The sequence below is a fragment of the Taudactylus pleione genome, unplaced genomic scaffold (assembly GCF_031769625.1).
Source record: "Taudactylus pleione unplaced genomic scaffold, aTauple2 ptg000514l, whole genome shotgun sequence".
NCBI classification, from domain to species: domain Eukaryota; kingdom Metazoa; phylum Chordata; class Amphibia; order Anura; family Myobatrachidae; genus Taudactylus; species Taudactylus pleione.
Window position 1 is genome coordinate 1,064,777 of NW_028284916.1, and position 144,179 is coordinate 1,208,955.

A 144,179-nucleotide genomic window follows, 5' to 3' on the forward strand; every position below is an offset into this window, starting at 1 on the left:
GATGAGCCTGCACGGAACGAGCAGTCGTTCAGTGCAGGCTCATCAATCATCTGGCAACATGCTGAACCTGATGTTATGGTCAGATTGACCAGCTTGTTTGCCCGATGATAGATGTCCAATACGAACAGTGTGCGCCAGCATCGTTGGTCGTATTAGACATTAAACTGCACGATTTGTGGGCGATTACCAAGCGATTGAGCGATAACGACGGTGTGCATTAACAATGTGCACTAACAATGTGCACTAACAATGATGGAACCCAAATTAAGGACTGAGGCGGTCCAGTCTAAAATATTTGTACAACTCTCTATACGGGTGAATACAGTATGTACATTTAGTTCTGTGTATGATATGAGGGAGCAATTACTGCTGACTTGCGCTCATCTCTGGATCTGTCTCTATCGGCCTGATGCTGAGCAGGATGAAAGGGGAGGTGCAGGCAGATCTCGCGGATTAGAGCACAGTGCACATGTGCAAAAGAACGTCATCGGCATCCGTACATGCAGCATATCAGGAATACGCACACGGACTGAGTTCACTAGTGCGCGCTGATTGTGCCGTCTGTCGATGGAGCACAAGATCTGTAAAATAGGTGTTTCTGGTCTGTAACTGGGCGGCGACTATGTGAATGAATGGAACTGTCCCGTCTCGTGGGCGTGTTGTGGGCATGTCATGGGCGTGTATGTCAGCATTCCGTGCTAAATACTAATGATGACGCTTGTGGCTGTTGGTGTAACAGCGGGCGGGATAGTCTTACATATGCAGATGCATTGATCTTTAGTATTAAGGGAGGGAGCCCATCGGTACATTCCCCGTCAAGAGCACCTTCCTCTTTTCCCGGTGGCCGGCAGCAAACTGACCGCAGCAGTAGACTCTGGGCACTAGTCTGTGCCCAGAGTTTACTGCACATGCACAGGTCACTGGGAAAATGGCACGGACGCCATTTTCCTGGCGATTTCTTCACTGTGCATGCGAAAAATGCGGGAAAATGGCCACGGCTGTCAGTTCCCAGGTGTTTTGTGCAGGGCTGCTACAGGCGACACGGAACATCGGAGAAGTAAGTATTAAATAATATGGGTGCAGGGTGTGCAATATGGGCCTCCTGGCCCCAGGGGCCTGTGTGCACTGCACACCCTTCACCCATTATAGAATACACCCCTGATTAGTATAATATGCAAGTAGGCTGTTGCGGCCGAAAAGAAGAGCGCCCGCGGATACATCTGACTCAGCAAAAAAATATTATTGTCATCCCTACCATGGACTTTGCATTGCCCATTCATTCCCTGTAACTATAATTTGCTCATCTCAAATAATCAGGACAGATCTTCAAAAAAAAAAGATAGGTAAATGTTTTCTTCTGTAGACAATGATCTTTACCCATATGTTTAAAATTACCGAAAACCCCGACTTGTAAGCACAAAGCAATTTTACTCCAAGACCTCAAAACACTTTTTTCCAGTACAAAATGCAACCAAAAAAAAGTAAGAAGGTAATATATGCACCCGAGATGTTATTGCACATCATAAATAACCTTTCTCCAACATCTGCATGATATTGTGTTTCGTTATCTCTATCTTTATGTCTTGGCGTGTATGACTTTGCGCCTCCTTCTAAGTATAGTCTGCAAGACAGAACAGACCGAGTTATTCGTTACATGAAAGTGGTAAGAATGACAGTCCCTGAATAAGCCATAAAAAAATATTTATTTTTCCGTAACAATGGCCAGTATTCCTACAGACGAGCAGTTTAGCTCAATCTCACATTCTGTATTGGACGTTATCCAGTTTATAATTTTTACCTTGAGCCTACAGCAGCTGAAAAGGAGCACCTCAGATGGAAATCAAGTGTATTTAGCAATCACGCTGGATGGGTGAAGTATGGTTTCGTGATTAATGATTTCTTATTTTGGCATTACAGATGACAACTGAAAAAATGTTTTTCCACATCTGTTTTTCCTTTAGTATGTGACTATTGAAGTGAGCAAATAGAAAATGAATAAAGCAAAACAATACACAGTCTAGATACCAAGGAGGAGAGATTATTGGTTTTACCTTAATGCGGAACTGATGGGATAAACAGAGAAAGATATTTTGCAGCAGATGAATATTAAAAACAAAAATTACAAGGAGGTGATACATTGATTTCTGGCCACAAAGCTACATTGGCAGATAATGACATTTAGGTGGTAAGGGGTGCAGGGCCGTATTGTGGGGTCCGGGTACCCCTGGCAAAGTGAGGGACTTGACATCCTCCGTGGATGGCCCTGGTTGGGATTTAATGCATCAGCATCTGCAGGATTCAATTTGTATTTATGTCACATTCACAAGACAAATTAAAAGAAGCATCTAGTATAATCACATATAAAGGTCTTACACCCACCAAAGGGTTCGGTATGCTTTGACGACATTCACAATGAATATATTATTATTTAGACATCTTTATGTCGACACGTTCATTATGTGAACCGAAAAATGTTGACATGTCCAGCATTTAGACAACAGCAATGGGCGGTATCCAATTAGCCCCAAACATTGTTCAGGCGCTAATGGATCCTCTGGGGCTATCCAATTAGACTAGAAGTCCGACCCAACGTCGGCACTTATCAGGGATTTTTTTTCAGGACCTGATGTGTGCCGAAAAATTATCCCTGAAAAGTGCAGTTTTTTCGCCAGCACAATGGCAAAATCACAGAGGTCCGTGAACTTACTGTATCACGGATCCTATGTGTTTTCAGGAGAATTATCCTATTTGTCCCCCCAAAACAAATAGAATACGGTCAAAAAAAATCTGCAAAAAGTTGTCATCGCCAGCGAAAAATCCCAGTTTTTCACCCCCCCCCCAATAAAATATTGGGGCTAATTGGATAACGCCCAATGCGTACTTGCAAAAATGTTGACAATGACACAAATGGCAACAGTCAAAATGTCAACTGGTATATAACATTGAAACCCAATTTTATGCCTAACTCTTACACCAACCCAACTCTAATCTTAAAACTAACTCTAACCCCAACCCTAGGACTAATCCTAATTTGAAATCTTTGCCTAATGCCAGCCCTATCTCTAAAGCCAACTGTAACCCCAACCCTAACTCTAACCTCAACCCTAACTCTAACCCCAAACCTAACTCGAACCCCAACAATAACCGTAATCCGAAACCCATCTCTAACCCTAAACCATACCCGAACACCAACCCTAGCCCTAACCCCAATCCTAGCCCTAACTCTAAGGCTAATCCCAGCTGAAACTCTAGCCCTAACCCATACCCTAACACCAATGATAAATCTAGCCCTAACTCTAACCCCAACCCTATCACTAACCCAAATCCTAACCCCAACCCTTGCCATAACCCCAACTCTTGCTCTAACCCCAACCTTAGCCCTAACCCCAACTCTAGCTCTAACCCCAACCCTAGCCCTAACACCAACTCTAACTCTTATCTCAATCCTAGCTCTAACCCCAACCCTAGCCCTGACCCAAACTCTAGCTCTAACCTCAAACCTATCACTAGCCCTAAACCTAACCCCAACCCTAACTCTAGCTCTAACCCCAACCCCAACTTTAGCTCTTATCTCAATCCTTGCCCTAACCCCAACTCAAGCTCTAACCCCAACCCTAGCCTTAACCCCAACTCTAGCTCTAACCCCAAACCTATCACTAGCCCTATTACTAACCCCAACCCCAGCCCTAACCCTAACTCTAGCTCTAACCCCAACCCTAGCCATAACCCCAACTCTAGCTCTAACCCCAACCCTATCACTAGCCCTAAACCTAACCCCAACCCTAGCCCTAACCCTAACCCCAACTCTAGCTCTAACCCCAACCCTAGCCATAACCCCAACTCTAGCTCTAACCCTAGCCCTAACTCTAACCCTAATCCCAACCCTAGCCCTAACCAGAACTCTAACTTTGCATTGTGATTGTCGACAACATGATTACCCTCCAAATCCTATGTTATACCTCCTCTTACACCAGAGATTTTCAACCTTTTTCTATTCACAGCACACTGATCGAGATGCTAAACTTTTCAAGATACCATCAGTTTTTCTTTTTAAAGGAGAGATTTTATCATTACAATATATATGGGGGACCCTAGACAGCACACCCTAAGTTTAATATATAGCGAGGTGCTACCATGCTTGAAACTTACATTGTCATACACAAAAAAAGAAAAAAGTACAAGTACACACTCTAATAAATTCTGCAATTCAAGTCAAACTGAGGTACTAAGCATAATTTTGGCCAAAAATATGGGTCTGCCCACCAAGTCCAGGTGACCTCATTAGGCAGGTCCCTAACATTCCTATGGTACAAGTCCAGGGCACGGGATCCCACAGGTCAGCACAAACAAATCCGCCCCAAGGCATCACACTAGTGAGAGATAGCAATTAAAGTTGGAGTGTTAGATATTAAAGAAGTTGCAGTTACATGTGAGGCATTGCAGGCCCATTTTTTTTGTCCAAAATTATGCTAAGTGAGGAAAGGGTTGTCAAGATTGTGCAATTGGATTACTACATTTTGGCAACCATGCTTGATCCTAGGTTTACGTTTTATGTAATGTCTTTCTTTCCTACTGACAGATCTCAAGTAATGCAAAGAGCTCTTTGCCAGCAAGTTATCAGCTCAAATGGCACATGACGTGACAAAGTCTCCTGCTTCAGTTTCTCCTGACAATGCTGCTACCATGAAAAAACTGACCTTTTCCAAGAGACCCATTGGGGGTGTGGATGAGTCAGCACACCAATGTGAAATACCATTTTGACATTTGGTAGGGCTTAAAAAAATTGCCTACATTTATTGACACCTCTAACATGATTCAACCTGAAACACTAAGCATTAATAGAATGGTGGATTATTTTAATGACAATGTACAAATTAGCATGTCTCACAGTCCTTTTAATTACTGGGAGGAAACAAAGGCAATTTGGTGCCCCTTGTACAAAGTGGCTTTGGTGTACTTAAGCTGACCACTCTCCAGTGTGTACTCGGCAAGAGTGTTTAGCACAGCCGGGAACCTTGTGAGCGATTAACGTCTTCCCACAGTACTTTGACTTCTGTAACAGTGGATTCCAGCAGGGATGAACTAATATTGTGTGATGATGATGTTAACACTGAGGATGATAATTACATCTTCCCAGTGTAGAGAAGATTACCAAAACTGTTTGCTTTCTTAAGCCCATTGGTAGCTTGTTTTGTTGGGGCCCAAACAAACCAAGCACCTCAGCCATAAAATTGACTACTGATCTACTTGGTTTGTTAAACTATGCATGTCCTTTTTATTATACAACATAAGGGTGAATGGGAGGGCTCAAAGACAATACCATCCTACACCATTTTTCATTCATTATGGGCTGTATTTTGAGGGGGCTTTGGTGACGGCCTTTTTTGCATAGACAATCATTTTTATTGGTTATTGCTCTAATAAATTACTAATTTGCAACACATTTTTACCAGAAATAATGTGGTGCCTCACAAAAAAATAAAAAAATGTTACTAAATGATAGAGAATATTTAGTATCGTTCAGTAATATGAATACAGTGAACAAGATAAATTGTATTCTTTTATGGCCTTTTCTCAGTTGCTGCAAAACAAGGTCACATTTCAAATTAAATTTTCTTAATCAATCATCAATCAATCGTTTACCTCTCCTCCACTACAAACATACTCTACCTCCATTTCCCTGTTCTGCCTACAGGCCCCTGATCTTGTTCTTGATTAATAAAAACATTGGGCCTGATTCAGACCCACTCGCGAGCGGCTGTCCGCTCGCAAGTGGGTCGATGGTCTGCACTGAGCATGCGCACGACGGAGGGAGCTCCGTCGTGCGCATGCGCCAGACACGACGAGCGAAGGACTTTCCTTCGCTCGTTGTGTCCGATCAAAGGGGGCATGCTATCAATGTTGATTGACAGCACGCCCCCTTTGGTGGGCGTGCCGGGGGCGTGCCTCCCTGACGGGGGCGTTCCCACGGGAACGCCTCCCGTCAGAAGCCGGCCCACTGACATCACTAGTGATGTCAGTGGGAGTGATTTTGGCTCTGATAGAGCCAAAATCACTCCGGAGCTTGCGGTTGAAAACCTCAACCGCAGGCTCCGGCTCGCAATTTCGATGGTCGCGATGGTCACGACCATCGCGGCCATCAAAATGCACGCTCGTATAGCCTGTGGGTGGTGACCCACAGCTATACGAGCGTCCAGGAGGACGCTCCATGAAAATGGAGCCCGGCCCTCATGCAGAGCGTGCGCTCTGCTCAGAGCGTACGGCTCTGAATGAGGGCCATTGTTTCTAGGGGGTCATATTGTTTATTAAACTGCCATCCTGTCTGCCACTATTTTGGCGCAAAGTTTTTTTTAGATGTGCTATATTTTTTTAAGCTGCTGTGTGTTTGTGCCGCTACTTAGTTTTGCCAGACAGTCTTTGACCAATATGGGTGAAAACAATATTGTGAACTGTGAGGTGGTCAATATTGACTAGAAATGACTGGAAATGAATGTTATTGAGGTTAATAATACTGTAGGTACAAAACCAGGTCCAAATTACGAATTACATGACTTTAGCTGTTTTTATCAATTTAACAAAAAATGTAGAGTCAAAACCAAAACCAAATCGTGTGAGGGTGATTTCGGCAAGACCAAAACCAAAACACGATGGTGAATTAGAATCTAAACCAAAACACGGAGTCCCGCGCTCATATCTATTAAAAAGTACAATACACGATTACCCTGAACACTGCACCCAGATTTGCACTCGGACACATACCTGGGAAGATTCAAAAAGCCAAGGACTGATACGAGTTAGCCGCTCCTTGCATCACGCCACGCAACGCTGTGCTTAATCTACACTAATTTGCCAACTCAATTGCAACAAAAATACAATTCCCAAGCACCCTGTAACACTATAAGCCACTATCCAGATAGGTGTGATGCAACACAGGCACTCAAATAAAATAAAATATAGGTATGAAAGTCAGAGAATGGGTATATATATATGTATAATATAAATATATAATGGCACAAAAATCAGCGGTGTAAACGTGTATTTTTTTAAATGAATGACATGACCTTTTGTGCCTTGTTGATGTGTTTATTTGTTCTAAGACAGGCCTGGACAGCAGGTATATCTCCAAGTGTTGTACTGTACAACTACAGATCTCAGCAGACCCTGTCAGCTATTGGGTATCAGCTATCTAGCAAAGCATGCTGGGTCTTGTAGTTTCACACCACAGCCGGTAATGCTATACCTATGCACCCTCACTGTCAGTTTATTGTCACCTTTCAGCCAATAAGGACAAGAAAACATATGATTAATCTTCATCATGGTAGGGGTAGTGGTAGTGGTAGGGGTAGTGTTAGTGGTAGGTGTAGTGCTGGGGGTAGTGGTAGGGGTAGTGGTAATGGTAGGGGTAGAGCTGGGGGTAGTGGTAGGGGCAGTGGTAGTAGTACGGGTAGGGGTAGTGGTAGGGGTAGTGGTAGTGGTAGGGGTAGTGCTGGGGGTAGTGGTAGTGGTAGGGGTAGTGCTGGGGGTAGTGGTAGTGGTAGGAGTAGTGCTGGGGTAGTGGTAGGGGTAGTGTTAGTGGTAGGGGTAGTGATGGGGTAGTGGTAGTGCTGGGGGCAGTGGTAGTGGTAGGGGTAGTGCTGGGCGTAGTGGTAGTGGTGGGAGTAGTGGTAGTGCTGGGGTAGTGGTAGGGGTAGTGGTAGGGGTAGGGGTAGGTGTAGTGATAGGGGTAGTTGTGGGTGTAGTGGTGGGAGTAGTGGTAGTGCTGGGGTAGTGGTAGGGGTAGTGGTAGGGGTAGTGGTAGGGGTAGTGGTAGTGGTAGGGGTAGGTGTAGTGGTAGTGATAGGGGTAGTTGTGGGTGTAGGGGTAGTGGTGGGAGTAGTGGTAGTGCTGGGGTAGTGGTAGGGGTATTGGTAGGGGTAGGTTTAGTGGTAGTGATAGGGGTAGTGGTGGGTGTAGGGGTAGTGGTGGGAGTAGTGGTAGTGGTAGTGGTGGGAGTAGTGGAAGTGGTAGTGCTGGGGGTAGTGGTAGGGGTAGTGGTAGGGGTAGGGGTAGTGGTAGTGGTAGTGGTAGGGGTAGGTGTAGTGCTAGTGATAGGGGTAGTGGTGGGAGTAGTGGTAGTGTTGGGAGTAGTGGTAGCGGTAAGGGTAGTGGTTGTGGTAGGGGTAGAGGTAGGGGTAGGTGTAATGGTTGTGATAGGGGTAGTGTTGGGTGTAGGGCTAGTGGCGGGAGTAGTTTCTAGTGGTAGTGCTGAGGGTAGTGGTAGTGGTAGGGATAGTGGTAGTGGTAAGGGTAGTGGTAGGGGTAGGTTTAATGGTAGTGATAGGGGTAGTGGTGAGTGTAGGGGTAGTGGTGGGAGTAGTGGTAGTGGTGGGAGTAGTGGTAGTGGTAGGGGTAGTGGTAGGGGTAAGGGTAGTGGTAGGGGTAGTGGTAGGGGTAGGGGTAGTGGTAGGGGTAGTGGTAGTGGTAGGGGTAGTGTTTGAGGTAGAGGTAGGGTGTAGTGGTAGTGATAGTGGTAAGTGTAGTGATAGTGATAGGGGTAGTGGTGGGTTTGGGGGTTGTGGTAGTGATAGGGGTAGTGGTGGGTGTAGGGGTAGTGGTGGGAGTAGTGGTAGTGGTGGGAGTAGTGGTAGTGATGGGAGTAGTGGTAGTGGTAGTGCTGGGGTAGTGGTAGTGGTGGGAGTAGTGGTAGTGGTGGGAGTAGTGGTAGTGGTAGTGCTGGAGATAGTGGTAGGGGTAGATGTAGGGGTAGGTGTAGTGGTAGTTATAGAGGTAGTGGTGGGAGTAGTGGTAGTGGTGGGAGTAGTGGTAGTGGTATGGGTAGGGGTAGTGGTAGGGGTAGTGGTGGGTGTAGGGGTAGTGGTAGTGGTAGGGGTAGTGGTAGTTGTAGTGGTAGTGGTAGTGGTAGGGTTATTGGTAGAGGTAGTGATAGTGGTAAGTGTAGTGGTAGTGATAGGCGTAGTGGTGGGTATAGGGGTAGTGGTAGTGATAGGGGTAGTGTTGGGTGTAGGGGTAGTGGTAGTGATAGGGGTAGTGTTGGGTGCAGGGCTAGTAGTAGTGGTGGGGGTAGGGATAGTGGTGGGTATAGGGGTAGAGGTAGTGATAGGGGTGGTGGTGGGTATAGGGGTAGTGCTAGTGATAGGGGTAGTGGTGAGTGCAGGCGTAGTGGTAGTGATAGTGGTAATGGTGGGTGTAGGGGTAGTGGTAGGGGTAGTGGTAGGAGCAGTGGTAGTGATAGGGGTAGTGGTGGGAGTAGTGATAGTGTTAGTGCTGGGGGTAGTGGTAAGGGTAGTGGTAGTGGCTGGCGTAGGTGTAGTGGTAGTGATAAGGGTAGTGGTGGGTGTAGGGGTAGTGGTAGTGATAGGGGTAGTGGTGGGTGTAGGTGTAGTGGTAGTGATAGGGGTAGTGGTGGATATAGGGGTAGAGATAGTGATAGGGGTAGTGGTGAGTGTAGGGGTAGTGGTAGTGATAGGGGTAATGGTGGGTGTAGGGGTAGTGGTAGGGGTAGTGGTAGGGGTAATGGTAGGGGTATTTGTAGTGGTAGTGATAGGGGTAGTGGTGGGTGTAGGGGAAGTGGTAGGGTAGGGGTAGAGGTAGAGGTAGGGGTATTTGTAGTGGTAGTGATAGGGGTAGTGGTTGGTGTAGGGGTACTGGCGGGAATAGTGGTAGTGATAGGGGTAGTGGTGGGCATAGGGGCAGTGGTAGTGAGAAGGGGGGTGGTAGGGGTATTTGTAGTGGTAGTGATAGGGGTAGTAGTGGGTGTTGGGGTACTGGCGGGAGTAGTGGTAGTGATAGGGGTAGTGGTGGGTATAGGGGTAGTGGTAGTGGTAGGGGTAGTGGTAGGGGTATTTGTAGTGGTAGTGATAGGGGTATTGGTGGGTGTAGGGGTACTGGTGGGAGTAGTGGTAGTGATAGGGTTATTTGTAGTGGTAGTGGTAGGGGTATTTGTAGTGGTAGTGATAGGGGTAGTGGTGGCTGTAGGGGTAGTGGTGGGTGTATGTGTAGTGGTAGTGGTAGGGGTATTTGTAGTGGTAGTGATAGGGGTAGTGGTAGTGGTAGGGGTATTTGTAGTGGTAGTGATAGGGGTAGTGGTGGGTGTAGGGGTAGTGGTAGTGGTAGGGGTATTTGTAGTGGTAGTGATAGGGGTAGTGGTGGGTGTAGGGGTAGTGGTAGGGGTATTTGTAGTGGTAGTGATAAGGGTACTGGCGGGAGTAGTGGTAGTGATAGGGGTAGTGGTGGGCATAGGGGTAGTGGTAATGGTAGGGGTAGTGGTAGGGGTATTTGTAGTGGTAGTGATATGAGTATTGGTGGGTGTAGGGGTACTGGTGGGAGTAGTAGTAGTGATAGGGGTAGTGGTGGGCATAGGGGTAGTGGTGGGTGTAGGTGTAGTGGTAGGTGTAGTGGTAGGGGTATTTGTAGTGGTAGTGATAGGGGTAGTGGTGGGTGTAGGTGTAGTGGTGGGTGTAGGTGTAGTGGTGGGCATAGGGGTAGTGGTGGGTGTAGGTGTAGCGGTAGTGGTAAGGGTAGTGGTAGGGGTATTTGTAGTGGTAGTGATAGGGGTAGTGGTGGGTGTAGGGGTAGTGGTAATGAACGTTGAGCCTTCTAGAAGTGGTTTTATTGTTGGATCAGTCCTGAAACTTTTTATGTATTGATAAGATAAAATCTACTTATTTTTAGAAATGTTATTTTATTTAAAAATGTAGGACAGCGGTGCGACTTACAGAAAACTCTATAAAATTAAACAATGAGAAACCGCTCATATTGTAGTTTGTTTACTGGTATCAATGTATTGATACAGTATATACAGTATAGGCATCAGCTCAAAGTGAATTTAAATGGCCATACAACGTAATAAGCCTGATTAAAAAATGGCTGCACTTTCGATGTTTGCGCAGTAGAACTACAAGAGTTGCGCTGTCCATGAGCATTGAAAGTGGGCACCTCAGAGTTTGCAGAGTCCATCGTATGCTAATACATAAGGGGACGGTTGAAACTAGCATTCGCATATTACCGCTGCTGTGACGCCGCAAAAAATTCACAACAGCGGCTGCAAAATCAACTTTCTTTTACCCTATTTATGTATGGTCATTTATTATTATTATTATTATTATTATTATTATTATTATTACTATTATTATTATTATTATTATTTAAACAAAAATAATAATCATCCAATGACTGGCTTACAGTATGCTTACTTCTATTACTTCTATTCTTAGATATTGTGGTAGTGCCAGGTTACAGGGCAGTATTATTATTGCAGTACATAGGTAATGAAAGCTCAGTTAACTAATTCCAGCAATGACCAATCAATACCACAAATTATATTATCTGTCTCTGGAAATTAGATATTTATATTATCAGTTAGATATTAGCCATGATTCCAATGATCAAGTTATGATCGTTGTGCTTTTCATTCCCCATTGATTTTACAGGTGAATCAACTAATTAGATGAATGTAATGTTTGTGCTATGTGCGCTCACTGCAACGGTCTCCTTATACAGATGCAGCCACGCTTATCTATCCCGCGATACGAGCGATCGCGGCATGGATGGAGCGACTAGTGTGCCCACGTCTATAGCATGCACACGCACACCATAGTCTTCAATGGAGTAATCGCCGACTTCAAGTACTCGCAGCCTGGCGAATGCTGTGCTATGCGTGCGCACGTGCGGAAGCATCGCGGCAACTATGAGCATGGCTACATCTGTATTTTATTTTATTTATTTTATTCATTTCACTTATCTCTCACCCAAAGTGCCTTAGGATACACATTAAGGGGAATATTTACTAAACTGCGGATTTATAGAAGTGGATGTGTTGCCCATAGTAACCAATCAGATTCTACTTAACATTCGTCCAGCACCTTCTAGAAGATAATAGCTAGAAAGAATCTGATTGGTTGCTATGGGCAACATCTCCACTTCTAAAAACCCTGCACTTTAGTAAATTTACCCCCAAGACTCATAGCCCAAGTTTACAATAAGAAAAAGAACAGCCATCGCCAGTGACCAGTTAAGTATAGATCCACCCTCTCATTGTGAGTGTAATTACGTGACAGAAATAAAATGCACATTTCTGTCAGATCTTCCAGTCTAGTGTGCGCTGCGCTGCCCGTAATGGTCTGAATGGATGGGATACTGACATTGCTAGCGTCCAAGCAGTATGAGCCTGAGACTCTCCCATTACAGGCAGCACAAGATTGTATCTTGTATTTGATTCACATAATTCCACACAAAACTGATTTTGTAACTGGACCTATAGCTTCAGACCATTGTGCATCTTGGGGGCGCAATGGAAATGGACCCCCCTAACTTTGAGACATCTAATTTTTATTGTGCCACTTGCTCTGTCACTAGAATACACATTGGGCCTGATTCAGACCCGCTCGCTAGATGCGGCCGCTTGCTCCCAGCATATGGATATTCATCCAAGTGACGTCAAGTCAGGCGCTCGTACGGCAAGGCAGAAGCACGCCCACTATGTCTTGGCGAGCGATCACTTTGTGTTTACAGACGCCCACCAGCCTTTCTTTAGCCGCCCACTAGCGGACGTCATCTCCGGGAAGTATATACAACCATCGGTACATCGGGTTCCATCAGATCTGACCACAGCGCTTGCGGTTGAATGTACCCCACCACAAGCACTGTGAGTACTTCAGTGTATTATTCAACCAGGTGACATGTACTAGGACTCTGCCTGTTAATTATGCACGCCTCTGAAATGGCGTTGAAACACTCTGGTAAGGATATTGAATTTGAACCTCTATACACTCCTGCCTATACCTTCTAATATCCTGCCTATAAACCTCTAAGGATGACGCTATTTTGCGTACGCAGTCATATACTAAATAAAGACTCCAGACCTTGAACCTGTGGTTCCAAAGCACAAAGTGATATTTCAAGTAAAAGTACAGTCAGTTACACGCTATGATCTAAGTACAATTTAGCGCAAAGAATTATACAGACCCAAGTACAGTTATACATACGCAGCGCTTCTGGACCAGATGTAGGCATCAGCAAGAAACCCCCGTCTATCAGCATTCAGCAAGAAGACTCAGACTGGGGTCACAACACACACGTTTATACTCTCACAGAAACAGACAACACAATAGAGAGGTTTGCTGCTGATGCCATTGGTTCCCCAGGAGGATGCATCTGTTGCAGAGCATTTAACAGGTTGATTCAAATAGACACAGTCCAGCCTCTAACAACTGGTGGTCTCTGGTTTCCTGCCTCATGCAACATCCTAACAGTTGGTCATATAATGTACATTTCGGTGCTTTAAGTCTCTGCGGTCCATAAGTTGAGAATACATGTTGAGATCTTCACACTGACGATACCAGAATGCTGTTGAAAGAGTGCAGATCAGTATAATATCAAACATGATTTACTTATCATGTATTAAACCTTAGCTACCAAATAACCTTTATTTCTCAGCAATTATAATGAATGAACAAACTTGAATCTTATACTTTAAAGCTTATGAGACCTTTTATGTGAATATGTACTGTGTAAGTATTTGGGGTTTAATATAAAGACGCTAGTTAACTTGGGGCAGATACATGCGCATGAAGCTAACAAACAGCGTTTTCATACAGGATCTTATGCATTCGCTAATATGCGACTAGTTAACAGCGCAATTGTGCGTATTTATGTGTGTAAGATGCAATTGTATGATGCTAGTAGTAACATCGCCATATGTACTTAAGTGTGAGTTTAGCTAAAATGGCGCTGGGCGGCCATTCGCAAAATGGCGTTTTGCAAACTGATTTACAAGATGGCATCTTGCGGCCAGTCGCAAGATGGCGTCATTATGACCTAATTTTAAGCTGGTCTTGTCTTAGCCAATTATCCAGCTTCGACACTGGCACGCCAGCGTCCGCAACTCCACTCCCCCGTTACTTCTGCCCTGCCCCTGTTACCACCCACAAACGGCCTCGCCTGTCACTCGTTACACTGGGCTATCTTTGCGAGTGAGCACATTCCGATCTCTCGTACTAGTTTGCACACGCGCACTGCGAACTACACGCATGCGCACATTAGCGAACATCGTCTGCAACGAGCGGCCACTTGCTAGCGAGCGGGTCTGAATCAGGCCCTTTGTCTGAAGGCAGCAGCTTGTCTATTAGATCACATACAGTAACAGGTGAAGAGGCTTTTGGGGGAGCTGTATCAAACCTTGGTGAGAGATAAAATGGAGAGAGATAAATTACCAACCAATCAGCATCTAACTGTCATGTTACAGGCTGTGCTTGAAAATTGACAGTTAGACGCTGATTGTCTGGCACTTTTAAGGGGTCTTATCAAGCAGTGAAAAGCGTGGAGAAGAGAACCAGTGGAGAAGTTGCCTATAGCAACCAATCAGCTTTGAAGTAACATTTATCAAGTACAGTCTATAAAATAAAATGTAGGAGCTGATTGGTTGCTATGGGCAACTTCTCCACTGGTCACTGCTCCACACGTTTCACTGCTTGATAAATAGGCCCCTTTATCTCTCTCCACGTTACCCATACTTGCCTACTTTCCCGGGACTGTCGGGAGCCTCCCGAAAATCAGGTGCCACTCATGACACCCAGCAAAAGGAGGCAAGTCTCCCGCATTTTCCGCCTCCCCCCCCGACCCCATGACACCGCATGTAAAAGTGGGCGGTTCTGGTGACGATGATGCAATTCGCGCTAAATCGCTTCATCGTAACCCCGCCCCTGCTTTGTAATGCCGGTAATTATAAAGCAGGCGGCAGGGCCGCGATTACGCAAACGCACGGATATGCCCCCGCTCCACCCATTACAGCTGCCCGCACCCTCCCTGCTGGACCGACCTGGCAGCCCCCTCCCGGAAGGGGCTGCCAGAAAGTCGGTATGTATGACGTTACCATACCTCCCAACATTTGCAGGCAAGGAGTCGGAACCTTCGCGCGCCCGAAAAGGGGGCATGGCCTGATCGTAAAGGGGCATGGTCTGATGACACAGCTCTGTTTACATCACTAATGGGGCTTGTCCAGCATCTACGAGATGCTGGGCTGCCCCCAGTCTTCACCCGTACTGTGAATAGATGCTGTGCGCATGCGCACAGCATCTATTCTCGCCCTGCATACACGCTACTCTGCATAGCAGAGCAGCGGTGTATGCTTCCCCCAACTTCCCCCCCACCACGAGACACTGCGGCCCGCGGGCGGGACAGCGGGACAGTCCCAGAAGAATGGGGCTGTCCCGCTAAATGCAGGACAGTTGGGAGGTATGCATTACCTCTCTCCTAGGTTTGTCTTTACTGATACTGTTCAACAAGAAAAGTTGACAAAGTTTTTGCCTTGGTCTGAAAAGTGAAGGTGACCTTGTTTTTGATATCTCTGCATTTCCTTTATTTAAAGTTTGAAAGTTTCTGCAATTACAGTACATTCATACACCAGTAACAGTGGATGGCTTTGGGCCCCAATGCAGATATAGGGCGGAATGTAACAGACTCCGGATTTATGGTGATGACGCAAACTGCAGAGATTTCCTGGCTATTTCGACCTCCAAATCTATCGTTGCAATTGCCAGTGATATTTAGAGAGAGAAACCAAGCTGCCAGCAATAGGTGATGGGTGTAAAAGTAACACATCGCCGGTGGCTTAGGTATCCTGGTTAGTGTTTAAAAAAAAAAAGAGTCAGTTTATAAAACATGCCATAGGTCTGTGCTATTAACTATCTGGTGCCTTTAAAGAAGGGGGTGGAGGCTTGGACTAATGTGAAATTACTGCTCTCATATTGATAACTAGAAAAAATGTACCCTTTGACTGTGAATACTAGGATAATAATAGTTATCTTGCCCCCATAATAATGTTTTTGCACCATATGTATTAGTTAAAAATAATGTCCACCCATAAATTAAATAGAAACCATTGTTGGTCCCTTTAAAAATAAAGCATTGCCCCCTATTTCAGATAACTAATATAAGTGTGTCCCCTTCTAGTGATAAATCATAAGGGAAATCCCTAACGTCAAATTGTACTTACCTGTACCCTCATTCTTGTTTTGATACACGTTGGTGCAAAGGGTTATTAATAACAAAGAAGAAACAGATGACTGGACCATGACTTTCTCACAGAAGCCTGAAAGCAATGAGTTAAAAAAAAAATGCTGTCCAGCTTGTTAAAAGCCAGACAGCCAATCATGGACTGTGGAGCTGATTCAGACCCGGACGCTAAGCTGCGCTCTCACGCAGCCAAAGGGGCCGGGTATGTAAATGCCGCGATCGCACTGTCTGGTGTAAGGACGCCCTCTATGCCTTAGACAGCGACGGCAGAGTGAACACACGCCGGTATAAAGATGCCCACCTTTCCCTCTTAGCACACGTCATCTCCAGGAAGTGTATGATTAATCGGATACATCGTGAGCCATCGGAGCTGCACGCAGCGCTTGAGGTAGATCCTACCCCACCGCAAGCACTGTCAGTGCTGTCTAAAATACAACCAAGTGACATGTACAATGACGCTTCCATGCTAATTATGCACACCCATAAAACGCCGTTTAGACGGCCAGACACGCCTGCGTTCGTACATCCACCCCCCCATTCACAAGCACCTTCCCCTGTTACCACCCACAAATGGCACTGTCACTCAAATTAGCATCCAGTCTGTATACTACGAGGGCACAATTCCCGAACGCAGTGAGTGACTCGCGCATGCACATATTGATGCATACGCATGCGCAAACATGCGATTATCGCCCATAGTGTGCGTTGGCAGCTTAGCGTCCGGGTCTGAGTCAGTTCCTGTGTCTTGTCTTCAAAATAAGACTTAACCTATCAGGTGCTCAGAAGGCACAGATTAGGAATGACCATGGACCATTGATGGTTAGTAAACATTGATGGTCTGACACCACCGTCAATGTAGTTGCAGAAAGCCGATTTCTGACAACACTGTGGGCATGATTCAGAGCTGCTCGTAAGTTGCCGCTCGTTCGCTCCGAGCGATGTTCGCACATCTGCGCATGCGTATGGGTTGTAATGCGCATGCGCCAACCAGTCAGTGCGGTCAGAAATCGTGTGCTCGCTAAATAGCGAATGCCTGCTAATTTGAGTAACAGGATGAGGCGTTTGTGGGTGGTAACAGGGGAAGGTGCTTGAAAACCGGGAGTGGAGATCCAAACGCAGGCGTGCCAAATGGTCAAAATGGGCGTTTTAAGGGTGTGCATAATTAACAAAGCAGCGTCATCGACCACGTCACTTGGTTGTCTTTTAGCCTGAACTGCTCGCATGATTGCGGTAGGAAAATGCTACCACAAGAATAGCGAGAAGTTCATACGCCTTTCGATGTACTCAATTAATCTAATAAATAGCGGAGATGACGTGTGATGCAAGCGGCCAAGGGGCGTCTTTACAAAATAGCGAGCGCATGTTTCGTTCGCTCGCTCAGACATAGAGGCGTCAACAGACCGCAAAGAGCGAGCGCTCAATTTAAATAGCCGGCCCCTTTTTCTGAACGACCATCCGCAAATAGCGTCCGGCTCTGAATCAGGCCCTGTGTTCTGTGCATCTGCAGTAGTGGTCTGTGCATAATGCATAATCAGGACCATCGACGATTCAAACATCGATGGTTTCCTTTGATACTTAAAAACCACTGACCATCAATGGTTACCCATCTATGGCCATCCCTTGCATAGATAAATTTCTCCTCTTCCCTTTTAAGAAAGACTAATGCTGGACTATGGTAATGCTGAGGTCAGAACAAAAGCCTCTACTGCCCCTTTAATATAATTGCCCTGTGTACAGGTAAATAACTCCTGGTAAGGAGAAAGATGCTCATTGTCCATCTGTCTTCAGATAACTGCACTAAAGATCTTTTATTGGCATTGTTACTGAAAGTGCCTTGTTAATTAACATGCAGACACTTCAAAACGAAGGATGCTAAAATCTTTTGTTTCAGCTACAATTAAAGCAATAGGAAATATATGCAGAGAAGATACTTAACATGAGTGGGGTAATTGTATGTATCATGTTCTGCACGGATTTCGTACAGTAGCTATTTTCTCGGTATCAATTAAAATGCCAAAATTATTCCAAGGCAGAGGTGGCTTGTCTAAGCAACGCCTGGTAAAAGAATGAAACCCAAATAACTTAATTAACAGTTAATTTGTCTAGCATGACATCGTTATTTATTCAATTAAATTATACGGCTACAAAACCCACCACTAATAAAACGATGATTGCTTTATGTCAGCTTGTTATTCGGTCCTTGTATACTATTTTTGGCTAATTACATGAATTTTTACACATGCACCCCCAAACATTAAGCGGTGACCTTGTTTCTTAAAGCAAGGAGCGCAACGCAAGACCCTGAGAAAAAGAATGAATTATTGATTTGACAGGAAGCACTTAATAAATGTTTTACAATCTTCTTATTAAGCAATTTACTGGTTGCATTAAACAGTTGGATAAAATATTCCCGTTGTGCTGGTTGTGTACCAGCTGTACACCCAGCAGTGTCCTGGCACTTCATTTAAGTAGTAAACACAAAAAAATCAAACAAGGAAAATTGTTAAAATGCTAAAGGATCTTATCTGTACAAGATAGTGGGAGATTATGTCTGATTCTGGGGGCTGAGCACAGCTCCCGGTTACGGGCAATTCTCCATCGTGGTTGATTATCAAAATACACAAAAAGTTGCTAACGTAGACTTAAGCCAGAGCTTGTGCTCATCAGCGACACTAAACTTTTGCATAGAAAATAGTCAACTTTTAAACAGATTATAAAAAATTGGTGTACAGTTAGATTATTTTAGAAATGCGCACTTTTTATGTCTGAAGAGTTCTTTCTCTTTCCGTAGTGTCCCCCACAATCAGTGTTCAGGTTTCCACTTATCAGTTTTTAGAATGTACTAGATTAATGCCGACCAGAAGCTGATTGGTTGCTATGCACGACTTATCTGCTCTTAAGTCCCCATGGACTCAAACGAGCCTCACGCGTTTTACTAAGCTGCAATTAGTTTAACTGGTTCGCGCACATTGAATCTTAAAGTGATCCATGTTAGTTTTCTTATTGTGAAAGCCGATTGGCGAAAAGCAAACATTGATCAGCTTTTCAAACTAAATATAAAACGAAAATGCTTTTAATTGCTTAAAATATTATGTAAAAAGTTTTTTCTTTTTGTAGATATGTGTAACCCTCACTGACGCCTGTGGGCCCAGGGTCAGTAGTGATGGAGTTAATGCAGACCCTGTACTTTGCATAAAACTAAAGGGAGGGTGTCAAAGCCAGTGCCGCAGCAAGGCGATATCCCATCGTATTCCAGCTCCTCCCCGAACATGACATTACCGCTCGCCCTCCCACTGTTGCCGTCCTGGTCATAGCAATACTATTTAAAGTATTTTATTTACCTTTGGAGCTAAGGGCCTGATTCAGAGCCGCTCACTCGCGCTGTGCGTTCATAAGCGGCCCGATGTTCTGCGTACGCGCATGCTTCGTTCTGCGCATGCGTGAACTACACAACGCGATCACATCCCTCTCGCTCACCCAGCAAAGGCAGCCCAGGGTAATGAGTGACAGGAGAGGCCGTTTGTGGGTGGTAACACGCTCAGGACACTAATAAGGGGGGGGTTGGAGATGCGAACGCAGGCGTGCCTGAGTGTTGCAACGCCGTTTTAGAGGCGTGCATAATTAACAGGCAGCGTCATAGTACACGTCACTTGTTTTTTTTTACACTGATTTCCTCGCAATGCTTGCAGTAGGGTAAAGCAACCGCAAGCACTGCGTTAGCATCCGATGGTGCGCGATGTCCCAATGTTTTTATACACTTCCTGGAGATGACGTGTTGCTAGTGGGCAGCTCTGCCTGTGCGATTGGGCGTATGCATACAGAAAGTGGCCGCTTGCTAAGACATGGTGGGCGTGCTTATGCCTTGGCGAGCGTTCGCTTCACCTGGCGTCACTTTGACAAATTTGCATACGCATCCAGCGAGCGTACGCAGATAGCGTACGGGTCTGAATCAGGCCCTAAGATGGACTTATATGGTGCATTATGCACTTTTATTTATAATTAGCTGTTTATGCTACTGGTGATAGTGATATTTATGTGCAGTTATTATAAGTCCCACTCCCGGAAGTCGTTTTATTGTATAATAAAATGTACTTTGTATTATCACTTATGCTGTGAATTTCCTGTGAATTGTGGTTTCTAGCGCTACAACATCGTTTAGTATATTCTGGTCCTGGTCACAGCAACACAGATGCTGACAATGTAGAAGGTAGCAGGCAATCAGCTACCATGCACGCAGCTGAACGTGACTTAGGGGACAATCGAGATCCGACCTTCACAGAAGAAGTTACTCATTTTATGATCATTAAGGTGGGCTGCATGAGACTGAGAATATACAGATATGTCCTTTTGGATATTTGCAGCATACGTGGCAAATTGTGCCACACATGGCGCAAGGTGTGCGCCCATGAGCGGACTAAATAGGATTGCATGGTACAATCGCAGTGGGCACCATAGCGTACCGTAACATACACTGCTGTGGGTAATCACATGGCGCAATGAGTGCGCACGTTTGTAGCGCGATCGGCAAAGAGGACCATCTGTAAAAATACAAGTGTACATGAGGGCGAAGAGGGGGGAAGAGCAGGTATTGATTACTTGGGCATGGGATTGTACAAGGGGCCTGGCAGGGGCCAGCTGTTGAGAAGCACAATTGCCCCCTACACCCTGTGTTTTCCATTGTTTTTTTCAGAGGGTTTGTGGCCATGCCCCTGTGCCGCCCTTGTGTCTAGGCAGCGCTGAGTGCACCATCATTTGGTGATTCAGTCAGCAACTGACAGGACACCTATCTATATGTTAGAGATGAACAGTTTGGATTGGGACAGATCTTCCCACAAAGAAGGTTCTCAGAACGAGGCAAAAAGTCATCTTTCACTGACATATTGTCCAATAAAGGTGACGTTTTGCCTCGTTCTAAGATTCGAACTTGACGAGAAGATTCGAGCCAAAACTGAAACGCTCATCCCTACGTTATATATCATTGGTCTTGCGGTGATGATAGGCGAGTGCTTCAAGTTGCTTCAGCCTAAGAGATGGTGGACCGGTTTGTCAGAAGTTTGGTGCCAGCCTTGTAGGAGTCCCTGGAAAGTGATAAACTGGTGCCCACTTCCAGTATCTCCTTTGACAGTGCAGTCGATTGGATCCCTGACTAGAGAACCCAATGCTGGAGACTGTCACTTTGTGTTTGGTCCTGGGCAAGCCCTAACTTAAGTACTTAAGTGCGATCTACATTTAAGGCACCACAGATCTGTACACGCTGAGCTGATAAGCTGTAAACTGAAAGTGCTAGTTGCACAGAGTAAAGAGACATTGCATTGAGGCACAACAGAACCCGATCTGCACACCTACTAGTGACCAGTAATAACACTGCAGTGATAGTAACACTAAGCAACAGACTTTACCAGAAGAGACACAAAGTTCTTCATTCAAGTCAGTCTGATAAGAGGAAAAAGGAAATATTATAGGACAGAGAAACCTGTGCATAAACCTGCTACAGTACCTTACTTACACAGGTAAATCAGTGTGAGGATTCATGGGATTTACTAATGTTTGCAGTGGAAGTAAGGTTGATACAATCTATAATCTTTTAGCAGACATTGGCCCTGATTCAGAGCCGGACGCTCTGACCAGAGCGCTCGCTCTGAATCAGCGCCCACCTCCATTAATATGGAGCGTCCTCCTGGACGCTCGTATAGCTGTGGGTCACCACCCACAGCATATACGAGCGTGCAAAAAGATGGTCGCGATGGTCTTGACCATCGCAACCATCGGAACTGCGAGTGAAAGCCTGCGGTTGGGTTTCCCAACCGCAAGGCTAGGAGTGATTTTGGCTCTATCAGAGCCAAAATCACTCCCACTGACATCACTAGTGATGTCAGTGGGGCCGGCTTCAGACGGTAGGCGTTCCCTTGGGAACGCCTCCGTCTGGCAGACACGCCCCCGGCACGCCCACCAAAGGGGGCGTGCTGTCAGTCACCATCGACAGCACGCCCCCTTTGATGAGACACTCCGAGCGAAGGAAAGTCCTTCGCTCGCCGGGTCTCGCGCATGCGCAGTGGGGAACATTGACCCACTTGCGAGCGTACTGCCGCTCGAGAGTGGGTCTGAATGACCCCCATTATGCCAAATTCTAGTGACAATCATACCCAGTTCTAACTTTGCAGTACATGTGCACCAATAAACGCCTGGCCAGGTTATACTAAGTGACAACTAAATTATTATTCTAATTTTTTGCATTATTAGTACTAGTTATTTAATTAAATGCGTGTGGGTTGAATGTGAGTGGTAAATGAAGGAGCCTTCCAATTGAGGGAAGAGGTGAAGGGGTTATAAGTCCAACATTATTGCTTATATAAATGATTTTTTTTTAATTATTAGCACTGTGTAACTTATTACTATTTATAATTCCATTATAGTGAAATTAATACTTTATTGACCTAAACATGGTATATTGTTTAGAGTTGCAAAAACTTGACATTGATGATTGTTCATTCAACTATTTTCTACTCTGGGCCTGATGCAGCAAGGATTGCAACTGCGATTACACACGCATTGTTGCGTCCTGCGCTTGTATACGCATCGCAGTGCACGTGCTCGAACCAGTCACTGCGATCGGGACTGCGATCACAGTGACTATGCAGACCCATCACATAGTAACTGACAGGAAGTGCCATTTGTGGGTGGTGACGGGGGGGTGGTCGGCAAAATTCAGGCGTGCCAGTGCGTTCAAACGCCATTGCAGGGGCATGCATAAATGATCCACTGTGATGCCATATGCAGCTCTAGTACTCAGCTGCATATGGCACTCACGTGCGCTGAGGTTACAATTTCTGTGTAAGGTGAGGCTCCGATTATACTCTATTTTACCGATGGTTTGGCAGTCTTGCTAAAGATTACGGACGTGTGTAAGGTAAAGTGGGCGTCCTTATGTAGTGCTGCGACGGCATAGCAATTGCAATGGATTAGCATATCATCGCAATGACACTGGGTGCGCAATTGCTGCCGCGATCGCAGTTGCGATCCATAGTAAATCTGGCCCTGTATTTTATTTTATTCTATCCTTTTATAAAATCCAACCACACTATTGGCTAATTATTTTTCCTTCTATGTACCTGTATCAGTTTATTGAGAGGAAAGGGAAAACTGTCCAACACACCAACATCGTAGGTCATTGGAGTTTCCCCGAGCCGACCCTTGGTGGATCCCCTCTGCTAGAGAGATGACTAAGACTCGGATGGAGACACCACCTAGCTATAAGACATATCTGAGAAGCAAGTCACTGCGGTTTCTAGTGACCATTTCATCTATCTACCTATAATACGGGTGATTATGTGTTACAAACATTCATTTTGAGTGAGAACAGTGAACCCCAAACATGAATTGTGTGAAATTTTGAACCACAAATTTGAATCAGGATCAACTGACAATGGTGTCAAGAGTGAATTCAGGGCCATCCAATCAGAGTCACTTTTCAAAATATTCACGATTGTAAGTGTACGGTACATGTGTAATGAATGAGTGAATTGGTCCTGAGGTTCGCCATGTACTTGTGTTTAGGTCTCATGATCGCAATTCACTTGTATTTGGGTCTGAGGTTCACCATTCACTTGTGTTTTGATCTGAGGTTTGCCATTGACTTGTGTTTGGGTTTGAGGTTTACCATTCACTTGTGTTTGGGTCTGAGGTTAGCAATTCACTTGTGTTTGGGTCTGAGGTTCACCATTCACTTATGTTTGGGTCTGAGGATCGCCAATCACTTGTGTTTGGGTCTGAGGTTAGCAATTCACTTGTATTTGGGTCTGAGGTTCACCATTCACTTGTGTTTGGGTCTAAGGATCGCCAATCACTTGTGTTTGGGTCTGAGGTTCACCATTCACTTGTGTTTGGGTCTGAGGTTAGCAATTCACTTGTGTTTGGGTCTGAGGTTCACCATTCACTTGTGATTGGGTCTGAAGTTAGCAATTCACTTGTGTTTGGGTCTGAGGTTCACTATTCACTTGTGTTTGGGTCTGAGGTTCCCCATTCACTTGTGTTTGGGTCTGAGGTTCCCCATTCACTTGTGTTTGGGTCTGAGGTTCCCCATTCACTTGTGTTTGGGTCTGAGATTCACCGTTCACTTGTATTTGGGTCTGAGGTTAGCCATTCACTTGTGTTTGGGTCTGAGATTCGCCGTTCACTAGTGTTTGGGTCTGAGGTTTACCATTCACTTGTGTTTTTGTCTGAGGTTCGCCGTTCACTTGTATTTGGGTCTGAGGTTTACCATTCACTTGTGTTTGGGTCTGAGGTTTACCATTCACTTGTGTTTGGGTCTGAGGTTCCCCATTCAATTGTGTTTGGGTCTGAGGTTCCCCATTCACTTGTGTTTGGGTCTGAGGTTCACCATTCACTTGTGTTTGGGTCTGAGGTTCACCATTCACTTGTGTTTGGGTATGAGGTTCGCCATTCACTTGTGTTTGGGTCTGAGGTTCGCCATTCACTTTTGTTTGGGTCCGAGGTTTGCCATTTACTAGTGTTTGGGTCTGAGGTTCGCCATTCACTTGTGTTTGGGTCTGAGGTTCGCCATTCACTTGTGTTTGGGTCTGATGTTTGCCATTCACTTATGTTTGGGTCTGAGGTTCACCATTTACTAGTGTTTGGGTCTGAGGTTCGCCATTCACTTGTGTTTGGGTCTGAGGTTCGCCATTCACTTGTGTTTGGGTCTGATGTTTGCCATTCACTTATGTTTGGGTCTGAAGTTCACCATTTACTTGTATTTGGGTCTGAGGTTCGCCGTTTACTTGTGCTTTGGTCTGATGTTTGCCATTCACTTGTGTTTGGGTCTGAGGTTTGCCATTCACTAGTTTTTGGGTCTGAGGTTCCCCATTTACTTGTGTTTGGGTCTGAGGTTCGCTATTTACTTGTGTTTGGGTCTGATGTTTGCCATTCACTTGTATTTAGGTCTGAGGTTCACCATTCACTTGAGTTTGGGTCTGATGTTTGCCATTCACTTGTGTTTGGGTCTGTGGTTTACCATTTACTTGTGTTTGGGTCTGATGTTTGCCATTTACTTGTGTTTGGGTCTGATGTTTGCCATTCACTTATGTTTGGGTCTGATGTTTGCCATTCACTTATGTTTGGGTCTGAGGTTCACCATTTACTTGTATTTGGGTCTGAGGTTCGCCATTTACTTGTGTTTTGGTCTGATGTTTGCCATTCACTTGTGTTTGGGTCTGAGGTTTGCCATTCACTTATGTTTGGGTCTGAGGTTCACCATTTACTTGTATTTGGGTCTGAGGTTCACCATTTACTTGTGTTTTGGTCTGATGTTTGCCATTCACTTGTGTTTGGGTCTGAGGTTTGCCATTTACTTGTGTTTGGGTCTGAGGTTTGCCATTTACATGTGTTTGGGTCTGATGTTTGCCATTCACTTGTATTTAGGTCTGAGGTTCACCATTCACTTGTATTTGGGTCTGAGGTTTGCCATTCACTTGTGTTTGGGTCTGTGGTTTACCATTTACTTGTGTTTGGGTCTGAGGTTCGCCATTTACTTTTGTTTGGGTCTGAGGTTCGCCATTTACTTGTGTTTGGGTCTGATGTTTGCCATTCACTTGTATTTGGGTCTGAGGTTCGCCATTTACTTGTGTTTGGGTCTGAGGTTTGCCATTTACTTGTGTTTGGGTCTGAGGTTTGCCATTCACTTGTGTTTGGGTCTGTGGTTTACCATTCACTTGTGTTTGGGTTTGAGGTTAGCAATTGACTTGTGTTTGTGTCTGAGGTTCGCCATTCACTTGTGTTTGGGTCTGAGGTTTGCCATTCACTTGTGTTTGGGTCTGAGGTTCGCCAATCACTTTTGTTTGGGTCTGAGGTTTGCCATTTACTTATGTTTGGGTCTGAGGTTCGCCATTCACTTGTGTTTGGGTCTGAGGTTCACCATTCACTTGTGTTTGGGTCTGAGGTTCACCATTCACTTGTGTTTGGGTCTGAGGTTCACCATTCACTTGTGTTTGGGTCTGTGGTTTACCATTCACTTGTGTTTGTTTCTGAGGTTCGCCATTCACTTATGTTTGGGTCTGTGGTTTTCCATTCACTTGTGTTTGTGTCTGAGGTTCCCCATTCACTTGTGTTTTGGGTCTGAGGTTCACCATTCACTTGTGTTTGGGTCTGAGGTTTACCATTCACTTGTGTTTGGGTCTGATGTTTGCCATTTACTTATGTTTGGGTCTGAGGTTCGCCATTCACTTGTGTTTGGGTCTGAGGTTCACCATTTACTTGTGCATGAGGCTCCGATTGTACCTGTTGTAAACGATTGTTTTGCAGTCTTGGTAAACATTATGGATGTGTGTAAGGTAAAGTGGGCATCCTTATGTTGTGCTGCAATGGCATAGCAATTGCAATGGATTAGCTTATCCTCTCAGTGAGACTGCTTGTGCAATTGCTGCTGTGATCGCAGTTGCGATCCAAAGTAAATCAGGCCCTGTATTTGATTATATTCTATCCTTTTATAACATCCAACCACCCTATTGGGTATTTTTTTTTCCTTTTATGTACCTGATTCAGCTTATTGAGAGGAAAGGGAAAACTGTCCAACACACCAACATCATAGGTCATGGGAGTTTCCCCGAGCCGACCCTTGGTGGATCCCCTCTGCTAGAGAGATGACTAAAACTCGGATGGAGACACCACCTAGCTATAAGACATCTGAGAAGCAAGTCACGGCGGTTTCTAGTGACCATTTCATCTATCTACCTATAAAACGGGTGATTAAGTGTTACAAACATTCATTTTGAGTGAGATCTGCGAACCCCAAACATGAATTGTGTGAAATTTTGAACCACAAATTTGAATCAGGATCAACTGACAATGGTGTCAAGAGCGAATTCATGGCCATCCAATCAGAGTCACTTTTCAAAATATTCACGATTGTAAGTGTATGGTACATGTGTAATGAATGAGTGAATTGGTCCTAAGTTTCGCCGTTCACTTGTGTTTGGGTCTGAGGTTCACCATTCACTTATGTTTGGGTCTGAGGTTTTCCATTCACTTGTGTTTGGGGTTCACCATTCACTTGTGTTTGGGTGTGAGGTTCACTATTCACTTGTGTTTAGGCCTGAGGATCGCAATTCACTTGTGTTTGGCTCTGAGGTTCACCATTCACTTGTGTTTGGGTCTGAGGTTCCCAATTCACTTGTGTTTGGGTCTGAGGTTCACCATTTACTTGTGTTTAGGTCTGAGGTTCACCATTCACATGTTTTTTGGTCTGAGGTTTGCCATATATTTGTGTTTTGGTCTGAGGTTTGCCATTTACTTGTGTTTGAATCTCCATTGGTATTTGTAAATCTGAAAAAGATTATATGCAATGGGCTCTATTTATTAACAATATTTTTACTAAAATAAAGTGAAAAAGGGTGTTTTCCCACCCTTTTCACATTATTCTACTTTCACCTAAAGTTACTACAGGGCAACTGGAGTAGAATTCGTAAAATTCTACTCCAAGCACTAATTATCACTTATTTTTAGTTATCAGATCGCATTTCCCATAATTGTAATGGGAAATGTGATCCAACCAAAGTTACTAAAAATAAAATGTGAAAAAATACCAGGGAAAGCCCTGTGATAATAACGCCACCTGGAGGTGGCGTTATCCAGAGTCTCCCCCGGTTACCGGACTCCTGCTCCGCTCTAACGGAGAGAGCAGAGCCCGGTGCTGGCCCCAGTGATCAGCTGTGTGGTCTAAACAGACCACATGCTGATTCACTGTAAAAAAGTTAAAAAAAAAGTTAAAAGAACCAAACTTACCGGAGTCCAGGGACCGGAGATCGGGGCTCCAGTGATGTCCTCCCTCCGGTGAGCTGGTCTCCCATGCTGCACTGGGTCCCGGTCATCATCTGACAGGGTCCCAGTGCAGTATGGGATGTCAGCTGACCGGAGCAACAGAGGACATCACCGGAGGCCCGATAACTGCAGGTAAGTGTAATTAAGGGAGGAGGGTCATGGGGGGTCCGTGACCGTGGGGGCGGGGCTTAGTGACAGGGGTGGGGCTTGGCAATGGGGGGTAGCAGCAGTGGTGGCCGGTTGGCGCATGCACGGGGCACTTGTCACTGTATTTTTTTGAGAAAATATTGTGATAAGGCTTCATAGGCGATTTGCAGGGACAAAGCTTTCTTGCCAGCTCTGTCCCTGCAAGGGATTTGTAGTAAATCCCTGTGATATTGCCTGAATTCACAATGTGAATTCAGGGCCTGATTCAGACCCGGTCGCAAGCGCTGAGCGCTCGCAACCGGGTCGATGGTGGCCCACAGTGCATGCGCATGACCTGGCTAGCGACGGGCAATCCGTCGCTCCTGGTTTCACACCAAAGGGGGCGTGCTGTCAATGTTGAGTGACAGCTCACCCTGTTTGGTGGGCGGGCCGGGGGGGTGGCTGCCCAAACGGAGGCATTCCCGAGGGAACGCTTGCCGTTTGGGGGCGGCCCCGCTGACATCACGAGTGATGTCAGTAGAGAGCTTCCGGCTCTGTTAGAGCTGAAAGCTCTCTGGGGCTTGCGATGAACGAGACCCTACCACAAGTGTCTCGTTGCAAGCCCGATGGTCGCGATGGTCTTGACCATTGCGACCATCAACCTGGCCGCTCGCTATAGCTGTGGGTGGTCACCCACAGCTACACGAGCGGCCAAGAGGCCGCTCAAAAAAAAAAAGAGAACGCCCTGATTCAGAGCGAGCGCTCTATCAGAGCGTCCGTCTCTGAATCAGGCCCTTAGTCTGGGCCACTGACATTCATAGTTATAATTTTTTTACAGGACATGTTAAGACAGGAAATATTTGATGCAATAATAGCTTGAAGTATTGTATAGACATTGATAGTATGCAGAATAATACAACTCACAGTAATTGTAGAACTTATTGTACCCTGATATAAACAGCATCCAGCTTCATACAAGGAAGACTGCCCCCTGCTGGTGCAGCCAGTCTCTAATAGATTGGGCCCAGTGAGCTCACCATTGGTCTCCAGTGGCGGTTACTTAGCATGCACAGTGCACACTTTCATTAGCTCCTTATGTTGTGGAGCATGACAAAGTCCTGCAGACATCACAGCTGTACATTACAGCACAGGCACAGCTGCTCCGGGATCAGAGGATCAATCCTGGTGTCTTTCCCATCTTTTCATCTGTTCTGCAGGCAAAGTATGAAAAATAAACATATGATAGACAGACAGATAGATAGATAGATAGACAGATAGATAGATAGATAGATAGACAAAGATATAAAATTGATAGATGATAGATAGATAGATAGATATGAGAAATATATATATATATATATATATATATATATATATATTATATATACATAGTACCAGTCAAACGTTTGGACACATCTTCTCATTCAATGGTTCTTGTTTACTTCAATTATTTTCAACATAGTAGATTAATACTGAAGACATCAAAACTATGAAGGAACACATATTGAATTAAGTTTTAAACAAAAAAGTGTTAAACAAATCAAAATATGTTTTATATTTTAGATTCCTCAAAGTAGCCCCCTTTTGCTTGGATGACAGCTTTGCACACTGTTTGCATTCTCTCATTCAGCTTCATGAGGTCGTCTCCTGGAATGGTTTCCAACAGTCTTGAAGGAGTTGCCAGAGGTGCTGAGCACTTGTTGGCTGCTTTTCCTAGCCTGGAGGTGGGTTTGGGGTCATTGTCTTGTTGAAAAACAAATGATGGTCCCTGTAAGAGCAAAACATATGAGATGGCATGGTCTGCAGAATGCTGTGGTAGTCATGCTGGTTAAGTGTGCCTTGAATTTTGAATAAATTACCAACAATGTCACCAGCAAAGCATCCCCAAACCATCACACCTCCTCCTCCATGCTTCATAGTGGGAACCACACATGCAGAAACCATCCACTCACCTTCTCTGCATCTCACAAAGACACGGCAGTTGGAACCAAAAATCTCAAATTTGGACTCATCAGACCAAAGTACAGATTTACACTGGTCTAATGTCCATTCCTTGTGTTTCTTGGCCCAAACAATTCTCTTCTTGTTCATCCTCAGTAGTGGCTTCTTCGCAGCAATACAACCATGAAGGCCTGATTCACACAGTCTCCTCTGAACAGTTGATGTTGAGATTTGTCTGCTACTTGAACTCTGTGAAGACTTTATGTGGTCTCTAATCTGATGTGCTGTTAAGTAGCAGTTTCTGAGGCTAGCAATTCCACAGATTGACTCTTGACAAGGCACACCTGTTAATTCAAAACCATTCCAGGAGACGACCTCATGAAGCTGATTGAGAGAATGCCAAGAGTGTGCAAAGCTGTCGTCAAAGCAAAAGGGGGCTACTTTGAGGAATCTTAAATATAAAACATATTTTGATTTGTTTAACACTTCTTTGTTTAAAACATAATTCCATATGATATTCTTTCATAGTTTTGATGTCTTCAGCATTAATCTACTATGTTGAAAATAATTTACTGTAAATTAACAAAAACCATTGAATGAGAAGGTGTGTCCAAACTTTTGACTGGTACTATATATATATATATATATATATATATATATATATATAGTGTCACAGTATCACCAAAGATGGAGCTGGTGAGAAGCTGTTTCTGTGTAGGGCTGGAGGGATCAGCCCACAGAGGGTAGAAAGAACCACGTGTTAGCTCACCTAATAGTTGCCCTTTGCACAGAGTTCAGGGAGGGCTGGAGCAGTCAGGCAGTCCAGACGGAACTGCAGTTGGAGACAAGTGTGTGCTGAGAAGCAACTGGTGGCTAGGAAGCCGGGATTCAGACCTACAGGAGGTAGGGAGAACCCTAAACCTCTAAAAGACTGTGTGTTGAGAATGCAACTGTGAGGCTGTTGCAGCCAGCCAGCTAAAGACCATGCCAGAGCCTATGTTTATCTGCTAGAGCACAGGTTCTCAAACTCGGTCCTCAGGACCCCAAACAGTGCATGTTTTCCATGTTTCCACACTGAATCAAGTGAAATAATTAGCTCTACCTGTGGACCTTTTAAAATGTGTCAGTGAGTAATGATTACACCTGTGCACCTGCTGGGTGACCTACAAAATGTGAACTGTGTGGGCTCCTGAGGAACGAGTTTGAGAACCACTGTGCTAGAGGAACCAGGACAGCTGACAATGTGTGGACCCTGATTAAAGCACATAACACTGCACCACCGTTCAAACTCTACCAACCTAATTTCCCTGTGATATCACAATATGGTAGAAATTGCGGGCAATTCAATCTACGCAGGAAAAAAGTGGACTAAAGAAACCTAAACTGAAATACGGATGCTCACTGCACCTGCATGGTGGAATGCTCATCACGGTGGGAAATGGAAACTATGCAACTTGAACTGTTTAAAAGAATTGTCTGCATAGATGAGATGCACTAGTGCTGCAGTATACACTTTTGTCCTTGGAGAGGAAGATGTATAAGTGTTACACAAATTGCTGGAATATTGTCTGTGAAGAGAAATGTGTACAAATGTTGAAATTCCTGCTGCAGCATTGGAAGGGTTAAAGGAAAATTTGTGGTTTATTCTGCTGAAATGCTCAAGCGTATGACCTCATTAAGTCAGGGTGTGATACTTAGAGGGGTATTCAATATGAAACGTTAACTTCACTGTCGAAGTTAACGTTTCATATCGGAGTTTTTACTTGCGTTAAAGTATCGGGCGTGCGCCCGCTTATCCCCGTATTCAATATAAAATTAACGAAAACGGGAGCCTCCGAAGTTGAATTTGCGTAAAGTTACGAATTTTTCCTTAAAAAAATTGTAAGACCCCCCTAAAGTTGTAAAAACATGGGGGATCACTATGGGTACCCCCGTTTTAGCCTTTAAATGAAAGTCGGGGATTTAAATAGCCGCAGCAGGTGTTTTTTTCCCGACATTGAAGAAGTGATGCACAAGAGCACTTAGGTTTTTTTTTTTTTTTTTTTTTAAGTGGTCTTATCAAATTTGGGGTACATGAAAATGGGTCCTAGCATATTTTGATGTCCCTAAAGTAACTTTTAAAAAATTCTGCATTTGTGCTCCTGCCGCTATAAATCTATTCTAGAAAACATGTGCTGCTATAAATCTATTCTAGAAAACATGTGCCGCATACTTGCAGAATAGCCCTGAACCTATTTCCCTATTGTTAATCATTTTTTTCCCATTTTTTTTTTACCCCAATTTTTAAATACATTTTTTGGTGTGTCCCTATTTTTTTTTTCACTTTTTTTGACACAGTTCTTTTTTAAATGTCATTCCCAGGGGTGCAGTCTATTTTTTTTAAGCCTGCACCCCTAAACCCCAATTCTGCACTTTTTTTCGACACCTATTCAATGATGAAAAGTTATCACCGTTTTTTATCAAAGATTTTTCAAAACTGCGATAAGTCTTTGAAATTGAATACGGTGTAACACTAAAACCTGCGATAATGACGTCATAAGTGCGATATTAATGGAAAAACGATGTTATCGTTCCCATATTGAATACCCCTATTAGAGAACAGAGATTCCTTTTGAAAGGCTGTTAAAGAGACAGTTCTTGATACATGCTGGTAATTGTAGTGCCACATGAAGAAAAATGTTTTGCTGTATTGAAAAAAAGCTATTCCTGTGTATTGTGTGACGAGAATTATGGGAAATAAAAAGAAATATGTTAAAGGCAGAATTCCTGCTACAAAGGTCCAGTTTCAAGCTGAAGATTTGCAAAACCAGGACTGGAGTTTATAGTCTGAATTAGGGGTGTGCACCGGCCACTTTTCGTGTTTTGTGTTTTGGTTTTGGATCTGGATCTTTCTTCGTGTTTTGGATCTGGATTGGTTTTGCCAAAACCACCCTTCCGTGTTTTGGGTTCTGGGTTTTGTGTTTTGGATCTGTATTTTTTTTAAAAAAAGCATAAAAACAGCTAAAATCACAGAATTTGTAGGTTTTTCTGCTCCTATGCTATTATTAACCTCAATAACCTTAATTTCCACTCATTTCCAGTCTATTCTGAACACCTCACACCTCACAATAGTGTTTTTATGTCCAAAAGGTTGCACCGAGGTAGCTGGATGACTATGCTAAGCGACACGAGTGGGCGGCACAAACACGTGACCCATCTAGGAGTGACACTGCAGTGGCAGGCAGGATGGCAGTTAGAAAAACTAGGCCCCAAACTGTACATAATGCAAAGAAAAAAAGAGGTGCAAGATGGAATTGTCCTTGGGCCCTCCCACCCACCCTTATGTTGTATAAACAGGACATGCACACTTTAACAAATCAATCATTTCAGCGCCAGGGTCTGCCACACAACTGTGGCTGAAATGATTGGTTCGTTTGGGCCCCCACAAAACAAGCTGGCAATTAATGTGTCCCTGCACAAACTGGCTCTACGGAGGCAAGATGTCATCCTCATCCTCCTCATCCACCGATTCCTCACCCTCTTCAGTGTGTACATCCTCATCCTCACAAAGTATTAACTCGTCCCCACTTGAATCCACCACCACAGGTCCCTCTGTACCTTCTGGAGGCTGGTCTCCCTGGAAGAGCTGATAATTCATTTTGATGAACATCATCTTCTCCACATTCTGTGGAAGCAACCTCCTACGCCTTTCGCTGACAAGGTTCCCGGCTGCACTAAACACTCTTTCGGAGTACACACTGGAGGGGGGGCAACTCAGGTAAAATAGAGCCAGTTTGTACAGGGGCCTCCAAATTGCCTCTTTTTCCTGCCAGTACAGGTATGGACTGTCTGACATGCCTACTTGGATGCTGTCACCGATGTAATCCTCCACCATTCTGTCAATGGTGACAGTATCATATGCAGTGACAGTAGACATGTCAGAAATTGTTGCCAGGTCCTTCAGTCCGGACCAGATGTCCAAACTTGGTCCTGCCTGCCCTGCATCACCGCCAGCGGGTTGCTTAGGATACCTAAGTTTTTTCCTGGCAGCCCCAGTTGCGGGAGAAAATGAAGAAGGAGCCGTTGACGTGTCACGTTCCGCTTCAGCTGACAGTGTGTTCACCAGCAGGTCTTTGCACCTCTGCAGGCTTGTGTCGGCCGGAAAGAGAGACACCACATAGGCTTTAAACCTAGGATCGAGCACGGTGGCCAAAATGTAGTGGTCTGATTTCAACAGATTGACCACCCTGGAATCCTGGCAAAGCGAATGAAGGGCTTCATCCACAAGTCCCACATGCCGAGCGGAATCGCTCCGTCTTAGCTCCTCCTTCACTTTCTCCAGCTGCTTCTGCAAAAGCCTGATGAGGGGAATGACCTGACTCAAGCTGGCAGTGTCTGAACTGACTTCACGTGTGGCAAGTTCGAAGGGCTGAAGAACCTTGCACAACACGGAAATCATTCTCCACTGCGCTTGAGTCAGGTGCATACCCCCTCCTTTGCCTATGTCATAGGTGGATGTATAGGCTTGTATGGCCTATTGCTGCTCCTCCATCCTCTGAAGCATATAGAGGGTTGAGTTCCACCGCGTCACAACCTCTTGCTTCAGGTGATGGCGGGGCAGGTTCAAGAGTGTTTGCTGGCGCTCCAGTCTTCGGCACGCAGTCGCTGAATGGCGAAAGTGGCCAGAAATTTTTCGGGCCACCCAAAGCGTCTCCTGCACGCCCCTGTCGCTTTTCAGAAAATTCTGCACCACCAAGTTTATTGTGTGAGCAAAACATGGGACGTGCTGGAATTTGCCCAGATGTAATGCCCGCACAATATTGGTGGCGTTGTCAGATATCACAAATCCCCAGGAGAGTCTAAGTGGGGTAAGCCACTGGGCGATGATTTCCCTCAGTTTCTCTAAGAGGTTGTCGGCGGTGTGCCTCTTACTGAAACCGGTGATACACAGCGTAGCCTGCCTTGTAACGAGCTGGCGTTTCTGAGATGCTGCTACTGGTGACGCTGCTGCTGTTGCTGCGTAAGGTGATACATCTACCCAGTGGGCTGTCACAGTCATATAGTCCTTAGTCTGCCCTGTTCCACTTGTCCACATGTCCGTGGTTAAGTGGACATTGTGTACAACGGCATTTTTCAGGACACTGAGGACACTTTTTCTGACGTTTCTGTACAGTCTCGGTATCGCCTGCCTAGTGAAGTGGAATCTAGACGGGATTTGGAACCGGGGACACACTACCTCCATCAATTGTCTAAATCCCACTGCACTAATGGCGGATACCGGACGCACGTCTAACACCAACATAGCAGTCAAGGCCTCAGTTATACGTTTTGCTTCAGGATGACTGCTGTCGTACTTCATCCTCCTCGCTAAGGACTGTTGGAGGGTCAATTGTTTAGTAAAAGTAGTGGTGTTCCTACTTCCTCTCTGGGATGATGAACGACTCCCAGCAGCAGCAGCAACAGCAGCAGCGGCAGCAGTAGGCGTAGCAATGCAGGATCCTCCGGAGGAATCCCGGATAGGAGAGTCAGTCATGCCAGTGATATGGCCTGCAGGACTACTTCCGATCCTGACTAAGGAGGAAATTGACGAGGAGGGAGTTGACGGTGTGGTTTGCAGGCGCTTGGATACAACAGGACAACGGGATTTAGGTGTCCCTGGACTGCTTACGGTCTGAGCCAAAGTTTCTGAACTTGACAGTAACTTTTTATGAACGCGCTGCAGGTGCCGTATAAGGGAGGATGTTCCTAGGTGGTTGACGTCCCTACCCCTACTTATTTCACCTTTACATATGGTACATATGGCAAGACAGTTGTTGTCCGGATTTGGATAGAAATATTGCCAGACCAAAGAGGTGGAATGTTTGGTCTTCTGCCCAGGCATGACCGTGATGGGCTTTTTCATCCCACGGACAACAACTGTCTCCCCCGGAGCCTGATTTAAACAAACCACATCACCATCAGAATCCTCCTCGCCAACTTCCTCCTCAGCGCCAGCTACACCAGTATCCTCATCCTGTTGTACTTCAACAGTGACATCTTCAATTTGCATATCAGCAAGTGGACTGTGGGTGCTCCTTTCAGCACTTGCAGGGGGCGTGCAAATGGTGGAAAGAGCCACCTCTTCCCGTCCAGTGCTGGGAAGGTCAGGCATCGCAACCACCACCACACTTGGACTCTCTTTGGGGATTTGTGATATCTTCTTAGAAAGCACAGTTCTTCGCTGTGCTTTTGCCAGCTTAACTCTTTTGATTTTTTTAGTGGGAGGAGTGCTTCCATCGTCATGTGAAGCTGAACCACTAGTCATGAACATACTAGGGATCGACCTTAGCCGTTCCTTGCCACTCCGTGTCGTAAATGGCATATTGGCAAGTTTACGTTTCTCTTCAGCTGATTTAAATGTCTTTTTCAAGGTCATTTTCCTGAACTTTGCCATTTGGGATTGTATGTGCCCTCTACTATGACATTGGGCATCGGCCTTGGCAGACGACGTTGATGGCATGTTATCGTCTATGTCATGACTAGTGGCAGCAGCTTCAGCACTAGGAGGAAGTGGTTCTTGATCTTTCTCTATTTTATTTTTATCGGAGAAAGTTTGGTCCTCCATTTATGTTATATCGATTTGATATATACGTGCGGCTAAACACAGAAAATAAATTTTTTTTTGGTTCGGACTGGAGTGTACTTTGTGGGTTACAGCACCCTTTAACGGTCAAGCCAGCCGGCCCTTTACTTATGACACAGGCGCACTCTTGGCACTACTTTGTTGATGCACGTGCGGCTACTGCGCACACAATTCACAAACACAGAAAATAATTTTTTTTTGGTTTGGACTGGAGTGTACTTTGGGGGTTACAGCACCCTTTAACGGTCAAGCCAGCCGGCCCTTTACTTATGACACAGGCGCACGCTTGGCACTACTTTGTTGATGCACGTGCGGCTACTGCGCACACAATTCACAAACACAGAAAATAATTTTTTTTTGGTTTGGACTGGAGTGTACTTTCGGGGGTTACAGCACCCTTTAACGGTCAAGCCAGCCGGCCCTTTACTTATGACACAGGCGCACGCTTGGCACTACTTTGTTGATGCACGTGCGGCTACTGCGCACACAATTCACAAACACAGAAAATAATTTTTTTTTAGGTTTGGACTGGAGTGTACTTTCGGGGGTTACAGCACCCTTAACGGTCAAGCCAGTCGGCCCTTTACTTATGACACAGGCGCACGCTTGGCACTACTTTGTTGATGCACGTGCGGCTACTGCGCACACAATTCACAAACACAGAAAATAATTTTTTTTTTGGTTTGGACTGGAGTGTACTTTCGGGGGTTACAGCACCCTTAATGGTCAAGCCAGCCGGCCCTTTACTTATGACACAGGCGCACGCTTGGCACTACTTTGTTGATGCACGTGCGGCTACTGCGCACACAATTCACAAACACAGAAAATAATTTTTTTTTTGGTTTGGACTGGAGTGTACTTTCGGGAGTTACAGCACCCTTAACGGTCAAGCCAGCCGGCCCTTTACTTATGACACAGGCGCACGCTTGGCACTACTTTGTTGATGCACGTGCGGCTACTGCGCACACAATTCACAAACACAGAAAATAATTTTTTTTTGGTTTGGACTGGAGTGTACTTTCAGGGGTTACAGCACCCTTTAACGGTCAAGCCAGCCGGCCCTTTACTTATGACACAGGCGCACGCTTGGCACTACTTTGTTGATGCACGTGCGGCTACTGCGCACACAATTCACAAACACAGAAAATAATTTTTTTTTGGTTTGGACTGGAGTGTACTTTCGGGGGTTACAGCACCCTTTAACGGTCAAGCCAGCCGGCCCTTTACTTATGACACAGGCGCACTCTTGGCACTACTTTGTTGATGCACGTGCGGCTACTGCGCACACAATTCACAAACACAGAAAATAATTTTTTTTTAGGTTTGGACTGGAGTGTACTTTCGGGGGTTACAGCACCCTTAACGGTCAAGCCAGCCGGCCCTTTACTTATGACACAGGCGCACGCTTGGCACTACTTTGTTGATGCACGTGCGGCTACTGCGCACACAATTCACAACCACAGAAAATAATTTTTTTTTGGTTTGGACTGGAGTGTACTTTCGGGGGTTACAGCACCCTTTAACGGTCAAGCCAGCCGGCCCTTTACTTATGACACAGGCGCACGCTTGGCACTACTTTGTTGATGCACGTGCGGCTACTGCGCACACAATTCACAAACACAGAAAATATTTTTTTTTTAGGTTTGGACTGGAGTGTACTTTCGGGGGTTACAGCACCCTTAACGGTCAAGCCAGCCGGCCCTTTACTTATGACACAGGCGCACGCTTGGCACTACTTTGTTGATGCACGTGCGGCTACTGCGCACACAATTCACAAACACAGAAAATAATTTTTTTTTTGGTTTGGACTGGAGTGTACTTTCGGGGGTTACAGCACCCTTAACGGTCAAGCCAGCCGGCCCTTTTCTTATGACACAGGCGCACGCTTGGCACTACTTTGTTGATGCACGTGCGGCTACTGCGCACACAATTCACAAACACAGAAAATAATTTTTTTTTAGGTTTGGACTGGAGTGTACTTTCGGGGGTTACAGCACCCTTAATGGTCAAGCCAGCCGGCCCTTTACTTATGACACAGGCGCACGCTTGGCACTACTTTGTTGATGCACGTGCGGCTACTGCGCACACAATTAACAAACACAGAAAATAATTTTTTTTTGGTTTGGACTGGAGTGTACTTTCGGGGGTTACAGCACCCTTTAACGGTCAAGCCAGCCGGCCCTTTACTTATGACACAGGCGCACGCTTGGCACTACTTTGTTGATGCACGTGCGGCTACTGCGCACACAATTCACAAACACAGAAAATAATTTTTTTTTTGGTTTGGACTGGAGTGTACTTTCGGGGGTTACAGCACCCTTAACGGTCAAGCCAGCCGGCCCTTTACTTATGACACAGGCGCACGCTTGGCACTACTTTGTTGATGCACGTGCGGCTACTGCGCACACAATTCACAAACACAGAAAATATATTATTTTTTTAGCACTTGGGGGGAGCACCCCTGATGGACAGAGCACCCCCTGGACAACACTACAGCACCCCTTTAGGACTGGGACACTGCACAGGACTTTGGAACTGACTGCACAACACAGTCCAGCCAGCCCCTATGGACTTTGAAGTAGTGGACACAGCCCCTATTAACAACAGCAGCACAGCACAACACAGCCAGCCCCTATGGACTTTGAAGTAGTGGACAACAGCAACACTACACTACACTACACTACACAGCACTAACTCCCACCCTCCCTCTTCACTGTCCACAGCCGAGTGAGAAAATGGCGCCGACGCGGGTACCTTATATAGGATCCAAAACCCGCGAGACTCGGAAGGCGGGATGATGACGTTTTGCCTCGATGTCAGATCCGAGTCAGGCGGGAAAAGTCGAGCCTGACTCGGATCGGACTCGGATCGGGGGGGCTCGGGGGGGTTCGGATTTCAGAAATCCGAACCCGCTCACCCCTAGTCTGAATGTAAAGAAAGTTTGTTACAAGGAAATGATTTAAAGTTGCTTGAAATCCTCTGTGGTAACTCTTTTCAAAATGATGGGGCTCTGAGTAATTATCCATGGAAAGAGACATTTAAATTGCCAAAGCAGAGTAAAATATTGAGTGTGTGTAATAAGGAGCCACCAGATTATGTCAGCATGGAAGAGTTTGACCATATGAACAAAGTGGTGCATGATAGACTGACATATTATTATGCGCAAAAAAGTGACTTGGGGCTCTATTTACTACAATCCGCATATTGAATGCGGATTGTAGTGTGATATTACCATGTGAATTCGCATTGCGAATGGATTTACTATAAATCCCTTGCAGGGACAGAGCTGGCAAGAAAGCTCTGTCCCTGCGGATCCCATCCGCACTCCAGTCGCGGTATTTTCGGAAAAAATACCGCGACTAAGAGCCCGCGCATGCGTCGACCCACCGTCGCTGCTGCCCCCCCACCGGTGCTAAACCCCGCCCCCGGCAATCGTGGACCCCCCCTCCCCCCCCGCAACCCCCCCTCCCTTCATTACACTTACCTGCATCCTCCTGGCCTCCGGTGATCTTCTCCGGGCGTCCCGATCAGGTGATCTCCTATACTGCACTGGGGCCCGATCACATGATGACCGGGCAGCAGTGCACTGTGGGAGACCAGCTGACCGGAGAGGAGCCATCACCAGAGGCCCGATCACCGGTCCCTGGAGTCAGGTAAGTAAAAAAAAAATGTTTTATTTTTTTTACAGCAATCAGCTTGCGGTCTATTTAGACCACACAGCTGATTACTGGTACCGGCTCCCGCCTCTGCTCTCCCTGTTAGAGCAGAGTGGGAGCCCGGTAACCGGGGGAGACCCTGGATAACGCCACCTCCAGGTGGCGTTATTATCACAGGGCTTCCCCCGGTATTTTTTTTACAATTTATTTTTAGTAACTATGGTCGGATCACATTTCCCATTATAATTATGAGAAATGCGATCTGCTTTACTAAAAATAAGTGATACTGGGGGTTGGAGTAGAATTTTACTAATTCTACTCCAATTGCCCTATAGTAACTACAGGTGAAACTAAAATAATGTGAAAAGGGTGTGAAAACAGCCTTTTTCACTTTATTTTAGTATAAATAATGTTAATAAATAGAGCCCTTGGAGAGGAAGTCAGCTGAAGAAATGTTTGTACATAAGCAAGTTGAAGAAAAGTTGCGCAGCGAATTGTTCTCTTTAAAAGTGTCACTTGAAGAGCAAGATGAAAGAGAGCTGAGAATTGAGGCTCTTAAAGAGAGAGGAGCTCATTCAGAGTCGGTCGTAAGCGGCCGCTCGGTCGTACGCCTAACAACCGCAAAACTGAAAAAGGAAGCGATCGCACGGCCGGTCGGTCGCAACCAAAGTGAACAATGCACCTCCTCTAGCTATTGAGTGATAGCAGTTAGCGATCGAGTCAATCATTGTCAGTCGCTGTGTGTTAATTTTCTTCTGATGGTTGCGGCCGCTTGTGTTGTGTGCAAATGACACCAAAAATTAACAAAAAACCGCATAGAACAAGCCGTCCCCATGAAATTTATTTATTCTTATTATTCGCTAATGCAAACGCAACTGAATCAATTACATGCCAATTAGCAGTGTTATTAGCAACAACAATCGATTATTAGCTGTTTGCATTGCCAGGCCTCTAACCTGCTTGCAGAGTGACGTTTTACTACTTCCGGCTTTCTATGTCGGTCGTTGCAGGAAACTTATGTACGCCCCTGAAACGCCCTGAAAACGGTGAGGAACGCCTGCGTTTTTAGACCACCACCCCCGTCAACACCCACAAACGGCCTTTCATGTCAATCAACTCCCGGAAGCCACTTCCTGCTCGTAAGCCGTACGATCTAAAGCATTTTGGATCGCAAAGCCTCGTACGCACATGCGCACAACTAACCGCATGCATGCGTGGTTTGGAAACATCGGATGCGTACGACCGAGCGGCCGCTTACGACCGACTCTGAATGAGGTCCTGAGACATCAAATTGGCAACTGTGTCTGAACGCCTTGAGGAAGCTGAAGCATTCAAATGTATTACAAAGTATAAGAATGACGTATTTCAGCAAGACATTGTTGAATTGCTGAAAAGTGTGTAGTCCTTAGCAGAAAGTGGAGTAATCAAAAAGACATATAAAAGGACACCAGAATGACACAGTATGTGCACAAAGGCAAATAGCTGCTTTAACTCTGGTAGTAAAAGTAAACATCTCTTTAATTGTATCCACACAAGTAAAGCTGGAAGATTGTGAATTGGAGAAGAATTCTCTAGCTGAAAAGTTTTGTGGCATAAAAGAGAAATTTCTCTAGATGCCGCAGACTCACATTCAGTGGGCGAAAGAACGTGAGGAAAAAGCCGTAGAGATTGTCCATCTTGAAGCCAGCTGTAAGGAGAAATTACAAACTCTCCAATCCAATTTAGCAGCGGCTAAAGCAGTTTCAGAGGGTCTGATGGAAAGAAATGTATTTCTGGAGGAATGGCTGTATGACACCATAGAGCATAGTGAGGCTTTGGAGAGAGCTTTACCTTGCCCATGGCAGGACTGTGTAATTTCAAAAACGGAATGAAAACCTGGAGAGATGTCTGTTGAATGCACAGCACCAGTTGCAAAATCTCCAATTAGAAATGAATGCCAAAGAGTCTGTAATAGCTGCACAAATGTTGAGACTTGCTAAATTTGAAGAGTTTGAAAATATGATGAGCAAATTTTTACAGTCTGAAAACAAATAGGTAATTTTCCATGAGGAAAATTACCCAGCTGGAAGAGCGGCTGTCTGCTATTAAGTTAAAGTTCCATTTGGTAGTGGTAAAAGCAGAACAGCAGGGGTAGCTGAATGTCACTCTAAGATTGAATTCTTGACCCAAAATGTCATCCAATGTCTCCACTAAGCCTAGTGTGATAGAAGTGCATAAAAACAGGCTACAATTGCTACAGCTTGATCCTGAAAAGGCTGGCGCGTAGAGTGATATGCTACCTAGTGTCTTGTGTGATGAGCAGCAGACTAGCAGTGAGATGCTTGAGCAAAGTAAGATGTTCCAGCAATTTGACAATGAAGACACCCTCATTAAATGACACAGTGTCCAAGAAGGGACAGAAGTAACAAAGTTAGGCCATTTTCTGAAAGACTGTCTTGAAACAGGGGATGAAGTTTCTTGCAGTGTCTATCAACTTACAGTGAAAGCTCAGGGTATGAAGTCATCCCAAAGGGGCAAAGGTCCATATTGCAAAATGGTGTCTTAGGTTGATGATAAAGAACTGATGTATACAGATGATGATCGCATAACCCATGAGGCAAAGGTACAGGATATACAGAAGTCTACAGAGATGTTGATGGCTTCCAAAGATGAGACTGTGATGTCACTATATGATCAGAGTGATCTGAATGTGCCCAAGTCATGCACTTCTGCAGTAGAAAGCAGAACCTTACAGGCAGTTAATGGTAACAGTCTAGTCAAGCGTAATTCTAATGTATATGAAATAATGCCTTCATGCAACCAGGATGGAACTTGCAATACTGCTGAATTTATCTGTGAGGAAGTGAAGTGGTCTCACATTACAAAGCTTGAAGCAAAAAGTCCACTGTGGAGAGTGAACTTCAACCTGTGCTGGTGGAACATGTTGAAATCGTTCATCATATGTTCAAGGCCCAATAAAAGGATGCTCAAGTATATACGAGAGATATGAGCCATACGGAAGTGGCAGATAGCCATCAAAGCCATGAGATAAATTTGTGGATCAATGGAGTATCTAATGTGGACACAAGAGTCCGGAATCTGAGAGTGACAGTGCCAGTACATTGTCTGACATAAAGCCATGGTCCAGAAATTGTGAAGCTGGTGACTCTCAGGATGAGGTTGGCTGTTTGAAAGAATATTATTTGCCAGTAAAGTCTGCCAATAGTGCTTCAAGGTTGAAGGTTAAAGATGTGACAAACAGAAGTTGGTCATTGGGTGTGCCTTTAAGAGGTTTAAGCGTAAGATTCCTTTGGACGGTTAAAAATAAACAAAGAAGCAGCTGTTCTTGGTCTGAACCATAAGATTCAAAGGAAAATAGCTTGCTGGGTCTTGATGCCGTTGACAAGTATGAACATGAAGTGTGTCACTTTGGGAATACTAACTTGAAGCTCTTAAGGCCTGTAGTGGTCCCCAAGGAGGAGACTCAGGTACTGCATATAGAAAGTACAAATGGTACCATACAGTGAGAAAAAATGTTAGAAGGAAAATAAACTGCGGAACTGGGAGGATAAGACCGCCAGATGACAGACAAGTCTCAATGATGTGTGGGAATGTGGTGAAAGGCCCTGACAAGAAGAATGAAGAGGGACATTGCCAGAAAAATGCCTCATCCCATGTCACTGAACCTAGGCGGGAGATACTGTATGTGGCAGTATCACCAAAGATGGCGCTAGTGAGCAACTGTTTCTGTATAGGGCTGGAGGGATCATCCCACATAGGGTAGAAAAAGCCAGTTAGCTCACCTAATGGTTGCCCTTTGCACAGAGCTCAGGGAGGGTTGGAGCAGTCAGAAAGTCCAGATGGGACTGCAGCTTGAGACCAGTGTGTGCTGGGAAGCCGCTGGTGGCTAGGAAGCCAGGGGCCATACCTACAGGAGGTAGGGAGAACCCTAAATCTCTAAAATACTTGTGTGTTGAGAATGCAACTGTGAGGCTATGGCAGCCAGCCAGCTAAAGACCAGGCCGGAGCCTCTGTTAACCTGCTAGAGGAAGCTGGACAGCTCACAATTGAGAAGCCAGAGGCCAGGCCAGGCTAACTATCCCAGTGTTACACTGCAGGAAGCAGAGAGAGACTTTGGACTTCATTTGCAGACTAACTGCCCAAGGTTAGTCAAAGGTGAAGAAGTGAGTCAGTGCCCTGAATGGGGGCTAGGTGTTTGTTATTTTCCTTTATATGCTGACAGTAAAGCACTTTTCTTTTATTTATAACTTTAAAAAGCTGTGTGTGGACCGTGATTAAAGCACCTAACACTGCACCACTGATCCTATACCAAGCTAATTTCCCTGTGGTATCACAATAGATAGATAGAAATGAGATAGATATGAGATACTGTAGATATGAGATAGATACATAAGTGAAATATAGATATTTAATAGATAGATATGAGAAAGATAGAAAGATACAATAGATAGATATATAGATATGAGAAAGATAGATATTAGATAGATAGATAGATGTGAGATGGTTAGATAGATAAGATATATATGAGAAAGACAGATATGAGCTAGATATAGATAGATAGATAGATAGATAGATATGAGATGGACAGATATGAGAAAGATAGATATGAGCTAGATATAGATTGATAGATAGATATGAGATGCAGATAGATAGATAAATAGATAGATATGAGATATAGATATGAGATAGATAGATATTAGAAAGATAAATAGATATATATGAGATAGATAGATAGATTTTAGATAGATACGAGATAGATAAATAGACAGATAGATATGAGAGATAGATAGATATTAGATAGATATGATATAGATAGATATATAGATATGAGATAGATAGATATGCGATAGGTAGATAGATAGATATATAGATATAAGATAGATAAAAAGATAGATATGTGATAGATAGTGTAAAGATCCCGGGTTTATGCGAGCCTTATTTTCGCCCTCTCGACCGTTCACCGCCTTGAAAAAGGCAGAGGTTATAGCTCTCTCTCGCACAGTATCCGGGTCCTTTATGAGTCCCTTTAGATCGCACAGGAAATGACACAGTAGCAAAGGTATAACGATACCTTTATATTACACATACACTCTACTGCTACATGTAAAATCAGCAACTACATCTATGTACAATATATACAGAAATGCCAGTAGTATTAGTTAAACCTTGGGGAACCCAGACACATGTCCCTATAGCAGAGACCCTGTTAGTGTTAGAAAGGTGGAAAGCTACTAGGTCCGGCTTACCAGCCTGGGCAGGAGACACCACACTTGTGCGAGGCTGCTGTGTGGCTCCACGCTTCTCTGGGAAATGGCTTCTCCATCCCTGACTTGCGGTTCCCGGCCACTTGGCCTGATTGTCCTCTGCTCTGCAAGAGCAGGGCGTGCAGACCAGTCACCTAGCTCCAGCTAGCACACCAGTCCCACACCACAGGGACTGCTCTGGCGGAAGTCTACGCTTGGGCAGAATCTCCTGACTCCTTTGCCCAGCCTGGGTCCTGCCACACAGGCTAGGACCTCCACTCCCTTCAGGTCCCAGATCAGAACTCCCTCAAAACCCTTGCACTTGCCATTATGAAACCTCTGATGCTCCCACGGTTAGGTGCCCCCCTGATCCCTAGTATTGGTTGGTTTGAATGCAGGGGCTGGGTACTGAGCAGTTATTGAGCATGTCATCCCCTGCTTCCCCCTGTGGATTTCGGTGCCAGCCAGTCTCGCAATGGCCGCTTTGATACAAAGGAAACTCAATCATGTTGGCTCCCCTGGGGCTATAGGAGTCCCTGTTAACCCCTCATAGTCATTTGTGATGTCACATGCCATCCAGCTGACTATAGCTTCCTGTCTAGAGCTTATGGAGAGGGGGGCTGTGGGGATATCAGCAGGCATACACAGATACCTGGCTTTAGAGATATTACACACTGATAGGAACAAACACTTGTATATACAGTTTCTACATTTACACACAGCAATACAACATGGTCAGACTCCTTGATATAAGGTCCTATTAATGTCCAATACACAGGAAAGCAGAAACAGGCTGTAAAAAGTATACCATTTTGGGATGGGCTGAATAACAGTATTGTATCACGCTGGGTGGGGGGTACATAGGCCGTCACAGATAGATATGAGATAGATAGTTAGATAGATAGATAGAAAGATAGATATATTTGAGATAGATAGATATGAGATAGATATGAGATAGATACTGTAGACAGATAGATACAAGATAAATAGATATGAGAAGATAGATATGGGATAGATAGATAGATAGATAGATAGATAGATAGATAGATAGATATGAGATAGATAGATATTTTTGAGATAGATAGATATGAGATAGATACTGTAGACAGATACATATGAGAGAGACAGAAATGAGATAAATAAATAGATATGAGATAGATAAAAAAATAGATATGAGATAGATAGATATAAAATAGATACTGTAGATAGTTAGATATGAGATAGATAGATAGATATACATGACATAGATAGATATATAGATAGGTAGATATGAGATAGATAATAGATAGACATGACAGATTATATAGATCGATACTTTTCTTTAAGACACGCCCCCTATTCATCATTCTTGGCTGTGTGCCCGGGACCTAAGGACATGCCGGGCTGCACCTAAGCTCTCCCTTCTCTGTGAATACATGCCAGGCACATGCCCCCGGCATCTATTCACCTATGGTTGTCACTACACCACTGTTTTCCCCAACTGCGGGACACTGCGGCCCGCAGGTGGGGACGGCACTTTTGCAACAGCCTAGAGGGAATGCTACACTACATATACAGTAGGAGGATACATTGTGGCTACATGTAATACACGTCTATTTTATCAATAGTCTGCCTTGTAGGATGATACATTGTGGCAGGAGCATTTCTAGAGAGGAGGGGGTCCAAGAGCGTGCCCAGAGTCACCAGGAAAATGGCCGCGGCAGCCATTGTCCCTGTACTGCACATGCACAAACGACGGGAAAATGGCCGCTGCACCTCTAGTGCCCAGAGTCTATAAGTGTAGCAGTGGCCGCGCACCGCTCAGTGTGCTGCCGGCCGCAGTACAGAGAGAAGGGCCCATGATGAAGACTGCACATGGGCCCCCTCCTCTCTAGAAACCCCCTGCCAGAGAGGTACGTATAGTGTGGGTGCAGGGTATGCAGTGAGGGTCCCCACTGGACCCAAGGGCCCGTGTGTCCTCCACAACTTGCAGCCATTATAAATATACCCATACATTGTGCTTACATGTAGTACAAGCTATCTCGTCACTAGACTACCTAGTAGGAGGATACATTGTGGCTACATGTAGTACACGCTATCTCATCACTAGACTACCTAGTAGGAGGATACATCGTGGTTACATGCAGTACACGCTATCTCATCAGTAGACTACCTAGTAGGAGTATACATTGTGGTTACATGTAGTACACGCTATCTCATCACTAGACTACCTAGTAGGAGGATACATTGTGGATATATATAGTAGTACCCGCTATCTCATCACTAGACTACCTAGTAGGAGGATACATTGTGGTTATATGTATTATTATTATTATTATTATTATTATCCTTTATTTATATGGCGCCACAAAGGTTCCGCAGCGCCTTACACAGTACATAAATGAGCACACAAGAAAAACAGTTAATAGTAATACAAAACAATGCAGGACAAGGACAAGGTTATAAACTCAGCTGCAAAACACAAGTAGCAGGACATGAGCAACCAGGTGTTAGGTGCCGTTGTGGGGAGTTAGGAGTAAATGATACTATAAGTAGGGGGAGGAGAAACACGTGAGGATGAGGGCCCTGCTCGTGAGAGCTTACATTCTAAAGGGGAAGGGCAGACAGACAGGGGCGACACAGAGGGGTAGATAGTGAAGAAGGAGCATGGAGCAGTGGGTTAGGATATGTGCTGCGGAATGTGTGTGTATAAGATGACCTGATGTTATGTAAAAATTAAGTCATTCATACATCTATCTCTATGATAGAAAATAGATTGTTTGTGTTATTTACATGAGAGATGTACAAAGTAAAGTAGAAGCACTTTAATTTGTGTGTTACATTTTAGCATCTATATACAGCCTGACAAGAAATGCAGCTATTATGGGACTGTCCCGCCATCCTAATACAGTAGTGACTACTTTAGTTCCAGCTGCTGGGTGCTATGCCATGCTCCTGTGAGTGGGTGCATCTCACATGCTAGACCCACTCACAAATGGGTGCAGCCATACATGATTTGGTCCCACAGGATGTTGCAGTACCCGGGCCCAGAATTTCTCTTGGCAGCCCTGGAGGTGACAGACAGAACGAGGAGGGAATGGGGCTTAGTAGTGGGGTAACAAGACCATGGAGGGAGGTGGTTGAGAGTGGAGGTATAGGAGAGGTGGGGGAAAGAAGCAGAGGGTTGGAAGCAGACTGATGAGAGAAAAAAAGGAAGAACAGCAAGTGGAGGAAACAGGAGGGGGAAGAGAGGGATGGATAAAGTAGAGGATTATGTGGACATAGAATATGGGGGTTGTGTGAAGTAAGGGAGTTCATGCTGTGGACAAGGTAATAATTGAGATGTAAACTGGAGTGGAGGCTGTGAGATATAGAGTCAGTGTGGATTAAAGTTGTTAAATGTTCAAAAATACATGTAAAGAACAGTGCTGCTAATGTATGAGCACAGCTCCAAAAGTGATATATAAAGGAGAGGTATGTGAGTAGTGGGTGCAGGAATTAGTTTTTAAACAAATGATTAAAGTGGATAGATGTGACACAATTGGAAAAGGCAATACAAAATGAATGAGGACAAAATTACAATGTACCCGAGCTGATCCAGTCTGAAGTGTTCTGATCAACAAAGATCAATCAACAAGAGCAGCACACAGACAGGGGAGCACTTGCAGTGTCCAAGCAGTGAGTGCAGTAAGTAGTTGCCTGGATATGCATACAGCAGAAGATGTTGATTTTGTTCATTCACATAAGTATGTTGCTTCTTGTTGTTCAGAAATTGTTCTGGTTTTGAGTTTCTTTTCCCTCAGTTTTCCTCCAGTTTAACGCCAGCGTAACTCCGACTTAGGCCCTCATTCAGACCCACTCGCAAGCGGGCGCACGTACGTTAGGCGTACGTACAAAATTATTTAAATTCAATGGCTCGCTCGTATTTTCGTTCGCATCTAAAATTCCTCCCTAAACTCAGGCGACCCCTCCTCTAACTAACGAGCGTGCGAAATAGCGAGCGTACATCCCCGAAATGGCTTGAAGGGAACGCACGCACAAGTGAAACCGGAAGTGGCCTTGTCAGATGTCGATTACCTGCTCCTTTATTCTGCCTACCTCCCTCAATCGTATCATGCCAATCAATGTATCAATTAGCTTAATTGTTTGTTTTTTTTCAACACAATGCAAGAAACTTTACTCTTGTCCGTGTTTGTGTTTACCCGCAGAATACGTACGGATGGAACATTCGCTTTTATTGTTCAAAAAACATGTGAACCACAATTAAACAATTGTTCTATTGCTGTGGATCCCCGCATATTTTCCGGGGTTCATTTCTTTATTTAAATTTGCAAACGCATGTCACTGCATCAAGCCTATCATAACTCTCCAGATATTTCTGGCCCTGTTGAACACATGACTCATACACTAACCAATAAAATTGCTCCTGTTAATTTCCAACATACATTAGCCAATCAGAAATGTTTTGTATGAAAAACTCCATTGCCATCATGAGAGCCTCCGCATTCACCAGGCGCGAGCTGCTGGTGCTTACGGAGGTGATGGATAGGCGGATCACCAGCCAGCCTCCACCCATCACCAACCGGCAGAAGCGCTCCGCGTATGCGGAGGCACGGTCCCGCCTGCGGTCGTTGGGTTCTCGCCGCAACATCGGGCAGCTTGAGCGCAGGTGGTCAGACCTGCAACGGCGAACGCCCTGCTTGCTGGCATGCTTTCGCATGCAGATCCTTGAAAGTAAGTGTTATGTATTGTGGTTTGTGTTTGTGGGGCAAACTGCGTGTGCATGTTTTCCTGTCTGTCCTATTAATTATTTGTCCTCATATCTGCGTGTGCATGTTTTCCTGTCTGTCCTATTAATTATTTGTCCTCATATCTGCGTGTGCATGTTTTCCTGTCTGTCCTATTAATTATTTGTCCTCATATCTGCGTGTGCATGTTTTCCTGTCTGTCCTATTAATTATTTGTCCTCATATCAGCGTGTGCTTGTTTTCCCTCTATTTCTGTTTTTTTCATTCTATTCCTTTTTGCATGTTTTTTGTTGCTGGTTTTTTTTTTTTAATTTGGGCCCCGGATTTGCCCAGAAACTAACCTCAATTTGTTTGACATATTTTAGGAGGACAGCCAAGACTACGCCGTCACCGTCCGGCCAGACGGCGTTCCCGGCCACTATCCCCAACCCTCAGCCAACACTCCACCCCAAATATTTCCCCTATACCCCACTCCTCCCCAGCCTTCCCAGACCCTCTCCCGGAACTGTCGGGCCTCCTTCCCCTCCGTCCCACTTCCCCCTCTCCTCCACCCACCCCTCTTCCAATTACCCCCTCCCCGGAGTCCATCATTACCCCTCCCCGTTCTTTGGGGAATGAAGGCTCCTCCGAGGAGGAACATGGAGGGACTTCCGGAGCTCCCGTTTTGGCTCCCGGTATGTTTTTCTTTCTCTTTTTTTTTAACCACAAACTGTTTGTATGTAATCATGTGTCGTGCCTTTATTCGTGCTTGTTTGGTTTACTTTTGGTGATTTAGCAGTTTGCCTTTACCTCTTCCTGCTGATTTCAACATACACATATCACACCTGTGTGAATTTGTACATAGGCCTTGTATTTTTGCCAGCACCCCCTTTTTGTTTTGGTTTTTCTTTTTTCGGTTTAGGAGTGATTTCGTTGTGTTTTTGTTTTTTTAATGTGGATTCCCTATTGTTTTATTAATCCACACACTTTTCTCACCCACAGAGGAACAGAGGCGTCGACAAGAGGTGGACGATTGTGTTGGCCAGATGCGCCAACATGTCATTGGCATTCTTGTGGCCCTTGACCGGCTGTCTGGCATCCTTCGCCAGTAGTTTTTTTTGTTTATTTTCGTTTTGTAAATAAATTTTGTAGTTCTAATATACGTTCTGGCTCATTCTTTTTTAAAAAAAAAAAAATAGTTTTCCCTGACATAAGTAGACTGTTCCTGCAAGGATTTCCCTTTTTTTAAAGTTAGATTGTATTTTGTATTTGTATGTTAAACAGCCACAAGAAACACATAACAGTAACAATGTCATTTCCCTTTTTGGGTGTAGTGTCAATTAGATATTTCGCCATTTTACAGGTTCCTAGTTGGTGTGCAAGCTGCTTAGGCCAATCTTCAAAATCCAAAGGTTTGGACAGGCTTCCTTTTGGTGTGGGTTGGGAACCTGCTAACATATTTCAGTTTACATCAACTGGTGTCAGTACTGGATTACCCCTTAGTCAAATGTAAGGTGTGTTAACCTGGTTACACTTGCTGTTAACATCCAAAAAAAGGAAGACCATTTCACTCTCCAAACATTTATTCACAACATAAATGAGAAATCAAAGTGGTCAGTCCCCCCAAAAAAAACAGTGATAATCTCAAATACAACACATACAAATAAAATATTTAATTAAAAAAAACAATCAAGAACTGGTTGACGAAGGACCATGCCAACATGATTCCACAAACATGGCGTTGCGATATGGGTTCCAGAATATATGGACAAAATCACCAGATCCAGGTTTGGTAAGGGTAGCAGGAAGTAGTGAGCGTTGGAGTGGCAAAGATTATGTGAACAAACAGAAGATGGTGAAAAAAAAAAAAAATTAGATGTTCGCAAACAAACACAAACACATTAGGTATAAACACTGTAGTTTGGGTCAAACTTACCTAAAAAATCTGGCCACCACATCATCGCGTATGGCCCCCCCACATACTGACCTCCGACCAACCTCGGGGGGGCCATCCTCAGGTAAGGCATCCTCTGGCTGCATTGGGACACCACTCCTTATGGCGATGTTGTGAAATATCCCACACAGGACCACAATTTTCGACACCATATCCGGCAAATACATGAGCTCGCCACCAGAGCGGTGGAGGCATCTGAATCGGCCTTTTAAAAGGCCGATACAGCGCTCCACCACTTGCCTGGTGGCTGTAAGTGCGGAATTATACTCACTTCGTGGGCCTGGTGTGGGAGCCAAATAAGGAGTGAGCAGCCAGGACATGCAAGGGTATCCACTGTCTCCTGTGAAAAATAAGAGACAACATCAGGAACACTGTGTATCAAGCTTAACATTGTTATGTACTAAAGGTCTCCACTTACCCAGAAGCCACGCATCACCAGCTTGTAGGTTGGTTAATTTCTGCCATATCCCTGATTGCCGGATGACGAAGGAGTCATGTGCACTTCCTGGTAACTTAGCATTCAGGGACAGGATCTGCAGGGAGGCATCACATACCACCATTACATTCAGGGAGTGATAGTGTTTCCTGTTTCTAAATATTGCCTCCAGCCGTGCTGGAGGCTGAAGTGGTATGTGAGTACCATCCACAACCCCTATGATGTGTGGGAAGCCAGCTATTTGGTAAAAATTGGCCTTGGCCACACTAAGGGCACCCATATCCAAAGGCATTTGAATAAAATGATGGAGGTGCTTGAAAAGTGCCTCCATCACTGCCCTCAGGATCCGGGAAAAGGAGGATTGGGAGATGCCCGCCACTATTCCCACCGTTGTTTGAAACGATCCTGAGGCACAGAAATGTAACACCGCCATAAATTGCGTCAGTGGTGGTATTGCTGTTGGACTGTCAATTTGCCGCTCAAGATCACTTTCTATTAATGAGAGAGTGTCTATGATGATTTTGGGAGGTAGACGGTAGCGTCTTAAAACCTCATCATCGGGCATTCCAAAAAGGGTGACACGTGTTTGAAATATCTGGGGCCTTGCATGCCTACGATGCCTACGCCTGGGATGAGATTGAGGTTGGTCGGCTTCCGGGAGCATGGCCAGAACAATCCGCCCCAGATCAACCTGAAATTCAAAAATTTAAAAGTAAGGCTTTTGACCCACCCCAAAACTATATTAAAACAACTTAGCTTGATGATACCATCCATTGCTGCTTACATGCCGGGGTATTGTCATGATACGTCCAAACTGAAAATAAACAACAAAATTACTTGACACATTTCACTCTGTGCATTTTTGTGGATACATTTTGTGCTAGACCAAAGTTCAAATATGCCAAACACCCATTTAGCAAAACCGCAAAGCGACACTTAACACAGTACATCAAAACGGGTCGAAATGTTGGCTCAAAAAGCGAAAGCTAAACCATCAAAAAGTTAGAATGATTATTAAGCTGTTTAAAATGTGCTAATTAGTTCGCTAATACAAGTCACAAGAGTAACTACTAAAAATGCGCTAATTAGTTCGCTAATACAAGTCACAAGAGTAACTACTAAAAATGTGCTAATTAGTTCGCTAATACAAGTCACAAGAGTAACTACTAAAAATGCGCTAATTAGTTCGCTAATACAAGTCACAAGAGTAACTACTAAAAATGTGCTAATTAGTTCGCTAATACAAGATAAAAAATGGACTTACCAAGAGCAAATATCTAAGATGCAAAATCAAAAGGTCTTTGGGGTCGAAAATAAACAAAATCTAAAATAGAATAAATTAGGTATCCAAAAATTACAAAATATACGAAACACAATGAAACAACAATTGAACAAAAGTTAGACTTCACAAAACGTACCAAATCAACAAACGAGGTCCCAAAAATATAAACCAACAAAAATAACGGAAAAAAAAACGCAAATCTAACCAACAAACGAATCTCCAACCTCCAACTCCTTTCTACGCAATCAATAAACTCCAGCCAAGATAACCTCCAACAATCCAAAAACGCCACCTCGACTTGAGACACACCAAGCCATAAATAGTGTTTCGTTTCCCGCACAAATTAAGGAGGGATCATAGGGCCGCACAATCAATGATGCGGCCGCAAAATAAGGACGCATGTATAAATACGTCACGAAAACACATTCAAATTCTGGTGTATTTCTTGTTTGGACCTCAGACATGGCGACAGACCAGGGAAAAAATGCCCAAGAGTCAGGCGGTAAGTCTTTCATGCATTTTCTATCAACGATTAATTTGAAACATAAGATTAGGCAAGTTGTGATTTTGTGAATTCTGTAAATTTACACAAATAGGTGAGGAGGATGACATGGAAGAGGCTGCTGGGCCCAGTATTCCGGCCAAAGCGGGCAAAAAAAAAAGGCAGCCACATTTCACAAGAAAGGAGATGGAGGTTTTGATCCAGAAGTGTGTGGACATCCTGCCACAGGCAGACAGGAATATGAGTCTAAGCCAGAAGTGGAGAATGTGGGAAGAGGTAGCCGTTGCTGTCAATAGGGTGGGTGATTATGTCCGTCTAGCCCGGGATGTCAAACGGCGGTAAGTAAACCCTTGCCCCCCCTAAAAACAAACCCCATTTTAAACCAAAGGATAATGGCTTCCATTTTTCCCCACAGATGGGGCGACTTCAAATATCGCCTAAAGCAAAAACTCGCGGACAGGGCTAGGCATGCAAGGGGGACAGGTGGGGGTCCCACCCCTGTGTCATTGGAGTTGACGGATTTAGAAGAGCTGGCACAGGGGTGTGTGCAGCCTGTGGAGGTGTTTGGCGTGTCCAACATGGATACGGACATGCCAGACTTTGCGGCTCCTCATGTTGGCCCAGGTAAGTATTGTGATGTCACCAACTCTGAAATGCTATTGTGCCAATATGTAGATTCTAATGTGAGTCTTTTCTCATTTTTACAAGAGAGACACAGGCGGATGAGTCTGCTCCAGAGGGAAGCCTTGGCCGCAGAATTTCTGCTGGCTCTGCAGGGGAGGAACCAGTACATCCGGCTGAGGACCCTGCAGAAGCCAGTCCAGGGCGTGCCCCCTCGCAGGCAGTGGGCCTCCTCACAGAACTCAATTTCAAATCGGATTTCCATACGGAGATTCTGCAGAGGATGGACGCCAGTCTGATACGGGTGGCTGAGGCCCTGGAGCAAAATGCTGCGGCCAACGTGACCATTGGTCAGGCCCTGGCGGAAAATACCAGGGCCAACATCCGCATCGCCGATGCCCTGGAGCAGCTCGTTCGCCAGCACATGGTGGAGCCGACCTCCCTTCCTGCAGGAACATCAGGATCCTCCACCTCTGGCACAACATCAGCCAATCCTCCAAATGTGCCTAGCCCTGTGCCTAGTCCAGAGGCCACAACATCTGCCTCTGGACAGGCCAGCCCGATGGCATCCCGGACCCGGTCTGGCGCCCTCCCTCCCCCATCCAAACGGGCGAAAAAACGGTGACAGCAATGGCGACTTTTCCCACACTCCTTCTGTGCTTGGCTCATATTCCTTTCTGGTCAAAACTTCCCTCTCCTTTCTTGTGAAATGTTTTTAAGTTATTTTTGTACGTTTATGTTATCAGTTATTGATTATTTTTTTTGGATAAAAAGTATCTTTGGCAGAAAAAAAAAAAAGAAATATTATGCCAATTGGTTTGTGTTTAAACAATAAATTTATGAAAAAAATCTGACATTGTATTGTGACATTATTGTACAAATGGGTTACATTTAATCCTGGCCCTAAAGGCAAAAAAGGACACCAAAAACCATTTCATTTGTATAAAAAAAAGGCCTCTTGAAGGAACGTTTAAAAAATCACATAACGATGCAAATTGCACATTTAAAAAAAAAAGGGGAGCTAATTAAAACATGATGACATTATTGTCACAATAGGCCATAAACAACAAATTGAGGCCAAAAAAAACCCAAAAAAATGTACGCCAATTGATTGTGTAATCCTGACATTAGCAGGTATGATTTCCACCTGCGTACGGTTTTGTGCTATCCCAATAAACTGCTTTCCAAACACATACCAAGCCGGTTTTCAATACAACACTAATTGCTTTTGTGACCACCCGCGATTAATCGCTGCAACATCATGGAGTCCCGGGACGGAGGAGAAGGCCATCGCCAATGTGGTCGAGTAATCCAGACCCTAAACTGTGCGAGCATTTTGAAGGGAAAGAGGATGTTCCAGTGACGTATGTGACGGTCCGAACACATTTGACGTTCGCATCTGCTAATGTATGTACGCCCCAAAAACGCCTCGCCACGCCTGCGTTTTTCCATCTCCACCCCCGTCAACACCCAAAAACGCCCTGTTCTGTCAATCACATTTGACATGTCACTTCCTGTACGCTATTTTAGGAACGACAGAAAAAAAGCTCGCAATCTGCCGTACGCACATGCGCAGTGTAACACCGACGCATGCGCAGTTAGTCAACATCGGAACGCAACGAGCGTACTGCTGTTTGCGAGTGGCTCTGAATGAGGGCCTTAGTTATCAAATTGTATTTACACTTATAATCAGAACACTTTGAATCTTAACACAGACTATGGCAGCCACCGGCTATGCAGCCTGTGGGAGCAGTAATATCTAAAGTTACAAACATGTGTCTCTATTACATGCTATCTCATCACTAGTCTACCTAGTAGGAGGATACATTGTGGTTACATGTAGTACATGTTATCTCATCACTAGTCTACAGTACCTAGTAGGAGGAAACATTGTGGTTACATGTAGTACACGCTATCTCATCACTAGTCTACCTAGTAGGAGGATACATTGTGGTTACATGTAGTACACGCTATCTCATCACTAGTCTAAAGTACCTAGTAGGAGGATACATTGTGGTTACATGTAGTACACGCTATCTCATCACTAGTCTACCTAGTAGGAGGATACATTGTGGTTACATGTAGTACACGCTATCTCATCACTAGACTACCTAGTAGGAGGATACTTTGTGGTTACATGTAGTACACGCTATCTTATCACTAGTCTACCAAGTAGGAGGATACATTGTGGTTACATCTAGTACAAGCTATCTCATCACTAGTCTACCTAGTAGGAGGATACATTGTGGCTACATGTAGTACATGCTATCTCATCACTAGTCTACCTAGTAGGAGGATACATTGTGGTTACATGTAGTACACGCTATCTCTTCACTAGTCTATAGTACCTAGTAGGAGGATACATTGTGGCTACATGTAGTACATGCTATCTCATCACTAGTCTACCTAGTAGGAGGATACATTGTGGTTACATGTAGTACATGCTATCTCATCACTAGTCTACCTAGTAGGAGGATACATTGTGGTTACATGTAGTACACGCTATCTCATCACTAGTCTATAGTACCTAGTAGGACAGTGGTTCCCAACCTCAGTCCTCAAGGCACTCTAATGGCCCTGGTTTTAGTGATATCCATGATTGTGCACAAATGGTAAAATCAAAATAACTGTGGTACTAATTAAGTCACTTGTGCTCAAGTGTGGCTATCCCTAAAACCTGGACTGTTATTGTGCCTTGAGGACCGTGGTTGGGAACCCCTGTAGTAGGAGGATACATTGTGGTTACATGTAGTACACGCTATCTCATCACTAGTCTATAGTACCTAGTGGGAGGATACATTGTGGTTACATGTAGTACACGCTATCTCATCACTAGTCTATAGTACCTAGTGGGAGGATACATTGTGGTTACATGTAGTACACGCTATCTCATCACTAGTCTATAGTACCTAGTGGGAGGATACATTGTGGTTACATGTAGTACACGCTATCTCATCATTAGGCTACCTAGTAAAATGAAACATTGTGGTTACATATAGTACACGCTATCTCATCACTAGTCTATAGTATCTAATAGGAGGATACATTGTGGTTACATGTAGTACATGCTATCTCATCACTAGTCTATAGTACCAAGTAGGAGGATACATTGTGGTTACATGTAGTACATGCTATCTCATCACTAGTCTATAGTACCAAGTAGGAGGATACATTGTGGTTACATGTAGTACATGCTATCTCATCACTAGTCTATAATACCTGTAGGAGGATACATTGTGGTTACATGTAGTACACACTATCTCATCACTAGTCTATAATACCTAGTAGGAGGATACATTGTGGTTACATGTAGTACACACTATCTCATCACTAGTCTACCTAATAGGAGGATACATTCTGGCTACATGTAGTACACGCTATCTAATCACTGGTCTACCTAGTAGGAGGATACATTGTTTAAGTTAATTGAGCTATACAATGATTTTTTAATAAAAAAAAAATCATTGTATCATTTTTATTCAGAAAATAATAATAAAACAATAATGTGAATAAAGGCATAATACAGTATTTTCGCCAGAATCATGTGGGCTTTTGGGTACTTGGGGTGACTGAGTATAAGGAACTGGGGGCCTGATTCTGACCCGGTCGCAAGCGATGTGCGCTCGCAACCGGGTCGATGGCAATCCATCGCTCCGGGTCTCGTTCCAAAGGGGACATGCTGTCGATGTTGAGTGACAGCACGACCACTTTGGTGGGCGGGCTGGGGGAGTGGCTGCCCAAACCGAGGCATTCCCATGTGAACGCCTACGTTTGGGGCCGGCCTCACTGACATCACGAGGCACTAAGGGGGGAGGGTTAGGCACTAAGGGAGGAGGGTTAGGGTTTGGCACTAAGAGGGGAGGGGTAGGGTTAGGCACTAAGGGGGGAGGGTTAGGGTTAGGCACTAAGGGGGCATGAGAGCTCCTGGTGTGAGCAGAGCTGCAGTGTTTGTATCTGGTCAGATCTGCCTTACATACTGCGTGACTGTCCGATGTGCGTTGATAGTACCGATGTTGAACGGATACGAGAAGGCAGCGGTGGGCGTCCCTATGTTTGGGTAAGCTTAGGAAACATTAGCAAGTTTTTGCAGTTGCGTTCCATGCGGAATCGCAGCTGCGATTACATTACTGTCCGCTGCTGAATCAGGCACTAAATTCGTACTTTCGTTATTGATACAGTGAATTAATCATTCAATCCAGGGGCAGAAGTATGAGAGACAAGGGAGGCGCAGGGCGGCAGCACTGAAGGGGCACCTCTTCCATCACCTACAATATATTCACCCCACTTAGGGCTGTAAATCTGGGGTATAGGGGGGCACTAAATGATAACTTGCCTCCGGGCGTCTGGGATGAATTTACGCCACTGGTTCAATCAACATAAACATATGGCACAATTAGCCCGTTCCATGTGACAAGACTCAGCCATGATGCTAATCTGTCTCACCAATATATTTCTCTAATACCCCTTTCAGACATACCGAGAATCCCGGGAATTTGGCCTGCCTCAGCCAAATTCCCGAGTTGCAGCGTATGTCTGAAAGGTACCTAGGTAGCCGATCCTTCAATCGACCAGGGAATTTTCCGGGACTTAAGTCCCGGGAAATTACCCTGCTTATGTCTGAATGGTGCTAACCGGGAATTTACTATTCCCTGGCTGCACCAAGCAACTTTTACATTGAATTGGCAGCGCAGAGCGTCCTATAGGACGTTCAGCGCTGTTGCTTTCAGTTGGCAGCACAGAGCATCCTATAGGACACTCAGTGCTGCCGCTCACCACCCCCCGCGCCGGTGGCTGTGTTGCAGTAGATCGCAACACAGAGGACCGCCGACAGGTCTCTGACCACAAGGGACCAGGGCAGTACATTAACACAAGGGGTTCTATCTTTTCCCCATTGGGAGGAAGGGGGGTGGGCATATAGGGGATAAAACATATAACTTATTAATAAAATTAAATAAAAAAAAATACCTGGATTGAGACTGGCCGGCTGCCTGCTGCATTTTGATGACCTCATCAGTGGCAGCCAGAAAGGGGATAGGCTAGTAGGCTAGGAGGGGCAGATGGCAGAGGAGAGGCAGGTAATCTAAAAAACCCTGCTCTTGTCTGAAAGGGGTCTACCTGGGAATTCCCCAGGTAGACACTGTAGTGTGAAAGGGGGGTCTCCACCAAATACCAGGGATTTTGCAGGATAAATTCCCGGGTCTGAGCAAGAAATTTCCTGGGTCGTATGTCTGAAAGGGGAATTAATGACAGTATATAAAGTAATGTGATGTGTAAGTACTTTGTGTTCCTATTAGGTTCTGTTATTGTACTGTTAGTTTATGCACGTTGTCTTAACACTGTGTCTTTAATAGTTTTGTAATGTGTGGTGTATTTTGTCTTTAATGTAGCAAAAATAGGCTGTATTTATGAGTATTTCATCTAAATAATTGTTCGAAATTTACTATAATTTAATTTAAGCGCATGTAAAGAAAACACTCGTACATTTTTAATGCAATCACTAACTCCCAGCGCTGTAAATTGGCATGGTAATGCTGCGTTATCTAAACGACTGCTGCAAACACGGGGTTTCTGCCTGCTCTCATACAGTATTTCAATCCCGCTTGTAATATGCCATTAAATCAAGATGCTGGATTTCGTTGCCAAACCGCAATAAATACAACTTTCTGAGGATACTGGAGACACAGTGTATCATGGGCCTGATTCAGACCCACTCGCAAGCGGCTGTCAGCTCGCAAGTGGGTCGATGTTGTGCACTGCGCATGCGCACGATGGCGGGAGCTCCGTCGTGCGCATGCGCCAGATGCGACGAGCGAAGTAATTTCCTTCGCTCGTTGTATCTGATCAAAGGGGGCATGCTGTCGATGTTGATTGACAGCACGCCCCCTTTGGTGGGCGTGCCCGGGGAGTCCCTCCCTGATGGGGGCGTTCCCAAGGGAACGCCTCCCGTCAGAAGCCGGCCCACTGACATCACTAGTGATGTCAGTGGGAGTGATTTTGGCTCTGATAGAGCCAAAATCACTCCGGGCCCTGCGGTTGAAAACCTCAACCGCAGGCTCCGGCTCGCAGTGGCGATGGTCGTGATGGTCAAGACCATCGCGGCCATCAAACTGCACGCTCGTATAGGCTGTGGGTGGTGACCCACAGCTATACGAGCGTCCAGGTGGACGCTCCATAATTATGGAGGGCGGCCCTCATTCAGAGCGTGCGCTCTGCTCAGAGCGTACGGCTCTGAATGAGGGCCCATATTCGGACAGGTAAGTCACAGTTTACTGAAAAGCTACAAGTGTAAAATGGAAAGCAGGTGTTAGATGTAACTGGATGTACTGTGGCCTAACTACACAGGAGCCTACTGTATGTACAACTAAGGGACCTGAAGGCTAAAGCTGGGTACACACTTGTAGATATATCGTTCGTTCAAACGGCAGACAAAATATCGTAGCGCATCGGTCAATGTGTACACCTGATATGTCTGTGAATGACAGCCGATGCCGGTATATTATGCAGATACAGTATATTGGTGCGCCTGCTCGTGTGTACAGTAGAGCCACCGCACACGCATGCACAGTGGCTGTAGGGACCGCCGACCTTTACATCACAACTGGGTGGGCAAATTTAAATGCCCGCCCAGTGGTGATGTGTCACAGGCCGGGGGTCACAGAGCAGGAGCCAGGAGATCAGCTGAGCGAAGTCACAGAGGAGCTGACGGGGGCACCGATCACCGTGCAGGTAAGTATAAGCCTTGGTGGGGGAGGGGGGATCGGTTGCCAGCGGCACACGCGCGGTCACAATCTCAGGGGATGTTTTGCACACAATAACCTGAGAAGTGCGGGGAGAGGACTTGCATGTGGTAAATGATACATCCATAGGTGAGCACAGATGCCAGGACAGAGTGTGCCACTTCAGCACTACCCCCTCTGCCGGGTCATGGACAACCCTGTCCACACCTCTCAACGGGACATAGGGCCTGATTCAGAGCCGCTCGTAAGCGGCAGCTCGTTTGCTCTGAGCGATGTTCGTACAACTGCGCATGCGTATGGGTCGTAATGCGCATGCGCAAACCAGTCATTGCGGTCAGAAATCGTGCGCTCGCAAAACAGCGAGGGGCTGCTAATTTGATTGACAGAATGTACCATTTGTGGGTGGTAACAGGGGAAGGTGCTTGAAAATGGGGAAGTGGAGATCCGAACGCAGGCGTGCCAAGCGGTCAAAAGGGCGTTTAATGGGAGTGCATAATTAGTAAAGGAGCATCATCGACCATGTCACTTGGTTGTCTTTTAGCCTGAACTGCTCGCAGTGATAGCAGTAAGATAAACCTACCACAAGCACTGCGAGCAGTTCAGATGCCTTTCGATGTTCCCGATTAATCTAATAAATACCGGAGATGACGTGTGATGGGAACAGCAAAGGGGCGTCTTTACAAAATAGTGAGCGCATTTTTCGTTCGCTCGCTCAGACATAGAGGCGTCAACAAACCGCAATGAGCGAGCGCTCAATTTAAATAGATGGCCCCTTTTGTGGAACGACCGTCCTCAAATAGCGTCTGGCTCTGAATCAGGCCCATAAATTACTCACCTGGATGGCCAGGTGAGTCCAGGTGAGAAGTGAATGCTCCGGAGGGAAGGGGGTCGGTGTAGTCTATGACCCAGCAGAGGGGGAAGTGCCAAAGTGACGCCCCCTGTGCCGGCGACATCCTTACACTATATTCAAATATAGCAAATTTGGGCAGTTTTATTTCATTTAATAAGGATCCGAGATGAGAAGTTGTGATAAATATGCCCCTAAGCCACACTCACTCCCATGAGAAAGGCCCATCTCACCACTGGCGTCACTAGGGGGTTGCGAGCCACAGAGAGTGACACCATCCGATGGGGGTGACACCAAAATAGCGGAGCTGCTGTGCTGTCTTGGTGTTACCCCATCGGATGGTATCACCGAGCGGATTCAGACAGGGAAGAAGCTGTGGGCTGCCCCCAGCAGCTTCCGGAGTGCTGGCTAAGGCGAGCCCCCTGTGTGTGGCTGTGTGCCAAGAACGGGGGTGTGACATCTGGTCACGCCCCCAAGATTGCACAGATAAGGGGGCGTGGCTTTGGGGCGCGCAAGGACTTCTACAACAAGCCGCACCAGGTGCTACAATAGTAAGTGACACCGCTGCATCCTACTGGTTTTATTTTTACATTTGCATTTATTATACCTCCCATAGACCTGTCTTTTGTACTGTGGGTCTGATTCAGATTTGGGAAAAGAGTAAAATAGAGCTAGTAATTCTGTACCTGGACAAACCAGGTAAGTACTGGCAGCTGTTACATGTAGTACACAAATGCTGGACAGATTTATGTTTACACAGCAATTTAGATTTCAGTTAGGACATGCCCCTCGCAAGTCTAAAGGTGCGTACACACGGGACGATCGGCAACGATAACAATATTGATCATCCAGCACACCACCAACTCACCAACGTAATGGGAAATGTGATCCGACTAGAGTTACTAAAAATAAAATGTGAAAAATACCGGGGAAAGCCCCTCCAGGTGGCGTTATCCAGGGTCTCCCCCGGTTACCAGGGTCCTGCTCCACTCTAACGGGCAGAGCAGAGCCGGGAGTCTGTCCCAGTAATCAGCTGTGTGGTCTAAACAGACCGCAAGCTGATTACTGTAAAAAAAAAAAAAATAGTAACAAAAAATTATTAATTTACCTGACTCCAGGGACCTGTGATCGGGGCTCCGGTGATAACTCCCCTCCGGTCAGCTGGTCTCCTGACTGGAGGACATGGAGGACATCACCGGAGGCCCGGATCATGCAGGTAAGTGTAATTAAGGGAAGGGGGAGGGAGGTCGCGGGGGGTCCACGATCGCGGGGGTCGGGGGATACAGCGATGGCCAGTCGGCGCATGCGCGGGCACTTTGTCACGGTATTTTTTCTGAAAATACTGTGCCTAGTGTGTGGATGGGATTCGCAGGGACAGAGCTTTTTCTCAAGCTCTGTCCCTGCAAGGGATTTGTAGTAAGTCCCTGTGATATTGCCTGAATTCGCAATTCGATATGCGGATTGTAGTAAATAGAGCCCTAAATTAGGCTATTTATCTCCTCTATATTCAGTAGCGAATCTAGCGATACACTTCTTAATCATATACATATATTTGTGAATGCTATTTTGTAGACATTTCATTTTAGGGTCACTGGTCCTTTAATTTGATCTCGGAGAAATAGCGCAGGTCACTTCATTAACACCTATCACTCCACAGGCTGCCTTTAAACAGCCACTTACATTAGTATCACTGCGGTTAGAAAGTCATACCTATATTTTATTAACAACCACGTATAAAAAGAAAATCAGCTGATTAAAAAGTAGGATAAAAAGATTGTTGAAATCAGGAGAATAATACTTTAATATATTCAGAACTTCCAGCTGTGCTTCTGCAGATAACATTAGGATATGCAGGACTTTCTTGAAATAGGCACTTTCTGAGTTTAATTGTCTCGGACAAGGAACTTACTAAGCAGCAGGCACCTTGCGACCCAGTTACACTATTAAATGTAACTTGGTTTTGTGAAACTCAAACATCGAGTATCTCTCTACAGTAGACACATTGTGCTCAGAACAAATTCTGTGACATTTTAACACTGTGTTATATGCAGGTCTTCACATCAATAGGAAACAAGTCAATTAGATCTTAGACTAATTCTTTGTAGCTTGGATCTTAAGGGACCGTGTGCACTGAAAATATATTCACAAGTGAAAAAAATACCTAGAATACAATAATTTTGTTCTGACATCTTTTCATGATTATTTAAGTCTGTTTGCTACTAATACCGTTCTGGTTACCCACTCCCTGCGCTAGCCCCCTTCCCAGCACTTTGTAGGAACACTTTACTTTCTCATTAGACATTTATTTAAAGGGGCAGAGGCAGGTGTGTATCTATAATGGGTGCAGGGTGTTCGGTGCATACTGGGTCCTGGTGGGGCCCTCACTACACACCCTGCACCCATATAAATTAGTATACTTACCTCTGTGGAGAACTGCGTCAACCAGGTCTTCTCACTTTCATCACATGGAAAATGGTGTGGCGGCTATTTTCCCGGTGATTTGCACATGCGCAGTTGTGATGTCCCCCGGAACAAGGGGCAGGTGCCATGTTCCTGGAGACCTGCACATGCGCAGTAGACTCTGGCACAAAGCCAGCTTCTACTGCGCTGCTGGGGAGGAGGGGGCCTGCACGAAGGCTCCTCTTTTAACACATCACTGGGCAGAGTGTGAGAGGAAGAGGAGGGGGGCAAAATGGACCCCTGAGGGCCACACATGACCTGCGGTCTGTAGGCAAACTCGTGTACGATGGAAATATCCTTATGCAAAGATAGAATATAAAACAGACAATATTTAGACTTTAGGATTCCTGGCCACAGATAAAGATGAATGTTGAGGTTAGCGTCCCATTGGTGGCATCTGTATTCATCACCAATGTAACATTGCTTAGAACAACCTAAGATAAGCTCAAGTAACTATGCACCTGTTCTGGAGGACATTGTGGGCACGTCTGTACATTACCAACTTCAGCTTTAAATTAGAGATGTGTGGGTTCGGATTTAGGGCCTGATTCAGAGCCGGACGCTATTTGCGCTCGCTCGTTCAGAAAAAGGGGCTGGCTATTTAAATTGAGCGCTCGCTCTTTGCGGTCTGTTGACGCCTCTATGTCTGAGCGAGCGAACGAAACATGCGCTCACTATTTTGTAAAGACGCCCCCTGGCCGCTCGCATCCTACGTCATCTCCGCTATTTATTAGATTAATCAAGTACATCGAAAAGGTGTCTGAACTGCTCGCAGTGCTTGTGGTAGGGTTTTCCTACCGCAATCATGCGAACAGTTCAGGCTAAGAAACAACCAAGTGACGTGGCCGATGACGTTGCTTTGTTAATTATGCACACCCTTAAAACGCCCGTTTTGACCGTTTGGCACGCCTGCGTTCGGATCTCCACTCCCCGTTTTCAAGCACCTTCCCCTCTTACCACCCACAAATGCCTCATCCTGTCACTCAAATAGCAGGCACTCGCTGTTTTGCGAGCGCTCAATTTCCGACCGCACTGACTGGTTGGCACATGCGCATTACGACCCATACGCATGCTCAGATGTGCGAACATCGCTCAGAGCGAACGAGCGGCCGCTTACGAGCGGCTCTGAATCAGGCCCTTACTCGGTTCTTTTCGCCAAAAGTCCGTATTAGTTCGGATTTATTTTATTGGCTACCCAAAACACGTGATAACCGATAGCCAATAAAATGCAGTTCTTGAGATCCGAACATATCCGAGTAATTCCGAGTAAAACCGAACCCGCACATCTCTACTTTAAATGTATTATTTGCTGCGGGAAAAGAAGTAACGGATTGAACAATGTTGCATCTATCCTACAAGTCAGCAGAGCATTGCTTACTATGATAATCTGTGCGTGACTCCATGAAAACAGCAATGGAGGTTACAGAGAAGGAAGGAACTGAGGGCCTGATTCAGACCCGCTCGCAAGCGCTATGTGCTCGCAAGCAGGTCGATGTTTGGCCACTGCGCATGCGCACGTCGTAGCCGTCTCCAACGTGCGCATGCGCGAGACCCAGCTAGCGATGGCTACGGGTCTCACACCAAATGGGGCGAGCTGTCGATGGTGATTGACAGCTCGCCCCGTTTGGAAGGCTGGCAGGGGGGGTGGCTGGCCAAACGGAGGCGTTCCAGAAGGAACGCTTGCCGTTTGGGGGCGTCCCCACTGACATCACCAGTGATGTCAGTGGGAGAGCTTCCGGCTCAATTAGAGGCCGCACTCTAAAAAAAATAAAAAACGCCCAGATTCAGAGTGAACGCTTTTTCAGAGCGTCCATCTCTGAATCAGGGCCAGAGTCTGCAATGCGGACTTGCACATTACTGCGTCATACAAGCAGCGCTTTCCTCTGCTGATAATGGCATTAAAGTATGTCATCATTTTTTGGCAGAATTTTTTATTTTATGAACTAAGGGCCTGATTCAGAGTTTGGAATAGAGAGAGAGATAGCACTTAACTATGTACCTGGACAAACCATGTTGCAATACAAGGGGTGTAAATACATAAAAAAAAATTACATGTGGGGTAGATACTGGCTGCTTTTGCATGTAGCCCACAAATACTGCACAGCTTTATTATTACTCTACAATTTAGATGTCAGTTTGGAAACACTCCTCCCAAATCTAACCCTCTCTGTACATTTTAAATCTGCCCCACCTGCAGTGCAGCATGGTGTCACCAAGATGATCAGTTGAGAGAGATATCTCACTCTATTTCCAAGTGTGAATCATACCCCGAATCTGGAAACAGGTAGAAATCAGTGACACAAAATGAGCATCTGAAGACTTTTCCAGAGTGGGGAAAATCTGGTTTCAACCAGTAACTTTAGGTGCATGTAAGTCTCTACTATTAGTCTCTGTAGTAATAATACCTTATCAGACCGATTGCTACATAGTCCAGCAACGAGGACCTACTGTACAATCAGACCCATTGCACCATGATCATAGAGCTCTTATCCACGTCTCTGCTACATAATCCAGCAATGAGGACCTACTGTACAATCAGACCCATTGCACCATGATCATAGAGCTCTTATGCACTTCTCTGCTACATAGTCCAACAATGAGGACCTACTGTACAATCAGACCCATTGCACCATGATCATAGAGCTCTTATCCACTTATCTGCTACATAGTACAACAACGAGGACCTACTATACAATGAGACCCATTGCACCATGATCAAAGAGCTCTTATCCACTTATCTGCTACATAGTCCAACAACGAGGACCTACTATACAATGAGACCCATTGCACCATGATCATAGAGCTCTTATGCACTTCTCTGCTACATAGTGCAACAACGAGGACCTACTGCACAATCAGACACATTGGATGCACCACCTGAGATTGCACCACCTGAGATTGCAGGTGGAGTATCTCCTTCTGAACATGGCCGTTGTGGTCAGAGCAGCTGCCTCTTAAGACGCAGTCACTGGGTGCGATACTTTTGGCTACCACCAAAGTTAGCTGACATTGGCCCTCATTCAGAGCCACTCGCAAACAGCAGTACGCTCGTTGCGTTCCGATGTTGACTAACCGCGCATGCGTCGGTGTAACACTGCGCATGTGCGTACGGCAGATTGCGAGTTTTTTTGGTCTCGTTCGTCAAATAGCGTACAGGAAGTGACCTGTCAAATGTGATTGACAGAACAGGGCGTTTTTGGGTGTTGACGGGGGTGGAGATGGAAAAACGCAGGCGTGGCGAGGCATTTTTGGGGCATACATACATTAGCAAATGCGAGCGTAAAATGTGTACGGACCGACTCATACGTCACTGGATGATCCTCTTTCCCTTCAAAATGCTCGCACAGCTTAGGGTCTGGATTACTCGACCACATTGGCGATGGCCTTCACCTCCATCCCGGCACTCCTCGATGTTGCTGCGATTAATCGCGGGTGGTCTGAACAGCAATTAGTGTTGGATTGGAAACCGGCTTGGTATGTGTTTTGAAAGTAGTTTTTTGTGTTAGCACAAAAGCGTACGCAGGTGGAAATCATAGCTGCTAATGTGATGATTACACAATCAATTTACATACATTTGTAGTAGTTTCTTTTGGGCTCAATTTGTTGGTTAGGGCCTATTGTAACAATAATGTCATCATGTTTTTTTGGTTTTTCCCTTTTTCTTTTGGCCTGTTGAATTTGCCTCGTTATGTTAAATTTGAAACGTTCCTTAAAGAGCCCTTTTTTTGGGGGCCATGTAAAATGTGGTTCTTGCCAGTTTGTGCCTTTTGGCCCAGGATTAAATGTAATCCATTGTGACAATAATGTGAGAATACAATGTCAGTTTTTTATTTTTTTTTTATTGCTCAAAGAAAAAATCACAATTCTAAAATTTTTGGCCAAAGTTTTTTTGCAGGGTTCATTTCCAAAGTTACAATAATTGGGCCAAAATAAAAGATTTATGAAATGTAGAACACAAAATTAAAAACAATTCACAAGAAAGGAGAGGGACGTTTTGACCAGAAAGGAATATGAGCCAAGCACAGAAGGAGTGTGGGAAAAGTCGCCATTGCTTTCACCGTTTTTTCACCCGTTTGGCTGGGGGAGGGAGGGCGCCAGACCGGGTCCGGGATGTCATCGGGCTTGCCTGTCCAGAGGCAGATGTTGTAGCCTCTGGACTAGGCACAGGGCTAGGCATATTTGGAGGATTGGCTGATGTTGTGCCAGAGGTGGAGGATCCTGATGTTCCGGCAGGAAGGGAGGTCGGCTCCACCATGTGCTGGCAAACGAGCTGCTCCAGGGCTTTGGCGAAGCGGATGTTGGCCCTGGTATTTTCCGCCAGGGCCTGACCAATGGTCACGTTGGCCGCAGCATTTTGCTCCAGGGCCTCAGCCACCCGTAGCAGACTGGCGTCCATCCTCTGCAGAATCTCCGTATGGAAATCCGATTTGAAATTGAGTTCAGTGAGGAGGGCCACTGCCTGCGAGGGGGATTGCCCTGGACTGGCTTCTGCAGGGTCCTCAGCCGGATGTACTGGTTCCTCCCCTGCAGAGCCAGCAGAAATTCGGCGGCAAAGGCTCCCCTCTGGAGCAGACTCTTCCGCCTGTGTCTCTGTTTGGAAAAATGAGAAAAGACTCACATTAGAATCTACATATTGGCCCAATAACATTTCAGAGTTGGTGACATCACAAGATTTACCTGGGACAACATGACCCCCACCTGTCCCCCTTGCATGCCTAGCCCTGTCCGCGAGTTTTTGCTTTAGGCGATATTTGAAGTTGCCCCATCTGTGGGATAAAATGGAAGCCATTATCCTTTTGTTTAAAATGGTGTTTGTTTTTAGGGGGGGCAAGGGTTTACTTACCGCCGTTTGACATCCCGGGCTAGACGGACATAATCACCCACCCTATTGACAGCAACGGCTACCTCTTCCCACATTCTCCACTTCTGGCTTAGACTCATATTCCTGTCTGACTGTGGCAGGATGTCCACACACTTCTGAATCAAAACCTCCATCTCCTTTCTTGTGAAATGTGGCTGCCTTTTTTTTTTTGCAGCTTTGGCCGGAATACTGGGCCCAGCAGCCTCTTCCATGTCATCCTCCTCACCTATTTGTGTAAATATTCAGATTTCTCTAATTCACAACTTGTCCAATTTTATGTTTCAAATTAATCATTGAGACAAAATGCATGAAAGACTTACCGCCTGACTCTTGGCCATTGTTTCCCTGGTCTGTAGCCATGTCTGAGGTCCAAACAAGAAATACACCAGAATTTAAATGTGTTTTCGTGACGTATTTATACATGCGTCCTTATTTTGCGGCCGCATCATTGATTGTGCGTTCCTATGATCCCTCCTTAATTTGTGCGGGAAACGAAACACTATTTATGGCTTGGTGTGTCTCGAGTCGAGGTGGCGTTTTTGGATTGTTGGAGGTTACCTTGGTTGGAGTTTCTTGTTTGCGGATAAAGGAGTTGGCGTTTGGAGTTTATTTTGTTTGCTAGATTTGCGTTTTTATTTTCCGTTCGCTTTTTTTTTTTTTTGCCTCGTTTCTTGATTTGGTAAGTTTTGTGAAGTGTAACTTTGGTTCAATTGGTGTCTCATTGTGTTTCTTCTTGTTTTTAATTTTTGGATCCATAATTTCATATCTTTTAGCTTTTTTTTAATTTCGGACCCAAAGACCTTTTGATTTGGAATCTTATATATTTGCTCTTGGTAAGTCCATTTTTTATCTTGTATTTGCGAACTAATTAGCGCATTTTTCTCAGTTTGTTTATTAACTTGTATTTGCGAACTAATTAGCGCATTTTTCTCTGTTTGTATAGTGACTTGTATTTACGAACTAATTAGCGCATTTTTCTCAGTTTGTTTATTAACTTGTATTTGCAAACTAATTAGCGCATTTTTAAATGCTTATTAATCCTGTAAAATTGTTTGTGGTTGCCCTTTCGCTTTTTTGGCTTACATTTCAACCCATTTTGATATACTGTGTGCAATGTCGTTTTGCTCTTTGGCCAAATGTGTGTTTCGCATATTTTAAGTTTTGTCTAGCACAAAATTTAGAAACATAAATGCACAGACTAAAATTTTTCAAATAATTTTTGGGATTAATTTCAGTTTGGACGTATCATGACAATACCCCGGCATGTAAGCAGCAATGGATGGAATCATCAAGCTAAGTTGCTCTTAATTTTCTTTTGGGGTGGGTCCAAAGCCTTACATTCCAATCTTGCCATTTCAGGTTGATCTTGGGCGGATTGTTCTGGCCATGCTCCCGGAAGCCGACCAACCTCAATCTCGTCCCAGGCGTAGGCATCGTAGGTGTGCAAGGCCCCAGATATTTCGAACACGTGTCACCCTTTTTGGAATGCCCGATGATGAGGTTTTAAGATGCTACCGTCTTCCTCCCAAAATCATCATAGACACTCTCTCATTAATAGAGAGTGATCTTGAGCGGCAAATTGACAGTCCAACAGCAATACCACCACTTACGCAATTTATGGCAGTGTTACATTTCTGTGCCTCAGGAACGTTTCAAACAACGGTGGGAATAGTGGCGTGCATCTCACAATCCTCCTTTTCCAGGATCCTGAGGGCAGTGATGGAGGCACTTTTCAAGCACCTCCATCATTTTATTAAAATGCCTTTGGATATGGGTGCCCTTAGTGTGGCCAAGGCCAATTTTTACCAAATAGCTGGCTTCCCACACATCATAGGGGTTGTGGATGGTACTCACATACCACTTCAGCCTCCAGCACGGCTGGAGGCAATATTTCGCAACCATAAACACTATCACTCCCTGAATGTAATGGTGGTATGTGATGCCTCCCTCCAGATCCTGTCCCTGAATGCAAAATTACCAGGAAGTGCACATGACTCCTTCGTCATCCGGCAATCAGGGATATGGCACAAATTAAACAACCTCCAAGCTGGTGATGCGTGGCTTCTGGGTAAGTGGAGACCTTTAGTACATAACAATGTTAAGCTTGATACACAGTGATCCTGATGTTGTCTATTCTTTTTCACAGGAGACAGTGGATACCCTTGCATGCCCTGGCTGCTCACTCCTTATTTGGCTCCCACACCAGGTCCACAAAGTGAGTTTAATACCGCACTTACAGCCACCAGGCAAGTGGTGGAGCGCTGTATCGGCCTTTTAAAAGGCCGATTCAGATGCCTCCACCGCTCTGGTGGCGAGCTCATGTATTTGCCGGATATGGTTTCGAAAATTGTGGTCCTGTGTGGGATCTTTCACAACATCGCCATAAGGAGTGGTGTTCCAATGCAGCCAGAGGATGCCTTACCTGAGGATGGCCCCCCCGAGGTTGGTCGGAGGTCAGTATGTGGGGGGGCCATATGCGATGATGTGGTGGCCCGATATTTTAGGTAATTATTGACCAAACAACAGTGTGTATACCCAATGTGTTACGGTTTTTTAGCGTTCATCTTTTTTGATATTAATTCTTGCACCATCTTCTGTTTGTTTGCATAATCTTTGGCACTCCCACGATGACTACCTCCTGCTACCCTTCAAAAACCTTTATGTGGAAATTTCTGGAATATATTCTGACACCAATATTGCAACGCCATATTTTTTAAATCAAGTGGGCATGGACCTTCGTCAACCAGTTCTTGATTTGTTGTGTGTTTGTTTAGTGTTTTTGGTATGTGGTGTTTTTCTGATTATCACTGTGTGTTTTGTTTGTGAGTGACCACTTTGTATTTTGATTTCTGTTGTGAATAAATATTTGGAGAGTGTAATTTGTTTCCTTTTTGGGCACATTAGAAGCAAGTGTAAACAAACTCCCAAACGTTAATTTTACCTAAGGGGTAACCCAGTAATGAAGCAAGTGGAGCTAAAATGTAATATGTTTTCGGGGTACTAACCAACACACCAAGGAATCCTGTACAATCAGTTGCCTTCGTAAGATTGTCCTAAGCAGTTTGGCCACCAAATAGGAACCTGAAAAATGGTGTAAACTATCATGTTGACCACCACAAAAAAGGAAAATTACATTGGTACTGGGAGGTGTTTCTTGTGCCTGTTTGCATTCAAAATACAACACACAATCTGTAGTGAGATTCTGTGGCAATCCTTGCTTGAAGAGTCTACTTATGTCAGTGTAAAGAATCTTGGATTTACTCAAAATGCATGAGACAGAGCTTGAATTAAAACTGATTTATTAGGAAACAATTAGAAAAAAAAAAACTAATTCCTAAGGAGGACCAACAGATGGTCAAGGCCCTGCAGAAGCCCGGTGACCTGCTCCCGCATACGGGCCACACAATGAAAGATTTGTGCCCAACGCCTCTGTTCCTCTGTGGGTGACAAAAGTTTGGGGATTAATAAATCGATAATGAAGCAACATTCTAAAAAAACACAAAACAAGCAAACCAAAACTTAAAAGCTTGTGGGCAAAAAAAACATTACACGGATAAAACCCAGCACCCCAAAATGTCGTAGGCCAAAAATACAAGGGCCCTAAAAAAATGCACACAGGTGTGATATGTGTATGGTGACATCAGCAGGAACAGGTAAAGACAACCCCCAAAAATACCCTAAGGCGACAGAAAGCCAACAAAAATGGGGACGACACATGATTACATACAAACAGTTTGTGGTGCCCAAAAGAAAATTTAAAAACATACCGTTCTCCAAAACGCCAGAGCCAGAAGCCACTCCCTGGACCATCTCGGAGGTGGCTACATTCCCCAAACCTAGGGGCAGGGTGTTTGAGGAATCCTGGGAGGGGGTATTTGGAGGAGGGACGGATGGAGGAGAGGGGGAATTGGGCTGGAGGGGAAGTAGACCTGAAAACTCGGCCACAGGGTCTGGGGAGGAGGGGGTAATTGAGGAATTGGGGGTTGGAGAGAGGGGCCGGGACCGGCGTCTTGTCTGGCGATGCCGCCGTAGTCTTTGCTGTGCCCCTAAAAAATGAAAAAAATATTGTGGTTAGTTTCAACAGGAATCCAAAATTAAAAAAACAAAAACAAAAAACAAAACAATGACTAAATAGGACAGACATGAAAACATGCACATGCAGATATGACTACAATGACTAAATAGGACAGACATGAAAACATGCACATGCAGATATGACTACAATGACTCAATAGGACAGACATGAAAACATGCACATGCAGATATGACTACAATGACTCAATAGGACAGACATGAAAACATGCACATGCAGATATGACTACAATGACTCAATAGGACAGACATGAAAACATGCACATGCAGATATGACTACAATGACTCAATAGGACAGACATGAAAACATGCACATGCAGATATGACTACAATGACTCAATAGGACAGACATGAAAACATGCACACGCAGTTAGGGCCCACAAGATAAACTTGAAAACCACAGTCCAGAAAACTTACTTTCCGCAATCTGCATGCGAAAGAATGCCAGCAAGCGGGGCGTCCGCCGGTGCAGGTCCGACCACCTGCGCTCCAGCTGGCCAATATGATGGCGTGAGCCGAAGGAGCGCAGGCGGCGACGTACCTCCGCATATGCGGAACGCTTTCGCCTATTTGAGATGGGTGGAGGCTGACTGGTGATCCGCCTGTCCATCACCTCCGTGAGCACCAGCAGTTTGCGCCTGGTGAATGCGGCGGATCTCATGATGGCAATGGTGTTTTTTTGGCTAAATATTTTTAATAAAGCACCCCAAAATAATTTGATTGGCTAATGTATTTGGGAAATTAACAGGACAAATTCTATTGGTTAGTGTATGAGTCATGTGTTCGACAGGGCCACAAATCTCTTGAGAGTTATGATAGGCTTGATGCAGTGACATGCGTAAGCAAATTTAAATAAAGAAATGAACCACAGAAAATTTGTGGGGAGACAAACAAATAGAACAATTGTTTCATTGGGGCTAACATGTCTTTTGAACAATAAAAGCGAAGGTTTCAGCCGTACGTATTCTGCGAGCAAATACAAACACGGACAAGATTAAAGTTTATTACATTGTGTTGAAAAAAAAAAAACAATTAAGCTAATTGATACATTGATTGGCATGATACGATTGAGGGAGGTAGGCAGAAAAAACGAGCAGGTCATCAGAATCTGACAGTCCCACTTCCGGTTTGTACTTGTGCGTGCGTTCCCTTCAAGCCATTTCGGGGATGTACGCACGCTATTTGGCACGCTCGTTAGTTAGAGGAGGGGTCGCCTGAGTTTGGGGCGGATTTTTTGCTGCGTACGAAAATACGAGCGAGTGCTTGAATTTAAATATTTTTTTACGTACGCCGAACGTACGTACGCCCAATTGCGAGTGGGTCTGAATCAGGGCCATTGCCTTCTTCTGCGTCCAAATTCGATCTGGGGCTCTCGGATGTAACCACCTGGACGCATGCAGACACTGAAAACATTGGCCGCTTGCATGCGGCATTGACACTGCTTGTGCCTCTGAATCAAGTTTATAGTCCATATACTGTATGAATATCATGCATGGTTCTGGTCTGGGCCATTTGTAGATAAAATATAAAATTTTCCCTGTCCTTCTATTTTGCCTCTCACCATTATCATTTTCCCACCTTCTACCTTACTTATTGCCCCCCGCTGTACCTCCTCTTAGCCCGCTAGACAGCTGAGAACCACCTTGCATGGACTCTTCTGTTGCAGCACATGTGAGTCTCCATTCACCTATATCCTACAGGCTAACCTTATGTACAGATCCCGGCAAGGCAGGAATTACGGCCACTTTGTGCTGCTCTATTTTCCCTTCCTTTATATATATGTCCCCAAGCATTAGTGCAACAACTACTGTGCTGACCACCATTGTGTCTATATATCGCACAACTGAACGCAGCAGCGCTGTAGGGGGCGCTGCTGAATATGTAACACGTTTACACTATGAATAAATCATTGTTTCTGCCTGTCGTTAAGTAATGAGTTAAAGTTGAATAGCTGCTTAATGTCTGATTCTATTTCACACTTTATGTGATGCTCATTGAAATAATGATTGTCTTTGATAGTGTTATTTGAATGAGTTATTGACTTGAAAAAGATGAAGGAATTCTACATCAATCAGTGAATGGTCTCTGCTTTATTCTCCCTATGTACAGCCTCAGTGCACATATTTGTTGTTTTATCTATGTGTGTATTTCTTGTTACAGTTATTTATGTTTCATGTTATATGTGTGTGTATTTCTTGTTACAGTTATTTATGTTTCATGTTATATGTGTGTGTATTTCTTGTTACAGTTATTTATGTGTGTGTATCAAATTGTATCTCTTTTATCTCTCATCTCTCCATTCCGGGCGAGCTCCATCTGAGTGCACAAACAGCGGGAGCTCAGCTAACACTCATCTGGGCAATTTACATTGACATCCATTATTAATGGCATTGACACAATTATAGATGATGTCATGATATGAAAGCTCATTTAGCTATTATATAGGAGCCTGGTGCCATCACTATGATTTACGGCCAAGGAAGAATTTGCAATTTTATCCAGAAGGGGATCACCGCCATAGGCAATATGGCGTACAATAGACACCGTAACTAGTGGGCTTGGAGCATCCATTGTGATCTTAAAATTTTACTGTGTAACAATTTGACAATGGGTGTGTGGTTTTACATTACTTTAATGAATATGGGTTTATGAGTATAAAAAATAATAATAATCTATGAAAATGTGTAGTAAAGCTTCAAATAAATTATTAATATATTCCATAGACAAAAAAAACCTTACGGTTTCACATGCCCCATTAAGGCTTCTTAGACATGATCTGAAATTTCACAAAACCTATAGATTTTCTGCCAATCAAACTTAAAAAAGCAATGAAATTCCAATCATTAAGGCTAACGCCTTAATGGACGTGTTCCTTGCGCAATACAGATATGGTATGCCATCACACCCTGTGGTTTACTGCAGATTCAGCACTCTCACAGCCATCACTCACAAAATGGTGGCGCTACTAATTCACAGAATTGTGTGCTCATTGGAATACACACATGCAGTCTATGCAACTGAGGTCTGAGCAGTTATGTGTAACTTCCACATCCCACTCAGTGCCCACAATCTTCCCATTTGATCACCAAAACAATCTCACTGGGTTCCAACATCCTTCTCACTCCATACATCCATCTTATTCAAAATACACATTCAGCTCCCTAATTGCTAAAACTATCATACTCTGTGTATACATGTAGACTTTCTTCCCCTACACGCCTGCATGCTATATCTTCCCCAATCCCTACTGCTGTATGGTCTCCCAACTGTGCTAGTCTGTGTTCCCTCATCTGCACCATCCCATCCACACTGCCCTGAATCTGTGCCACTCTGCTTCCTTCTGCACCACTGACTTCCCCCCAGCCACATTGCTCTGTCTTCCTCTCATCTGCACCACTCTGTGCCCACCAACCGTGCAACTCTGTCTCCCCCCCACCCAAGCCACTCTGTCTTCCTCCCCTTCTGCACCAATCTGTCTTCCCCAATCCCTACTGTTGTTTGTTCTCCCATTTATGCTAGTCTGTATTCCCACCAATCTGTCTTTACCCATCTGCACTGCTCTGTATTCCCATGTCCTTACCACCCATCCATCCACGAAATTTCAGATCGTGTCTAAGAAGCCTTAATGGGATATGTGAAACCGTAAGGTTTTTTGTCTATGGAATTTTATTGCCTTTTAACAATTTTTTAACCATCAGGGACAGGAGCAGCAAATCGGGCCACCTGCAGGGGAGAAGGGCAACAAAATGGTACACCAGCGCTGGTGGTGGAGGGGACAACGCACAGGAGGTGTTTTGGGGGTGCAGAAGGAGAGACGGCTGAAGGGGCAGGCTGCAGGTGTGCGGGGCAGTGGCAGCAGTGGGGCAGTGCACAGGGGAAGCAGCGGGGGACAGAAAAGCTCACTGGAGCTGATAGTCCCAGCCCTGAACTGCTTCTTAAGACCCCTAAACACAGAACGATGTGCTCACGATGCGATATCGTGAACGATTTTTCTTGGACACTCCCCGGCACTCCAGGAAACTATATGGTGCTTAAACAGCACAATTTGACTTGGAAACTATCATGCAAGATCTAAAGATAGCTGACTGCATGCACGAATAAGTGAGATCCGTGATGCAGGCATCTGTGTAAAATAAATGATTCAGAGATGCACGCACAGATCAGTGTGATCAATGTGGCTTGCATCTGAAAACAAAATCAATAAGACACAGATGCATGGACAGATCAGTGAGCTCCATCCATACGTCTGTGTTAAAAAAATTAATATAAGTAAACTAACAAAAAAAAACTGCATGCCTCCCTCCCCCGGGAATCAACCAGCCCCGGACTATGGCGATCCAATACTGGTTGTGCTAAATACAAGGGACAAACAATGTAGGGGTCCCACGTATTAGGCACAACCAGCACCAGGCTTTTCAGAACCAGTCCTGGTTGCCAAAATATGGGAGACAAACAGCAGAGGGGTCCCCCATATTCAGTGCAACCAGCACTGGCCTCTGAGCCAATTCAGGGGAAAAATTTGTAGGTTCCCCCTGTATTAACCAGAACCAGCACCAGACTTTTTATAGCGGGGGAGTAATGCCACAGCCAGGGGAGCCCCCCAGCCGAAGCATCACCCCTGACCACTTGTCAGCCATCCGGGGTTCCTTGGGGAGTTGAGGACCCCACATAAAGGGGCACCCCAGGCCTGGACTGGTAGTCCGGGGCTATCCCCCTGGCCGGTGGGTGCTGGGTTGATAGTGTAGAGTGTTGCATATTAAAGTAAAAATTTTGTCTTTTGCAGTAGGACTACAAGTTGCAGCAGGCCTCTCTTGCATTCTGGTACTTGGAGAACTGTAAGTACCAGCAAGCGGGTGATTAAGGGCTCGCTGGTACCTATAGTACCCTTGTAAAAGAAATATAAAAAAAACAAGGACACTGATTGTTTAAATATTTTATTTTCTTGCACCTTCACCTGGGGGGGTAGCAGCCTTTAAGCTCTTTTGCATGGCTGACGCCCAACCAGGACTTCCCTGGTGTCTTCTTTCTTCGCCAGCTCTTCTCTGCTGCCTTCCGGCCGACAGACTGTCGTGCCTTGTCATCGCAGGATTGGCTTGGCTTGCGGTGGCCATCTTTAAATTTAAAAAATGGCGCTAAGGCGCCATCTTTGAAATGGGTATGCATCATTGGCTGAGATACAAAATGCTCACCTTTCTCAACCAATGAGCACTCTGCACCGGGATTTCTATATTTAAATCCCGCTGCAAAGCTGTCATTCGGGTAGTACTGTCCTTTGAGGACAATACAAATATCCGTGAGTCCGCATTTTTTCGTTGTTTTTTTTTGCCAAACCCAGGGATGCCTACATGGAATGAAGAGGACCTTATCAACGCCTAGGAGGAGGTGAGTATGGATTTTTTTTATTACATGTACACCATTGGATTAACTACAGTAGGTCTCCCATACCAATATACTAAAGGCCTGGTTAGAAAACCCAAGGCCCTGACCCAGTATGGAAGTCAGCCTCCTTGTTGCATTGAATGGAAACGTGAAATACAATTTTAGCGGAATGACCACTCGACTGCCGTTCTTTCCTAACCATATATAGGTCGATAAACAACAAAGAGAAAAAGAGGGAGGGAGGGGAACTCAAACAAAAGAGGCAGCTCCTTGTTCTAATTAATATTCATCCAGGAGCGCTGGGTATGCCCCCAGTGTGACTAGATTGCGGGCATGGATCACAGGCATTTCCCCTTTCTGCACGGTCAGATCTCTTTTCCCAGACACGCGCCTTAGACAAATGTAGGTGTACCTCTTCACATTACCTGGGAGGGGAGGGGGCAGGCGTTAGAATGATTTCATTGGCCTCCCCCAACATAAAAGCATTCCGACGCCCCTGGTACCCAGTCAAAACAGTCAGGCCAGAATATTTTGAACCGGAAAACTCTCCAGTAACAATATTGAGCTCAGAAACTTTCTGGAGCACAGTCCTAAGGAAACTTTGTTACTAATTGTTTACATGTTTACAAAGTAACAATTGAGATGACATCAGTGTGTAGCGATTCTTTTTTTTTTTAAGGCAAAACTAAAGGTGCGTACACACCAAGCGGATATATCAGCAGAGGATTGTACTGCACGACCCCTGGCCTGTGGGGGCCGCGGACAGAAGGTAGATGATGGTTGTTCAGTGTGTGATATATCTGCTAGGTGTACCCACCTTTAGTTTTGCTGCTTCCGCGCAGGTTCCACTGTTGCTCAACAGAGAGGTGAAGAAAGATCATTGCACACAGAAAATAAAACAATATCTAATAACTTTCACCACAAAAACAATTGTACTATACAATAAATGCTTTGTAATGTTACGCTTATGCAGTTGTATTAATATAATAATACACTTCCATAGCAGAACAAAATTCTTATACTTCCGATCAATTTAAAGCATTAAACAATAACAGATCACAGTGTCAACAATATTTTACATGGAACAAGGCAGTCACATATATTAACTTTAACCTTGGATAACTCGTTAACTACGATGGGGCTCGGCGGTGCGCTCACCGGAATGTATTTCCTCTTTCTGGGCTCTTAATCAGAGTTATGGAGTCTGCAATTTATATATGTTACACAGCAGGTACTGTGTTTGCTAAGCTGTGCTGAACTAAACTGTCTTATGCTGGGTACACACTGGCAGATTTGTTGGCTGATCAATTGATGGGCCAATATATCAGGTGCCCGACGACCAGTGTGTACCAGCAATATGTCTGTGAACGACGTCGCAGTTCCCAGCAAGCCTCCTCCACATGCTGGTACTTGGAGATCCACAAGTACCAACATGCGGGGCATTACGGGCCCACTGGTACCTATAGTTCCACAGCAAAATAAATATTAAAATAAACACAAGACACAAGACACACACCGTTGAAAGTAAATGTTTATTAACACATACATGCACACACACCATACTTGCCTACTTTTGAAAACTAGTTTCAGGGAGATTATAGTCGGTCGCAGCGTGCGCAGCGTGACACGATGTTGAGCTGTGTGCCATGCCAGCTGCCCAGCAGCATACCACCTGTACTAGTGTGTCCTTACATATACATATGTTAAAATTGGATAATTACTTTAATATATAGTACAGTGGCTGTTCTTGTATAATTTTTATATATACTGTGTTTTGTCCCTGTGCTGAGCCCCCTTCTTTTGTGCAATTTCTCCCCACCCCCGAAGGGGTCAATGATTTTCCCCAACCAGACTGTTCAGTGTTAATGGGGCTTGTGGAGCAGGGACTCCCTCACCGGACTCAAGATGGGGAGCCCTGTCTGCCCATTAGAGTGGCTGGAGGATGACAGACCATAAGGGGTGAGTGACAGTAGCACGTGGGTCTGGCGTGAATAGAGCCAGCGCGCGCCGGGAGCTAAGAGGAAACTGTAAAGGGGACTGCACTGCAGACCTATAGGGAGTCCTGTGGTAATGTTTAGAAAGGGGCGACCTGCACTGAGGGATTGATGGCGGCTGTTTTCGGAGGCAGCAGCGGAGCAGTGTGAGGGACCTTCTTCAGAGTTTGAGTGACAGCAGCTGGTGTAGGAGGAGCCGGAGGCGGATCAGCGGAGGCCAGTGCCAGCCATTCCTTCAATACCTCTATTGGAAGCAGGCAGTGTGTAGGTGGCGCAGATCATGGCGGACTTTAGGCGGTGGGGGAGACAAGTGGCTGTCTTCACTTCATACCCCTCGGTGCCAGTGGGAGATCCGGAGGCAGAACTAGGCGGACTTCTCCTCTCAGGAGGCGGGGCGGCTTGTATTCAGATTCCAGACATCACGCATCGTGACGTCCTCTCATCCAGTTCCTGCACCATCCCGACTTGCGCATGCGCAGTAGGGAATCCGGGGTTTTGTTAAACATTCCGGGGTAGCGGGAGACTCTGCAGTAAAGCGTGAGTCTCCCGCAGGAATCGGGAGGGTAGGCAACTCTGACACACACATGTACACACACATGTACACACACATGCGCACACACATGTACACACACATGTACACACACATGCACACACATTCTCACCTTCTCACCTATGTGAATGCCAATCATGTCCATTTCTCCATGTATGGTAGATCTTATAGCTGCTGTTGTGGAGGGAAATTGCCCCTGCAGGGTTCTTGCAGCCATCTTTGCAGTAAGAGTTGTGACCACTATATAAATAAAAAGGCTAACCAATTTATAATTACCATATTGTCGTCATTGTGTTTATTTGAATTAAGTGGTTATTTAGAGTGTTTGTTAAGATCTGTATTATGGTAACAAGCTGAAATTTACCGATAGTTAGTTTATGACCAAACCTCTATAGAGAAGGTGTGTGACCATATTAAGCCTCATTTATAAGCCAGGAAAAAATTCTGTCTCTTGGTACCAAACCCAATTGTATTTGTTTCATCAGCACTTACATACTGTACATAGCAGTATGCCCTTGTTCTATTTCTCTCATAAAGGCAGGGCAGGTAATGGTTCTTGTTCACTGGCTGCAGCTGAGTGTAGGGGGATCCTGCTGCATCTGTTTATTTTGGATATATGTATATATATAAATATAATGGGCAATTAACTTGCAACTGCAATTTATATGTATATTTAAATTCTTTTACACTGTTAGGAAGATATATGAGGACAGGCACAAATATTGATTTTTACTTGGACACATCTTGAGTTCTGTCCATATCAACATATATACAGTATATACAGTGATATATATATATATATATATATATATATATATATATATTATACACAACAACAGCAATGATCCGGCACTCACCGATTGTGAAATGGCAATATACCTGCTCCAGTGCTCTCCTGTTAGGGAACAATGGATCTCATTCAGACCCGGTCACAAGCACCGATGTGCTCGCAACCGGGTCGATGGGTAGCCCTGCGCACGCGCATGGGCCGCACTGCGCGTGTGTAAGCCCCGGAGCGAGAGAGAAACTCTCTCGCTCCGGAGCTCACTACAAAAGGGGCGGCTGTCGATGTTGATCGACAGCTCGCCCCTTTTTGTAGGCGGGCCGGGGGGGTGGTTTCCAAAATGGAGACGTTCCTTAAGGAATGCCTACCGTTTTGTGGGCGGCCGCACTGACATCATCAGTGATGTCAGTGGGGAGCTTCCTGCTCGATCAGAGCAGGAAGCTCCCTGGTGCTTGCGAGTGCCCAGACCCAACCTTAGGGTCTGGTTGCAAGCCCTGATGGTTGCGATGGTGATCACCATCGCGCCCATCACCCTGGTCGCTAGCTAAGCTGTGGGTGGTAACCCACAGCTTAGCTTGTGACCAGAAGGCCGCACCAAAAAAAAGAAGCGCCCGCCCTTATTCAGAGAGAGCGATGACTTCTTGCGACCGCCTCTGAATGAGGGCCAATGTCCCCACCATATACCAAGACAACAAAGGCGGCACTCGGAGTCTTCTTATAGAGGTATAAATAGTGTAGTGATTAATAGTCAATACATCGTCATCGACGTTTCGGGGCCATGCGCCCCTTCTTCAGGATGTCCGATAGAAAATATGAAATCAAACAACAGCAATAAATAACTCACCACTATACGTGTCTAATCACCTGTCATCCAGTACACGGGACGGAGTACCGGGCTTCACACAGGATCACACGCGGGAATACACACGTGGGACTGGCACACACGTGACTACTTCCGGCGCACTGGAAGAACAGGGGATCCATGGTCCCTGTTAGGAAACCATGGCAACATTCACTATGACAACAATCTGTGATACGGCAAGAAAAATAAAATGAAATAAAAAACTACAAATATTACACTTGTTCATGTGACAAAAATAGATATTAAATATTAAACTATTACAAGACATCACCATCTGTGGTGCCACCTGTATACACATACGATGGACCCATCGTGAATATCATAATGGAAGGTGCATCAAGTGTTGTCATGGTTACCTAGCGACTAAACATAAACAAAACCACATAAATATAAACATACATTGACATAAAGAAAGATGCAAAATGCTATAAAAAAAAATCTATCAAACATTAGCTGTAATTACCATAAATCATGTAAATACTTTGTCAATAAAACAATTTAAATATGTTGTTAATAAAGGAGAATCAGCAGCATATAGACCCAAACAGTAATGAAGCTATAAACCTGCTAGTATATAAGCTCTATGTAAAGGGATTTGGGATCTAAAGCATATGGGGCAAAAACAGCAACGAGACAAATAAAAAGTGTCCCGAACCTACAATACCAGCCAACTATCAACATATAGAAATGATCTGTACACCAAGCGAGCTTATATATCACCCAACAAGTGACAGATAAAACAGCCCCATAATGGCAAAAAGTAACAGTGGGTATCTTAGGACAAGGAACCTTAAAGATACATAAACTCCCCTACTTAATGAGAAACCATCTCATTGCAGGTAACAGTTATAGCGCACTGTCGCTATACTATGTTTGAGAGAAGCAAAATGTTGTGCGAGCGGCTGGTCGCTGGTCCCAGAGGGGAGAGCCGTCCGAATTGCGGTCCGATGTTGTGCCACCCTCTCCTTAAACTGGCGTTCCATCTTGCTCACGTAGTGTAAGCCATATGGGCAAGACAGAATATACACAACAAACCAGGAACTACATGTTAAAGGCCATTTGGTGCTAAATCTTTTCCCAGAGTAAGGGAGAGAAACAAAATTACCTGTCCGCATATAGTTGCACATAGGCTTTTGAAGCTTCCATTATTCCGGCTATGTAAATGTTGTGAACCTGTGCGCTTAAAGGAGGTAATATCAGTTTTCATGACCATATCCTTGATATTGCGACTACGGGTATAGCTTGGCATAACCCACGTGTCATGTAACAAGGATATGTCAGGATCAATCGCCACCATTGGCCATCATTTTTTAACATGTGTCGACTCTTGACATTATATTCACTTATCCAAGGCACTACATTGTTCAGGGTTTTTTTGTTGCTAGATTTCAACAATTCCTCCCTATTTCTACTGAAGTGACATTTTGCTTCTCTCAAACATAGTATAGTAACAGTGCGCTATAAGGTCATTGACCGTGTACCTCTGTCTTTGAGAGGAGGTAATAGAACCAAGAGGTTGTTACAACTTGTCACCAAGGGGGCTTAATGAATCGTTGGGTTTAAACTGTTACCTGCAATGAGATGGTTTCTCATTAAGTAGGGGAGTTTATGTATCTTTAAGGTTCCTTGTCCTAAGATACCCACTGTTACTTTTTGCCATTATGGGGCTGTTTTATCTGTCACTTGTTGGGTGATATATAAGCTCGCTTGGTGTACAGATCATTTCTATATGTTGATAGTAGGCTGGTATTGTAGGTTCGGGACACTTTTTATTTGTCTCGTTGCTGTTTTTGCCCCATATGCTTTAGATCCCAAATCCCTTTACATAGAGCTTATATACTAGCAGGTTTATAGCTTCATTACTGTTTGGGTCTGTATATGCTGCTGATTCTCCTTTATTAACAACATATTTAAATTGTTTTATTGACAAAGTATTTACATGATTTATGGTAATTACAGCTAATGTTTGATAGATTTTTTTTTTAGCATTTTGCATCTTTCTTTATGTCAATGTATGTTTATATTTATGTGGTTTTGTTTATGTTTAGTCGCTAGGTAACCATGACAACACTCGATGCACCTTCTATTATGATATTCACGATGGGTCCATCGTATGTGTATACAGGTGGCCCCACAGATGGTGATGTCTTGTAATAGTTTAATATTTAATATCTATTTTTGTCACATGAAGAAGTGTAATATTTGTAGTTTTTTATTTCTTTTTCTTTTTCTTGCCGTATCACAGATTGTTGTCATAGTGAATGTTGCCATGGTTTCCTAACAAGGACCATGGATCACCTGTTCTTCCCGTGCGCCGGTAGTTGTCACGTGTGTGCCAGTCCCACGTGTGTATTCCCGCGTGTGATCCTGTGTGAAGCCCGGTACTCCATCCCGTGTACTGGATGACAGGTGATTAGACACGTATAGTGGTGAGATATTTATTGCTGTTGTTTGATTTCACATTTTGTATCGGACATCCTGAAGAAGGGGCGCATCGCCCCGAAACGTCGATGACAATGTATTGACAATAAATCACTGCACTATTTATACCTCTATAAAAAGACTCTAAGTGCCGCCTTTGTTGTCTTAGTATATATATATATATATATATATATATTATACATACAGATGTGTCAGTAACTATTTTCCAAAACGCATCAAGTAGCCCCATTCGGCGCACCACAGATTAAGCGACTAAGCCGCTCCAATGGTCCCTCTGCACAGTTTTGTACTAAATGTGCACCTTATTAGAACCACGATTGCGACAAAAGTACAATGCACGAGTACCCTGAACAATGCCGCACTATACACCATAAGCGTCTTTGGATGCAACTGCGAAGTGACACAGATGTTAAATTAAGATATAGGTACCCAAACCTAAAAATAGTGCGATTATGTTGCACCATGCTTCCCATGCTATATAGCGCAAACAAGGAAGGGTAATGATGACACATCTGTACACAGTACTACGCTTTTTTATTTTCCCATGTACATTCAGTGCGCAAATTCATGGAATTATAAATGAGGCCCTTTATGTAGAGAAACAAATTCAATACAAACATCAAAACAGTAGTTGTCAGGAGCTGCCAAGGACTTTTGCAATTATGGCACGTTCCTCAAGAAGGACTTGTCACAAGAGTTACAAAGTATTACCCAAACCCCAAAGACTAGAAACATTAATTATGTCCAATTTCTAGATATTACAACTTACATATAAATGTCACAAATTGCCAATAAGTTTCTGATGAGTCATTAAAATAATATAAAATATCTTTAGTTTATTGTAGAAACAATAATATACACAACGCAATTTTCTGTTCACTATAGCAACAGAGAAAAATCTTTTATTTAAATACATGCTTAAAAAAAATGGCAATAAGTACATTGGACTTGTGTCTGAAATACAATCTTAGCAATTCTCATAAAGCTCTCTCTATATATCTTACAAAAAAAAAAAGATAGGCAAATATTTAGCTTGCACCAAAATCCAAATTTTAATAATAAACATAATTTGATCAGTAAAGAGGAAGCACTTGAAAGTACCGGATTTCAAACACATCTGACAGCCTATGTTGAAAGTTTTCCTCCAGAAGTACTTAAATATTAAACAATCCGCAAAACTGCCCTAGAAACTCAAGTTATCTTTTCCAATTTTATTTTCTGTTGGAAAAACTTCTTTGTTTCGCTAACGACAAATCTCTTGTGTTTTGTAGCAGTGTTATTGAACAAGTTTAATGATTTGCAGAGGACCTCTTCTGAAGGCATTACCGGGCAACATGAGATTAAAAATGTAAGATTGTACAGGCTTTTCTAGAGTAAATGAAAATATTTTATGCAGCTACCAAGAAGGGTCTCCAGAGATCAAATTAGAATCTTGCTGTGAAGGGAGGTGTTTAGGCATGCTGCAGAATTATTTATGGCTACGTTCAGCTCATGAGAGAATAAGCGGACATTAGGCTTAAATTAAACAAAGGGGAGAAAAAGGGATTTTTTTTAGCAATTTGACTGCTAATGATAATTCTGATTTATTGTTAACCTGAAGGCTTAAGTAACATGCAATGGAATAATTGCTATAGATGAACCCACAGCTACGACAGGTCCAGTTCGAGGGATGATGTCTAAAGTATTCCATGCTGATTTTCGTCCTACCCCCTTGCCCGTCCTGGCTTTTTTGTTCTCCAAAAGGAACACCCAGGGAACAGAGGGAAGACATATTTCTGGGGGGTCGTGGAGCCTGAAGCAACAGGTGTACTGCAATGAGTACTGTGCTACATCAATGCTATAGTGATGCCACTGATCTGTTCAAGATTTCCAAGAATTGAAAACATTTGGCTACATCACATTATGTAATTTCCCTGACAGCGTTTGTCTGTATCTCTCCCGGTTAGGATTATAGATGGTCCAGGGATGAAAAGCTCCCAGTGCCAATGGCATAAGAACTGTAGCTGCAGACTTGAAAATATTGTCCTGGAAAATCTTGGTGCCGACAGAGATAAAGTCCTACCCAGCATGATAGAACTACGGACAAGACTCCTAATAAATGTACTGACATATGTTGTGTTGCAGTTGTAATACAAATATAATTGGTTGAGCATATATGCATTGTTTTATTTGTGTTATATACTGTAGATCACAAATAGGTACAAATTGGACTTAACTATATATATTTCCTTTGTAACTTTCATGTACTTTGTGTAGCCCCACAAATGTACTTCTACATTTATTTGGCAATCCCACATTTTGTCTACGTAGTCTGAGTGGGCCATAGCAATGTTTACATGCGTGTTGCTTACAGTAACTTTTTGTAACCCACAAGTGGAGAAACTGTGTTTTTATGCATAATAAGTATTTATCATTATAAGATTACGACTCTCCGTCGTTACATCTATGTGTACAATAGAGCAGGCAGTGGAATAGCTGACCTAGGTTCCGTCTATGTCAGGAAAACATGATAGCCATGACCTAGGTTCCGTCTATGTCAGGAAAACGTGATAGCCATGACCTAGGTTCCGTCTATGTCAGGAAAATGTGATAGCCATGACCTAGGTTCCATCTATGTAAGAAATATGTGATAGCCATGACCTAGATTCCGACTATGTCAGGAAAACATGATAGCCATAACCTATTTTCCATCTATGTTAGGAAAACATGATAGCCATGACCTAGGCTCCATCTATGTCAGGAAAACGTGGTAGCCATGACCTAGGTTCTGTCTATGTCAGGAAAACATGATAGTCATGACCTAGGTTCCATCTATGTCAGGAAAATGTGATAGCAATGACCTAGGTTCCAACTATGTCAGGAAAACGTGATAGCCATGACCTAGGTTTCCGTCTATGTCAGGAAAATGTGATAGCCATGACCTAGGTTTCCGTTTATGTCAGGAAAATGTGATAGCTATGACCTAGGTTCCATCTATGTCAGGAAAACATGATAGCCATGACCTGGAAGGGAGTTGCAAAGTGATGATCCAATTTGATGTCTACAATCAGGAATATTGTTGGATCCCAATTGCAGACACTGGCTTCAAGCGCTCGAGGCCACAAAACCTTTGGTGAATCTAAAGTTTGATATTTTTTATTTATTTAGTAATGATTAAGCATAGAAATACATAAGCTAGTGCAGGGCCACGGGGGCACAAAGGTAGCACTATATTTGCCCCAATGGCATCTGTTCAAGGCTCACTAAAGAGCTGTCCTCCTGCTCATCTCCAGCACCCACAGCCAGTTACTTACCCGGAGGCTCATTTCCTACGGCAGCGTCATGCAGGCACACACAGAGCTGGCTCATATGTGTCAGGCCCTGGTGTAGATTGTCCTCAGTTGCGGGTACAGTGGCCGGAGGGCTTGGGTGAGTTGATGGTAAAAGACGAGGAGGCAATATATAAGTCTTCCTCATAGGCTACTCTAAGATGTTGATGAGACCTAATCTGAGGCGCGGAGTCTAATCCACTTAATAGTATTCACCAGTGACCCCTCCAACCGGGATATGGGTTGCACTGCACCAAGTGAACAGGTTGCGGCCTCCAGAGTAGGTATCTGGGAGAAGCGAGAAGACAGGGACAGAACTAGGAATGTAGGAACTGGTACTTGCAGAATCGAAGAGTAGTTGAGAAGTGATGGTGGAATGTAATGGAGAAATATCTGCTACGATGAATCAGACACTGATAGCAATGGGGACAACTCTGGAGATCCAGATACTGATTTGTCACAAGTAGCTGTACTGGAATCTAGATACTAAATAGCAATGGGTACAGCTCCGGTGATCCTGATGCTTTATAGCAAAGGAGAGGTAACTGGGTATCCAGACGCTGAATAGCGATGGGTAGCAGCTCCGGTGATCCTGATGCTGTATAGCAAAGGATAGGTAACTGGGTATCCAGACGCTGAATAGCGATGGGTAACAGCTCCAGTGATCCTGATGCTGTATAGCAAAGGAGAGGTAACTGGGTATCCAGACGCTGAATAGCGATGGGTAACAGCTCCAGTGATCCTGATGCTGTATAGCATAGGATAGGTAACTGGGTATCCAGATGCTGAAAAGCGATAGATAACACAAGGAACGATTACTGATAGAGAACACTAGAGGACAGTGTGGAGCCTAGGACGCAGCCTCAGCAAATAGTCACTAGAGAAGTGAAGCTGCACAGGCAATTTCCTGTTCATGAAGCCGGATTTAAATACCCTTATGTAGCTGGTCATAGGATGCAGAGATCAGCTGAGTGACCGCAAGACTACCATTGGAGAGGACCAGATCAGATGTTACAGACCAACATGGCTGCGCCCATGAACGTGATCGCAACACGGAGACGCAGCATGGAGGTCCTAGCAGACCCTGGGAAGAATACTCAGGGCTTGATTCAGACCTGCTCGTGAGTGCATAGCGCTCGCAAGCGGGTCAATGGTCGGGCAGTGCGCACTGCGCATGCGTGAGCCCCGGAGCGAGTGAGCACTTCACTTGATCGGGGCTCGCAGCAAGATGGGGCGGCTGTCGATGTTGTTCGACAGCTCGCCCCATTTTGTAGGTGGGTCGGGGGTTGGCTGCACAAACTGAGGCGTTCCCACCAAAGGAATGCCTGCCATTTGTGGGCGGCCCTACTGACATCACACTTGATGTCAGTAGTGAACTTCCTGCTCTATTAGAGCAGGAAGTTCACTGGGGCTTGTGGTGGATGAGACCCTACCACAAGGGTCTCGTCACAAGCCCGATGGACGCCATACTCGCGACCATCGCCAGGCCACCAGCACAAGCTGTGGGTGGTCACCCACAGCTATGCGAGTGGCCAAGAGATGGATTTTTCTAAAAAAAATCCGCCCTGATTCAGAGCAAGCGCTCGCAAATAGCGAGTGTCTCTGAATCAGGGACCTCAGTCCACTACTCACCTGCGCGCCTGGCATCTGACCGCCTGGGAGATCGGAGACGCCGGTACATAGGTGAGAGGCGGCTGATCCCAGGCCACAACCTGACAATATGGCTCTACGCATACTCACTCCATGGCTACCACAGCTAAGCCAGGACTTCTTGGGATCGACTCCTACAACACAACCATTGAGCATTAGCTGCAAGCAACTTTTTTACACTTTTAGAACATCTTTTATGATAATTTTTAAGGTTGTACGAGTGATAAAGGTTTTTTTTTAATCTAAATGGCTCAATATTGTGCCATTGATAGCTACAAGTCTATGTTATTATCAGACTCTGAAGGCCTTACAATTCATTTATAAAAACTGAATATAATCCTTGCACAGACTCAGCGATATTAACAGCGTTGGACCGTCCTGCAGAGCTTGTAAGTTTCTTTTGTTGACAAAACACAATGTTTATTCATTAGATTTTCTTGCATCTCCTCCAGACATTTTCCTTCCCTGATTTCAGTCCATATGAAATAATCCTTCAACAATCCTTTGCATAATTGCTTTAATTACCCATCGCTAATGGCAGTTTGTTTACTTTACTTAGTGATGTCAATCTGTATGTGTGACACATCACAACATTGTTACTTGACACATTCTAGCCCCCAGGGTTTGGTTAGGGTTAGAGAGGTCCAAGCAATGAATGACTTTTTGACTGGATGGGCCCTTAAAGATTTATTGTTCTTGTAAAACTTGTGAGGGGTGGGAAGATCATAGGGGAAAACCATTGTTGATTCATTTTTTTAAATGCCACCATTTTCACATTCTGGGGAAATAACTGACTGTTGTTACGATACCACTTGCAGCAATGAGCAAAAGCTTTAAGCAATGTACATTGTAAAAAGTGTGAAAATTGGTTGAGCGTCTTGTGCCAATATTACTGCAGATTAATTTTAGTTTTCCTTTTTATTTCCTTTTTAGCTTAATTGCAGAATAATCCTATTTTGTATCACCCAATCCCTACATTTAAGAGGAAGTAGTGATGCCTTAGTAAATCATTTCATTTGACATAATGAGACCCATTTAGAATTGGACGCATTTTTGAATACAAATCACAAACGAAAAATGTGTCCAGCAAAAAAAGCAAAGTACAGTATACCCTATACAGGCATTACTATTCCATCACTATACAATTAAAGTAGGGATGTGCAGGCTCGGATTTACTCGGTTCTTATCGCCACTTTACCGCAAGTTCGGATTTATTATATTGGCTATCCAAAACACATGATAGGCGATAGCCAATAAAATGCCGTTGTGAGATCCGAGTAAATCCGAGTAAATCCGAGTAAATCCGAGCCTGCACATCCCTAATTTAAAGTGCATCAAAATACGCTATAAAGATGTACTCTCTTACACTGCTGATCAAGTCACTGGAAATAGCCCCTCTCAGCGCGTCACAGGCAACTCAGATGAGCAGAGCATTTTTTTACTCAAAATGTGCGTTTCATTCACATAAATAAAACAACTAGGAGAGACAATTTTCTGATTCTGTGATGCAAATATGATGCAATATTTGAAAGAAAACCATGTTATGATACACCTTTCAGAGTGTCTCAGTTGCGCGGGGCATCTTGCATCGTATTGCTTATAGACGCTCGTTGTGTGAGGATACATCTGTACCTGTTTCATGATGCTAAGACATACTTTTTCGGTAAGCTACAACCAATTTAAGCCACTCCTGCAGCCTAGTTTCTAGAAATCCTGCACATGCTTGCAAGCAGAAGGGTCATGGGAAAACAGGATGAACATCAAGAGGAAACCATTGTTGAGTTAGAATGGGGATACCACTGAGGAATCCTGGCCCAGGTTGTTCTGTGAGAACTCTGCTCACACAAACAATTGGTGCCAATCATCATATGATGTGTGAGACAAAGCACTGTAGAAACTGCTCGAGGGAGTGGTTAATCCAGTCTATCCATTTGACTGGATCTGGTACCTGGAAGAGAAGAAGAGTGAAATCCCCAGCTCCTTGCAGACTGGCCACCAAAATGTATCCAATTATTCATTAACTGGAAACCTCAGTAAGAGACTTTCTTTAAGGAAATTTAGTGCAGGAGGAAGACCTCACTGGAGAACATCTAATGGAGTTGGTGGGTTGACTTTAGTTTCTTCAAGGCAATGAAGTGGAATTGTTTGGAGAAGCAATCCACTCTTACCAGGAATGGTGTTACTTTGGAAGTTAGGCAGGTCATATGAAACCCCTGGTACATGGTCCATGCTCTATGAGGAATGAGTAAGGGCATCAGGAGTTTCTGTGACACCTTGGTGCATGCACAAGCCGTGATTCCTTTCAGTTGGCTACCAGAATTCCTGGTGGACCATATTGATTGTTTTGCAAATGCCAGGATGCTTTCACAACTGTGAGTCCTGTACCCATTGCAGGACATTTAATTGGCAGCTGGGAATAATGAGTCACTTTGTTTTGGGTGCTCTGGGCTTCATGGATCGTCCTGCCATTTCGACCAAGAGGTACAATGGCTTCATCCTCCAATGTAGTTATTAGCATTATAATTTATTTACATAGCATAATAAAGTACATATTGCTCTACAGAGAAAATTTCTTATACACATCAGTAGATCACTCCATGATGGATTATTTGTAAGACAACTGCCTTGTGAGGTTTGCTGTTAGAGAATCCACTCTGGTATGTTATGATGATGTTACACCTGGCAAGGAATAATGCTCCCCATGCCTGCCAAGCATTCGGTCACTTCAAACTATGAATATACCGCAGGTTATTGTGTTCTCTGAGGACTGAGTGAGGGAAATTGGCCCCTTTCGCAAGGTGCCTCCAGTAATGACCCATGATGACACAACTGCTGGTTGACCTCTGTGGGGTTGAACTTCTTTTAAAATAAGGGGTGTTTTAGAGAACATTCCTACCGGGGAGAGCATGGCACCTTCTCCACTCTCAAGTGGCGTAAAGGTCAGACTGGGGTCTGTATAGCAGAGTATTTGTGCAGAGAAGAAAAGAGATACTTCAAGGTATGAAAAGTTTGTTGAGCCTGAATACTCTTTAGGAATCTCATTTGGTCAAAGTGGTTTAAGGGTTAACAATTCCTGAGAAATTACTGATTAAATGTCTGGAATAGCTACTATACTCCACCAACGTCCTTGCTCCCTAAAGACACGAGCCAATTGAGCCAACAGGGGTCAAGGTAATCCAGAGGTTGGTGGGATTTTTTTATGGCAAAACCTTGCTGATTTTGCCTTTAAAAAAATGCCACCAAGTCAAGTCCTGTAGCAAAATCGCAGGAAAATCATACACTCTTGCCAAATGGGAACCTACAGTATTCTACTTGCCACCATGTTGATTTCCCTTCGCTGCTGCCTGTCAGGGCCGTAGAGAGGGGTGTGGGAGTGGTTCAGTCACCCTGGGCCCCTACATCTGCCTAGCAAGGTGCGCAGATTCAATGCAGCCTGGGGCATCCAAAAGACGGAATGGGGTTAAAATACCGACGGAGAGAATTCCTGGTGGTCAGAATGCCGGCACCAGAATCCCAACACCTGTCAGAATCCCGGCACCGGCATCCCGACCTCCGGAATCCCAGAGGTAAGTACCAGGTTAGGGATTGGGTTAGGGGTTAGGGTTAGACAATAGGGGGAGGGTTAGGCATTAAGGATGGGGGGTTAGGTTTAGGGTGCGGGGAGGGGGAGGTATGGTTTAGGCACTAGGGAGGAGGTTAGGTTCAGGAATCAGAGAGGGAGGGTAGGGTTTGGGTAGGGAGAGGGGGTATTCTAACCCTGTCGGGATGCCGGTTTGGGATTCTGGTCGCACCCTGCACTGTATAGCACCACCCAGAGCATCCCAGCAGATCTCAACATATACTTTGCGGGTGGCTCTGCCCTTTCCCGTAACATCACGCTTGTGGGCACTGTTCCGTTACTGCTGCCTATGAATCCTATAAATGATTTTGCAAAATAAAACTTCTTACATAATGAACAAATGTGAAAACTGCTAAATGCTTAGCAACCTATCCATTTGTGATACTCCAGCGTTTTCAAGGCTGCTAGCTGAGAAATATAGAAAGGAGATTCTCTGATTAGCTTAATTGATTTCTACTTGAAAATACTTTACTTAACTTCAGTCACTTTTGAGTTTTCTTGAAAGTCGGTGCTCTATATGCGCTAGAAACATAAATCTATGCAGAAAGCATTCACTAAGTATTTGTCTCATTAATATAGATCTGTACAAGGCTGTTGACAGGTTAGAAGACAATGTGCTGATAAATTCAAATAAATTAGCAGTTAGCAGTATGACAAAGTAGAGACATGCTTAAGGTTTTAGTCTGTTATAGATTACACCAAACCATTATTTGCAAACGACTATTGATCCTAATATAAATAAAGTCCTTTCAGCTTTGCTCTCTCTCTCTGTTCATTTTAATTCTCAGATGTATTTAATGTCTTTCTCCAGAAATTATCATGTCTTATAAATGAAAGATAATTCCATTTGCTAAGACATGATGCATCTAGGCAACAGAACAGTGAGTGTATCAGCATTCGTGGAGGAAAAGACACAGAACACAGGTATTTATATTTATCTCACGCATAAAACTATGAAATTAGCAATCTGCCTAGAAGAGAATTAAGAATGTGTCATGGAAAATATCTGTTCTATTACCGCAGTTGTCTTATGTGTCCAATTACATTTTGATAGAATTTTTTGGGCTTCTAATTTTTTATTGCACAAATTTGTGGTAGTTTTGGTATTCTAGACTACAGGACTCAATGAAGATGAACAGGGTATTGGTGAATGAATAAGAAAGAAGTTTTAAGAAATGCACTTGGTATACTTTAAACTACATATTTGATAAATGGTAGAAACAGATAAATATTTATAGGTTGCTGATCCAAAACCATGCTCTGATTTGTTACTTTTAGAGTGTGGAAAACACTTTAGCAAAAATTTTTTGTTTGTATGAATTTCAGTGTTTTGCAGAAAAGGTCAAACTAAAAATAAAAATGTATTCAGAAATAAATATATACTGCAGAAGCATATTGGTCCAAACGAATGTCAGATCGCAGAATCCCTCCCCTCCCCACTTCACATTTACCCAGACCGTGTCATCACTTTGGTGGGCTACCAGCCTCGCTGCGGCTTGACCCTCCACTTTTCTTCTCCCCAGTGTTGGAGCCTCCTACTGAACATGTCTCAGGACAGATCATCCATGGTTATTATATAAATATGGCATTCCCACAAAATGTGTAACCCTAACTTTTTTAATTTCAACTATTAATAAATGATCCTTGAATGAATTTTCCATTAATTGGACCATGGGACTAAATTTGAAAATTGGCTTTATTTTTACATACTTGAAACAAACAGATGAATAAGCTAAATAAAAAAAATAAAACAGTTCTTTACTATTATCCTAATCTGTACTTCAATTATCTCCTTATTTACCAATGTCATGTTATAAGCCTTTTAGAAATAAACCACGGCTTTAACCCAGCTTGGACACTGGACGCTGAAAATGGGTTGAAGCTGGGGTTTCAGTACTTACCCCACTTTGATGGACCCTGGTTATTCCTGGGTCGTCACCCTTCACACTGGAACTGTGTCTTCCAGGGACCTGAGTCTTCCGTCTAACAGTAGACGCTTGGAGAGGATATCATCTCCAAGCGATACTGTGCCCACCAATCAAGTCCTTTTAGGCATGACCCAGGTCATGCCTTTCAGACATAAACTGGGGCACTGACACAGGTTGCAAATCCTGGAAATAACCCTGGTCAATGGCAGGGTTGGGGAGATGGGACTGTCTATCCAGGTCAGACCCTTTCAGACATAAGCAGGACCCGGTCGACTCGCAGTGCCCCGGCAAATTCCCAGGTTTTTGCTTATTTCTGAAAGGGGTATAGTTGTGCATTTTCAGACTCTTATTTCTAAGATAGACAAAATCAGTCAAAGTCTTATCTATCTCCAATATAGAATCAAAAGTACATATATATAATAGGTTGTTTAGAATATATATATATATACACAAAGTGAGTGCACTACACCCAGCCTGTATTGTGGTTGTTGATTGGATCAGCCAGAGTTAGGGCCCTGAAATGTATCCAGGCTGTTGTGGGTGGGTCACACATATGAAAAGAGGTCAGAGTAAAACAGCCAAGTGAGTGAGCTTTGTTTTATGATTATTTGCAGGTATCATGACTGGTTGTCCTTCTAGTGAGCATAGTCTGTGTTTTGTGTGTTATCCCTAGTCCCTTTCCTTTGAGCAGTGCGCTCTGGTGCTAGGCACTGAAGTGTCACTAAGTCTGGGCCCAAAAGTGGCAATGATGACCATTTACTGATCCCAGTGTAGGTTATCAGAGCTTAGTGCGTGTATCTTCCATTGTAGAGCAGGATCTTCCTCCCCCACCATCCAACCTGTGTTCCAGAACCATCGACCAGAGCTTCATCTGTTGCCTGAAGGTGAGAGCGAGTGGCATGAGGTAAATGCTGACTACACCTGCACGGCAGCAGGCTTTTACTCCCACAGGCTTCCCTCACTCTTCCTCTAAATATTCCACCCCATTTCTAACTTGTGACAACACAATCCACAATCAGATTGTACATCTGAGGCATCCTTCTGAAAAAAACATCTACAACCAAGTCTGGGCCTTGTAGGACTGGAGTGAGCAGAGAGCAGAACAAGGCTCTTTAAACTGCAGCTTCCACTATATCAGACCAAACTTACCAAACTGGGCAGTTTTTTTTACACAAACCAGTTACTTAAACTAACACCAAATCCTATCCCTAACAAATACACCTAAGCCTAACCCCTAAATCCTAACCTGAACCCATAAAACTAATCCTATACCAAAACCTAACTCAATGCCTTAAGGTTTATGGGTTCTGGTTAGAATTTAGGGATTAGGATTAGTTGTATTTGTTAGGGATAGGATTTGGGGTTAGTTTAAGTGTTTGGGTTAGGGTTAGTAATAGAGATAAGTTAACCATAAAAACCACATAGTTGACATTCTGACCATGATGACATTTTATCAGTGTCAACATGCTGAATGTTGAAATGGTCAATGTTGACAAAATCAACATGTCGACACAATGGCCGTATCGACCTTTTCCATGTCAACTTTATGAATGTAGATATTAACAATGTCAACCTAATATACTAAACCTTGCAATTGCCAACTTTACTTAAGGCCCTGAATATTAAAGCTACTCACTGGCAGAGAGCTGCTTAGATGTGAGCTCCATAGACAAAGATTACAATAGAGAAGGTGTGTCTTAATCATAGTTATAGAAAAAATCCTACAGAGAACACTTCAAATGATGGCCATTTACTGGCAGTCAAAAGAATGCCTACTGTGAATGTACCAGCCATAGCTTCAAAGAACCAGTAATGTTATACTGTAAGCAGCTGTAATATACTGTGTTATTAGCACCTGAATATCTATCTTTCACACCTAAAATATACTGTATATAGTGTCCACTGCAGTGTGCACAGCAGTGCTCTTCAGGTGTAAACTTATAGGTGATATCCCTAAAAATAACGCGTTTCTCCACATATACTTTGTGGTTCCATACACCTTGGAGATTATGCAGATTTGGTAGTATATCCAACAGAACATTGCTCAAAAGAACGGTGTACAGAAGGTATCCAGTCAAATTGTCGACATTCAGAAGGCTGACAGTCAGAATGTCATCACAAGAATGTCAACAGGTTCTGAATGTGGACATTAGGTCGACAATCAATATGTGGACATATGTTTAAGTTGACATGCTTAAACTTTCAAACATTCAGTACGTTAACATTTAGCATGTTGACAATAATATGTTGACATATGATTTATGTTGATTTTTAGGATTAGGGGTAAGTTTAGGGTTAGTTTAAGGCTTTGGGCTAAGCTTAGGGTTAGGGTAATATAACCAAAAAACATGTCAACATTTTCGTGGTGAAATTTTAAATGTCAACATTCTAAATGTGTCCACATTTTAACCATGTCGACCTTAAGGCATGTCTAAATATTTATTGTCGATTCAATGACCATGTTGACTTTATGACTGTCAACAAGTTATACCACACCCATATGGTAAAGTTGCATATTTTCATATGTAATCAAAGCTATGGTCATCTTGAGATGTGCTCGTCTCTGTGGGTGCATCAAATGCACCTTATCATCAGTGACTCCTTGCACCTTCCCAATATTAGGTGCGAAAGATGCACCTCCTAATGTGTGCTTTCAGATGCACACTGGTTTATTTCAAATATGCTTGCTGTAATGGCTGTATTTAATGCAGATTTGTAAAAATGTTCCACTTCAGTTTCGATTATTATTTATATAACAATACAATTGTAAATAAACTGTTGACAATATATTTAAATATTAAAAAAAATAATAATTTAAAAAAAAATTATTTTAGCAGTACATTCAATGTCTCAAAATGAAATCTAGATTTTAAATGTAATGTGCATTTGAGGGTTTTCTCAAGCTCTTATATACTAGACTATTGAAATACACGTATTTATAAATAATTTCCCAAGACAATTGATATTTGTGTACTTTTACATTTGAAACCATAACCCTTCAAATTACACATGCCATTAGATGTATTTAAAAACACATCAATCATTTTTCAAGCGACTTCATTGTTTTTCAGAAAAACCTTTGCCCTTGGTGGGCAAAAGGTTCAGTAAGGTATTTTACAACAAAATTGTATTGAATTAAAAAAATAGAAACAGAATGTTCTAATTTGAAATTCATAATCACCAGTATAACAAAATGAATTTATATTTTTATTGCTTATGATTCCTATGTCACATTAAAAGGAAATATTTAATGAGCTTCCAAAACTAGAAAAATATTTAAACAGTAGGGGTTCCTCTGTGATATGTCTAAATGTATATTTGTTTCACAATTAATGCATGAATAAAATGAACTGTTTAATGTAGCTTTATTAAAAAAGGAAGAGGTTTTATTAGCACTTAGTTTGTGATTTATTTTTTTTAGAATTATCTATTATCCAGGATATTTAATTATTTTTTTATTTGCTAATTCAATATATTATACTGCCTATCATTTCAAATAGATACATATGCAGATGCATTAGTGTAAAATGACATTTAAATAAAAACATAAAACATAAATTAGAATATATAACTATATATACCATCATACATACATATACATACTAAATACTGTACATAATACAGTAAATACTATTATAAATTTTGCAGCCAACATTGAGATTACCTATAACGCTACATACCCAGACCAGAAAGAGGGACAATAATAATAAAATGTCCTGTACATGTTATGATCAACGATCATTATTGTAAATTGATTTTATATATATACACACATACATATACAGTATATACAGGTTGAATCTCCCGTATTCAAATATTCCGAAATACGGAATATTCCAAAATACAGAATATTTTTAGCATGACTAAGATAGTGAAACCTTTGATTTTTGATGGTTCAATGTACAGAAACTTTGTTTAAGGCACAAAATTATTAAAAATAAAGTATAAAATGACCTATAGGCTGTGTGTATAAGGTGTATAGGACATATAAATTAATTTAATGTATCTACACAAACTTTGTTTGAGCCACAAAATTATTGAAAATATTGTATAAAATTACCTGCAGGATGTGTGTATAAGGTGTATATAACACATAAATGCACTCTGTGTTTAGATTTGGGCCCTATTCCTAAGACATTTCAATATGGTATGCAAATATTCAAAAATACGGAATATTCTGATATCAAGCATGTAGGATATTGGAGACTCAAAGTGTATGTATATATATATATATCTATATCCAAGAAAGATGTTGTGTTCAATACTTACCTTACCTGCTATATATATATATATATATATATATATATATATATATATATAGCAGGTAATGTAAGTATTGAACACATCAACATCTTTCTTGGTAAATATATTTGTAATGGAGCTATTGTAATGAGATTTTCAACAAATGTCAGCAACAACCCATGCAATCCACACATGCAAAGATATCAAACCATAGAGGTCCATAAATAAATTCAGTTATGTGTAATAATGTAAAATGACACAAGGAAAAAGTATTGAACACGCTTACTGACATTTATTTAATACTTTGAACAAAAGCCTTTGTTGGTAATGACAGCTTCAAGGCGCCTCCTGTATGGAGAAACTAGTCGCATGCATTGCTCAGGTGTGATTTTGGTCCATTCTTCCACACAAACAGTCTTCATACAGTATCTTGAAGGTTCCGTGGGTCTCTTCTATGAACTCTGATCTTTAGTTCTTTCCATAGATTTTCAATTGGATTCAAGTCAGGTGATTGGCTGGGCCATTCTATCAGCTTTATTTCTTTCTCTGAAACCAATTGAGTGTCCTTGGTTGTGTATTTGAGATCATTGTCTTGCTAAAATGTCCACTCTCGTTTCATCTTCAGCATCCTGGTAGATGGCAGCATATTTTATCAAGAATGTCTTGGTACATTTTTCCATTCATCCTTCCTTCAATCATATGAAGTATGCCAGTACCGTATGCTGAAAAACAGACCCACACCATGATATTCCCACCTCCAAACTTCACTGTTGGTATGGTGTTTTTGCAGTGATGTGCAGTACCATTTCTCCTCCAAACATGGTGTATATTATGGCATCCAAAGAGTAAAATTTTTGTCTCATCTGGCCAGACTATGGCCCTCATTCAGAGGCGGTCGCTCAGGAGCGATTGGTCGCACCCAAAGTGATCGAGAAAATGCAAAACGAGCGCTCAATCGCAATGCACATCATAAGCTCGGAAACATCCACAACAATGAAAGCACACCTCCTATCTCTACGGCCTAATTCAGAGTCGGTCGCAGGCAGCGACCTATGTCAGCACGATTAACACCTGTTACAGTGTTAATTACCTACAGACATCGATTGAGACAGAAACCATCGCCTGCACTCGCAATGCTTAAGGTAGACCCTGGGCTACCTTTAGCAGTACGAGCAGTAGCAACATTATTACAATGAGATGACGTGTGTGATGACTCGCTCAGTAATATATGCATGCCCTTAAAACTCCCTTTTTAAGGTCAACCACGCCTGCGTGCGCACCACCACACCCCCGTTCACAAGCACCTTCCCCTGTAACCACCCACAAATGGCACAAAATGTCAATCACAGCTACGACCTCGTAGTGACTAATGAGCAAGAGGATTGCGGTCGGAAAGACAGGCTTGTGCACGCGCACTGCCATGTACACGCATGCGCAGTTGAAAAAAACATTGCTCGCTACGTCCAATCGCTCCGTGCGACCACCTCTGAATGAGGTTCTATATTCTCTTAGTACTTCACAGGCTTGTCCAAATGTTGTGCAGCAAACTTTAAACAAGCTTCAACATGCTTTTTCTTCAGCAATGGAGTCTTGCGTGGTGAGCATGCATACAGGCCATGGTTGTTGAGTGCATTACTTATTGTTTTCTTTGAAACAATTGTACCTGCTAATTCCAGGTTTTTCTAAAGCTCTCCTCAAGTGGTCCTTGGCTCTTGGACAACTCTTCTGATAATTCCTTTCACTCCTCTGTCAGAAATCTTGCGAGGAGCACCTGGTCGTGGCCGGTTTATCGTGAAATTATGTTCTTTCCAGTTCCGGATTATGTCCCAAACAGTGCTCACTGGAACATTCAGAAAATTAGAAATCTTTCTGTAACCAATGCCATCAGTATGTTTTGCAACAATAAGGTTGTGTAGGTCTTGAGAGAGCTCTTTGCATTTACCCATCATGAGATGTTTTTTGTGTGACACCTTGGTAATGAGACACCTTTTTATAGGCCATCAGTTGGGACTGAACCAGCTTATATTAATTTGCACTGACAAGGGGCAGGATTGCTATCTAATAACTGATAGATTTCAGCTGGTGTCTTGGCTTTCCATGCGTTTTTGCACCTCCCTTTCTTCATGTGTTCAATACTTTCTCCCTGTGTCATTTCACATTATTACACATAACTAAATTTATGGACATCTTTGGTTTAATTTCTTTGCATGTGTGGATTGCATGCGGTGTTGTTGACATTTGGTGAAACTTTCATTACAATAGCCCCATTACAAATAGATTTACTGAGAAAAATGTTGATGTGTTCAATATTTATGTTACCCACTGTATATATATATATATATATATATATATATATATAAATATAACATTGCAATATGTTGCTTCTGCATATATATATAGTCACCGTGTCGGCGGCACTCCAGTATGATAGACAACACCAGGCAGGTAAAATATATTACACCTGCCTGGTGTCTATCATACTGGAGTGCCACTGACATGGTGACTATATTGGGGAAGTTTTGGCTTTCCACGGAGGGCACACGGGATTCTTGACTGTATGTATATTGTGATAGGATCACTGGTAAAGTGGTCAGTGATAGATACGTTTGCCCTAGGTTTCTGACCTATGTGTTTTAAAACCCCCAGGAGAAAGTTTGCAGTGATGTAAGCTTGAACTTTGGCTTTTTGAAAAGCTGGTTTGGGACCTGGGGGTGTGGGTGTGAGGAGAGGGTGGGCTCCATCCAGGGGCTGGCTGGCAACTTTTAGCCTGGGGGACAAATGCATGCAGGCAGCCCTGGCAGAGGAGTAGCATGTAGCCAGAGTGCCCGAAGAACGTGCGTGCTGCGGCGCCCCCCCTCAAGTGTTCCAAGGAGGAGGCGGATCCATATGGAGTAAAGTAAAAATAAAGATATGGGGCAGCCCCGTCGTGGTGCCCCGTCGTGGTGCCCATATGCAGTGCCCCAGGAGAGGACTCCTTATGCAGGCCTCCAGTAGTGCCCCAAGTAGTGATCCCCCTATGCAGTGCCCCCAGTAGTGGTCCCCCGTGTGCAGTGCCCCATGTGCCCCCAGTAGTAAACCCCTTATATAGTGCCCCCAGTAGTGGTACCCCCTATGCAGTGCCCATTATATAGTGCTCCCAGTAGCAGTCCACCCTCCATGCAGTGCCCCCAATAGTGGTAACCCTTATGCAGAGCCCCTTAAATAGTGGCCCCAGTTGTAGTCTCCCCCCTATGCAGTACCCCCAGTATTGCCCTTTTTATAGAGCCCCCAGCAGTGGTCCTTTGATGCAGTGCCCCCAGTGGTAGTCCCCTCTCCCCTATGTAGTGCCCCTAGTAGTAGTACCCTCCCCTTGTAGTGCCCCTAGTAGTAGTCCCCCTTGTAGTGCCCCCAGTAGTAGTCCCCCCTTGTAGTTGTAGTCCCCCCCTTTGTATTGCCCCCAGTAGTAGTCCCCTCAGATGTAGTCCCCCCTTGAAGTGCCCCCAGTAATCCCCAGTAGTGGTCTCCACCTTGGAGTGCTGCCAGTAGTGGTCCCCCCTTGTAGTAACCTCCCTTTGGTCGCCCCCCCTTGTAGTGCCCCCAGTAGTGATCTCCCCATTGTAGTGCCCCAGTAGTGGTCTCCCTCTTCTAGTGCCCCCAGTAGTAGTAGTCCCCCCTTGTAGTGCCCCAGTAGTAGTAGTCCCCCCTTTGTATTGCCCCCAGTAGTAGTAGTCCCCCCCTTGCAGTGCCTCCAGTAGTGGATCCCCCTTGCAGTGCCCCCAGTAGTAGTAGACCCCTCCCTTGTAGTGCCCCATTAGTAGTAGTCCCTCCCTCTTGTAGTGCCCCCAGTAGTGGTTCCCCCTTTGTAGTGCCCCCAGTAGTAGTAGTCCCCCCCTTGAAGTGCCTCCAGTAGTGGTTCCCCCCTTGTAGTGCCCCCAGTAGTAGTAGTCCCCCCTTGTAGTGCCCCCAGTAGTAGTCTCCTCCTTGTAGTGCCCACCCCTCCCCCAGTAGACACACATAATAAAAAAACAACAACAAAAAAAACACTTACCTCAATCCCCGCTCCTGCCGTCGCCATCCGCTCCTCCATCCCGGGCCGGGCCACTCTGCATTATGGGAGAGACGTCATGACATCATGACGCCTCTCCCATTGCCCACTGCGGGAGTCGGAAGATGGAGCGGCTCCTGCAGTGGGCGCAGCAGCAGCTAATGAGAGTCTGACAGACTCTCATTGGCTGCTGATCAAAACAAACACACAGCTGCCGGAGCCGGCGGCTGTGTGTTTGTCACTTGTGTAGCGCTGACCGAGCTCTCACAGTGACACAGACTGGCCGTGGCCCGCGGCCCGTGTGACGCTGCGGCCCAGGGGGCACATTCCGCCCTGCCCCCCGGCCCAGCCCACCACTGGCTCCATCCACAACCCACTCCAGGTTTTGGTTTTGGCCTGTTAGCAGGCTCATTAGGCCTTCCAACTGAAACTGGTGGAGATAAGCTCTGTTCAGTTGTAGCTGTGGGTCTCATACCTGGGGGAGCAAGCAGACTGGCTGGCTCAGAGACACTTGGTGAAAACTAACTGTGAATTCTGTGCATGTGCTTGTGTTGATGGTGGAGGCAATAGACCCCACTGTTTCTGTAGAGAGGGAACCTCTTGTCTAGTTAGTGCCCAGATGGGCTAGCATTTATTTTTATGTTTTGTTTTTCTTTTACGTTGCACAATAAAGACTGGAGCCGACCAGTTAGCACGAGACCCCAGACAGGTGTACTATTTTCCGGCTGCTGTGTGTGAAGAGGGAGTCCATCTACCCCAGGAGAGGGACCCCTTATCCAGTCCTGTTACAATATATATTAGAGATGAGCGGGTTCGATTCCCAGAGAACCGAACCCACCTGAATTTAGCATATCCGAGTCGGATCCAAGCAGGCTCGGAGGTTTCCGCCTTACTCGGTTGTCGAAACCGAGGCAAGACCATAGAGATGGAAATCTCACGGTTCGCGAGCTTTCATCTCTTTGATCAATGTAGTATATAGGGACCATGCTACAGACGCCATTTCACTCCGGCTGTGGAGACTGAACAGGGAGGGAGGGTAGTGTAGGGCTGGGAAAGGTGCTTGTGCTATCCGCTGTGTCCTGGGCTGGTGCTGATCCATTCTGGTCTCTGGTCACGGTGCTGTCACTGTCACTGTGCTGTCTCCTGAGTCCTGATCCATTCCGGTCTCTGGTCAAGGTGCTGTCACTATCACTGTTCTGTCTGCTGATACATCAGGGCTGCCTGCTGTGTCCGGGGCTTGTGTTGTGTTCATCTCTGGGCCCAAGTTCTGGACTCCAAAAAAAAAAAAGTCCAAAAAAAAAAAATCAAAGTTTCTTTATTATATTTTTCTGTGTGTGCTCGTGGGTGTTAGGCTTAACTGCAGTAGCACACAAGAGCCAGCCAGTTCTGCCCGACTCCTGTCGTGCTCAATAAAAAAAAAACAATACAAGCATCTGTGGCCGGAGGCCAGCTACACAGGGGTAATGGCTGCCGCGACACTGAAGGGGTTAACCCCTGTGCTGCGGCGCCATTTTTAAATGGACAAAGGGGCGCTAGGCACCATGTTAAAATGTATTACCGGCGCTAGGCGCCGGGTGTGTGGGGGGACTGTCTGAAGCACTGCATGCTGCCGGAGTTGAGCTTCGGCCGAGCGGCGATGGCAGGTTTAACCCCTGGTGCGCAGTGCTGAGAGAGGGCAGTATGGAGCGCTTGCAGCCAGAGTTCTGTGCTGCGGCGCTCAGGAGGATTAACCCCTGGTGGAGCTCCAGCAGTCCAGGACTGCAGGAATAAGGGAGCCCAGCGCTGATCGCTGGGCACAGTATAAATAGCACAAATGTACATGTGGTTATAACACAAAATGTATATAAAATGTATGTGCAGCACTGAGCCATAACAGGAGGTCCTGGGCTGATGCTGTGCACAGGCACAAACGGTGAATGTATTTAAATGTATAATTTAAGTAAAGTGTACTTAACTGTGATGCTCTGGACAGCCGCTGGATCCAGAGTCCTCAATGGGCTGCTGGAACCCCCAGCCCCTTCCAGAGGAAATAAAATGTTCCCCTAAGCAGCCTCATGCCTGGAAGTGGTATGAGGGGGTGCATAGGGAGCTGGCTAAGGCAGCCAGCTAATCATTTCAGGGAGCTTCAAAATAGCTTCCCTTCCATGGCCAGGAAAGTGTGCCCGGAGACCCTGCTTCCCCACCTCTGGAGCTCAGATTCAGGCAAAGGTGGTTGGGCTGATCCCTTAGCAGATTCCTGGAAGTATGGTTTTTTGGGAAAACCTCCCCCGGCCCTAGACGAGCTGACTCCTGGGTGGTGACCAAAACACCAGGTAGTCTCAGGCTCAGGGGAGTGACCACTCCCCACTGTCCATAAGGGACAATGTTAAATGTGCATGTGGCTAGCACAGGTCATGCACTTAAGGTGATTGGTTGGAAACCACAGGGCAGACTTACCCCCTGTAGAAGTGTGTGTTAGAATGACATAAAAAGAGGGACTGTGAGCCCTGTATGTGTACAACCCTGTAACTTCTATGAGGAGAAGAGCTGCTGATAAGATTCCTGTATGTGGTACATCTTTGGAAATCCTTTGTGGAGAATTGCTGTTTGATTTCTGTGTGATATTCCCCTTCAGACGGAAGGGAGGGTCTTCTTTAAGACATTGAGCAAATAAACACCGTTTGCCTTTACTTCAATTGCCTCAATCTTGCGACCAACAGAATTGCGCCAAAACGCTATTCCGTTCTCCTGCTGTTCTGGGTAAGAGCTCCATGTCTCCAAGTTCAAGCCCTCTGCCAGCTACCGTGCAGACCTGGTCCATTGCGAGGGATCAGGTGGGAACAGCCGACACCAAACAGGAGGTGTGTCCGCAGTTAGTCAAACGCATACGCAGCAGAAGCGGTTCCAAACGCTGATGGTAGAGTTTGGTGGTGGCAGCATCGTTACATGCCCATGGCGCAGTGGTCGGAGTCAGTGACAGGTGGTCACTGACGGTGAGTGGGAGTCCAAAAGCGCTAACCCGTGACCAGGGACGGCCTAGGCGAAAGGCGTCCGGTCACAGCGTCTTATATATTTTTTTCTTCTGTGTGTGCATGGGTGTTAGGTTTAACCACATTAGCGCACAAGATCCAGCGACTCCAGTCGTGCTCAATAAAAAAAAAAAACAATTAAAGTGTCATATTATTTTCTTATATGTGCTCGTGGGTGTTAGGCTTAATCGCAGTAGTGCACAATAGCCAGCAAGCAACGCAAGTTGTAACCTTGTGCTGCCCGACTATAGTTGTGCTCCATAAAAAACTCTGGGGCCAAGTTCTTCTGGAGCTGACAAAAAATAAAAATCATCATTTGTCTTTTTTTCTAATATTTTTGTGTGTGTGCACGACTGCACGTATGTGAATTTTGTAACCGCACCTTGGCTACACTATTGGTGATTGTGACACTGCTTCAAGACTGCAGAAAATAGGGAGGGCTGTCACATGACAGGAGAGCAAGGCCAAGAACCACATGTTGTAGCTGCCGCCAGCAGTGCAAGGCCGTCAACTTCCTCGTCCTCTATGAAGGCCCATGCCCCAGGGCTTAAGTCACGCCATCGATATGGTAAAGCAAGTTTTACTGAAGTAAAGGAAAAAAAAATGAAACGATATTTGCCTTTAGATAAACAAAAACTTGGAAATATGCCATTCACTACACGAAGTGGAAAGGAAAGGATAAGGCCTTGGCCTTTCTTTATGAAGACTGCAGAAGACTGCTGATAGCCCTTCTGCTTGTAGTAGTAGTGGTGGTGGTCCAATTAAAAATTTGAAAGTTGTTAAGACAGCTCTGGGAAAACCAAATTTGTGCCCTGAGAAATCGAAATCACAAATCCCTGAGGAGAGTGCAAGTGTGTCCGCGGTTGCCATGTGTGAGCCCGACCTAAATACTAGTGTACTGGAGGATCCTCCAGTGCCCTCTGTAAATGTGGGGAAGGGCAGTCAACATCTTGCACACATAGTCATTGAGGATGCTTCTGGGGAATTGCACATGGAGGAGGAGGATATTTTGGTAGTTGAAGGTGCTAAGGATGATGAAGATGTTGGTGATGAGGATGTTGATGCCGAGGATGTCCTTTGTGTAAGTAAGGTAACAGCTGTTGCCCATGGTTTGAAAAAGCCAAGCCCATTGTTGTCATGCCGGGACAAAAGACAAAAAAATCTACTTCTCACGTGTGGAATTATTTCAATCCCGATCCGGACAACAGTTGTCAAGTCAGTTGTCACTCACCATCAACAGCTGCCCTGTCTTGTTGCGAGCCCCATAGTGACTAAACTTCAGTTGCTCAGCTGGGCTCACGCACGTGCATGCTGGACGTGGCGCATACGAAGTGCAAAAACATCGGGCTGCTTGTGAGCGCACAGCGCTTGCGAGCGTCTCTGAATCAGGGCCTCTGTCTTTTAGCAACAATAGGCAGCCAGCCCAGTGTGTGTCAGGGAAGAAGAGAAAGTATAACTCTCTGTATATAAAAGGTCAAAATGAGTTGTTAATGTAGAAACAGAACAGTAATAGATTCACGTTATATTATCCACTCAACGTGGAATTCGGCATCTGCTTTGACTCGGCGGTCAGTCCACAGGCATACATATGATCACAGAGTTAAATCGTCTTGTGGTCCGGTCCGTGCACTGGCCAAACTTCCAGGGTTAGAGGACGCACGTTTCGCCAGATGGTGGCTTGTTCACCTGTCCATTGACGCTTCTTGGGTAAGGTCTTTTAAGCTAAATTTCTTCCTCATTACGATAAGGCCAGTAGGCGTTCCTTCTGATGCTATTGGACAAACTGTGGGGGACTGCCTCTATGTGAGTGTTGCATTATGTCAAGATTGACATTCAGCCTAATCCAATAACTACACAGGGCATGTGATATCACCTAGTGCTATATCAGTGAGGACCTTCCTGATTGATATAATCTCTGGCCAATGGTAGGGAAGTTAATCATTAAAGCTATCATACAGGTACCGCTTGAAGTAGTAGGTTAGATGTTATATTGTTTATAACATAGTATAACAGAATTCCTTAATGTATTAATATTAAAATTAAAAAGGGGAAAATTTACAGCCGATGCTCAAAATTCCATAGTATAGAAAGAGAATTAATTATTAATTAGGTATTCAGTGATACTCTGATATCGGGAGTTTCAAATTATATAAATCACCATATAAAGCAGACAGCTTAATAAGTGAATCCTTAAAGCATGTCACATCGTATAGGTAAGGAGTTGTATCCTAGAATGTAAGTTTATTAGAGAAATATATATACTGGGTGATATAGTTAGGACAATCATTGCCCTCAATAATGCAAACACTATATGGTAAAATACTGTGCTGGTTATGTACAGAATTAGTTTAAGTTCAGTATTCTATACAGGATTGGTCAAGGAAAGTTTAGGTGTATGAAACATTCATCTGTGACAAAAGGGAGAAAAGCAGTGACGATTTACGTGAAGCAAATTTACAGAAAAAAAATGCACCAAGCTGTTGTATAGGAGCTGACCAGGGTGCTGAAACAGAAAAACATCATCTGAAACTTTTGTGCTGTGTGAGTGACTGACTGCTGCTGCAGGGCCAAAGGCTGCACTCTAATTGGCTCTCTGAGACAATGAGAGCCAGTCAGAGATATCAATGTGCCCTGTTGCTTAGCAGCAGCCTAGAGAGAGGAGGGCATCAGGGACTGAGCATAGTCACTTTTGAGGCAGACAGACAGTGAGAGACAGCCTCCAAAGAACACATGAAGATTCCCTGATGCAGACACATAAGCCAGAGGAGGCATAGCTATCAGGAATTTAAAAAAAAACAACAACCATCAGAACACCGTAGAATGATTTCCATTCGATGGTGGCAAACATAAGACAGCCACCATCAAATGGTAAAACCACTACCATTGGAACAAAAACATTGATGGTTAGTAATAGTGCCCATCAGATTCCAATGACTCTCCCTATGCTGAACCTGCAAGTGGACTCTGGCCACCACTCCTCCACCATGAAGTGCTCCCTCTCCAGCATGATATTCCCACTCAGACGCACGCCCTCAGTGAACAGTAGACATGTCCAACGGAAGTCAACGCTGTTCTCAGACAGAAGCACCACAGTGAGGAAACTCAACAGGAAGCCCAGGAAATACCGGGTACATTAGGCAAAGAGAACATTGCTACATTCGTCAGGCGGTGGAGGGATGGGCATGAAGGCTGTGGAAATATGCACAGGTGCCCCAGCCCTAGTGACATGCTGCTGATAATGCTTTCAGTATCTGCAATACAAATATTGCATCCATGATCCTCCTGCCCTTCCCAGCACATCCCGGTGGCCAGGCCCCAGCCAGCCAAAAGGGAAGGGGTGGGGTGACACTGGTGAGATGCATGTGGAGGGAATGAGAAGTAGGGGGTTGTGGTAAGATGCAGGGGTCTGTGGTAAGATGCAGGGGCATGTGGTGAGATGGTGAGATGCAAGGGACTGTGGTGAAATATAAGATGCTGTGGTGAAATGCAGGGGCCAGTAGTGAGAAGCGGGAGGCTGCTGTGAGATTACAAAAAAGGACTGCTCTATGTTCTTCACCTAGACATGTGGCAATAAGAATATAGGATAAAAGTGTTTAATCACATATACTGTATAGCTGCAGCTGTTGTTGGAATCAGCCTCTGATGAAGCTGTTTGATACAAAGAAACGCGTTAGCTGGACCTAGTGAACAAAACCAGGATCAGCTCGCACAAGAAATCCACTGGACTATTAGGATCCTTTTTGTGTGAACTTTCTGTCCTAACATTCTACCCCTTAACACAGGAAAATAGGAACCCCCCAAGTGGACTGCACAGAGCTGCACAAGAACTTTAGACACTAAGGGAAACCAGCTGTGAAAGGGCTTTGTATGTAACACACGGTATACAACATTATACCTACCTGCAGGTTAGGTCATTAATCATCTATTCCAGTGATGTGCCAAGTTAAATTCAAGGATTCATGTACTTAACATATTTCATTTAAACTTACCTTTTATTGAGTGCCATATTTTCGTCCAGTGTTTTCATTCATCAGTTTTCAGGACCTTTTTATATTATATTCCGATTTTTTATATATGTATGGTTTTCTCCCAAGTGAGAACTTATGTTTTATTGCATGTCATGTGAATACATGTATTATTTTTTAATCAACCACTGTGCCAGAATTTAAATATACATATTGTATTTCATTTACTTTTATTTGGTTTATTTCACATACTGTGTTATTGTGCTGTCTTTTCCATTTTGCTATAGACTGTTGTGAGATGCAGGGGGCCATATATATATATATAGTGTGCAAGACAAACTCAGACCTTCTCACACATTTAAAGGTCTGAGTTTATCCCACAACTCACCAATATTAATATCCTGCAAACTTGTGAGTTCAAGGTTATTACATTATGTGAGTCTGTGTGAGTCTTCTCCTAGGAAAACTCAGACCTTGTAATGCAACCTACATTACACGGTCTGAGTTTTACAGAAGTCTTCACAGATCTGTTTGATCCGTTAAAGGTTCTGTATTTAAAAAAAAATTGTAAACTGTAAAAAAAAAAAACGTGCAGCCTTCCCCCCACAATCAGAACCAACCTTGGGCTCTGTTGAGCCTGTCCTAGTTCTTAAAATACAGAGGAAAAATGCATAGGGTTCCCCTGTATTTTAAGAACCAGCACCAGGCTCTGTTGAGCTGGTCCTGGTTGTAGAAATACAGGGACATAGTAGGGGTCCTCCTTATTCTCCACAACAAGCACTGGACTCTTTCCATTGGGGAGTTGGGGACCCCCAATAAAGGGTGCCCTGGAGAGGGGAAACCCCTTTATTGGGTGGTCCCCACTTCCCCAGGTGTCCCCGGCCTGGGATGACTATTGGTTAGATGTCAATGCTTTGGCTGGGGGACCTGGTGAAAGGACCCTCCAGTTGTAGCATTACACCTCCACTAGAAAGAGTTTGGTGCTGGTTGCAGAGAATACGGTGACCCCTACTAATTTTATCCCCCGTATTTCCACAACCAGTATTTTCTCAACCATGACAGGCTCAACAGAGCCTGGTGCTGATTCTTACAATACAGGGGAACTCTACACATTTTTCCCTTATATTTTAAGAACCAAGACAGACTCAACAGAGTCTTGAGCTGGTTATGCTTATAGAGGGGAACCCCACGTCTAGTATTTTTTTACACGCAGAAGCATGCACAGATCTCACGGATCAGTGATTGTTTCTGTGTAACACGGACCTACTTAAGCTAGACTCACTATCCTGAAGCAGGTCTGTTTTTTTCTAAGAATTCAGTCAGCAATAGTTTGCGATTTAAACACTCACACTTTATTACAATGCTCAAATTGTATGCTCACAATGGCAAAATATCTGGATGTGTGTTTTGCCATTGCGAGTTGCAGGTGTGTGAGAAAAATGCGAGTTTTCATGTTTTCGCACCCTATTACATAGGTTGAGTTCTAAATATGTGCGAATATAGCTCTATACTCGCACATTTAGAAAACTCAGACCCTATATATAGTATATATATATGCAACATATCACTCTGTGTTTCAGCAGTCCCTGACTTTTATCATAATCATCAATACATTTAAATCTCTACCTCTTCCACTATGTTTAGAAAAAAAAATCACATATTAGTATAAAATCAATCCAAACAGACATGAGATTAAATCTACCTGATTCAGACATAAAGGGCTTTTCTCAGCATCGGACAGTGTAAATTAATACCTTCTCATGTCATAGTGGGCAGTTCAGTAATTAATACAGCGGGATAACAGGAATACTTAAAGCTTCCCTGTGTTTGGATATGAGAAAACCATATGATGTTAGACTGTGCTAGAATGAGGAAACAGGTAGAACATGTTTTAATCTAATTATTTTACAGGACTCGTGGCAGAAGTCCAAGTAGAATGGGAGGATAATGGCAGGGTTACAATGGCCTCACAGGATAAGATAGTACATCATCCTCCACGTTCCCTATGGAGGTAGTTTGCTATAACAGCAGCAGAATTAGCACTTCCAGTGCCAGAATATGAAATCTATAATCCACTCCATTTACCATTAATGTTCCGCACACATATTTCTCACAGCAGCTAGAAGGCAATAGCAGACATTAATGGTATGTGCTTCATGGCAGGACTAGTACATACAGGTCTGCATCTGCCTCAGCAAAGGGACAATATTGCACTTTTTTTTAACACTTTAGGGTCCAATAATAGAGATGTGAGGTCATAGCTGCTAATATAATGAGAACCTAGTGACATAAGAACAGTTGTCTGAATGAAGATGCCACCACGGAACACAGTCAACAAACAATGGTTACAGATGAAGAAATGGGGCAGGGAGGTTGAGGAGTGGTACTGAGGTGAATCCCAAGGACCCCGACAAGGAAATGTAATCCCTGCAAAACTCATCAAACTTCGCCACCTAAAATAAAAGGGATGTAGTCAAAAGGTTGACAATGACAATGTCAACGGTTATGTCAACAGGCAATTTGGCACCATTCTTAGATTGTCAATAGGTGAAATGTCGACATTAGGGTTAGGCTACAGCGGGTTAGGGTTAGGCTGCCAAGGGGGGCTATAGATAGGCTGCAGAGGGGGAGGGATTGGAGTTAGGCACTAGAGAAAGGGTGAGGAGTAGGGATTAGGGATAGGGAGAGACTCACCCGAACGCTGGAGGATCAGAAGTCTTACCCGGAAGTCAAAGAGGTCAATCCTATTAGGTGTGAGTTGCTATTTTCAGTTCGAATTGGCATAGTGAATTCATTTTGCATCCAATGAGCAACTCGCACTGAATCAGTCAGACTGAATTCGCAACTTTCCACTCGCACCTCCCTGAGGGTGAGAGATGGAAAGGAAAATCTTTATTATAAGGTTAAAATGTCGGGACCCTGTGCTAAACCCCTTGGACCCCCCCCAATGACTAAATAGGCATTTGGAAGTCTCCAATTAGCTTAATTAGTCCAATAATTACATGTCATTTTTGGGGGTAAAAAGAAAATGCCACAAATTACCCCAAAGTTTTCTTTTTAGTTAGTTTAGGCACCCCAAATTTAATTACAATAATTTTTAAGTTGGAAAATAATTGTTTTTATAATTTTTTTTTCAAGGTGCCCTCAAAGTACCCCAAAATCACCCTTTTTGCTACTTTTCTTTGCATTTTTCATTTAATTTGTTGGAGATTAAATGAAAAAAGTTTGTTTTTTATAATTTTCTTACATTTAAACCCTCCCCAAATCAGCCATTTGACACCATTTAAAAACCTACAGTACCTTCCTAATGCCCACAAAGGCTTCTATATGGTCCTGCTAACGAAATGATGTTGACATCTCATTCTTGCCTACGTGAGGAATGTCAACAAGGGTAATGTCGACATTATGACCATGTCGACATTAGCATGTTGATGTAATGACTGTTGACATATAAAATCCAACCCCAATAGAAAACCCTTTGAATGAAATGTGCAACAACAACCAAAGAGGGTCTGAAGTCCGCTAGTATTGCTAGGTTTTAATTGGATTAAATATTGTAAAGACGCCAAATTTTGTGAGATTTATTATTCAAATAAGTAGAATAATGCCATATTTTGTTGTGTACCCACTGTACATAGGGGAAAAGGTCTAATAGATTGCTATAAGACACTTTGCCCCAGTCAGGATCTGAGAATGCAGCTTACTCAAGGATTTGGATAGACCTTCATTCATTAAGCCTACAGTAAGTGGAAGTACAATAGATACAGAATTTAGAGATAAAGGCTTTATGTACCTTAGGTGTAAGTGACATTAGATGTGAGAGTGGGTGAATCTGCTGTGTTAGAGAGAATTTAGCAGGTAAAGTGTTTAAGAATAGTAACAGCATTTGGGCATTTAGGAATGCAGATCGAATCAGGGGTGCACCTCCACAGCAATGGTCTGTAACTTTTCACTTTCCTAATGCTGCTGCTTAAATGCATCTACTGTAGATCGCAGCTCAAACTTTACATATGGGTAACAATCTTCCAATTTGCATGCTCTTTATCCAAATGTAACTCAACACCCTTTTTGCACCCTCCTCTACATCGGCACCTTTGTACTAAATAAATCTGAAAAGCCGTGTACTGTAGGTTTTCTAACATTTAGGGGGGTATCCAATTATGTGTGAGCTTACCAAAAATCTCGCACCAGCTGGGTTTTTTCCACAGATGTGAAAGTTTGGGGATTTAATCGGGTGCTCGGTGCTCTGTCTGGAATTTTTTTTTTTTTTTTGAATGTTCAAGTTCTTTTCTAGAATCCTCTGGATCCCTTCCTAATCACTAATTAAGCTTTTGAAATTTTCCAATTAGTTCCAATTAACTATTTAATTACAACCTTCTGCAGCGCTGTCCTCCTCCTATGTGTCTTTTCCAATGTCGCAGACAGCTTTCATGGACCAGCCGGGCACAGTGCAGTGTAATATTCAACACGTATTTTGACACTAAGTGGTAGCGCAGTGTATTCATAAAAAATATTTTGACACTGTAACTGGAAACGCAATATAATATTCAACACATATTGAGAGTTACTGTAAGTTGTAGCACAGTGTATTCATAATTTTTTTTGTGACACTGTAAGTGGAAACGCAGTGTAATATTCAACAAATATTGTGAGTCACTGTAAGTTGTAGTGCAGTGTATTCAAAAAAATATTGTGACACTGTAAGTGGTAGCACAGTGTATTCATAAAAAATATTGTGACACTAAGTGGTAGCGCAGTGTGTTAGTCTTTTCTTATTCATAAAAAATATTGTGACACTGTAAGTGGAAACGCATTGTAATATTCAACACGTATTGTGACACTGTAAGTGGTAGCACAGTGTGTTATTCTTTTCTTATTCATAAAAAATCTTGTGACACTAAGTGGTAGTGCAGTGTGTTATTCTTTTCTTATTCATAAAAAATCTTGCAACACTGTAAGTGGAAACGCAGTGTAAAATTCAACACGTATTGTGACATTAAAAGTGGAAACGCAGTATAATATGCACAATTTTACAATTTAATAACACAAAATAAGCAATAAAAAATGCAACTTTTCACTTCTTTCCTCAATTGACACAGCAGCCCCTGCCCTGTATGGACGCAGCAGCCCCTGGATGGACACAGCAGCCCCTCTCCTGGATGGACAGAGCAGCCCCTGGATGGACACAGAAGCCACTGCCCCTGGATGGACACAGAAGCCCATGGATGGATACAGCAGTCCCTGGATGGACAGAGCAGCCCCTGGATGGACACATCAACCTCTGGATGGACACAGCAGCCCCTGAACTGTATAGACACAGCAGCCCATGGATGGACACAGCAACACATGGATGGACACAGCAGCCACTGGATGTACACAGAAGCCCCTCTCGTGGATGGATACAGCAGCCTCTGCCCTTGATGTACACAGCAGCCCCTGCCTCTGGGTAGACACAGCAACCCCTGGATGGACACAGCAGTCCCTTGTCCTGGATGGACACAGCAGCCCCTTGATGGACACAGCAGCATTGCCCATAGACAGACACAGCAGCCCCTAGTCAGACACAGCACCGGTAGACAGACACAGAACTACTGGACAGACACAGCATGTCTCCACAGCCGGAGTGAAATGGCCTCGGTGACTGGGTACATTTATAGTATCCAAATCCAGTGAGAATCCGACGTCGGGATGATTTTTTTTTGCTTAGTTTTGGGATCCGAGTCTGACGGGAAAACCTGAGCTGGATACGGATCCCGGCCTAGATCGCAAAGTTCCAGTGGGTCCGGCTCTCTGAGAACCGGACCAGCTCATCTCTACTTTATATTCATTAACACCCTCATCATAAATTAATGACAATTATATCTCTAAAGCCTTTCAATCTAATCAAAACAACCACTTCTCTAACCCAATCATAAACTCCATCATACACTCCTTTTATCATCATAATTAAGCCCATATAGATTTCCCCTTATACTTATATTAACTTTCCTGAACTATGACCACCCATCATACACTCCCAATCATAAACTCCTTTTATCATCATAATTAAGCCCATATAGATTTCCCCTTTCACTTATATTAACTTTCCTGAACTATGACCACCCCTTCCCCCTGCCCTCCCAGCTCCTTACCTGTTGCTGATCCCCTCAGTAGTGTCACCACTGTCACCCTGTGTGTGCAGTTGCCTGTTCTGCAGCAGCAAAAGACAAGTCCTTCCATGCTTGTGAGGAAGAAATACCACTGGGTAGGGTATGCAGTCAGGAAGCCGACAGTCAAAATTCCGACCACTGGCTTCCAAACTGTGCAATCCCGACATGGGACTAATGATAGGCGTCGAAATCCCGATGCCTGTCATTATCCCTACCCGGGAGGTAACGAAGGTAAGTCGGACGGCGGGCGCGGACAGCCGCGGGGGGGAAGGGTTAGGATAGGGTCTCCCTGGGGGAACTTAGGGTTAGGCACCCCCGGCGGGAGGTTAGGGTTAGGCTGCAGGGACAGGGGGGCCTTCAATCGGATTTTGTTGTGTGTGTTTGTGTGTAAGAAGTCTGAACACATAGGATCCATACATTCTAGTTATCACAGTAGATGTCATACTGGGATAAAACTCTACAGTACATCAGCCTGACCAAAAAAAAAATCCTACTATGGTAAATAAGAACCACGCCAAGTTCATTCCTTTCTACTGGTAAGTTGCTGAATACTATCGCTGGGAGGGTCTGCTCATTTTTCAAAATGATCTTATAAAAGTGCATTTTATAGCGTAAACAGCAGTACATATTTCATAAGAACCAGTTTCAAAACACAATGAACAAACATGGAATGAAAAAACATAAGAGTTTCCTGGGGCGTTGATGATGTGAAAATATTTTGCCAGAATTCAAGCTGACTTAGATATGAGTGTTACTACTGAACAGTTAGAGAGACTGGACCACAGAGGGGTGAAACTTTATTGCCTTATCTCTACAAAATGTGATCTTACTAGTTAATGGTACAAGACTCTAATTACAAAAACATATGCCTTCATTATCATCCCCATCATTTTAATGATGATTGCACAGGAAGGATAATTTACTATTTCAAAAATTCTGTGTATATGATGACATAATCTAGAATACCATTGAAGTGTTTGATTGATTTGTCCATACGTACATTGATGCTTACCCATTTTCATCATTTAGGAAGCAGGGATGGTCATCGATGGGTCTACCATGGCTAGCGTCATCTGTGGTTTATATCACTTGGAAGAAACCATCAACAGTAAATATTGATGGTTTACATTATCGATGGCCATCACTGAAGTGGAAACTGGTCCTCGGCGGAAGGTGGTCCAATCAGGCAGGGGCCACGTTGGGAGGTGGAGCTATGTGCTGTTCTCCTAGCACCAAGGGTAAAAAAAATCCCATCACAACGCCCGATGCCATTGATGGTTGGTAACCATCGGTTCTCCACCATCAATAGCAAAACCATTAAATATCAGTTCAAACCATTGACGGTTGCTAACCATTGATGGTCGATCACCATCCCTAATAGGAAGGACAATACTTTCACGTAGATGGTCTTTACTGAGGCCATTCATGGGATTGTGGTCTTCGGTAAAATAACTATTTTGGAGTCCTGCCTTCTACTATTATTTCACAACGACACACTTGGATAATAAATTACAAATTGTATATACTTTGTGCATTGGTTATGCCTTAAAGTTACAATATATGAGGCTGCATGAAGAACTGATGTAATACTACTGTACATGTGTTTGATGCCATGAACATATCTCAAAATTTCTGCATCTTAGCATACTGAAAATAAGTAAATCATATCATTGCGTTATTGAGACATCAGACATAGATGCTAATGAATAACACGTTAATGGTGATTGTAAAAAAAAAAAAACATTTAAAATACTACAAAGCACTTCAGGCAAAAAAGAAAAAAATACCCACAGCCAGTCACAATAATGGAAAACCACCATCATATGGTTCTCTAGGGGACACCCTAAGGAAAAACAAAGCTTCATGCTGAAAGCTCAAGGGCTTTTCCAACCTTCATGATCGTTAGGTGTCAGAGGGTCCCAATCGCGGTCCTCAAGGCTCCCCAACAGTTCAGGATTTAGAGGTATCCATGGTTGAGCACAAGTGACTTAGAACCTGCTTCAGCAAGGAATGCACAGATGCAAACTCACGCACCCGTCCGCTGCGAGAATATACTAATCAATGCATACGCACGGGACCGCAGCACAAGATACAGACGCCTAGCCCCATACTAATCTACCCAACTCTCTTTACTCACAGCGTGATCAGCACGCAAGATAGCGTAAACATCGGTAACATCGAGAACCATCGGACCCATTAGCATTATAGTGGATGACCTGACCTGCCGCAGGAATTTGCCCGCTTCATGTGTACAGCTTATGGTATGGCTGCATATTACGCCGCACTGCCTTAATTATGCACGCCCCTAAAATGGTGTTATAACGCCTGCGTTCGCCTGCCCACCTCCCGTTATAACCCACAAACAGCACTTCCTGTCAATCAATTTCTGAAGGGTCCTCGTACACACTGCGTGTAGTCTATGTACCATAACTCTATCGCACTGGCTATTTCGCACACGCGCAGTGTGATGCATGCGCAGTTCAAAAACATTGGCCGAGTGCGTTCTCTCCCTTGCGTTCCTTGCTGAATCAGGCCCTTAATTAGTACTTCAGTGAATTTAATATAACCACATGTGCTCAACCATGGATATCTATAAAACCTGAACTGTTGGGGAGCCTTGATGACCGCGTTTGCGAAACTCTGCTCTAATTTATTAATATTATACAGTATTATTGGAACAGATTTTTATTAGGATGGACATTGCAGGATATTATTATATATGACATTTGTTTAATTCTTTGACACTGAGAAGGGGCTACCTCACACCTGAGGTTTATCTGTAACGGGTGCAGGGTGTGGGCCCTCCTGAATATACAGGGGGTCCACACCGCACACCCTGCACCCATATAATCTTTATACTTACCTGTTCGTTGTCTCCAGAGTGCTGTTCTGCAGCGCTGGGCCAGCGCAGCAGAGCAGCAAAAAATCACTTGGAAAATGGCGGCGGGTGCCATTTTTTTTCCGGTGACTTGCGCATGTGTAGTGCTGCTGTCCCCGGGATTACCGTCGGCTGACGGAGATTTCCTGGACCCTTCCTCTCACCAGCGGCTACCGGCTGTGGGAACCCATTACTATATCTGCAAGGATCGCAATTGCAAAGCTGCCTGCTGAGTCAGGCCCTCAGTCTTAACTAGCAGTCCCATATAAACTAGCAACCCTATATAAACTAGCAGCATCATATAAACTAGCAGCATCATATAAACTAGCAGCCCCATACAAACTAGCAGCATCATATAAACTAGCTGCCCCATATAAACTAGCAGCATCATATAAACTAGCAGCCCCATATAAACTAGCAGCATCAGATAAACTACCAGCCCCATATAAACTAGCAGCATCATATAAACTAGCAGCCCCATATAAACTAGCAGCCCCATATAAACTAGCAACCCTATATAAACTAGCAGCATCATATAAACTAGCAGCATCATATAAACTAGCAGTCCCATATAAACTAGCAACCCTATATAATCTAGCAGCATCATATAAACTAGCAATATCATATAAACTAGCAGCCCCATATAAACTAGCAGCATCATATAAAATAGCAGCCCCAAACTAGCAGCATCATATAAACTAGCAGCCCCATATAAACTAGCAGCCCCATATAAACTAGCAGCATCATATAAACTAGCAACCCCATATAAACTAGCAGCATCAGATAAACTACCAGCCCCATATAAACTAGCAGCATCATATAAACTAGCAGCCCCATATAAACTAGCAGCCCCATATAAACTAGCAGCCCCATATAAACTAGCAGCATCATATAAACTAGCAGCCCCATATAAACTAGCAGCCCCATATAAACTAGCAGCATCATATAAACTAGCAGCATCATATAAACTAGCAGTCCCATATAAACTAGCAACCCTATATAATCTAGCAGCATCATATAAACTAGCAATATCATATAAACTAGCAGCCCCATATAAACTAGCAGCATCATATAAAATAGCAGCCCCAAACTAGCAGCATCATATAAACTAGCAGCCCCATATAAACTAGCAGCCCCATATAAACTAGCAGCATCATATAAACTAGCAACCCATATAAACTAGCAGCATCAGATAAACTACCAGCCCCATATAAACTAGCAGCATCATATAAACTAGCAGCCCCATATAAACTAGCAGCATCATATAAACTAGCAGCCCCATATAAACTAGCAGCCCCATATAAACTAGCAGCATCATATAAACTAGCAGCATCATATAAACTAGCAGTCCCATATAAACTAGCAACCATATATAATCTAGCAGCATCATATAAACTAGCAATATCATATAAACTAGCAGCCCCATATAAACTAGCAGCATCATATAAAATAGCAGCCCCAAACTAGCAGCATCATATAAACTAGCAGCCCCATATAAACTAGCAGCATCATATAAACTAGCAACCCCATATAAACTTGCAGCATCAGATAAACTACCAGCCCCATATAAACTAGCAGCATCATATAAACTAGCAGCCCCATATAAACTAGCAGCCCCATATAAACTAGCAGCATCATATAAACTAGCAACCCCATATAAACTAGCAGCATCAGATAAACTACCAGCCCCATATAAACTAGCAGCATCACATAAACTAGCAGCCCCATATAAACTAGCAACCCCATATAAACTAGCAGCATCAGATAAACTACCAGCCCCATATAAACTAGCAGCATCACATAAACTAGCAGCCCCATATAAACTAGCAGCCCCATATAAACTAGCAACCCTATATAAACTAGCAGCATCATATAAACTAGCAGCATCATATAAACTAGCAGTCCCATATAAACTAGCAACCCTATATAATCTTGCAGCATCATATAAACTAGCAATATCATATAAACTAGCAGCCCCATATAAACTAGTAGCATCATATAAAATAGCAGCCCCAAACTAGCAGCATTATATAAACTAGCAGCCCCATATAAACTAGCAGCCCCATATAAACTAGCAGCATCATATAAACTAGCAACCCCATATAAACTAGCAGCATCAGATAAACTACCAGCCCCATATAAACTAGCAGCATCATATAAACTAGCAGCACCATATAAACTAGCAGCATCATATAAACTAGCAGCCCCATATAAACTTGCAGCCCCATATAAACTAGCAGAATCATATAAACTAGCAACCCCATATAAACTAGCAGCATCAGATAAACTACCAGCCCCATATAAGCTAGCAGCATCATATAAACTAGCAGCCCCATATAAACTAGCAGCCCCATATAAACTAGAAGCCCCCATATAAACTAGCAGCCCCATATAAACTAGCAGCATCATATAAACTAGCAGCCCCATATAAACTAGCAGCCCGCTATAAACTTGCAGCATCATATAAACTAGCAGCCCCATATAAACTAGGGGTGTGCACCGGCCACTTTTCGTGTTTTGTGTTTTGGTTTTGGATCTGGATCTTTCTTCGTGTTTTGGATCTGGATTGGTTTTGCCAAAACCACCCTTCCGTGTTTTGGGTTCTGGGTTTTGTGTTTTGGATCTGTATTTTTTTTTAAAAAAGCATAAAAACAGCTAAAATCACAGAATTTGTAGGTTTTTCTGCTCCTATGCTATTATTAACCTCAATAACCTTAATTTCCACTCATTTCCAGTCTATTCTGAACACCTCACACCTCACAATAGTGTTTTTATGTCCAAAACGTTGCACCGAGGTAGCTGGATGACTATGCTAAGCGACACGAGTGGGCGGCACAAACACGTGACCCATCTAGGCGTGAAACTGCAGTGGCAGACAGGATGGCAGTTTGAAAAACTAGGCCCCAAACTGTACATAATGCAAAGAAAAAAAAGAGGTGCAAGATGGAATTGTCCTTGGGCCCTCCCACCCACCCTTATGTTGTATAAACAGGACATGCACACTTTAACAAACCAATCATTTCAGCGCCAGGGTCTGCCACACAACTGTGGCTGAAATGATTGGTTCGTTTGGGCCCCCACAAAACAAGCTGGCAATTAATGTGTCCCTGCACAAACTGGCTCTATGGAGGCAAGATGTCATCCTCATCCTCCTCATCCACCGATTCCTCACCCTCTTCAGTGTGTACATCCTCATCCTCACAAAGTATTAACTCGTCCCCACTTGAATCCACCACCACAGGTCCCTCTGTACCTTCTGGAGGCTGGTCTCCCTGGAAGAGCTGATAATTCATTTTGATGAACATCATCTTCTCCACATTCTGTGGAAGCAACCTCCTACGCCTTTCGCTGACAAGGTTCCCGGCTGCACTAAACACTCTTTCGGAGTACACACTGGAGGGGGGGCAACTCAGGTAAAATAGAGCCAGTTTGTACAGGGGCCTCCAAATTGCCTCTTTTTCCTGCCAGTACAGGTATGGACTGTCTGCCATGCCTACTTGGATGCTGTCACCGATGTAATCCTCCACCATTCTGTCAATGGTGACAGTATCATATGCAGTGACAGTAGACATGTCAGAAATTGTTGCCAGGTCCTTCAGTCTGGACCAGATGTCCAAACTTGGTCCTGCCTGCCCTGCATCACCGCCAGCGGGTTGCTTAGGATACCTAAGTTTTTTCCTGGCAGCCCCAGTTGCAGGAGAAAATGAAGAAGGAGCCGTTGACGTGTCACGTTCCGCTTCAGCTGACAGTGTGTTCACCAGCAGGTCTTTGCACCTCTGCAGGCTTGTGTCGGCCGGAAAGAGAGACACCACATAGGCTTTAAACCTAGGATCGAGCACGGTGGCCAAAACGTAGTGGTCTGATTTCAACAGATTGACCACCCTGGAATCCTGGCAAAGCGAATGAAGGGCTTCATCCACAAGTCCCACATGCCGAGCGGAATCGCTCCGTCTTAGCTCCTCCTTCACTTTCTCCAGCTGCTTCTGCAAAAGCCTGATGAGGGGAATGACCTGACTCAAGCTGGCAGTGTCTGAACTGACTTCACGTGTGGCAAGTTCGAAGGGCTGGAGAACCTTGCACAACACGGAAATCATTCTCCACTGCGCTTGAGTCAGGTGCATACCCCCTCCTTTGCCTATGTCATAGGTGGATGTATAGGCTTGTATGGGCTTTTGCTGCTCCTCCATCCTCTGAAGCATATAGAGGGTTGAGTTCCACCGCGTCACAACCTCTTGCTTCAGGTGATGGCGGGGCAGGTTCAAGAGTGTTTGCTGGCGCTCCAGTCTTCGGCACGCAGTCGCTGAATGGCGAAAGTGGCCAGAAATTTTTCGGGCCACCCAAAGCGTCTCCTGCACGCCCCTGTCGCTTTTCAGAAAATTCTGCACCACCAAGTTTATTGTGTGAGCAAAACATGGGACGTGCTGGAATTTGCCCAGATGTAATGCCCGCACAATATTGGTGGCGTTGTCAGATATCACAAATCCCCAGGAGAGTCTAAGTGGGGTAAGCCACTGGGCGATGATTTCCCTCAGTTTCTCTAAGAGGTTGTCGGCGGTGTGCCTCTTACTGAAACCGGTGATACACAGCATAGCCTGCCTTGTAACGAGCTGGCATTTCTGAGATGCTGCTACTGGTGACGCTGCTGCTGTTGCTGCGTAAGGTGATACATCTACCCAGTGGGCTGTCACAGTTATATAGTCCTTAGTCTGCCCTGTTCCACTTGTACACATGTCCGTGGTTAAGTGGACATTGTGTACAACGGCATTTTTCAGGACACTGAGGACACTTTTTCTGACGTTTCTGTACAGTCTCGGTATCGCCTGCCTAGTGAAGTGGAATCTAGACGGGATTTGGAACCGGGGACACACTACCTCCATCAATTGTCTAAATCCCACTGCACTAATGGCGGATACCGGACGCACGTCTAACACCAACATAGCAGTCAAGGCCTCAGTTATACGTTTTGCTTCAGGATGACTGCTGTCGTACTTCATCCTCCTCGCTAAGGACTGTTGGAGGGTCAATTGTTTAGTAAAAGTAGTGGTGTTCCTACTTCCTCTCTGGGATGATGAACGACTCCCAGCAGCAGCAACAGTAGCAGCGGCAGCAGTAGGCGTAGCAATGCAGGATCCTCCGGAGGAATCCCGGATAGGAGAGTCAGTCATGCCAGTGACATGGCCTGCAGGACTACTTCCGATCCTAACTAAGGAGGAAATTGATGAGGAGGGAGTTGACGGTGTGGTTTGCAGGCGCTTGGATACAACAGGACAACGGGATTTAGGTGTCCCTGGACTGCTTACGGTCTTAGCCAAAGTTTCTGAACTTGACAGTAACTTTTTATGAACGCGCTGCAGGTGCCGTATAAGGGAGGATGTTCCTAGGTGGTTGACGTCCCTACCCCTACTTATTTCACCTTTACATATGGTACATATGGCAAGACAGTTGTTGTCCGGATTTGGATAGAAATATTGCCAGACCAAAGAGGTGGAATGTTTGGTCTTCTGCCCAGGCATGACCGTGATGGGCTTTTTCATCCCACGGACAACAACTGTCTCCCCCGGAGCCTGATTTAAACAAACCACATCACCATCAGAATCCTCCTCGCCAACTTCCTCCTCAGCGCCAGCTACACCAGTATCCTCATCCTGTTGTACTTCAACAGTGACATCTTCAATTTGCATATCAGCAAGTGGACTGTGGGTGCTCCTTTCAGCACTGCAGGGGGCGTGCAAATGGTGGAAAGAGCCACCTCTTCCCGTCCAGTGCTGGGAAGGTCAGGCATCGCAACCACCACCACACTTGGACTCTCCTTGGGGATTTGTGATATCTTCTTAGAAAGCACAGTTCTTCGCTGTGCTTTTGCCAGCTTAACTCTTTTGATTTTTTTAGTGGGAGGAGGGCTTCCATCGTCATGTGAAGCTGAACCACTAGTCATGAACATACTAGGGATCGACCTTAGCCGTTCCTTGCCACTCCGTGTCGTAAATGGCATATTGGCAAGTTTACATTTCTCTTCAGCTGATTTAAATGTCTTTTTCAAGGTCATTTTCCTGAACTTTGCCATTTGGGATTGTATGTGCCCTCTACTATGACATTGGGCATCGGCCTTGGCAGACGACGTTGATGGCATGTTATCGTCTATGTCATGACTAGTGGCAGCAGCTTCAGCACTAGGAGGAAGTGGTTCTTGATCTTTCTCTATTTTATTTTTATCGGAGAAAGTTTGGTCCTCCATTTATGTTATATCGATTTGATATATACGTGCGGCTAAACACAGAAAATAATTTTTTTTTGGGTTTGGACTGGAGTGTACTTTGTGGGTTACAGCACCCTTTAACGGTCAAGCCAGCTGGCCCTTTACTTATGACACAGGCGCACGCTTGGCACTACATTGTTGATGCACGTGCGGCTACTGCGCACACAATTCACAAACACAGAAAATAATTTTTTTTTGGTTTGGACTGGAGTGTACTTTCGGGGGTTACAGCACCCTTTAACGGTCAAGCCAGCCGGCCCTTTACTTATGACACAGGCGCACGCTTGGCACTACTTTGTTGATGCACGTGCGGCTACTGCGCACACAATTCACAAACACAGAAAATAATTTTTTTTTTGGTTTGGACTGGAGTGTACTTTCGGGGGTTACAGCACCCTTAATGGTCAAGCCAGCCGGCCCTTTACTTATGACACAGGCGCACGCTTGGCACTACTTTGTTGATGCACGTGCGGCTACTGCGCACACAATTCACAAACACAGAAAATAATTTTTTTTTGGTTTGGACTGGAGTGTACTTTCGGGGGTTACAGCACCCTTTAACGGTCAAGCCAGCCGGCCCTTTACTTATGACACAGGCGCACGCTTGGCACTACTTTGTTGATGCACGTGCGGCTACTGCGCACACAATTCACAAACACAGAAAATAATTTTTTTTTTGGTTTGGACTGGAGTGTACTTTCGGGGGTTACAGCACCCTTAACGGTCAAGCCAGCCGGCCCTTTACTTATGACACAGGCGCACGCTTGGCACTACTTTGTTGATGCACGTGCGGCTACTGCGCACACAATTCACAAACACAGAAAATAATTTTTTTTTGGTTTGGACTGGAGTGTACTTTCGGGGGTTACAGCACCCTTTAACGGTCAAGCCAGCCGGCCCTTTACTTATGACACAGGCGCACGCTTGGCACTACTTTGTTGATGCACGTGCGGCTACTGCGCACACAATTCACAAACACAGAAAATAATTTTTTTTTTGGTTTGGACTGGAGTGTACTTTCGGGGGTTACAGCACCCTTAACGGTCAAGCCAGCCGGCCCTTTACTTATGACACAGGCGCACGCTTGGCACTACTTTGTTGATGCACGTGCGGCTACTGCGCACACAATTCACAAACACAGAAAATAATTTTTTTTTGGTTTGGACTGGAGTGTACTTTCGGGGGTTACAGCACCCTTTAACGGTCAAGCCAGCCGGCCCTTTACTTATGACACAGGCGCACGCTTGGCACTACTTTGTTGATGCACGTGCGGCTACTGCGCACACAATTCACAAACACAGAAAATAATATTTTTTTTGGTTTGGACTGGAGTGTACTTTGGGGGTTACAGCACCCTTTAACGGTCAAGCCAGCCGGCCCTTTACTTATGACACAGGCGCACGCTTGGCACTACTTTGTTGATGCACGTGCGGCTACTGCGCACACAATTCACAAACACAGAAAATAATTTTTTTTTTGGTTTGGACTGGAGTGTACTTTCGGGGGTTACAGCACCCTTAACGGTCAAGCCAGCCGGCCCTTTACTTATGACACAGGTGCACGCTTGGCACTACTTTGTTGATGCACGTGCGGCTACTGCGCACACAATTCACAAACACAGAAAATAATTTTTTTTTTGGTTTGGACTGGAGTGTACTTTCGGGGGTTACAGCACCCTTAACGGTCAAGCCAGCCGGCCCTTTACTTATGACACAGGCGCACGCTTGGCACTACTTTGTTGATGCACGTGCGGCTACTGCGCACACAATTCACAAACACAGAAAATAATTTTTTTTTGGTTTGGACTGGAGTGTACTTTCGGGGGTTACAGCACCCTTAACGGTCAAGCCAGCCGGCCCTTTACTTATGACACAGGCGCACGCTTGGCACTACTTTGTTGATGCACGTGCGGCTACTGCGCACACAATTCACAAACACAGAAAATAATTTTTTTTTTGGTTTGGACTGGAGTATACTTTCGGGGGTTACAGCACCCTTAACGGTCAAGCCAGCCGGCCCTTTACTTATGACACAGGCGCACGCTTGGCACTACTTTGTTGATGCACGTGCGGCTACTGCGCACACAATTCACAAACACAGAAAATAATTTTTTTTTGGTTTGGACTGGAGTGTACTTTCGGGGGTTACAGCACCCTTTAACGGTCAAGCCAGCCGGCCCTTTACTTATGACACAGGCGCACGCTTGGCACTACTTTGTTGATGCACGTGCGGCTACTGCGCACACAATTCACAAACACAGAAAATAATTTTTTTTTTGGTTTGGACTGGAGTGTACTTTCGGGGGTTACAGCACCCTTAACGGTCAAGCCAGCCGGCCCTTTACTTATTACACAGGCGCACGCTTGGCACTACTGTGTTGATGCACGTGCGGCTACTGCGCACACAATTCACAAACACAGAAAATAATTTTTTTTTTGGTTTGGACTGGAGTGTACTTTCGGGGGTTACAGCACCCTTAACGGTCAAGCCAGCCGGCCCTTTACTTATGACACAGGTGCACGCTTGGCACTACTTTGTTGATGCACGTGCGGCTACTGCGAACACAATTCACAAACACAGAAAATAATTTTTTTTTTGGTTTGGACTGGAGTGTACTTTCGGGGGTTACAGCACCCTTAACGGTCAAGCCAGCCGGCCCTTTACTTATGACACAGGCGCACGCTTGGCACTACTTTGTTGATGCACGTGCGGCTACTGCGCACACAATTCACAAACACAGAAAATAATTTTTTTTTGGTTTGGACTGGAGTGTACTTTCGGGGGTTACAGCACCCTTTAACGGTCAAGCCAGCCGGCCCTTTACTTATGACACAGGCGCACGCTTGGCACTACTTTGTTGATGCACGTGCGGCTACTGCGCACACAATTCACAAACACAGAAAATATATTATATTTTTAGCACTTGGGGGGAGCACCCCTGATGGACAGAGCACCCCCTGGACAACACTACAGCACCTCTTTAGGACTGGGACACTGCACAGGACTTTGGAGTGGACACAGCCCCTATGGAGAACTGACTGCACAACACAGTCCAGCCAGCCCCTATGGACTTTGAAGTAGTGGACACAGCCCCTATTAACAACAGCAGCACAGCACAACACAGCCAGCCCCTATGGACTTTGAAGTAGTGGACAACAGCAGCACTACACTACACTACACTACACTACACAGCCCTAACTCCCACCCTCCCTCTTCACTGTCCACAGCCGAGTGAGAAAATGGCGCCGACGTGGGTACCTTATATAGGATCCAAAACCCGCGAGACTCGGAAGGCGGGAAGATGACGTTTTGCCTCGATTTCAGAATCCGAGTCAGGCGGGAAAAGTCGAGCCTGACTCGGATCGGACTCGGATCGGGGGGGCTCGGGGGGGTTCGGATTTCAGAAATCCGAACCCGCTCACCCCTAATATAAACTAGTAGCCCCATATAAACTAGCAGCATCATATAAATAATAATTTTTCTGGTTTTCTCTTAGATATGGATTGTCACTATGACTAGTCAGACTACATTTTACCATTCTCTACAAGTCATCATCCAACCAGCTATTATACAGTACTTCTGACTACTGATCAACCCTATTGTCACTAAGGACAAATTGATCAAACCAAATATGAAATTAGTTTCAACGCGTTTCAACACGGACAAACAGATTGCCAAATTAGTATGGCCAATAATACACTCAATTTTCAGAGAATAAATCAGTTTATAGTAGAATCTGACCATTTAGTATCAACAGCATCGGTCTGACCTACCAGATTACCGGATAATGCACTGGTGGACGACATTGCCTGGGAGCTAACCTCCGCCTTTGCTAGCGCACTCAGCCACCTGAAAACTGCCAGCGCTGCAGAGAGGCGATGGAGAGGAGAGCCGATGAGATGGCTGGAGGTAGAGTTCCTTGGGTAAGTGGGAAGAGGGTGGAAAGAACCGGGAAGGGGGAGAAGGAATTAATTTGTTAGACCCCTAATGAAATGATTGAATAACGGTTTATATGAAGGTGTGTTAATATCAATATATAATCACCCATTACACCTATTTATCTCCATAAAATCAATAAAAATGTGTCTGACCCACCAGATAGACTTGTTATTGTGGGTATAGAGTCCACACCAACTGCCACCCCATACGCGGCCAATCCTCGCCGGCTGGGACTCACTGGCAGTTGGTGTGGCTCCCCTATTTGAATTTTATACTGTGCTGTAGCCCAAGCTCTCGAGTCGCCACTTTTGTTATGTGGTCAAACTTGTTTCTTATAGACATGACCTCACTGTTGACTCATAGAGAAGTCTAAACGGCCGTAACAAGATTGGTCGGTGTACAGTCATTGTTTACATCAACAGAACATAATAAAAAGAGACAAAAACTCTTTAAAGAGTTATTTGCACATTGGTGTACTGTATCTATGGCTTATGGCATCTTTAGTAATTTAGTTATTATTAGTAATTATTTTTTTGTATTTGTATATGAATAGTTTTTTCAATATCTTTGGATGCTCAGAGCCATTCTCCTCCCTGGGACATTGCAGATTTTTGCCTGAATCTTATGATTGTCTGTTAGAGTGGAGAAACGCGTAAGTACAATGAAGTTTGGCAGTATAGAGGTGAGATCTGCAAATGTACAGTATGTAACATCTTTCACTGGTTCCTACATGGAGAGATATACAGAGTGGACAGTAACTGTATCTTTGAGTAGCAGCAGTTATATACTTATAAAGGCATTAGCAGGGGATGCAGTCAGGAAGCCGACAGCAGAAATGCTGACCGCTGGCTTCCTGACTGTGCAATCCCGACAGGAGACTAATGATAGGCGTTGAAATCCCGATGCCTTTCATTATCTCTACGTTGGGAGCCCGGCAATCCTATTAACAGTACTCTGCGATCTTCATTATTATCATCATCCGTCCATTGACTCTAATTAGACACTGGGGGTGGTTGTTGAGAGAACCGGGGAGAGATTTGGGAGTGGAGACACCATGGGGAGGTGGGGAGTGAAGCTTGGGATGGTGTGGTTGTAGTGCAATGAGCTAGTAACTTAATTGTGAGACTGCAGGTATTTAACAATGTGGTGGTGGGGCTAAGTTTATTTGATGGTAGGGGCTACTTAATTAATGGAGTGTTAATGGCAGTGCCTATTAGTTTTAAGCAGGATGATGGGATTATGTATTTAATACTGGGGTGGTTAGGGGGCTATATACTGAATGTGGAACTGCATTTGTGGAAGGGGGTTATTTTTAAATGTGGATATTCAATGTCGCAGCTATTTGGGAGAGAAATGGGTTTATTTACTAAATGTGAATGGTATTTAATGTTGGGGCTGATTGCAGGTAGGGGATACAAATTTGATACTTGTAGGTGCTGCTAATTAAAGGTCGGAGCTGGTTTGCATTAGGGATGCCAAGAGGGCTTAATAATTGCTTTCCATATGTCATGTACTCTCTTTTTCCAAAAAGACCCCCATCCTTTCTGGTTCCAGCAGCAGCAGCAGCATGTAGTGAACTATTCAAGAACAGATAGGAGAAAGGAGGACAGTTGTCCAACTGGTCAGATTCTTCTGGAACAGTCATGATTTTGGGTGACTGTCCCGCTCAAACAGAGCATTGTCCCCACTGTAAGGACAGTTGGGAGGTAGGTCAAACTTCAAAGAAGGGTTGAACATTGTTAGATGTAGCAAGGATTTATACAACCAAAAATGCCCGCTGTTTTAGGGGTCTATGTACTAAGGGATAGATGCACTAAGCTCTAGTAAGTGATAAATTGGAGAGTGATAAACTACCAACCAATCAACTCCTAACTGTCATGTTTCAAACACAGCCTGTAACATGACAGTAAGGAGCTGAGTGACTGGTAGTTTATCTCTATCCACTTTATCTCCATCCAAGGCTTAGTAAATAGACCCCTTAGTGTCCTAGCTGCTGGAGTTAATTAATACAATTGCACCCCCACTTAATACATTTTTTTCCCCAAATAAATATTAAAATACATGGTTCAAGTAATTGTTTTGTACTAAAATTAAACAACAAAAGCTAACCATGGTACCAAAGTTTCCTTCAAGCTCCTTGCGCTACACATTAATATCACATGATGCCTACAGACAAGATATAGGTTACATAAACCTGAATTTCTTGCAAAAACAATCTTATAACCAGAAAATCTTCAAAGTAATTTGCAGAACTGAAATTTGAGAGACTTACTCATATGTATTGGTCAATAAAGCAATCAGTCTCACTTCAGCTAGTGTGATCTGATCCTATGACACCAGGACAACATGTGTTGGACTGCTGAACCTTTTTTGATGAAACATTAACTATCATAAAGAGACATCTGTATTGCCAAAAAATATCTGCCTGCATACATTGGTTATTTTTGCATAATATATAATTTAGCAGTCAGGTCACTCTATCATTTGCGTCGAATAGATGGCAAAAAAATTAGAATTTTTTTATATATATATTCATTGTATCTACATAAATGTACTGATTTGTTTAATTTATGGATATATCAATTAATTAAAATGTAAAAATCAAAAATTATATAATAAATCAGAAATGTACTGAAAAAATAACTATATATTATTAAATTATAAATGATTAAAAAGAAAATAATGAAACAAGTAAATGATTATCAGATTTTTTAATAACAAAAACAGGACTTCCTCAAGTCTAAATAAATTATTGTTATGCAGTGCTATAATGACACTATAAATTCCCACAAAAAAATTATATCACATGTTTTTTGTGCATTTTTACAAGGGTTAATTATTATTTATTATTTGATACCAATTGGATCAAAAATACTTTTCTTATCTCCTATTATGATTAAATAAGAAATCTTCTGGCTATAATGTTAGATGGCAATAATTATGAAGCTAGTATTCTCGAATATCAAAAGTAATACAGTAAGACTGTCTTTCATCTTTACTATGCTATGTTAAATACAATGTTGTAAAATTCTTTGCAATAAAGAAAATATTGTAACACTAATATGAGAAATTTGTAATATTCAAGAATAATCCATGGCCATTGCTAGTTTCCAATAATATACTTTGTGATTCATCTAAATTAAGAGCACCTGATATTGGACTTCAAAGGATTTGTTAGTACAAATTTTCCTCCCCAAAAATCAGTCTTTAATAAAGCCTGGCATAGGTCATACTGTCAAGGATAAACAATCGTTCCAGAATCCTTTGGTTTCAGGCTAAAGTGAAACCGTATCCCGATGGTGTTTTTGTCTGACCAGGCATGTCTGTTAATGTGCAGCATTTTTATAAGGCTGGTGTCTCTTTCAACCGCATAGCTCTTCACTGGAAGGCATTTGATTTCTAGTAATTAATCAGATCATCATACATTCTCCGTTTCTCCTTCAGGCTGAGTTCGTTAGTGATCTCAATCTGACCTCGGTAATAAAAGGAAATCATTCATGAGCAAGTCTCTGAGAAACAAGGGATATCAGTTCGAGCTATCGTCACTGGATGGCCATTTTCTGTCTATGCTGTGTGTAATTTTACCAAAGTAGGATACTCATCAAGATAAATAGGCTTACTGAATGTCACTTAGATGGACGTTAATATGCCTTACATTGTTCTCTGGTGTGATAAAAACAGACTGGAGATAATTCACGTAATCCTAGTAATGAACACTAAAACCACAGTGTGTGATGCTTGCTTTTCCTCCGGAATTTTTCACTTATAAATAGAAGCTAATATTACTAGAGAGAGGCATATACTCTTTTTGTATGTTCGTTCACTGGATCATTAAAAAAAGAATAAAAGGTAAGAAAAGATTGGAATTTGTCTGAATTTTTAATCAAGCAAACATTGGGCTCAAATTATTTTTTCTTACAGACAAACATTGACTGTATGCAGGCTTGGTGTGATTTCCTGTCTACAGATAAACTCACTGGAGCAGTCTGCTTGGACAGATAGGAGAGAGAATTGGAGAGGGACAATGAGATAAGAGATAGAAAGAGCAAGAAATTGGGAGAAAGGAACAAATCTTTTCCTTTTTTTGGTAATTTTTTTTATTGTTGTTTAAATATCCATTCTTATACTTTTTACTCTACCTTGGAGAAATGTTGTTTATTGACAAAGAATTGTGAAGTGTCCTTAGTTGTTTTAGAGTTAAAATTTAATTAAATACAATTTTAATTTCCCTCTAGAAATGATTATATATAAATGGGATTTGAATCTCCTGTCATTTTTCCAGGACTCAAATATTGTTTTCAACCAATCGAACAAAAATGAGAATATATTCCCAGAAATATGTACAGTAATGGCGCTGAATAAAATGTCAACCAGAAGCTAATGTGACTGTGCACGTTTTAATGGTACATGATCAGTAACCACAATAAACCTGTCCCCACAAATGTAATATCTCAATGACTCAAGAACCCATTTTATAGCGAGGCATTATTTTTCTATTACAGAATACCTATTTTCTCATGGGAACAACTTTCTACTAAGCTATAGAATAGGGTGTTCAATGCCAAAAAACTCCTGACACAAAACTGCTCCCAAGCCCACATCTGAAGCATCTGTTTGTACGACAAAAGGCTTGGTAAAATCTGGAGACTTTAAAATCTGGCCTTTACACAAATGATATTTCATTTTGGTGAATGCAAACTGACAATCCCTCGGCCCTCCAAGTTTATTTGGAGCAGAATTTTTCAAACAATCTGTTAAGGTAGCCGCTAAGATAAAAAATTGAGGCAAAAACCTCCTATAATAGCCTGCTAAACCCAAGAAAGACCTTAACTCTTTCTTGGTAGTCAGAACTGGGGCATCAACTAGTGCCTGTACCTTACTCACAAGGGGCTTCAGACAACCACTGCCCACCACACACCCTAAGTAGTTGGTTTCATTTTTACACATTTCTTCAAATCAGCAGTTAAACCTGCCTGTCTCAAAGACTGAAGAACAGCCCTAAGCCTATTAAAATGGGCATTCCAATGCTGACTATATATAACAATATCATCCAAATATGCTGCAGCATAATTCTGATGAGGATGAATCACCCGGTCCATTACCCTCTGAAAAGAGGCCGGGCACCAACGGAGTAAGAAAAGCAGTTTTCTTCCTAGCTTCCTCTGTCAGCTCAATTTGTTAAATATCCCTTTGTAAGATCAATGGTAGAAATATATCTGGTTTAACCTAACTTATCAAGCAGGTCATCAACCCTTGGCATTGGCTAGGCATCTAATTTGGACACTGCATTAACTTTGCAGAAGCCTATGTAGTATCTTGTAGAACCATCTGGTTTCGGGACTAAGACAATGGGGCATTACCCCTAACGTCAACATTTCTTGTATTTCCTTGATTACCTGCGCTTGTTTTTCCCTTAGAAGCCTATAGGGTCTTTGTTGAACTACTACGCCAGGTGGGGTCACAATGTAATGTAAGACTAAATTGGTCCTCCCTGGTTTATCGGATAATTCATTAACAAGGTTCCCCAAGGGAGGCTTCAGCATGTCTGAATTCAATGGTTCAGGGTGGAGGAGAGACCACATCGGACTGAGGAATCTGTGGACCAAGGTCACTATGGCCATTACCAGGCCTCCTGTGCATTTACCAAGTTTTCCAAGGCCCATTGACATAGTAGGTCTATGCGATTAGGCATATGAACCAAATATTGAAGGATGCTTTCACCCTCTATTGGCTGCTCTTCCCATGCTTCACACAGAAGGTCGAGAACACCACATGGCTTCCTCCCATAAAGAAGCTCAAAAGGGGCAAAGCCAGTAGAAGCCTGAGGCACTTCTCTGATTGCAAATAACTAATTGGGTAGAAGCTCATTCCACAGTTTTTTGTCTCTCTATACTTCTTTAACATATACTTTAGTTTACGGTTGAATCTTTTGACTAAGCCAACCTTTTGGGGATGATATACTGAGGTTCTGACAGATTTAATGTTAAACAACTTTAATACCCCCTGCATTAACTTAGACATAAAGTTTGTCCATTGGTCATTAACAATTTCTTTAGGTATTCCAACCCTGGAAAACAGTTCTAATAACTTAGGCCCTGATTTAGAGCCGTTCGTTAACAGCAGTACGCTCGTTGCGTTCCGATGTTGAGTAACCGCGCATGCGTCGGTGTTACACTGCGCATGTGCGTACGGCAGATTGCGAGTTTTTTTTGTCTCGTTCGTCAAATAGCGTACAGGAAGTGACATGTCAAATGTGATTGACAGAACAGGCCGTTTTTGGGCGTTGACGGGGGTGGAGATGGAAAAACGCAGGCGTGGCGAGGCGTTTTTTGGGCGTACATACATTAACAAATGCGAACGTCAAATGTGTTCGTACCAACTCATATGTCACTGGAAAATCCTCTTTCCCTTCAAAATGCTCGCACAGCTTAGGGGCTGGATAACTCGACCACAGTGGCGATGGCCTTCTCCTCCGTCCCGGCACTCCACGATGTAGCATCGATTAATCACGGCTTGTCAGAAACTCAATTAGTGTTGGATTGAAAAACGGCTTGGTATGTGTTTGGAAAGCAGTTTTTTTGGATAGCACAAAACCGAACGCAGGTGGAAATCATAGCTGCTAATGTCTGGATTACACAATCAATTAGCGTACATTTGTGGGGGTGTATTTTGGCCGCAATGTGTTCGTTTTTGGACTATTGTAACAATAATGTCATCATGTTTAGGTTTGGTCCCTCATTTTGTGTTTGCAAGGTGATTTTTCCTCCTTAGGTAATGTTTTAAACGTTCCTTAACGAGCCCTTTTTTTTCAATGTGTAATTTTTTAGTTTGAACGTTGTTGGCTTGTGTGCACGGATTAAATGTAACCCATTTTTACAATAATGTCAGAATACAAAGTCGTACATTTTTGGAAAATTTATTGGTATCCCCCCCCAAAAAAATACACATTTTTAACTCAAACATTTTTGCCAGTGTTCATTCCACAATATTTATTAATTGTGCAAACAATAATTTTTGGGTAAACGAAAAATCATAATTTAAAAACAATTCACAAGAAAGGAGAGGGAAGTTTTGGCCAGAAAGGAATATGAGGCAAGCACAGAAGGAGTGTGGGAAAAGTAGCCAATGGTGTCACCGTTTTTTCGCCCGTTTGGCTGGGGGAGGGAGGGTGCCAGACCGGGTCCGGGATGTCATCGGGCTGGCCTGTCCAGAGGCAGATGTTGTGGCCTCTGGACTAGGCACAGGGCTAGGCACATTTGGAGGATTGGCTGATGTTGTGCCAGAGGTGGAGGATCCTGATGTTCCGGCAGGAAGGGAGGTCGGCTCCACCATGTGCTGGCGAACGAGCTACTCCAGGGCAGTGGCGATGCGGATGTTGGCCCTGGTATTTTCCGCCAGGGCCTGACCAATGGTCACGTTGGCCGCAGCATTTTGCTCCAGGGCCTCAGCCACCCGTACCAGACTGGCGTCCATCCTCTGCAGAATCTCCGTATGGAAATCCAATTTAAAATTGAGTTCTGTGAGGAGGGACACTGCCTGCGAGGGGGATTGCCCTGGACTGGCTTCTGCAGGGTCCGCAGCCGGATGTACTGGTTCCTCCCCTGCAGAGCCAGCAGAAATTCTGCGGCCAAGGCTCACCTCTGGAGCAGACTCATCCGCCTGTGTCTCTGTTGGAAAAATGAGAAAAGACTCACATTAGAATCTACATATTGGCACAATAACATTTCACAGTTGGTGACATCACAACATTTACCTGGGACAACATGAGGAGCCGCAAAGTCTGGCATATCCGTATCCATGTTGGACACGCCAAACACCTCCACAGGCTGCACACACCCCTGTGCCAGCTCTTCTAAATCCGTCAACTCCAATGACACAGGGGTGGGACCCCCACCTGTCCCCCTTGCATGCCTAGCCCTGTCCGCCAGTTTTTGCTTTAGGCGATATTTGAAGTCGGCCCATCTGTGGGATGAAATTGGAACCATTACTTTTTTTTTTATTTGGTTTTTGGTTTTAGGGTGGTCAAGTGTTTACTTACCGCCGTTTGACATCCCGGGCTAGACAGACATAATCACCCACCCTATTGACATCCACGGCTACCTCTTCCCACATTCTCCACTTCTGGCTAGCACTCATATTCCTGTCTGCCTGTGGCAGGATGTCCACACATTTCTGAATTAAAACCTCCATCTCCTTTATTGTGAATTGTGGCTGCCTTTTCTTTTTGGCAGCTTTGCCCGGAACACTGGGCCCAGCAGCCTCTTCCATGTCATCTTCCTCACCTATGTGTGTCATTTTGGAGAATTGTCAACTTCACAACTTGCACAATATTATGTTTCGAATTAATCATTGAGTCAAAATGCATGAAATACTTACCGCCAGACTGTTGTCCATTGTTTCCCTGGTCTGTAGCCATGTGTGAGCTTCAAACTAGAAATACACCAGAATTGTGTTTTTGTCTCGTGACGTATTTATACATGCGTCCTTATTTTGCGGCCGCATCATTGATTGTGCGTTCCTATGATCCTTCCTTAATTTGTGCGGGAAACGAAACACTATTTATGGCTTGGGGCGTCTCGAATCGAGGTGGCGTTTATTGAATGTTGGAGGTTACGTTGGTTGGAGTTGATTGTTGGCTGGTGTAGGAGATTGCGTTTTTTGAAGTTTTTTTTTTGGATTTATTCTTGTTTTGATATCCGTTCGTTTTTTTTCCCTTTTAATTTTTTTGGTCGTTTCCAGTTTTGGTAAGTTTGGGGAAGTCTAACTTTGGGTCAATTTGTCTCTCATTCTGGTGTCGATTTTTCTAAAAAGTTTTTCCCGTAATTTCATCTCTCTTAGGTTTTATTTTGGCTCTGCCCCAAAGACATTTTGTTCTGGATTCTTATATATTATCTCTTGGTAAGTTAATTTGTTAAACTGTTTTGGAAATGTTCTTGTTTGTCTGTACGCAACTTTGGTTGGCCTTACACATGTAACGTTTGTTTTTGCAAAATTGAACTCTGTGTTTTTTAAATTTTTATTTATGCGGCGTTGTTGTAACTTGTATTAGCGAACAAATTAGCGCATTTTTACTACTTACTATTGTGACTTGTATTAGCGAACTAATTAGCGCATTTTTACTACTTACTATTGTGACTAGTATTAGCGAACTAATTAGCGCATTTTTACAACTTACTATTGTGACTTGTATTTGCGAACTAATTAGCGCATTTTTACTACTTACTATTGTGACTTGTATTTGCAAACTAATTAGCGCATTTTTACAACTTACTATTGTGACTTGTATTTGCGAACTAATTAGCGCATTTTTACTACTTACTGTTGTGACTTGTATTTGCGAACTAATTAGCGCATTTTTACTACTTACTATTGTGACTTGTATTTGTGAACTAATTAGCGCATTTTTACTACTTACTATTGTGACTTGTATTTGCGAACTAATTTGCGCATTTTTACTACTTACTATTGTGACTTGTATTAGCGAACTAATTAGCGCTTTGTGAAATGTTTATTCATTGCTTAAAATTGTTTGTGTTTTTTCAGGAGCATTGTTTGCTTACATTTGGACTCAATTTGACGTAGTGTGCGCAACGTCGTTTTGCTCTTTGCCCAAATGTGTGTGTGTCCCCTTTTCTGTTTTTTCTTGCTTAAATTTTTGATAATGACATGGCCAGCATAAAATGATGTATATTTTTGTTGTGATTATTTGCAGTTACAACATATCATGACAATACCCCGGCATGTAAGCATCAATGGATGGTATTTTCAAGCTGTCAAATTTATTTTTAATGGGTGGGGTAAAAAGCCTGACATTCCAATGTTGCCATTTCAGGTTGATATGGGTCGGATTGTTCTGGCCCTGCTCCCGGAAGCCGACCAACCTCAATCTCGTCCCAGGGTTAGGCATTGTAGGCGTGCAAGGCCCCAGATATTTCGAACACGTGTCACCCTTTTTGGAATGCCAGATGATGAGGTGTTAAGATGATACCGTCTACCTCCAAAAATCATCATAGACACTCTCTCATTAATAGAGAGTGATCTTGAGCGGCAAATTGACAGTCCTACAGCAATTCCACCACTTACGCAATTTATGGCGGTGTTACATTTCTGTGCCTCAGGATCGTTCCAAACAACGGTGGGAATAGTGGCGGGCATCTCACAATCCTCCTTTTCCCGGATCCTGAGGGCAGTGATGGAGGCACTTTTCAAGCACCTCAATCATTTTATTCAAATGCCTTTGGATATGGGTGCCCTTAGTGTGGCCAAGGCCAATTTTTACCAAATAGCTGGCTTCCCACACATCATAGGGGTTGTGGATGGTACTCACATACCACTTCAGTCTCCAGCACGGCTGGAGGCAATATTTAGAAACTGGAAACACTATCACTCCCTCAATGTAATGGTGGTATGTGATGCCTCCCTCCAGATCCTGTCCCTGAATGCAAAATTACCAGGAAGTGCACATGACTCCTTCGTCATCCAGCAATCAGGGATATGGCACAAATTAACCAACCTACAAGCTGGTGATGCGTGGCTTCTGGGTAAGTGGAGACCTTTAGTACATAACAATGTTAAGCTTCATACAGAGTGAGCCTGATGTTGACTATTCTTTTTCACAGGAGACAGTGGCTACCCTTGCACGCCCTGGCTGCTCACTCCTTATTTGGCTCCCACACCAGGGCCACAAAGTGAGTATAATTCTGCACTTACAGCCACCAGGCAAGTGGTGGAGCACTGTATCAGCCTTTTAAAAGGCCGATTCAGATGCCTCCACCGCTCTGGTGGTGAACTCATGTATTTGCCGGATATGGTTTCGAAAATTGTGGTCCTGTGTGGGATATTTCACAACATCGCCATAAGGAGTGGTGTCCCAATGCAGCCAGAGGATGCCTTACCTGAGGATGGCCCCCCCGAGGTTGGTCGGAGGTCAGTATGTGGGGGGGCCATACGCGATGATGTGGTGGCCAGATTTTTTAGGTAATTATTTGAAAAAAAACAGTGTTGATACCTAATGTGGTTGGGTTTGTTTGCAAACATCTAATTTTTTGATAATTTTTTTCTCCATCTTCTGTTTTTTAACATAATCTTTGGCACTCCAACGATGACTACTTCCTGCTACCCTTACAAAACCTGTATGTGGACATTTTGGGGATATATTCTGGAACCCTTATTGCAACGCCATATTTGTGGAATCATGTTGGCATGGTCCTTCGTCAACCAGTTCTTGATTTTTTGTTTTGTGATGTGGTTTTTTTGGTATGTGTTGTATTTGAGATTATCACTGTGTGTTTTGTTTGTGAGTGACCACTTTGATTTTTCAGTTATGTTGATAATAAATGTTTTGAGAGTGAAATGTTGTACCTTTTTTGGAATGTTACCAGCAAGTGTAACCAGGTTCACACACGTTACATTTGACTAAGGGGTAATCCAGTACTGATGCCAGTTGAGCTAAAATTTAATTTTTTTTCAGGGTCCAAACCAACACAAAAAGGAAGCCTGTACAATCATTTGCTTTGTAAGATTGGCCTAAGCAGCTTGCACACCAACTAGGAACCTGTAAAATGTAGAAATATCTAATTGTGACTACACCAAAAAAGGAAAATCAGATTGTTACTGTTAGGTGTTTCTTGTGGCTGTTTGACATAAAAATACAACACACACTCTTAGTGTAAAAAAATGGAAAACCTTGCTGGAACAGTCTACTTATGTCAGGGTAAACAATCTGTGCTTTAGAAAAAACGAATGAGCCAGAACGTTACTTCAAAAATAACAATTTATTTACATAATGGGCCAAAAAAAAACAACTAATCCCTAAGGAGGACCACCAGCACCCCGATGATATTGTTGTGCATCTGGACCACACAGGCGGATAATTCGGCCCGACGCCTCTGTTCCTCTGTGGGTGAGAAAAGTGTGGGGATTAATACAACAATAGTGATACCACATTAAAAAAAAAGCCAAAACCAAACTCCACCAAAAAAAAAAAAAAAAAACAGCATAAAAACTCATCAAACTAAAATGGTGTAGGCCAAAAAGACAAGGCCTATGTACAAATCCGACAGGTGTGATATGTATATGTGGAAAACAGCAGTAACAGGTAAAGGCAATCGGCAAAATCCCCAAAAGTTTAGCCAAAAAACCAAAAAAAAGGAACCACCCATGATTACATACAAACAGTTTGTGTCGATAAAAAACCGCAAAGTAAAACATACCGGAAGACCCAACACCAGCTACGGAAGGCCCTCCATCGTCCTCCTCGGAGGTGGCTCCATTCCCCAAAGATCGGGGCGGGGTAATGACCGACTTCGGGGAGGGGGTCATTCTAAGAGGGGTGGTTGGAGGAGAGGGGGAATTGGGACGGAGGGGAAGGAGGCCCGAAATTTCAGGCTGAGGGTCTAGGAAGGCTGGGGAGGAGTGGGGAATAGGGGAATGACTGGAGTTGGAGTGTTGGCTGGGGGTTGGGGAGAGTGGCCGTGGTCGACGTCTGGCCGGACGCTGACGGCGTAGTCTTCGCTGGGCCCCTAAAAGATGTGAAACAAATTGTGGTTAGTTTCAACACAAATCTGCGCCACAAAACAATTTCAAATCCACCCCAAAAAAAAAAAAAAAAGCAGATATGAGGAGAATGAATAAATATGAAATATAGGGAAAACATGGCCATGCAGATATGAGGAGAATGAATAAATATGAAATACAGGGAAAACATGGCCATGCAGATATGAGGAGAATGAATAAATATGAAATACAGGGAAAACATGGCCATGCAGATATGAGGAGAATGAATAAATATGAAATACAGGGAAAACATGGCCATGCAGATATGAGGAGAATGAATAAATATGAAATACAGGGAAAACATGCACACGCAGTTAGGGCCACAAAGACAAACATGAAAACCACAATCCATAAAACTTACTTTCTGCGATCTGCATGCGAAAGCATGCCAGCAAGCGGGGCGTCCGCCGTTGCAGGTCCGACCACCTGCGCTCCAGCTGCCCGATATGGAGGCGTGAGCCGAAGGAGCGCAGGTGGGCCCGTACCTCCGCATATGCGGAACGCTTCTCGCGGTTGGTGATGGGTGGAGGCTGGCTGGTGATCCGCCTATCCATGACCTCCGTAAGCACCAGCAGCTCGCGCCTAGTGAATGCGGAGGCTCTCATGATGGCAATGGTGTTTTTCATAAAAATCATTTTTGATAAAGTGCACCCAAATTTTATGATTGGCTAATGTATTTGGGAAATTAACAGGAGCAATTCTATTGGTTAGTGTATGAGTCATGTGTTCGACAGGGCCAGAAATATGTTGAGACTTATGATAG